We start from the raw sequence: 144179 nt of genomic DNA, 5'->3' as shown, positions 1-144179 counted from the left end.
GGAAGGAAACATTTGATGATCCCTATTGGTATAGATTCTATTTGACTGTTCACAACATCAAAACGAACCAATCTGTCCAGAGTGTTTTTACCAAATCAGCTAAAAGTATTGGTGAGTCAGGTCTCAAATTAGCTTTTGTATGTACATGTTTTTTTCTACAGTAAGTACACATTATCCCCCACCTTTATTCTGTACAAATCTGTGCCTAAAATGTTGCATGAAAAATCATTATCATTTCAATTACACACAATATTTATTTGAATTAAGCAGATATTTATTGGGAATGGTGGGGTACCTATTATACGGATTAACAGTACTAAGTTGTAATGAAATTAGTTTTATTATGATTTTTGGAAATAAAATGGTATATCAGGATTTTGAAATAAATAGTATTTCTTATTTTGATCAAAATTTGCGATGAAACATCACAGACATATAGATTGCTGTAATCGGACTGAAACTTTGGGGTGTAAAAAAAAAAAGATAAAAGATATGAATACATCTTACATACTGTAGGGCACCCAATAGGGCACCCAATTTGGCGCTCTAATGAGGGAATCTCTATGGGTGAAGTTTGAGTTCATGATAACTAAATTAAAAAGTTCCAAATTAATGGCTATCATTTTCTTTTCCCCAAGGCCTTTCATACATGATTTTGCATGGACACCAAAATTGTTTTCATTCTAGAAATCTTTCAAGGGAAGTAATTAAATCAGAAAAAGCTGCAATTAATATCTCATTTCCTATGGATTAAATTAAAACAGAATTCAATTTTTCAGATACATATGTCAATTCAATAGCTATTGTTGTCTTTAAAGTGAAACCAGCTCCGATATCAGACGTTTTTGCTGAGAATATATCAAGCACATGTTTGACAGTCAAATGGACTACCAGAAAATTTAGATTCCAAGTGTTGGTCTTCATTGTATCTGATGAATGGAACATTTCAATTCCACAGAGGGTATGTATAAATTTTCATTTCAAACAATATGAACATTCATGTAATGTCACAATTGCTTTATAATTAAATGAATAATCAAATTTTATTATTATACCTCTACAGATTTTTCACTATACAAAAGTAAATCAATATATTTTGCTGATTTCCTGAAAATCACTGTGAATAAACTGATTCCCTGCAAAAAAAGTTCGTTTTTTTTATGAACCGATACACATCTATTCGGAACACTTAGCATTTTCTTTAAACTTATGACAAACTTAGAAATGTTTCGAATAAACTCATGAATATTCATTAATAAATCGAAATGCATCGCGAGTCAACTGGTCCAATATCAATCAAAAAAGAACTAGTTTACTGGTAGCAAACGACAACAGAAATGGCGAATATAACTTTTTCAAATGTCTTGTTTGTATCAGTATAATAAAACAGTTAAAGTATATCATTGAGGGAGTCCGCAAGTTTCCAGTTCCCCTCGAGCAAGCCTATTTCCCTCGGCGCAAGCGCCTTGGGAAATAGACTTACTCTTGGGGAACTGGAAACTTGTGGACTCCCTCAATGATATATTTAACTGTATAATATCCACAAAAATTAACTTACTATTGCCCCTGTCTGTTTTGACTTTTGCCTTAACATTTTATTTATTTATAAAATGCATGTCTATCTAAAAAGCAAGAGATGTTTGTGAAACACTTACGTAATATTCAATCAATTTTGAACACTGTATCACATTTCTTTTATTTTTTCAGACTGAAGAAAACGATAAATTTTTTTTATGTTACAATAAAAATTACCATGATCCATGGCATTTTTGTCCTATGTGTTTCCAGACCTGCCTGCCCTTCCGCTTTTGGCGTAATTCTTCCGCTTTTTAATACAAAATTACAATATAACGCCACTGTGACTGTTATCAATTTTTTGCTTTTGATATTTTGATTAAAATTCCATTGTGGACGTCTAAATTTAGATTTAAAGTACGACATGCTGAAATGAAATGAGAAATTTTAGTAAAATTAATTAATAGAGGACCAGTTCTATAATGTATATAACATACCTAGTAGTTGCATGTAAACTGGTATGGCGAAGATTGGAAAGAAGATGAGAAGGCACCACTTACCTTAACTATTAAACGTTATATTGCAAAACGTACAGCTGTTTCTATGCTCAATTAGGTTTATTTTAACATTGCTTAGAACAAGATAGAGAAATGTGAGTGTTAAAAAGATAAAAAACAATTTTATACTGTACGATTTGTTTTAATATTCAAACGCAAGCCTTCATTTAAGTGATTTGATACAAACTGACCAAATACAAGTATCCTATATCAAACTCGATTCAGCTGTACACCGAATCGAGTTTGATATAGGATACTTGTATTTTAAAAAACTTTTTTTTTTGCCAATAGATGATTCAAAAAGTTAAGAAAAGTTTATGCCAGCTTTGTTTAATAATGTACAATTTTGGTTGTTCTGAAAGAAAATAAAGTATTATTATATAATAGTAAAACAAAAAATAGGAAAGCATGATTGATTACACCTTTACCTCTGAAATTCCACCAAAATGTACTGAAATTACACCCTTGCAATTAAAAGGGTAGGCAGGTCTGTATTTCTAATCCTGCTATTTCTATTACAAACATTTTCTTTAGAATACACTTATCTTAAATATTTTATGAGCTTTGCATTTTGTAACCTTTTCAATAAATATTGGTTTTTTTTTTTTTTTTCAGAAAGAGGTCAGTCCACGTGACCATGTTGAGCAATACTTGCAGTTATGTGACCTGATTCCCTTTACGGATTACACCTTCAACATAACTCGCCGTAAGCTGACCATGACAAGGCAGGGATACCAGGAGGACGGATACTGGAGCGACCCAGCTTACTTCACCTTCAAAACAATGCCAGATGGTAAGTCTTACTGCTCGCATTTGTTTAAAGGTGATCAATGAACAAATCGACAGCTAATTTTTTAGTTTACTGGATTCTCAGAAGCTCCCTTTTTTGTCTCTGTAAGGGAAGTATCATAACAAAGTGGGTAAACTTTTCTATTGACAGAAGTTTTGTCTTAGAGAAAAATGTTTTTCAGGTCATTTCCAAGCTCAATTCTACATGTAATTTGAATGTAGTTATGAGAGGTTAATATATTTTTCGCAGACCAACGTGTACTTGTACATAAATTATCCCACATTTCTAACTATCATTGATATCCCTTGCATACTCTACTAACTAAACGGTGATTCCTTATATTTCCATTTCATTGTGAAAAAAAAAAATATAAATTTAGATTTTAAAATGTAGTCTAATATAATAAAATTAATATATCTATATTACACGAGGCCTCTCATGTCAATTTCAATAGTCCCCGCCCACTGATGTCAAACACATAGACAGCTGCACGAGATCTACATACATATGAGACCTCCTTAGCTCCAGACCTATTGTTTGATGACATTCCAATAGAATGATCAAGAAATCAATTAACTTTCAAAGAGTTCTTACAGAGAAAAGAAAAAGAACTAGAGCCGAGCTCGTTGCAAAGCAACGAGTAGGTCTTCCGTCCTGTTTGACCGGAAGTAACTTTCATTTAAAAAAAATAATAAAGAGTAATGAAGTACCAAAATGGTTTTATCCTCCAAATCTATGTTAATTATTCCAAAATTAAGTCATTTTTGACAACTTCCGGTTTGACCGGAAGTAACATCGATGGACGGAAAATTAAGATTTAAGCTTCCGGTGATATATAATATCCAAAAACCGGTCAAGAACAGCAAAAATATGCATTTTTTGACTACTTCCGGTTTGACAGGAAGTGACGTCGCCGGACGTATTTTGACGACGCCATTAGATAAAGCTTGATATTTTGAACAACTTTGCTTCTTTGACGTATTACAAATTCTCAATACTTTTTGATATATAAAGGAAAAACTTTCGGCCCCTTTTGGCCCTTTAATATAGGGGCCAGCCCCTTATTGTTGATATCTTTCGAAAGATCGTGACATTCTTCACAACTTTTGTTCTATATGTGTTTACAAATTATTAACGTGTAAAAAGATATTGCCAAAAATGTGTGAAAAATTTCTAAATTCCCGATAGATCTTTTTTTGAGCCATAGCGAGCGCCGACGTGCTGCACTTCCGGAGAATAAGAAAGGTGTGTGTCACATCAGCACATGTTGCTCTATCATCACTGAAAATCTTACGTTTCTATCTAAAAGTACTTTTGAGAAAAATGCTGGACAATGTGACCCTCTGAAAATCACTAAATCGCGGAAATCTCGAAACCGGAAGTGACGTCATAAAAACAAAAAAATTATATATCATGAAAATCGATCGAGTTGTTTCCGAGAAATCGCGTGCACAAAATCGGAAAGAAAAAAAAACAATAATAAAAATAACCAGGTTTGTTTGATGTTCCATCAGTCCTGAAAGTTTCATAAAAATCGATCGAGCCGTTTCCGAGAAATCGCGTGCACAAAATCGGTAAGAAAAAAAAACAATAATAAAAATAACTAGAGCAAAGCTCATTGCAAAGCAACGAGTAGGTCTTCCGTCCTGTTTGACCGGAAGTAGTATTAATTTTTAACAAAAATGAGAAATAACGCCTAAAAATGGTTTGAATCCTTTAATGCTATGTTAATTAATGCAAAAATAAGCAATTTTTTGCTACTTCCGGTTTGACCGAAAAAATTATTTTTTTGCTTCTAGAGACATTTGTTACCAAAAAACTTGTCAAGAACGGCAACAATACGCGTTTTTCGACTACTTCCGGTTTGGACGGAAGTGACGACGCCGGACGTTTTCTGACAACTTCAATAGATTAAGCTTGTCATTTTGAACAACTTTGCTTCTTTGACGTATTACAAATTCTCAATACGTTTTGAGATATAAAGAAAAAACTGTTGGACCCTCTAGGCCCTTAAATTTAGGGGCCAGCCCTTTTTTCGAGATATCATTTGAAAGATCTTTTAATTCTGCACTTCTTTTGTTCTATACGTTTTCACAAAATATTTTCAGGTAAAAAGATATCGAGGAAAAGGTGTGAGAAATTTTGAAATTTGTGATAGGTCTATTTTCGGGCCATAGCGAGCGCCGACGAGCGTCACTTCCGGTAAATTTGATATACCTGATGCACCTCTCCAGACATAGCTCTACCTAGCCTCAAAGTTTGAAGTTTCTATCTAGAGCCGTTTTTCGGGAAAATTGTGGACGAAATGACCCTTAAAAATCAGAAAATCGACGATATCTCTAGACCGGAAGTGACATCATCGAAACGGAAAAAAACGCATAAGGTTCAAGTGATGTTCCATACGTCCTGAAAGTTTCATAAAATTTTGTTGAGCCGTTTTCGAGAAATCGCGTGCACAAAATCGGTAAGAAAAAAAAAAAAAATAATAAAAGTGAAAAAGAAACCGAAGAAAAACAATAAGGTCTTCCGCTGAAGACGGAAGACCTTAATAAAAATAGTGGAAAAGAAACCTAAGAATAACAAGAAGGTCTTCCGCTGAAGACGGAAGACCTTAAATATAGTAAAACCTCCTTATCTGAAATTCCATAAGACCAAGAAAACAAAATTGACATATCTGAGGATTTGAAATGATGAGGGTAAAATACTTAAGGTATGTCACTCATGAAATTTCCTAAATCAAGGATTTTTTGAGAAGTATATTTTGGATAAGTACTCATATAATATGACTCAAAATCGCAGAGAAAATGGGGGGTCAGTGTGCATCTAACTGAGCTACGGCACAATTAAGTTAACCTTTTTGCACTTAAATTTCAACTCTTTGGTTAATTACTTTAACCTTTATTATATTTTACTAGATGTTACGTTGGCAAAAAATGTAATCTTATTTTACGTAAAATAGTTTGAATAATATTTCTCGTTGAACAAATCTTGCTAATTAATGCGCGTAAATTATTATGTGACCTTTTTGCACTAAAAGCAACTTATTCGGGGGTATTAAAAATCTAAATAGACAAAAAAAATATTTTCTTGTATCAAACTTTTTACGACTTCAGTGCTGATCAGTCAAAAGTATCGAGTAGTTTAAAATAACGAAAGAAAAAGTTGGGGTCAGTGATGTTAATTTTGAAATATTGGTCAAAACATGTAATTTTCAGGCAAAAAACAGTGTAAATTTTATCTTGACTTCTTCAACATATCTTCATTTCTAAGCAAAGTTTGTTGAGGGAAGGTGTAAAATTTGTTCTAAAAATATAAATTAAGACCTTTATTAAATATTCGTAGCATATCATAGCGGAAAATATTTCCGGAGTAAAAGTATGTGAGGCTAAAGTTCCAAGATGTTAAATTTAATAAATGTGCAGATTTGCAGAATTTTCTGCAAAATATCCGTCCACCACAAGAAATAGTTCATAAATCTTGCTTCTTTGTGGATTTTTGAGCAGTTTTTTTATTTAATATTGAAAAATATACATTGTTGAATTATGATATGTTATAAATATTGAATTCTAATAAAAAGGTTTGAAGTAAGAGGTTTTGCGCGAACTTTTCTGAAAAGCTGACGAGTGACCTACCTTAAAGCATAAGTTGTTGGGACTTACAAATTACCGTACTTTGACACATCGTCGGTGTTTTAGATATTGGTCTTCAAGACACCAAAGTTCAACTGTATGTTTCCAAAACATTTTCTTTTGCATTTCAGTGCCTGCTTCACCCCCCAATATTACAGAAGGGAGTTTTTACCACATATATGGAAATGAAACTATTTTATATTGGAAGGTATGATACGGAGGATGATTTTAAAATATTTCACTTTTTATTTCTGTGTCTCATATATGTGTGTACATGTATATTCACACTGTATATGGTATATATTTAGTTGATATATTGACTTAAAGTTGATCAGAAGACCTTAATGAGAGCAGGATTGATTTACAGACAGTTTATACACATGTATATTGAATCATTTTTTGATAACAGCCAATAAAGCCCATAGACCGAAATGGAATTGTTATTGGCTACTTCATCAGTTACACGTCATCTGATGGTAAGGATAATTACAGTCTGTCTAGCCAGTATGAGAACGTAACACTGAGTCTACACCCGGAGAAGTGCTACAATGTCAGTATAACTGCCGTAACTCAAGAGGGATATAGAAGTCCTAGTGCATCTGTACTTATCCCACCCAAAACAGGTACTTTTTATGAGAGTAGTAAATAAAATAAAAAACATGTACAATGTAATTATCTGAAACATAAAAATTTTAACCTTGCATAAAACTATTTCTTTAAAAAAAAATAAGTGTATAGCAAATCTAAGGACATGTATTAATTATAAGCAGAATAATTCTCAGGAGTCATATACCGGTACACATTTTTAAAATTTGTTTTTTTGACAGCTATACCTACCCCATCCACTGTTGTGATAGAGGTGGACAGAAATAGATCCAGTGCAAATATAAGATGGAAAGGGAATAAAACCTGTCAGCACTATGTGGTGTTTTGGATGTCAGTAAGTTAATGCAGTATTGTGCTCATTTCTATAAATTAATCAACATTTTAACCATGCAAGTCTTCTGTCAGAAAGATGAGGCAGTCAAAAACTGCATATGTACTTCCTCAAGATCAAAGGATCCTGACCAGTTTAGTACACAGGGAAGAGACATGAGTGATTTTGATAAATGGATGGTTATTATACCCCCGCTTCGAAGGAGAGGGGGTGTACTGTTTCACCCTTGTGTGTCTGTCCGTAACAAAATTTCTTTGCAGTTTTCTCAGCAACTACTCATCGCAGATACTTGAAATTTTAATATAATCTTCTCTGAGGCATGCCATATAATGGGATCAATTTTTGTACAAGTCTGATGTCAATTTCCTGTTTATCTATGCATCTGTCCGTTTCATACACAACAAATTTTTGTGGCAGTTTTCTCAGCAACTACTCATCGCAGATGCTTGAAATTTTAACACAATCTTTTCTGAGGCATGCCATATGGTGGGATCATTTCTGTTCAAATCTGATGTCAACTTCCTGTTTGTCCGTGCGTCTGTCCGTTTCATATATGTTTTATGCATAACAAATTTTTGTCACGGTTTGCTCAGCAACTACTCATTGCAGATGCTTGAAATTTTAACACAGTCTTCTCTGAGGCATGTCATATGGTGGGATTAATTTTTGTTCAAATCTAATATCAACTTCCTGTTTGTCATTGCATCTGTCCGTTTCCCAAATAACAAATTTTCATCGCAGTTTTCTCAGTAACTCCTCATAACAGATTGTTGAAATTTTAGTACATACTTTGTTGGGGCATGCAGTATGGTGGATTTATTTTTATATGAATCTGATGTCAAATTCCTATTTATACATGCATATACCAGTAACTGAACATTAATTATTAACATGATATTGTATATTCACATCAGAGCGGGGGTATTACTAGTGAGCATTGGCTCACAGATTTCTTATTACTTTTAATTAGTCATTTTCTCTAATGTAGTGTATTTTCACATTGCACACTTGCAACAGGGTAACAATTTGGACTGGAAGATTAGCTTTCAAAATTCCACAATTCTTGCTGCACCACTTCACAACTTGGAAAAAGTGGGTGTATCCTGTTCTGCCAATCTAAACCATAGTTCCTTGGAAAACCCACACATTGCAGGGGGAGGTCTGCACTGGTTCAGGTGTAAATATTTTGATGAGAAAGGTAGGTCACCTCTTAAAACTTAATAAATTGATGAATAATTTAAATTAAATGGCATAACAAAGTCATTCATTGAATGCATGACCTTAGTGACGCTTGTTCTACAAAAACCTGTAGTGTGTTACACTGTCATTTTATTAACCTTCCCTGATGACCTTTGACCCTTTCTACCTGTAGAGCCAGCCTTACCTGTGGCAGTGACCGTCAAACCTAATCAGGAGGCCCTAGACTTGTCATGGTTCATACAATGTGATGACCTATCCTCCTATCCTCAGTGGATTAATGTCACCTGGTGTGACCTTGACCTAATGAATAGATGCTCTCAGGGTTAGCATTTTCTGACACTTAAAATGTGCAGAATGTTACATAATATGTATACAGGTAACTGTGTCTGTGGTCCCAATTTTTAGCTCTACAGGTCAGAGACCAGAAGAGCTTATGCGATAGTAATGTGTCCGGCGTCCATTCGTCTGTCTAGCTGTCTGTCTGTAAACAATTTTCAAAATGCTACTCCTCCTACAGTTTTCCTACAGTTTTGGTCTAATTTCAATATAACTTGGCACACAAGTAGACTACACTAAGATACATAATTCTGTACATCAGTTTTTGATTTCGGTGAACGTTGTTGCCGTGGTTACTAAAAATAGAATTTTCTGTGAAATTGTTTCAAAATGCTGCTCCTCCTACAGTTTTGGTCTCATTTCAATATAACTTGGCACACAAGTAGACTACACTAAGATACATAATTCTATACATCAGTTTTTGATTTCGATGAACGGTGTTGCCGTGGTTACTAAAAATAGAAATTTCTGTAAAATTGTTTCAAAATGCTACTCCTCCTACAGTTTTGGTCTGATTTCAATATAACTTGGTGCACAAGTAGACTACACTTAAATACATAACTGTATATCGGTTTTTGATTTCAATGAACGGTGTTGCCGTGGTTACTAAAAATAGAAATTTCTGTAAAATTGTTTCAAAATGCCACTTCTCCTACAGTTTTGGTCTGATTTCAATATAACTTGGCACACAAGTAGACAACACTAAGATACACAATTCTGTTTATCGGTTTTTGATTTCGATGAGCGGTGTTGCCATGGTTACTAAAAATAGAAAGTTCTGTAAAATTGTTTCAAAATGCTACTCCTCCGTAGCACACAAGTGGACTACACTAAGAACGTAAAGAGACTTTATCAAGGATCAGTATTCTATTTATTGCTGTTGTAAAGTTTCAATTCTCAACTGCTTAAGTACTTTTGTCTTCTTTTGCTATAAGTACAAACCAGTAGAGCTTCAGTCTCGACAGAGACTTCTGGTTTCCCTATACATGTATAAATAAGCAAACTATTCTTGATCTCTCAAACTCTCAATCTCTTGAAACCCTTGATCCCTTGAAGTCAAAATGCAATCCCAACCTGCATAATCTATTGATATTTACTTTTGATACCTTGACTGTAACAGAAAATATAAAAGAATCACTCAGATGACCTATAAAGTATTGTTGTCTATTTTGTCCATCATGGGTTAACTGTTTTAACTTCTTCTCTGGAACTGCTAAACCAATTTCAGATAATTGTGGGATATAACATCTATGAGTGAAGGGAAACAAAAAATTGTGAATTCAATGGTCCCAGCCCTCCGTGGATGGGAGGGGTGTGTGTGTGGGGGGGGGGGGTGAGGGTGGGGGGGGAGCTTAAATCATCAAAACTACTGTTATTTTAAAAATACATGTATACCTCAAGCAGTCAAACAGTTGACATGATTAAAATAAGCACTGATCCCTCTACCCGAATTGTGAAATTTATGGACCAAGGGTCAGGGGTTCAAGGAAACTGGTGTTTCAGGATATTCAGGTTACTGTTAAGGACTTCAAGTTTTGCCTCTTTTTTTTTTTTTGAAGGGGGGGGGGGCAGAACCAATATCAAGAATTTTGAGGAGTTTGCTGTAAAACCTTTCCTGATGTGTACCTTGTTCTTGTATCCTCTTTTATTTCTAGTTTGGAGTCATGTTTTGTTGGAGCCTGGTGATAGGAACTGCAGGCTTGAGGGCTTGGATTCCACAAAAACGTACCGTGTCAGATTCAGTTCACTGTCCAAAGATGGCCGGACTAAAGAGGGCAGCAAGATTTATGATGTCAAACCTTACCCAATAAGGGACACAAGTGGTAAAATGCCAAATTGAGCACATTTATATAAAGTACAGCAACACATTGAACAATAAAAATATGCATTCCATTGCTCTTTCTGTACAATTTTTTTCTCATTCCAATCTCTTGCCTTGTTATTCTGGTATATTTATTGCTACTTTAATGGAAAAATATCAACAGAGTGGAAATCAGTTTATGATCTAATGTTTGGTTCTTTTTTATCTTTTAGTATCAGACATTGTAAATAATCCGGAGATAATATGGCCAATTGTCGGTGTACTGTGTGTCTTGATGCTTGTACTTGCAATTTGGTTTGCCAGAAGGTAATTTTTTTAAGTTAAAGTAAATGAACTGAAATCTTGTGAAAAAAAAAAACAAATTTGATAACATTTTTTGCTCACCTGAGCCGAAGGCTCAAGTGAGCCTTTCTGATCAAAATTTGTCCGTTGTCTGTCGTCGGTGGCGGCGGCAGCGTCAACTTTTCACGTTCTCATCTTCTTCTCAAGAACCACTGGGCCAATTTCAACCAAACTTGTCACAAAGTATCCTTAGGGGGGATTCAAATTTGTTCAAATGAAGGACCGAGCCCTTTTCCAAGGGGAGATAATTATACCCCCGCAAACGAAGTTTAGGGGGGTATATTGGAATCACCATGTCCGTCTGTCCGTCTGTCTGTAGACAAGATTTTGTCCGGACCGTTTCTCAAAACTTTGGATGGATTTGTCTGAAAATTTATACACTTATTATTCACCATATGAAGGTGTGCACCTGGGATTTTCATCATGATTGGATGATTTTTCTGCATTTTACAGGCGTTTTTTATTTTTTATTTTGTGATTTTGTTTTAGAAAACTATTACTTACAATGATCAAACTTGGACAATTTATGCATCTTGGGAAGACGATGTGTCACGACCTATTTCAAGGTCACTGTGACCTTTAATTTAAGTGATTTTTTTTTAAAAACAAAAATTTTAAATTTCATAATCCTAAAAAATGTAAAAATATAGTTGTATCCTTATTAAAAAATGCTAAATTAAGTAAAAACTTATTTTTTATCATATACTTTACAGCAAATTCTAAAACAAATGTTAATGATTTGAGAGGAATTCAGTTTGTCCCATGGGCATAATTATCAAGCACTGGTCAAGGAGAATTTTTGATAGCAGAAATGTGCATGTCAAATTAGAGAGAAATTAATGAGTTCATTGTCGGGAGTTAACTGGCAAGAGCATCTCTAGATCTAATCTTAATTAATCTCTTGGGAGTTGGGCATTGGCCTTATAAGTTTGTTTAAAACAAATTGATGTTTTAGTGTATGATTAAAACTGAATTAGTATTGTATAATATAATTAAAATTAATTACTGGTCATTGAAAAAAAAAATTACATTTCAATTTTTATATATTTGCAACAAATTGCAGTCATGTCTCACTTAGAATTTTATAGTCTAAAGAATAATGGATTTTTTTTATTAGACTGTAGCATTTCCATTATTTAAAAAAATATGCAATAAAGCTGCAGATGGATATTTGTTAAGCTCTAACACAGCCAGTTTAGAATTATATGATGTATTACATGTATTTGTTTTAATTAATCCCTACACTGAAAGTCTCTTAGAGATGTATGTACAATATTTTAAACATGATAAGAAATGGAAATTAGATCATTGAAATCTGTGTCAATCTGTTAATCAAGGTTACTTAATTTTCTTGCACCCTAACCAATTTATGATTATCGAACAATATTTGAAGGGCGTATCATGCTGTGGCAAGGCACTTTATTAGACAATAGTGAATACCTCTTATCTGAATTGGCAGTTTTCTAGTTATGAATTAGTGAAAAAATTAATGGCATTTTTCAAAAATCTTCTTCTCAAGAACTACTGGGCCAGGAAAGATGAAACTCATGTGAAAGCATCCTCAGGTAGTATACATTCAAGTTTGTTCAAATCATGACACCCGGGGTTAGGGTGGGGCCACAATGGCCGATCAAAGTTTTACATAGGAGTATATAGGGAAAATCTTTAAAAATCTTCTTCTCAAGAACCACTGGACCAGGAAAGATGAAACTCATGTGAAAGCATCCTCAGGTAGTGTACATTCATGTTTATTCAAATCATGACCCCCGGGGGTAGGATGGGGCCACAATGGCGGATCAAAGTTTTACATAGGAATATATAGGAAAAATCTTTGAAAATCTTCTTCTCAAGAATCACTGGGCCAGGAAAGATGAAACTTATGTGAAATCATGCATCCTCAGGTAGTGTAGATTCAAGTTTGTTCAAATCATGAACCCTGGGGGTTTGGGGGGGAGGGGGGGCAAAATGGCTGATCAAAGTTCTACATTGGACTAGATAGGGAAATCTTTTAAAATCGTTTTCTCAAGTATTTCATAGCCATGATTAATGATATTTATGTGGAATCATCCTCAGGTAGTGTAGATTCTAGTTTGTTCAAATCATAACCCCCTGGGATAGGGTGGGCTACAATGGGAGATCCAAGTTTTACATTAAAATATATAAAAAAAAAGTCTTCTCAAGAATAGCAAAGTCATGATTAGTAAAACTAGTATTTATATGGAAGCATTTTTGGGTAGTGTAGAATTAAATTTGTTCAAATCATAACTCCCAAGGGTACGGTGGGGCCAAATGGTGGATCAAAGTTTTACATAGAAAAATAAAGGGAAAAATCCCAAGAACAGAATAGCTATGTGTAGTCATATTGACATTTAAGCATCCTCATGTATTGAAGATTTAAATTTATTCAAAGCACGGCCCTTTGGGGTAGGGAGGGAAACAATGGGGAATCAAATTCAAATTATTATGAAGTCATACATAGGAAGAAAATGTTTTTAAAAAATCTTTTTATCAAGAACAGCAAAGTCATATGCTGTATTAATATGAAGGCAATCTCAAGTAGTATTAAAATTCAAGCCCCCCTCCCTTCAGTGAACATTTCAGTTCTGATCTGATCTGTGCTTTTTCCTAGCTGATGTGCTCAGGTGAGCGATGTGGCCCCTGGGCCTCTTGTTTTTCTAGGAGGCAAACTTAAATCTCTCCTTTTGCTTTGTAGGTCTACAATGTTTAACCTATTCAAATATGATATGCTTTTCATTTCAGAAAGTATAGGTCAAAACCTGAACCAGCAATTGAAGTGCCAGTTGTTGCCTCTAAGGTAAAATGAACTTTTTTTAGGTCATCTGCATCAATAAGGTGACCAGTTACGATCTTTTTTTTCATCTGTTGAATGTGCTATCTGTTTTGCTGGTAAACTTTTTAAAAAATTTAATCGTCTACTGAGCAACTGAACCAATTCTGTTCAGTTTCGGTATATTGCATATGTGGGTAATAGGGAACAAGTGTGAAATAATATTTGATTTGTCCCCTCCCCCCTTTCCGACTCCCTGGACCCAATGGGTGAGTAAAAAAACCCATCAAAATTCTTATTTACTCCTAAAAAATAAAACGGTCAAACTGTCTGCAATGTTATAATAAGCACTGAGTGCCGTAGACCTACTAAAGTTTTGAAATTTATTGCCCCTGGGTTTATTTGATATTGATATGTACATGTATTTATTTTTTATTCAACATGTTTTAATGAATTTCTTTTCTGATTTTAGACAAGTGAAAAAGGTAGTGGTTACACAAATTACACCGTACAGTACACAGATAAGAGAGATGGAAACAAATACATGGTAAGGAAATCCAATCTAATCTGCTTGTGGTTTTAAGTGTGCATTTTATGTTTGTTTTAAGAATGCATTAATTAAGGTCAGTATGTTATGAAACTTGAAAGATACATACAAAAATTATTTATATATATATATTCATTATATTGCCCAAAATAATCAATGTTCATGATGTTAATTAATTCATATGAATGATTTTAAATGTGACCAAAACTGCATTGTACATGATGACTATATAATGTGCCTTATAAAATTTCATAATTTCATGTAGATATTGAGTGAGCCAATTCTAATGGATGGTTTTGAGGCTGAAAAAGAGAAAATTTTCTCTAATTACTATGATGACCACATAGCAAAAGACGAAGAAAACACGACAGATATCTTAGAGGTCCCTGATATTTTAGAAGACATGGAAAAGTCTGAATTGTACAAGAAACAAAAGTCCACCTCTCAGTCTTCAGATTACTCTAAGTTCATCACTGCTTCTGGACATACAAACAACAGTGATGTATTCATCCAATCCAGATCTCAATCAGATAGTCATTTCAGCCAATCAAAACCCCAATCTGAATTGTCAAGCATTGATTTCAGCCAATCAAAACCACAGGATGAATTTTCAAATCATAGTGGATCATCCAATTATAACAAGTCAAAATTGAATGCAAATGGAACAGGAAGTGATATAACTGAAGAGGAAGGGTTAGATAAGAGTTCGGCATTTTCATCTAACGAGGATGGTTATCGAGAAATCAGACAGGACTCGACAGCTACGGACATGTCTGCGTATTTCGAGACATCTTACAATACCAATTCAAAGGTTGACTCTTACAGCAAAGTCAATGTCAATGAAGACGTTAATGCAGGTATTATTAATTTAATATATTGAAAGAGTTTTTTTTTTGATTTGGTATAATTTGTGAAAGATTGTTGATTTTGCTCTATAATAATTTAACTTCATTAAAACAGTTACATATACTCAAGAATGAGTTTTGTATAATTCTTTACCAATGCTAAAATACATTACATACGTTGCATCATATTAAATGCATTGCTTAAACGACAGCATGCAAAATTTCACAAATAATTAATTTTATATAATTGTACTTTTCAGAGACAGATGATGAATTACTTGTTAACTTACAATCCAGATCGTCAAATACCGAACAAAACACTGACAGCGCAGGATCAAATGGGAGTTCTAATTTATCATCTCCTTGTACAACTGCAAATGTTGTACCAGTAGAGGAACAGCAAGCACCTGTTAGGGGGGATGTTTTATTGTCCTCCTGTGTAGGTGACATATCTTTACAAAATTTACAGGATTCCCCTCCTCAAATGAATGAAACCATCATAAAAAGTCCTCCAGAGGATTCAGATGAGGAAGACTCCTCAAACTCTGGTGCCCCCCTACCAAATTCTGGTGGCTCCTTATCTAACTCTGGTGTCCCCCTACCAAATTCTGGTGGCTCCTTATCTAACTCTGGTGGCCCCCTTCCAAACTCTGGTGGCTCCTTATCAAACTCTGGTGGCTCCCAATCAAACTCTGGTGGCTACCTTTCAAGTTCTACCTCTGGTGAGGATGGATATAAAACTGTTGATCTGAACAGTGGCTGTGCCTCAACTGTGCAATCATCTGACTACACACCAATTTATGGCAGTTAATGTAGGTCTTCATGTAAATGTGTCATTTGATTGTTCTTGGCCAATCAGATCAAATTTGTATTTAAAAATATCTGTAGTCAACAGTCCTGATGGAATTTTTTTTAAATATGGTAAAAATCTTCAGAAAGTCACAGGGACTGTGTGTAACAAAGTTTTAGGTCTATATAAGGAATATAGTGTAAAGTCTTGAAAGTGGTACATAAAAGGAACAAGGTATATGTTTCAATACATTTCTAAAATTCAGATGATGTGAGAAATTAAAATTCATTCTCTCTGAATTCCATGCAGTAAAAAAAAAATTCAAATTATTTTTCCAAAATGACCTTCTGAATGCTTATTGTGACATGAAATTGACAATTATTAAAGTTAAAGAAAGACATCTATTTTCAGTAGAATTTTCTTTCAGAAAACATAAAGCACATGCATTAACCACAAAGATTTTGAGGTATCTGATTTTTCAAAGCATTTTACACAAGGTATCCAAAAATTAAAGTGGGCAACGACTGCAGACACAATTTTCTGTCAGAGGAAAATAACAAGAAAATGAGTCATTTTGAGACTTTTCTGCATAAAACTTAAAAATGGACCAAATTAATGATGTCACTTTTCCAGAATGATCCTCCTTCATGCCACAGAAATGATCATTTTGAGGCATTTCTGTATAAAACTTAAAAAAGCACTAAATTAATGATGTCATATTTCCAGAATGGTCCTCCTTTGTGCCGTATTTTTGAATGATTTCATTTATCACATTCCTCTACTCAACTCATGTTAAAGCCAATATCATGATTTTTTAAGAACATGAATTTTTTAGGGCACAGTAAGGTCCAATCTGTACCTTCTTGTTTCCCTGTGTGCAAATTCTTTATAACCAAGTTTTACTGTATTTAATCAAATATCACCATAATGATAGAATTCTGATAGAAATTTTTCATGCACACGCAATGATTATACGGGTATAATCGTGAAAAGGTGCTTAAGACTTTATATACATGTACATGCCATCAATTTTTTAAATGACTTCATAAATGTACATTTACATTACAGATAGATCTGATGTTTTATAAACTGTTTTGCTGTTGAAGATGTTTTTAACATATGTATTCATTATTTCATGTAAAAGGGCCTATACATGTATGTGCCATCAATTTTTTAAACGACTTCATAAATGTACATTTACATTACAGATAGATCTGATGTTTTATAAACTGTTTTGCTGTTGAAGATGTTTTTAACATATGTATTCATTATTTCATGTAAAAGGGCCTTCTGTATTTTTTTTTTTTTTTGGCTGGTCCTTCTTCTAGTAATGAAAAGGTTTTATTTGGATTTTTTTGTCCACTTTATATCATTTCTGAAAGTTTTGAACAATTAGTTAATAATGATTGATTATTATTTTCACAGCATTTTATTTGATGCAAGTGATTTATTTGCAGCATAAAACTGAAAACTTTTATGTTGTTTTATTGTGTTGTATGGGTATTATATTTTGTCATTATTTTGTGCAGCTGTGTTTATTCCTTACCTGTATATTAAGAAACTGCGTGATATATGAGTTTAATTTGTATTTTCACCTAAAATTTCTGATCATGAAGAATTTTAATTAAGTAGGTTAAATTTTGAATTTTAATTTTTTTTTTCAGCTCACCTGAACCGAAGGCTCAAGTGAGCTTTTCTGATCGATATTTACCCATAGTCTTTCATTGTTCTAAACTTTTCATATTTTCATTTTCTCAAAAACCACTAGGCCAATTTCAACCAAATTTGGCACAGAATATCCTTGAGTAAAGGGGATTTGAATTTATTCAAATGAAGGGACACATCCTCTTCCAAGGGAAGATAACTAAGAAATAGAATATTGTGTGAGTGCATGTACTAGTATTTAAAATTCTTCCTCACAAGAACAAGTGGGCTAGAAAAGATGAAATTTACTTGAAAGCTTCTACCCCCAGGGGTAGGATTGGGCCACAATGGGTACTCTAAGGTTTAAGTAGAAATTTGAAGGAATACACGTGTTCTATTTCCACTATTGAAGAGTTATAGTTCTTAGTGCACTCTTTTGTGAAAAAGTCGGAGAATGTACAAATCTCGCGGGATTTCTGGGACAAACGTAACATAAACATGTAAACAACATGTTGAATGTCGATGAACAAATACTAACAAAATGCATATGAAATATTTTATTGTTGTGGACTTTATTTAAATCAAGAGTACAGATGATAAGGAAATTAATTTACATCTATTGGTGATCGTATGTATCTATTTATCGTAATGGTACATTTAAAGACAGTACACATACCTCGGAAATGTCGTATTTTTTATTAATTAGAAGACAGAGTTAGAGTTTTCGCTCTTTTACACATGTCTTTTAGTTCTTCTATTCATTAGAATGACAAATGCACTAAACATTTAAAATTGGATTGAGACTGGCATGTTTTGTATTATCCACAATGCCATGCTGTCCCAGTCAGATGACCAAACGCGCCTCTAATTCTAAAGAGTTCACTAATGGAAATACAACGTATTATCTCTAGAAATCCAAAGAAGAACAGAAAATCTATGATTGGTGATATATAAGCATCCTCAGGTGGTGAAGATTCAAGATTGTTCAAATCATAACCCTCTGGGATGGGTAATGTTGGTGGATTGAAGTTTTACATAAGAATATAGAGAAAAAAAATTTTCCTCTCAAGAAGAGTAAAGCTACATGTATGTCTTGTCATATTGACATGTATAAAGATTCTCGTGTATTGAAGATTTGGATTTGTTCAAATCATGACCCCTTGGGGCAGGGAGGGGCGACAAGGGAGATGAAACTTTGAAAAATAAATATGCTGGAAAAAAATCTTTAAAAATCTTTTTCTCAATAATTATAGCAAAGTTATGTTATATTGATATACCAGAGACATCTTCAAGTATTATAGAATTCAAGGCTCCCCCTAGTAAACTTTTCAATGCTGAACTTATTTGTGTCCTAACTGATGTGTTCAGGTGAGCAAAGTGGTCCATGGGCCTCTTGTTTTAAAATTTTTTAATCATGAGGAGAAAAGAAATGGCTATTTTCAACACAATACACATGTATCTTCTCTGTTACCTGTTTCACTTTAATTATAATGTAACTTGCACATTGACTAGTCATCATGTTTTTATTATTTTTATTTCATTTTTCAAAATAAACAAAATTAATGGTTACCTAATTTTCAAATTATTGTAAAAATTCCTCCTGATGAAACCAAAGGAAAGTGAAATTTTGTGTTGTTATCCACACCCACAAATAAAGTCAAAAAGAGAAATTGATATCTTTATCTTGCTTATACCTATATAATACTGGTATATATTTGGGTTGAAAAAAGTATGTGTATGTAAAGTTACTAGTATCCTAAGAACATTTTATACATTATTTTTTTTTGGGGGGGGGATTTAAACAAAACCATTATAAGTTTTTTTGGAGGGGGGGTCATAAATGAAATTTTTTTTTACAGTTACTGCCTCGTGAGGATACTAGTAGAAAATGAGTAGGAGGATAATGTAAATATAACAGGACACACAGGCTTCTTTACAATGTAGTCAAAGAGAGATAATCCATAATTTTTTTTTTTTTTTGCATCATTATCGTACTGCAGTAAAAAATTACAAATTCATGAATTTAATCATATTGTAATAATCACTATATTATACACTGTAGATGTAAATCATGCATGTGATAGACTTCTAGTCAAGAAGTATGTGTAACATTAGTTTATAAATGTTTTGTATACAATATTTTACCTAGTCTTGTGTAGTTACGAGTTAATAAATCCATTATAGTTTAGTAATATTTCATTTGCTCATTTATATTTATTATGTAAATAAAAACGGGGGCGAAATTTCCCCCGTATTCATTACATTAACATACATGTACATATAATCTTCCTTTGAGAAAATTCAATTATTCTTATGTATTTAAAGAGTTGTTTGCTATAGTACGGTCACCAGAAAAGAATGCAGGATTGTAATCTTACACAATTTGTTTATAATTCGAATCATTTGATAACGAGCTTACTCCTCGATCCTCAAAAATACCAATTTTAATTATACCTCCCGCAAACAAAGTTTAGGGGGGGGTATATTGGAATCACCATGTCCGTCTGTCCGTCTGTCTGTTCTTACGAGAGGTACACTATACAGTTGAGAGGTACATTGTGCATTTTACGGAAGGTGCGGGGTTATAATTTTGCTTTGTGGGGTTATTAATAGTACAGTGGTGACTTGAGAGGTTTCATTAGGAATTCAAACAAATGGTATATTGTGGGGTTAAAGGTCTATATTTGTGGGGTTAAAGATCTATATTTGTGGGGTTAAAGATCTATATTTGTGGGGTTAAAAATAAATTATTTAATATCAAGTCAACTTTACGGGCAACTAATTATAAGTACTTAAAATTGTTACTGTTTATCTGAAGAACTTAGAACGGATATAGCAATAACATTTTTCAACTACTGCCTATCAGTAACAATGCAAAAAAAATGTTTTTATTTGAGGATAACTGTTGCATCAAAGTAAATTAACCTATCATGTTTTCACATGAAGATGATAGACAAGAATATCCCAGAAAGTGTTAAACAAACAACCCAAATATGCTATATAGATATAACAGACAACACTAACCCCATAAATTATAAGACAAACAACCCCAGTATGTACTCTTATAAAGATAATAGACAACACTAACCCCATTAAGTGTTTGGACAATAACCCCACTATGTATTCTTATGAAGATAATAGACAACACTAACCCCATAAAGTGTTTGGACAGCAACCGCACTATGTACTATCATAAAGATAATAGACAACACTAACCCCATAAAGTGTTCGGACAACAACCCCACTATGTACTCGCATAAAGATAATAGACAACACTAACCCCATAAAGTGTTTGGACAGCAACCCCACTATGTTCTTATATAGATAATAGACAACACTAACCCCATAAAGTGTTTGGACAGCAACCCCACTATGTACACTCATAAAGATAAAAGACAACACTAACCCCATAAAGTGTTTGGACAGCAACCCCACTATGTACTCTCATAAAGATAATAGACAACACTAACCCCATAAAGTGTTTGGACAGCAACTCCACTATGTACTCTCATAAAGATAATAGACAACACTAACCCCATAAAGTGTTTGAACAGCAACCCCACTATGTACTCTCATAAAGATAATAGACAACACTAACCCCATAAAGTGTTTGGACAGCAACCCCACTATGTACTTTCATAAAGATAATAGACAACACTAACCCCATAAAGTGTTTGGACAGCAACCCCACTATGTATTTTTATAAAGATAATAGACAACACTAACCCCATAAAGTGTTTGGACAGCAACCCCACTATGTACTCTCATAAAGATAATAGACAACACAAACCCCATAAGGTGTTTGGACAGCAACCCTAATATGTACTCTCATAAAGATAATAGACAACACTAACCCCATAAAGTGTTTGGACAGCAACCCCACTATGTATTGTTATAAATATAAAAGACAACACTAACCCCATAAAGTGTTTGGACAGCAACCCCACTATGTACTCTCATAAAGATAATAGACAACACTAACCACATAAAGTGTTTGGACAACAACCCCACTAAGTACTCTTATAAAGATAATAGACAACACTAACCCCATAATGTGTAACAACCCCATTATGTTCTTATATAGATAAAAGATAACATTAACCCCACAAAGTGTTAGAAAAGAACCACAATATGTTCTGATAGAAAATATTAGACATCTTAGTAACCTCAGAGTGTTAAACAAACAACCCCGCTGTATTCTCATGTAACAGATACCAGTAACCATATAAATTTAAGTGTTTGAAAACCCCAGTATGTTCTAATATCAAAAAACTCTACCAGGGACTGGTAATAAAAGAACAAGAACCCCCACTATGTTCATTCGCAACTTCTCGAGCCTTTCTGACTAGCTGACAAATGACCTCTAATGTATTAGTTAGACGCCATGGCAACAACCCCCCCTTTTCATGATCTTCGAAATAAATGCATGAAGACCTTTTATCTGTGGAATATGGAGTTTAATTTTATTCAATGCTATGATATTACATAAAACTTACTATAAAAGGGACTTCTTACTTCCTCTATCCTATATTTGAAAAAAACAAGAAAAGCATAACCTTTAACATCAGGTGATGTTAATACATTCGAGGTTGTTTTTCCGAACTCTGACGGAAAGACCCTGAGTGAGATGATGCAATTGCCAGTACGTCATATCCTTTTTTTTACTATTAAAAATACCAAACTATACTCATAATACTTTTTCCTATTTTGATAACATACTTGAAAATTTGTTTTAAATATTTTTCAAACTATTTTTAATTGGATAATCTCTTTATCTTAACTGCTTATTTCTAATGAGAATTTTCCCTTTGAATCTGCTGATGCATGAATTTGAAGTGTACATTATGCATCAAAAGCATACATAATTTCTTTGTAAATTAATAATAATAAATAAAAGAGATGATCCTGATTTTTTTAAAAAAAATTTAATCAAACTTTTCAGTTACTCGACAAGATGAACACAGATAAGAAACATGTCAATAAATGTAGAACACAGAAAAAACCCCTCAAAATTTGAGACAATCTTCATAAATGTAAAAAAAAAAAAAACAAGTATATAGTGAGTTGTCAAATAACTCTAAAACTTGCATGGTGTTGCTACTTATTTTAAACAAAATATATTAATTTAAATGAAGTTTTAAGAAAAAATGTGTAGTCTAATATCTCATCATTTTGCATTTTAAAATTGATATTTAAACAAAACTAACGATGTACATCCTTTTGGAAAATATACTCAAACTTAGAGCTGCACCCCCACTCCCATCCCCTAAAATAAAATGAAAAAAAAAAACAACATGCAATTGATTTACAATTTTCAAAAAATAAAATTCAAACAACATAAATAAATATTTCAGTTTAATAATTATTTCTCACATTTAATATGAGATCGCTAATTAAAAAGGACAAAAACTATGACTGTTACTTAATGTATAGAAATTCACCATGACGAATGCAATGTTCATAAAAGATCCTTTTGTCTTAAAGCTGAACAGTACTCATAAACATAAGTAATCAGAGATTACATAGCTCAATTCAAAAAATGATTACTTCAAGTAAGAAACGGTCTCACATTTAACTAATAATCAAGAAGTTAATTTAAGGTTTGCAGTAACTTGAGAATAGACATCCAAATACTTGAAACTAGTTGCCCATCAAGAAAATCACTCTCTACCATCGGCTCATACATTCACCTCTGTCGTTGGCTCGCGTATACACAGTTTTAAACACGAGAAATAGTGCGTTTGTTTTAATTCATTACAATTCAATTTCTATGTTTATGTCTGAATTTTGAGATAGATATTTACTAAATCAGTCCAGAACTATTAATTCAATTTAAAACAATCCTGCAAAAATCACGCTTTATACGTTATGTCAAAAATCTTGACGTGAGCCCATTGCAGAGGTGTCTGAGAGAGGAACGAACGACAACTCTGCATGGGAGATTGCAAGAAAATGTCATTCAATCCACGACCCCTGAAAATGTTATCTTTTTAAGATCAACTATCAAAAATCGATTCATCTTCTTTTTCTGAAAAGTAAGTCAGGTCCTAAATGTCGCCGTCAGGAGCAGACAATGGCAAGAATGAATCGGGATTGTGCTTGTTCTTCTGAAAAGTCTTTCATTCATACTTCATGTATACCTGTCAAAAAAAATACAGTAAAATATATTTCTAAATGATAATGTTCAATTTAATTTTTTTTTACAGGTTATGTTTTAATTTATTGTAAAAAAATATTGTTGTCTTGATTTTATGGGCACTTATAACATGTACTAACCATCAATCTGGATGTCTTTGATAGTTGCTTTCCTTAAATTTGTGAACTATATTCAGATCACAAATTGTGTGTTCAAGTCATAGGTTTGTTCTTTCAACTTTATGAATGTCCGACGCCTGCTGGTGTTGCTGCAAAAATAGAGCGGCCTAGATCATCAAAGTTCCACTGATGTTCACTTTCAGTATCTGAACTCTACAAAGGAATACAGAAGCAAATGTTTATTTATATCACATACAAAAATTCCGAGTTACTAATTAAAATTCATCGAAATTTATTTAAAGCATAGTTGTAATGTACTGTGAACTACTTTCTTATATTGGTAAAAGGTGAAAAAGTACAGTCAAACTTGTTTTAAGCTTTGGGAAGTCTAGAAACTAGCCACTTAAGACAGGTGGCCTCTTATTCCAGTTTGCCCAAGAAGTAGCCAGTCAGTCAATAAATAAACAGCAATAACCACTACAGTTGATTTAATTAAACATGTCAATTTCACAAAACCTTTGTATGTGTGTATATATATATATTAATCCATGCCTATTTAAAAAATATGAAATTAAAGAATTCCAAATTAAATTTTTAAGGTTTTGTTCATAAGTGTTCAGAGTTCCAGAAACGCACCGGTCCACCGGGGATCCCCGGTGAACTTTGAATGGGACCGGTAAAATCTTAATTTTATTGGTCAAAATGTCCGATATTTTTTTTTTTTTACAGACTGTATAACCTTTACATATAATCTTAACAAAATCATTTAATTCAATTGTCCTGACAATAAACAAATGCAAAACTAAAGGAATGAAAAAAAAAAAAAAAAAAACGTCAGGGCATCGCCAGATCTTGTTTAAATAAAATGTAGACGTTGATTGTCTACTATAAAAAGCTACATATTAAAATAATAATTTCCATAAGTCTGGGAGGAAAAACAGTTTTAAAAACCCTGTCAACAAATATTTTCAATGATAAATATATGCACTCTGTAGTTCTGACAGTAAAAAAAATGTGACAATCTACTTTCGTTTTGAAGGACGAATTTGCAGGGTTGCAAGAGTGCCTGCTATTTCTGCTTGATTACAGACAATTTGTTACCATTTATTATTTTCTCTATAATTTAATCTATTAGCATGATAATATTATACCAACTTCTGGATTTTTTTAAATGTATTTGATAGCATTTAAAATACAAGCGCGTTTTTCCCCTTTTCTAAAAATAGCGGATTGACTTGAATGTAGTAAAACGACAACAAATTCACTTAAAATCATCATTTTCATGATAAATTTGCATATCTTTATATCATTAGTACATATTTTTAACTGTATGGAGGTTGTATAATAAATTTTAACTAGTCAGAAATATCGGACGTTTTACCAGGCTTTTTAAAACGAGTTTGATATTTTACGTAATATTTTTCCTGGCACATAAAATACAAAAATCCAAAAGAAAAAAGCCTGGAAAACAACATATTTTCCAAACAATCAACCAAGAGTTGTCGCGTTGCAGATTTTATTTTTAAAAACATTTTTAAAATCTGTCAGAAAGGACATAATAAATTTATACATGAATTAAGCGTTGGTCATCACACGCCTTCGGCGACGTCAAATCCTGCATACAAAGGCCATATACAAAATATTTCAATAATTTTTTTTTTAATCTGCCATCTTTTTATTTACACATATCATTTATTATATCGTTACAATTTCCAATCCTATAATATGTTAAATTTACATACAAAAAATTAATGTCCGGTAAATTTTACAACTGTCCGGTGAATTTTGAATATTTACAAGACAATTGTCCGACATATTTTTGACTAGTTTCGGGAACTCTGAGTGTTCCTTTGTAACATTCAAATCATTCAAGAAGAAATACATGTGCCTTACTACTATCTATTTTTTAAATAAGAAAAAATATAAAAGCTTTAATTAAAAGACAGTTTAATGGTGAATTAAATAAAGTATAAAAATTTATTTCAGTAAGTGTCAATAAAATTCATTTAAAAACTTCACTATAATATGTTCAGGTAATGATCAGCAGTGTAACCCCCCCCCCCTTTCAATTAATCCTCGATCAAGTACTTTGCTGAAGTTTTTAAAGTCTGGTAATTTTTTAATATTATTTTTTTAAGCTGTCAGAATTTCTATCTAACATACAGACACATACAAAAAATTATTCAATTGACCAAAGATTTGTATTAACGCAGTTTAAAATCATTCTACTACAACACAGGTGTCAAGTGCACCAGAGCGTAACTAATCCCTATCGATCGTCTCCTGATGGTGAAATTCACGAGATAATCATGCTATACAAATCATTTGTTTTGACAAGAGTTGCAATTAGAGCTTCAACACGGAATCAAAATCTAACAGGTGTGAAAATACTGATAGACCTGTATTAGCTAAGTTACATACTCTCACTGTAAATATTCAAAGTAATGATGAATTAATATTGTAAATTACAAAATGAAGCTTTAAGCTTGAATTTCTTTATTAATTGTGATTTAATTCTTTTAAATTTTAAATGGTCGATCTTGAAAAATAAGTACAAATTGATCTTACAGGACAATTATATTTTTTCCATTAACACAAAGAGAGTTATATAAACGTATCTAAAGGTAATTTGTTTAATTTCTTTAATAGGTGAATTTTTTTATCCGGCACATAATTACACAAGCGACTGTGTGAGCAATGTGACATATTGGGTATTTTAACAACTGATTACAATGTCCTACACTCATTTATAAACATTGATTGTCATTTATCAAATTGATATACCACTAAATTTTACAACCTAATTATACAACCCCATGTTGATTCCTTCGAAGCCTACTTGCTGCGAAAATTTATTGCAGTGACATTAATTCCATTTTTCCATTCTGATTTTTTCTCTATATATTAAGGTACGATTTCAAGTACATGTAAACAAATGTGTGAAGAGTAGATAAAAAATCGGTACGTATCTAGAATGAATTGAGAGAGAGAGAGAGAGAGAGAGAGAGAGAGAGCAATTATACTACGAAACAGGATAAAATTAAAGCCAAAAATATTCAATTTGAAAAAAATTTAAACACGGATGATTTAAAAATTAATCGGAAGGGGCGGAAGAGGCGTGAAAAATCCAGAGATTTTGTCTCCCATCGGAAGAATCACATGTATTTATGTTATGAGATATCTGCATGTAATTACCATAGATATAGAAAAAATTCGAATTAAGAAAAAAACACGATCGTATTTTGAAGTAAATAAGCCAAGTAGTACTCCAACACGGATTAAATTATGGAGATTTATTGACAGTTGGAGCATGTTATATGGAAAATTTAAATGGTTTGGATTTTTGTTGCAAAAAACGAGTGAAAATACGTACCAGGTGTGCTTTGCATGTATTGCACGTGTATAAATAATATTATCTTTTTTAACTGGCCAACGGGGCGACCCTCTTGCAGAAAACCACTAGCCCGACCCCAGGGTATCGGTCGATTTTCATTGCAGACCTCTGATTAAAAAAAGAATTATCAGTGCATTCAATCATTATAATTTTTTTCACAAAAGCCCGTTTTCAATCGGTATGTGTTTATGTGGACTACAAGTGTCCTTTCCTTGACTTTAAATAAATTCTACAACTGCATAATCTACGTATGAATCATATCAATTAACTTACAAAGCTTTTTTTCAATGTGGTGCAACAAAATAGTAAGACTTACTGCATTTGCTTTTTGTGTTTCCGAATTTCCTCACTGCTAATACAAAATGTCCACACAGCTACTTCCGTATTCTGCGCATGCGCAGTTAGTTTTAAATATATGCGCATGCTCAGGTATTCGGAACTCCTCGATTCAATTACCGAACTCCTCTAAACAGCAGATTTCTGAATGTCTGAGCGTTTTGGGCTAAGGACATGTCCAAAATTTGGACAAAGTCTTTGTGAGGTTAAATCTAATTTTAGGTTTTTCGACCTCATAGAGTAATTTTGAACGTAATTAGACCTCTTCATTATGGGGTTAACCCCACAGTACCCAAAAAACCCCACACTGCTGGAAAATACGTTAATTTTACCCCTGTCTGTCTGTCTGTCTGTAGACGAGATTTTGTCCGGACCATTACTCAGAAACTATTGGAAGGATTTGTCTGAAAATTTGTACACATATTATTCACCATATGAAGTTGTGCACCTGATATTTTCATCTTGATTCGATTATTATTTTGAATTTTACAGGTGTTTTTTCATTTTTATTTTGTGGTTTTGTCCGGACCGTTTCTCAGAAACTATTGCAAGGATTAATCTGAAAATTTGTACACTTATTATTCACCAGATGAAGGTGTACACCTGGAATTTTCAACTCTTTTTGTTAATTTTTTTGCATTTAACAGGTTTTATTTTTTATTTTAATTGACTTGTTCATTTTGGGCTCTTGTATAAGGTTTGAGATATAGAATCTAGAATATCTGTTCAAAAATACTACAGCTTAAAACTACTCATAAAAACTTAAAAAAAAAGAAACATCATCAAGTTAAAAACAGTTTTTACATGCACAGAAGATAATGTAATTTCATTTGTCTCTTGGGAATAATGACTGGACATGCATCCAGTTAAAGATAAATTAATGAGTTTGGTGTTGGAAGTTGTTAAGGCATATCTCTTATCAAGTGTGTGTATTATCTAATCTCCAGGGAATAAGGCACAAGAATTAAAGATCTCTCTTCTCTTATTCTCTTAATTGTAATTTATTGTCTGTCAAAGCACTTCATTACTGGATGACCAGCTCTTTATTTTCAAAATGCATTTCAAATTGATATATCAAGATTAATTTGATTTTGTATTATGTTTTTTTTTAACAATCAGTTTGCAGAGTGACATAACACATAATTGCAATATATTTTTTTAATGCAGAAATAAAAAAAAATAAAATGAAAAAATAAAAAAAAATGTTACAGTGGAATTACAATGTATTAGTATTGATGTTTCATTTGGTTGCACCTTTGTTTCATTCATTAAGAAACATGATGAGCAATTATATTTCACTGCAAATTTTTGTAAGTAAATTGTGAACACCTCTAGATCCATAAAGTATTTTTGAATTGGCACCTTCTCTGAAAAACCCAGCGGGGGGTATTTGTCCCTATTGGACAGTTCTAGTTTCTTACTAGGAAAAATTAGGCAAGATTGCATTTCAACTCAATTTTATTGAGATGTAAATAGCAGCAAACAAATAAACAAAGATAACAATGTGTAAAAATTTCACGTGGAATGCTTATCTGAATAGCCAGTGCACTTATACGAGCAAGCCCGTAACAACACGACATCGATTTAAAAGCCTTGGTCTGCAACGTGTAAAAACATTGAAAAAAAAATTATCAACACAAATAAAAACTGGTCAATCCGTCACCGTAATTTGTGTACAATCATCATAGTGAGCAAAGTAAAAAATGACTAGAATATCAAAAAGTATGTGCATATACAAACAAGCTGTACATTATGTGACATACGCCATTAGAGTTTAAAAAAATGATTGTTTCATCATATACATGTACATGAAAGATTCCATTATTGCTCAATCAACAATACGAAAACTCGTGTTTGTCAAACCTCCTGACTTCGGACATACAATCTGAACCTCTTAATGATGGTAATAGTCATTGGATTGCTAAAACACATTCCAATAATTAAAAAAAACCCAATAGTTTGAGGTTAAGGAATGATTAATAACAATTTCCTCATTTTCAGAGAAAACCACCAACATGAACTTTGGAAGCTTCGATTCATTAATAATTTAAAGCTATATGTACAAAATGGTACTAGTAATTAAAAAACTCAGCTGGCTATACATAAACAATAAAAACATTAGTCAACTACCTTTGTTAATAAATTTTAAGTACATATATGGTACTCTTCGTTGATAAAATATCATATAAAATCATAAATAAGATTTGCATTCAACAAAAAAATTCTTGTTTTAAAAAGGACATTTCTGAGCCAATAAAGTCAGGTTACAAAGTGATAGGTAAACACAACAATCAAATATATCTGATCAAAAGAATTGCTCATGTTATATTCGTAAAAATTCTGTAAATAGTAATTTAAAAAGCAATTGTTCATTTAGAATTTCTAACAATTGCAATGGTCATTAATAGGGATGTCAAATCGGTCAATTTTTAATACTCGAGTAAATAAATATGAACAAGTAAATTGATGACAAAACACTAAAGCTCTGATGGGAGGTCACGTAAATGCATTTCTGTTGTAACAATGATTATAGAACTTCGTGCCCGACGAAATTTAATACAACATTTATTTAAGTTCAATTTATTTATAAGATAAACACAAGAAATATAATCGTAAGTTGTTCATGGTGTTTTTGTTTAAAAAAAAAAATAATCTACTCCGTAATTGTAATGTAACTCTTTGTTGCATTTGACGTCAAGGTACATTCATATCAATACCAAGTTCTAACAGATCCTAGATTTTATAGTATCACGGGACGGTATTTTGTAGTTTGGTGCAATGATGGACATTATTTTTTAAGCCTTTGCCGTCAACTATTTGTACATGTATTGGCATGTAATGAAACACAACGATATCAACAGTCGCGCGTGTAATATCATCTGTCTCTATATTCCCGAGAAATTACGGCTTCTCAGAAAATTGACAAGATTATCTAATTTACTTAATCATAACAGACCTTAAAAGATGTTCAGTGAAAACAAATAATTAAAGAAAATCAAAAAATAAGGGTAGAAGACAGCCGAAGGTCAGGCGCTTGGTCACGATAATTACTGTATAAACACTGCCACAGGCGATAACGGTCATTTAGAGGAGTAGGAAACCATAATTACTGACAAGTGCAATGAGTATTTTACCTTTTAAAACAGATTGTTTAATGCATTAATAACTATAAACTTAGAAATATTCAAAAATATACATCCGAGTAACCGAGTACCGCTTCTAGTATTCGATACTAGGACGTTCGATCGAGTACCCGGTTAACCGGGTACTCGTTGACATCCCTAGTCATTAATATAAATTTATCTTATACACACCTGCAATTAATCTACAGTAAAACTCGGTTATGACGAACTTAATTAAAAGGAAATACCGTCTATAAAGACGGCTTTAAAGATCTTTCGCTTTGTTCCCTAAAAGATTTAATATTCAGGTTGTGCATGAAATCCTATCTGTTTGTGAAAAATTGATCCTATTGTAATGTGCAAGATCATCAAAAATGATACATAATAACGATATTTCAGCAAATAATAATAAAATACAATAATTTCAAAACATTTATAGTATACCAATCTACATTCTTGCATAGCATTAAAATGGGGGAACAACATTCAATAATGATGGGTGAAAATGATCCGATGTGCATTGATATTCATATACAATTACAAATTCAAGAATCTTTGGAACATTTTAAATTTTACTGAAGTTAGTTTTTATGATGCGCATGCCACATGGCTTCATTTATTTACTAATATATATTTGCCAACTTTTATCATGTGACAAGTGTTCTTCAAAAATGTTTTTGGAGAATTTTCTCCAAATTAAAATACACTTTATTTCAAATAGAATTTTAAGATTAATTTTTGGCAGTAAAAAAATTATTTAGATTTTAGAATTTTACACTTTATAATTTAGACCCCCCCCCCCCCCCCCAAAAAAAAAACTAAATAAAATAAAAAATTTAAAAAAAATTCTTAGATGTTCAATATATCCACCACTCACATGACATTATTTTGCCAACAATGACATAGAAGACCTGTTTTATCAAAGCGGTGTTTCCCCTGTGTAAGTAACGCCGTCGTCACTTTTAGCTTTACTACTGTTGTTTCTGATAAGGTCAAATTCTCCATTACATTTCCGCCTATCACAAATGTCTACTAAAGAGCTTGACTCCGGAATTCTTCTCAGAATTGGAGAATATTGTGGACTTCCGGACTTTGAAGTCAATTTTCGAATAACATGTGTTCCATTCATGTACGCCTCCACAACCAAGGACCCGCTCGATAACTTCCGTTTTTCATCAAGTTCTGTTTCTTTGTCCAAGTCATCAATGGATGATAATACAAGTGATTCCCTGGAATCTGAATTAGGGGGCCCTTTCCCCCCTTTTGAACGTACATGTGTATAGAAAAGTGTAAAATTATTGGATATAACTGGAATGGTAAGGGCGATCATAAGAACACCTGCCACTGCGCATGCGGTTCCCACAATATAACCGACAGTCGTTGTCGGGTGTTTGTCACCGTACCCTACTGTCGTCATAGTGATTATCGCCCACCAAAATCCCATCGGAATGGTTGTTATAGTTTCTGGCTCCCCAGAATTTATTTTATGCCTTTCTGCATAGTAAATCAAGGAAGAAAATATCAACATACCTATTATGAGGAAAATTGCGAGCATCAATAATTCTTGAAGACTTGCTTTCAATGCATACACTAAGATTTTCAACGCCTGATAATGTTTCACCAAATGAAATATTCGGAACATACGTATTATACGTAGAACAAACATGATTTCAATGATCAGTTGTTCATTCATATAGCAAGCTCGCATGTCATCTGAGTTGAGAATTAACTGCATATATAGAGGCACCAGAGCGAGTAGGTCGATGATGTTCATAGCGGAACGGATGAACTTCAGTTTCTGTGGAGCAAAGATAAATCTGACAACGAGTTCTATGGTGAAGTACACTGTACAAATTACGTCTAATATGTAGAGTCCTTCGTTCTCCCTGAGTTCTATGATTTTGGTCTTGTTCCCGGGGCAGTTGACGTTCATTGAACTGTTGTGGGAACGCGTGCTTGGTCTAAGACCCGGCAGAGTTTCCAAACAGAACCCAAGGATAGATACAATAACGAACAAGAGCGAAACAACTCCATAGGCCTGAAAGAAAAAGATTTAGATCTTATGTCATTTTAAAAAAAATGCTAGGTACCCTCTCCCCGCCGACTGGCTCATAGTGACCCTATCCAAAACTTTTTTTAATCTCCAGGAAACAATAATTATTTTTTATGCATTCTGAAAAATAGATTTTGAAAATTCAGCATTGATTTGAAAATTTTTCACGAGAGGGAGGGGGCAATCGAAAAAATTTTTAAAGTTAGCCTTCTAAACCTTATATTTTATAATTTTAAAAAATATTAAAACTCACAAATTTAGACAATCTTTTTATTGATGTACAATGAAGCGCATTGAAGTGGTAAAATTTTCCGTTTGGATGAAACGTTCTGAGTCATGTTATGAACGTCAATTATAACATTATGACACGCCCATTTCTTCAGAAACGAAAAGAAACATTCGTCGTAATTTTTTAGGACACCCCACTCTTCGCGACAAGCAATATGAGTTTCACTGAAATGGGGATTTTTTAAAGTTATAAAAGTGAGTTAGAGAGTCCCCCTTCTGTAAAACACTTAATTACAACGAATTTGTATATAATTATGAATTTATCATGTTTATTGGAGTTACCAAAACACAAGTTTTGGTCGAACACGTGCTTACTCGGTGTTTAAGTAGACCGTCAATTTGATTGGCTGTTATATTTATGGAATACCTGTTCTACAGGTATTTGAATGAACTATTTGACCGATTTCTCCTTTCTAAAGAAATAGGCGTGTCATTGTATGACAATCATCGTTCTAAAGATAGCTCAAAACGTTCCAGTCAAACGGAAAATTTTACCACTTCAATGCGCTTCATTGTAGACATTTGAAAATTGTTCTAGTGTTGTCATTTTTCGGTACACATCACAATCTCACCATTGCTATTTTGGAAGTCCTTGGGTGCTCTAAAATTAACCACATTTGCATCTGTACTTTTTTCCATCCTTCAAACTTGCTGACGTCAACAGAAAATGTCTCTTTCTTCAGACTTCGGTTGAAGGAGTCGAGGATGCGTTTGTTTTCTATGTAAGATCTGTAATGACGCCAACAGCAGGATTTGATGGCGTGCTGATCCACCTGCCAATAGTCCAGCTCGCGTTTTACCACAGCCCCGCATACCTCTAGAGGTACGTGTAATTCACCTGTTGAAGAAAAAAATATTTCAGTTCAAAATAACCAAAAGGACCATTTCATATCTTTTGAAATTGTACATAACTCAGAATAAACTCAGAATAAACTGAAATTGTATGGTTTGTGTATCACGGATAGTAAGAAAATTCTACATTTATTTTGAGTAATGTATTAATAATGCAAATGAAATCTTCAGTATGGTTACAGAGCATTAGTATTATTAGATCTACTATATACTCGTATTGTTCAGACATCCCCTTTTATACAATGGAACACAGAACTATAAACATATGTCTTCAACAGAAAATAAACTGTTGTTTCAAAATACTCCACAAGCAGCAGGTAAGGTTTAACTGTATCCATGGAAACAAAACGGGGGATTTTATTTAAGATATTTATCTCGAATTGTATTTCAAAGTACATGCATATAATGAGGTTTTAGTTTCTAAAGTCTCTGAGTGACTAGTTTTTTTTTAAGGATATCCGATCGTCAGCCAGGAAGAATGACTCCAAAAATTGATATTTGATATGAAGTGCATCAAAATGAAGCTTGAAAATGAATTTTTTCCATGCAACAATTATCATTTCATTCATCTTTATAAGATTCAAGGTCTTTGGAAGTCATAGAGAAGGTCTTATAAAAGTTTACATTTGTACCCTATAAAAGGAGAAAAAAATTAATACAGTTTTAGAGAAATAAGATTTTCTTGAATCAAGCCTTAGATACCAATGCTTATTAGCATGATATGAAATGAGAAGTGATTTGTGGTGCCTTGCAATGATAACAAAAGCCTTTTACACTATTTATTATAGAATATACGACGGATATAGAAGACAAAAGATACCAAATAAGTATATATAAAAAAATATGACAATTTCTCTGAATACCTGGATACCTATCGTTTTTTTAACCTAGAATATATTTGTTGATCAATATGCAATTAGAAAATACATTGCTTATATTCCAATTCGCTTTTCCTGCAAAAATATTGGAGATTGACAATTTTCCCTATATAATATGATATATTTAATCTTTAACTTTGAAGAAATATTGTGGATAAATTTACATAACTTTGTGGATTCAGAGATACTTTTATGAGTTTTTGATTACGTAACTGCTATAATGTTATAAACCTGAGGATCGGACTACCTGAATACAAATTAAAATTTTGGCTTGACACTTAGTGATGAACTGTGATACATTTATTATTTCATGGAACATATGGAGACAACGAACAGCGTTCAAGACGAAAAGTCCATAAAACAATACAAAGTAAGCAGAGCAAACATTGACCTCCAAAACATCAGAGGTGGGACCAGGTGACGGAGAAGCGAGCATCCCCTGTCGACCGGTCACACCCGCCGTGTGCACCTTGTCATGATCGGGAAAAAACGGAAAAAATCCGTCGTCAATTCAGTGTATAAATAATGGACTACAGTGTAACAATTAGTATGAAAAATGTCAGTCAGCATTTCACTCAATGATAAATTGTATTTGCTGACAAGCTTATTGTATCAACCATAGAACTTACGAAATGATGGCTTTAAACGAGACTGTTGAAATTCTTTATTCATCAACTTGTTTGTCAATGATTTACCTCGTTTTAGAAATTGTTCATACGTAGAGCATGTTCTTGCGAATCAACTTAGATATATAAACTCCGTATGCAGGTGATGAAGGTATAAGCAAGGGAAGTTGACAACAGAAAAGGTTAAAGTCATCACGTTCATCATAGAGCTTGGTTGTTAGATTACCATTAACGTCTCTTTCAAGTAAAATATCCAAATATGAATCAGATGTGTCAGACTCTATGGTATCTTTTATCTCAAGTTCACCGGGACATATCGTATCGACATAAGAATGAAAATTACCATTGTAACCATTGTTAATTGACAATACGTCGTCTATATATCTTAATGTCGAGTTGAAGGCCACAGAAAGTGTTTTTGTCTTTTCATGCATCAGATTTGCACAAATTCTGCTTCATATGAATACAAAATAGGTCTGCTAATAACGGAAGACCTGGACTCCAAAAACAACACACATGTAGATATTGTCAATCAGAAACTCAAGCATCTTTTTTATGTCAATTTCAGAGTACTTGTATGTGCAATCAGAATGATTTTTAACAAAATAATTTTTCAAATAATCAATGACAAGGTAAATAAATTTACGAGGTCCACTTTTATTGAAAAAGCAGCTGTCAATGATATCAAAAAGCCTGGACTTTAATTTATTGTGGGGAATGATTGTGTATAAAGATGAAAAGTCTTAAGTTTTTAAGCTGTTGATTTTGGTAAAATCTGATGATTTAAAAATGTCCAAAAGTTCCTCGGAATTTTTAAGTATCCACATCTGATTTACACCACTTCTTGAATATATTGTTGCACAGTACTCTTGAAGTTTCTCCTTCACTACTGTTAATATCTTATGAGGAATAAAGAAAGAGGCTTGGTTCAACATTTACTGGAACCTGCTATGTATCGTTGTTTGTAAGGATTCTTATGAAGTTTTGGAATTTAACATATATATGGTAGTTCAAATTCATTTTGGCTTTTTGGAATATTCAAAATATTCAAAACTGACATATAATTCTTAGTCAAAATTTAAACTTTAATACGGAAAAATCTAATTAAAAAATTATTGAGAAAAAGGCATTAAGATTTTTTATGCTTATAGATTTTGTTTATCATAAGTAATATTTGAAATAAGAACTTTTATAATGCACCAGAACCCACCAAATAATGGAAATAGAGATACATTGTACCACTCCTCGAAACTCATCTCTTTATAGAAATCTGACAATGGTCCTGTCAAGAAATTTAAAACATACACGTATGCATGGCTTCGTCTAGATTTCAATTTTGCCTCTCAAAAACATGATTCTAACTTCAATATATTTCGCTCTGAGTTCGTTTCAAGATCCAGTGCTCTTTTTTACAGCAGATAAAAATATCTGTTAAGGGCTATACTAGTATAGCATGTTGACATAACATTGAATATTTGTGACAGTTTACATTGTTGTAAACTTGCTGCAACACAATCCTTCAATATTTTAAAGCTTTTCCATTCTCCCAGGACGTCACAATCCAGATTTGACGGGATTGTACATCATATATTGACGATCCTCAGTCCCGCGTGGAACTGTAAAAGTGATGTGTTGTGGTCATCTGACAGAAACCAGGCGAGCAACTCCTATTTGCACCATAAATAATAAATGACCGAAAGCAAGCAAACACGACCTAATTAAATTAAGACTCTATCGATACAAGCTCTTGCATAAGTTATAAGTCATTGATAAGATTTAACATTCTCCCAGGAGAGCTTTTTCAAAACATCCATATGACACGAAAGCGATACAAATAAGTACGCTGAGCAATGGACGCAGTTGACATGAAAGCAATAGAGCTTTTTCGGGACACAGCGTTTGAGCACTGTGGAATATCTCTACATTGTGTTGTATGTATCAATTATCCCAGTGCACAAGAATGCACATTGGAACACTTCTATTCATAAATCGATCGATCGAACTTTAGTGTACTTCACAACAATCTGCCAATGACACATTCAATAGTCTGCAATTTTTGTAAAAAAAGAAGTGCTTTTTAAAAGATGGAAAAATGATCCATTCATGAAACTTGTTTGTTTTTCATGCAGAACTCATTTGTTTTTGTTTTTTATTTATTTCAATGGTTAAAAGGAAAAATGAAAGAAAAATATAAACATGCAAATAAAAAGCTTGTTTAAAATGGCTGTGAATCCTCCTCAAGACACGTAATGTATTTTACCTAATTGCAAATTGCAAAGGTTTTACTTTTCAAACTTTCAAGAAAAGAACAAAATGACTGTATATTTCTTGTATATTCCATGCAAATGGTTATGTTTTACAGCTTGACACCTGCTCAGGACATCAATGAGCATCTAGCTTCATAAGTATACTGAATGACATTATCACATACGTTAACAAATGGACCTGGCTACCACAAAGCAGATTTTCCAATTTTAAATATTTCATTCTTTATATTCTTCATAACAGACACAATATCTAGATGTACTCTTGTATTAATCTGTCAATGAAAAGACTTTAAATATTACATGGATACTTTTAAAAGAACTCTGCAAAGTTTCCATTCTTACAGATTTGATCAAATTTTAAAGCAAGTATAATTTGATTTCATTGCCTTTCAATATAATAAATTGGCTTTAATGACCAAAAAACAATGAAATATATGGAGACACTGTAACGAACAGTATTCAAGATCAAAAGTCCATAAAATAATGCAAAATAGGAGCAGAGCAAACAAAGACCTGCCGACCGGTCACACCCGCCTTGTGCTCCTTGTCATGATCGGGAAATAACGGAAGAATTCGTCGTCAGTTTAGAGGATAAATAATGAGCTAACAATCAGTGTGAAAAACGTCAGTCAGCATATTGTATCCACCAAAGAACTTACGAAATGATGGCTTTAAACGAGACTACTGATTTTCTTGTTTGATTAACTTGTTTGTCAATGATATACCTCGTTTTAGAAATTGTTCATACGTAGAGCATGCTCTTGCGTATCGAATCAACTGAGATATATAAACTCCGTATGCAAGTGATGAAGGTATATTGCTGCATAAGTAAGGGAAGCTGACGATAGAAAAGTTTAAGTCATCACGTTCATCATAGAGCTTGGTTGTTGATTACTATTACCGTCTTTTTCAAGTAAAATATCCAAATATGAAACATGTGTCAGACGCTGTGGTCTAGCCAAGCACATATCAATGGGCTAACAAGATGTAGAATAAGAAGCTATATATACAGGATCGGTTCGAGTAGTGATTTTCAGTTATGCAGTATGAATGTATACTCCCAAATGATTTCAGATTAATTTACGGATTATGTTGTCTGTCAGATGAACATACAATCGATATTTTTATTCCTCAAAAATCGAAAGAACATCTTTGTCTTGGCAGTAGTGGTTGATTTGCTTCATTGCGTCTTCGTTTCTCTTATACATAGTGTTATTTCAAGAGACAGTATATATACATGCATAATATTAATTATAATAAAAAGCTTTGAAACAGTAAAATAACACCTTATTGAAAAGGCTTTCCTGTGTTAACTATGATAGAATGTTAGAATTTAATTACAAATCTTGCTGATTTTTGTTTTAAATAAAGGAATTTTTTTTTCTGAAATGTGTGTTTCAGCTTCATGCAAAAATTCCCTAATTTAGATTGAGAATCATGATCTTTTTTTTTCAAATTGATTTTGTGTACTTTGGCAAAAGACGCAACAACTGAATTTCATTTCTTTGTTAATTGCTCCTTTTCTGGTACAAGCATATCGTTGCAAGAACGAATGCTTTGCTTAATAATGATTTGCAAATTTATAAACAAATGAAGATACTACTAACAACCTAATAGTCCCATCTTCGGGAAGAATATTCTTAAAAATCATGTCAGATTTAAGATAATTTTAAAAGTCCCAGCAATCAAACTTTGTTTGAATTGCCATATACCTATACTGGATTCCCAATCTACATAAAAATCCTTTAAACAAATATACACAGCGGGTTTCAGATAAGGTTCTACCAACCATTTTCCTTTACTAGTCACTAAAATATTAATAACAGTGATTGACAAACTGCAGGAATTTCCATCACAATATCTTCAAAAAGGGGTGTAAATTTGATTCGGATACTTAAAATCTCAAGGAACTTTTATAACATTCCTAATAAAGAAATCAATACCATCAAAACTGATTACTTTTGGACACTTTATGCATTTTCCATGATCAATAAAAGTCTAGGTTTTTTTAAAATTCAGAAACAGCTGCTTTTTAATAAAAACGGAACTCGTTGATTTACTCACCTTTAATTATCAATAGTAATTTGCAAAAATGATTTTGTTAAAAACGCTCCGATTCTACACATTAGTACTTCATAGTAGACATAAAAAATGCTTGAATGTCTGATAGAACTTGTAGGTCATTTTTTTAACTGAATTATCTACGAACTTTAGTGTTTATCCGACAATAGCACGAAGCACATGGCGGTTGTAAACGGTAGACAGAGAATAATTACTCCTCCATGGCACTTGATTCCATCTCTGATGTTTTTAGTGGCCCGTGCTTTTTTTTAGCTCTGCTCCAAATTTGTATTGTAACATTGGGGTTAAGAGTTTGATAACTGTTCATGATTTTCATACACTGTAAAAAAAATACTAGTAAATACTCACTAAGAAGACTAGTAAAGTTACTGTCCATAGAATCAGTACATTAAAAGTAGTTTTATTATGTATTGGGTAAATGTACTAGATAAGATAAGTAAATCTAGAGTTTATAAGTAACTTCCACTAAATATCTAAGTATCTTTAGGACCCCTGCTCCACAACTCATTATCTTAGCCAGTGAACTGAAAGATTACTAACCTTGATAATTGCTTTTCGAGGCACACTAGTTAAATTAACTAGGTTTTTCTTTAAGTGTATTTTGTCAAATAAAATGGTAAAATCGTATGAAAAAAATTCTTATTATCCATGTACTCTCAGAAATATTCTGCTATACAGCTGATGATTGCTTTTGTTGGACACTTCATATTCCGTCAGAAGGATATTGCCAGAGAGTAAAGAAACCTGTGATCTACATGACACAGAAGTCACCATGGCCTCGGTATTGATTTGTTCACTTGTTGCTGTGATGTATATTGTATATAAATCATATTTCAACTTCACAAAGGAAAACTTACACAGTACATCATGAAACAAATGAGCACATTTTTTGGCTTGAAATATGACGAGATTAGTTGGGATCGGGCTACTGGATACGGTCTACTTCTTGCTTATATTGGATAAGGTCTTATTCTTGCTTATCTTGTCTGATGTCTCAGTCATGAAAAATTAATGATCTAACATTTTGAAGAGAAAAATACTAGAAAAAAAAAGCTTGCGGGATTATTGGCGTAACGGTCATTTTATGGTAAAATTTATTCTCTAGAAAGGCAATTTATTGAACTGTTTGTACTAGTAGATTATTGAGTTATCAATAATTATTCGTCTTTCAGTGATATTCATAACAAGAAACCCTATAGTGTTATTAACTGGCTCATGACAGGCATCTTGCAATTGCAAACACATAGGACTCGGATTCAGACATTTCAGAAGTTCTGCACTCATCACTTAAATCACGAAAAACGATATGAAAAAGAAATAATTTCATCTATTTCACCCGCAAACTAATGAGTACAAAGCCATCAAAAGTACTCGGTACCATGGGTGTGTTCGTACCCCTTTAGAAAAATCAAAATATCATTCTTGAAACGAACTAAAATTGTAAAAATATTAATATTTTTTACTACATTTGTTGCTCCATTTATAAGTGGATCCGATATCCCAGTGAACTTTAAATGAAAGATACCACACAGAGTCTGACATGGCTCTTTCATTATATGGATATTTTACTAGAGAATGGCGTAAATGGTAAACCAACAACAAATTATGTGCAACAAGAACACGTGATTTCAATTTTTTATCTATTGTTCACTTCCTTTAGCAATATACCCTTATACCTTACATATGCAGTTTAGGTTTCCTAGTTGTTAAAAACACAATCTTCTTGAGCATGCTCTAAACGTACGAACAATTTCTAAAAAGCAGCGAGTTTTTGACAAACGCAATGATGAAACAAGGATATCAATAGTCTCATTTAATATCATTTCGCAATTCAGGTTCTTTTGTCGATACAGTTATCTTGTCCGTAAATACAATATATCATTAAGTCGAATAAAGTTAATTTTTTAAACCTATTATAAGACTATTTCTATACACTGGACTGTTAAAGTTTTTTTTAAATATCTCAATCATGACAGGGAGCATACAAATGATGGGTGTGGCCGACCGACAGGGGATTATTACTCTCACATGGCATTTGAATCCCTTTTCTGATTAATTTAGAGGTCTGTGTTAGCTCTGCTCAAGAGTTGTATAGCTTCAATGATTGTACACTTTTTTCTCTATATTTCATTTGAGTGTCTTATGCAATTGTCTCAGTCTTATTATTTTTTCATTAAGGTATAAGATTTTGATGCAGTATATAGAGGGGTTTTTTGTCTTTGAATAATTAGGGGCTAAATCTACGTGTATACGAGGGTGGAGAACCATCCTGTTATTTGCATTAAGTAACTATCAATGCAATGTTAGGGGTACATTAGTGCATGTAGGAACGTTGTTTTGATATTGCCACTCGATAAATCAAAAAAGTGCATGACGTAATAATGACTTCAAAATTATATACTTGCACATGATTATCAAAGGTTTTGCTTCAAAAATATTCACACCGTAAAAATCAATTTACTTGTCATTATATTTTTAACACAGAGAAGAATTTTGGTGGTGTTATCAAGGATTTTGTGTTACTCAGTTACTCAAGGGATCGATCCTTGACTCATCCAGCCATCATAATATTTCAAAAAATATCCCAAAAAAGATCGGTAAAATGTCGAACAATTATAGTTATATCACATCTGAATGGTCCCAAGTGTGTGGACTTACAACACTTTCAAATATCAAAATCAAAACTCATAGCAACACATTACTTCATAGTGACATTTAATAATTCTGCTTTCTGAACATACCCTATACAGTGTTGTTAGAAGCAATTCATTTTACTCTGCTTTTTGAAAGGATAATTGCAAAATAAATCATAAAAACACGTGACTGAAAACCACTTCTGTTTCAGTGAAGAGTCGCTCTATCCTGAAATATCCATTTTAAAGATGACATCCATTTTAATGTTGTTCTATAGTTACAAACATCAATATTTTTCCTTGGCCTTTTGAAAAGAATTCTCAGATACGGACCTTCAAGATCCAGGAGTGATTGATTATAAAATAGAACACATCAAGAAGAGACGTTATATCAATGAAGGGATCAGACACGTGTTCCTATTTCATATGCCATGTACATGGTCTAGAAAGTCGACCGCATGTAACCTTTAGTGAACCTAAGCCTATATGAACACAGAGATGAGGCCATGGCAGGTTGTTGAATGTTTTTACCCTTGTTTGAGCGGTATTGGCAATATCTATGATCGTTTGTAATCATATAATTTGCAGACCTTTCTAGTTGCCATTTCAGACTATATATTGTTAACTATCGTTATGTTAAACTGTTCAATTTCCTGCAAGGTACCAATCTGGGATCCCAATTTGTAAAATCATTGAATGACTGGTAAAATGCATAGAGGTTATATTTATAAGGATGCTCTAATTTGTAATTGATTCTCTTTATGGTAAGGAGGAGATACAACTTTTTGTCTCTGGTTCGAACAATAAACATTCGTTATGATCGAAGCAATGCATCTTCCCCTTGATATACTTGTTGATTGTAAGAAATTGCTCGAATTATACAGCCCTCATTGTTTATTTAATAGTCTGCAGAGAAGCTGTCTTTTCAAAGAGTAGGAAACCAGCCTTATTTGATGGGCAGAAAAGGCGCTACAGTGTCTGTTATTTGCATTATATTAGTAGAACTTCCCATAACGCATCAGTAATTGTAATTTAGTTTAATTCACAATTCCTGGTAATATCGGCTTCCTGTCATTAAAAAAGTGTCAAGAAGGAGAGAATATTAATCTCAATTAGACAATCTACCCGTAAATTTCCCTACATTGCCTCACTATTGCCACATTGTGCAGTAAATAAAATGAAGCGATAAGAAATGTAAACATTGTATTAAAGTCCATGGGAGACCTTCATTAGTAATCAATGTCTGCGAGGAGATCATATGCGGATGAATCTGGTGTAAAAGAATTCCTCAATGGCATCACCCAGACGAAATATGACAAGCAGTTCTCAGACTGTCAATAAAAATCCCTACGTTTCTCTATTGCCAATACAGATGTGTTCGGAAGGTTTTATATTTTGGTGATCAGCAAATTGTATGGCCTGAGGAGTTCTCAGTAGCCATTGCGAGACAACTGCGAGATTATACCGAGACTGTTAATGGATCGGGTAATCCTAGAAACTAAGATAGGAAGTAGTGGTGTATTAAATGGCAGGTGGAGACATGTTAAACAGAAAACTAAGTTACATTTCGCTTCAGATTTCCACACTACATATAAAATATCAGTTGATATAATGTACCCCAATCTTAATCTCCCTTTAGAATACTTGTTCAAACCTCTCAATCAGAAATTATATTACTATTTTTTTTCGTTAATTTTAAATGTATAGAACTCTCTTTTCTGACAAGCATTCTGCATTTTCTTTTTGTTTGTTTGTTTGTTTGTTTAATACGGAAGCCCATTTAGGACCCATCAAAAATATTTTTGAATTCGTTATAACGATTTTTAGAATTCGTTATGACGAATTTAATTTGTTATTACAGATTTATTGAATTCGTTATAACGAATTTAATTTGTTATAATAGATTCATTGAATTCGTTACAACGAATTTAATTTGTTATTACAGATTTATTGAATTCATTATAATAAATTAAATTCGTTATAACGAATCCTAAAAATCTGTTATAACAAATTAAATTCGTTATAACGAATTCTAAAAATCGTTATAACGAATTCAAAAATATTTTTTGATAGGTCCTGAATGGGCTTCCGTAGTTTAACGTCTCTATAAGAATTTTTCACTAACATTGTGACGCCACCATTTGCCGGTGGAGGGCTGCGACTGGTCATTTATATACTCAGCATTTACAGTCAATGGATAGTGAAGGACCAATAACATACCTTGTTAAATTAACTGTCATTGTTCACATCGAAGAGAAAAACGACTATAAAATATTTTGTTTACTGTCCTATCGCTTTTTAATAAGTTCTAACTTATTACATGTATAACATTTGAATGAGTCAGGAGAGAGACCACGTTTCTTTAATTTCTATAACAATAACATCCGCACTTGGGCAGGGCTGCGTATACCCACATTATTATTGGTGGTACCTCCCTGTTACAATGTAGGTCGCTTGAAGTCAGAAATTTGATATCTGCATGCACGAGGTATTGTATTTGATGGAGCCAGATACTACAGACTAGATTTTTTGTGATTATGAATGGTACAATCCATAGGTTTTTAAACCGCCACGATTTACAGAGAAAAAACTGCCCGAAACAACCTTTCTGTTATTCAAATTTCAATTTGCCAACTTGTGCGATTAATATAAGTAATATTCTTGAAAGACAAAAGGTTCCAGTCATGCAGTCCGTCACATTTAGAGCTGAAGTTCCTTGTATTTCTTACAAATAGACATCAACGATTGTTTCGAAATTCTTTTAATTACAAAACGAAAATTTTACAGTTCCTAGTTATAGAAAATCTTACATATACTCTTCGATCCTACAACTTTAGTCCTGCTGTAATGATCGGGAGAACAATTGATCACTTATTTTTAAGGGCAAAAACTTTAAGGAACACAAATCAATCAACTGGTATCATACATTCATAAATATCATGAATTCTATGGAAGATTACACAAGGCGAGGGACCAAAGACGAAAAATAACCCTGATACTTTGTCAGAATGGATTAAAAGTATCAGATTGATGTTGAACTCTCGCAATAAATAGGCAATCGAGGGACAACATGATCAATTATTGTATATTGTTTTACATCCAATTAGAGAATTTTGCAATCATTGAATAACGTAAGGGGCAAAATGAAAGCCATGGAGCCATGAACATGAACAAAGCAGAAGCTCTCTTTCATGTCCGTAAAATATTTCAATAATAACAATAAAATTTATTTTGAATTACCATACTTATACTAGATTTCCAAACAAAATAAAATTCATATGAACAAAGCTACATATATAACGGGTTTTACTAATCATTCTACCATGTTTCTTTCTTTACTCCTGACTAAAAAAAACATATAACTAGTGAAGGAGACACCTCAGGAGTACTGTGCAATAATATATTCAAATATTGGCGTAAAGCAAATATATACACTTGTATTTTAAAATTTGAAATCGCAAAATTTTATCAAAATCAATACAACAAAATACACTACATTTCAACACTTTGTATTATCAATTCCCAAGAAAAATCAAAGTTCGTCTTTCCCTTCTCAGATTTTATTCTTATTTTTATTCGTATGAAGCAGAATTTGTCAAAAATCATACGTGAAAAGTAGAAAACCCTTGCTGTGACCTTCAAATGGATATTTAGATATATCGACGACGTATTGTCAATTAACATTAGTTGTTTTCATTCTTATGTTGATACAAAATATCCCGGTGAGCTTGAAATAAAACATACCACACAGTTTGACACACCTGTTTTATATTTAGGCATTATACTTGAAAAAGACGTTAAAGGTAATATAACAAACAAGCTTTATGACAAACGAGGTGACTTTAACTTTTCAATCGTCAACTTTCCATCCTTACGCAGCAATATACCTTCATCGCCAGCATACGGGGTTTACATCTCTCAGTTGATTGATACGCAAGAGCATACTGCACGTTTGAACAATTTTTAAAACGTGGTAGGTTAGTTTCTAAAACAATATCAGCAATCTTTTCAAAGTCATCATTTTGTAAGTTCTATGGTAGATTCAAATCAATACAAAGTCAAATGCTGACTGGTGTTTTACAAACTAATTGTTAGGCCACTATACGAGGGGTGATCAAAAAATTCGCGAACTAATTGAATAACTTCCATAAAAGAAACAATATTTGGTTTTTATGTTGATTATATTTTAAATTAATCCTCAACAATTTTAATGCACATCAACCACCGTTCTGCACATGCGTGAATCACGTGATATTGCCGGTCACGTGACCCCTCCGTAGCGTTCTGTCACAAAAGTTGAAAGATTCTTCTGAGTTTTATATTTCTCTCCACGTGAGTTAATTTTTATGATAAGAACAGTTCATTTGTCAGAAATGGTCATATCTCGGCAACAGAATGGGTGCATAAGAATATCCTTTCCAAAAATAAGCATGGCGACCATTAAAACACAAATCTTCTGTCTCGGGAGGGACCTTTATTCAAGGTGGATAGAGAATGGGTGCCTCCTTTTCATCATATCTAATATGTTTAAAATCTAAAGTAAATGTTATCTTAGGTATTTGATACTTATATCATTGTTCAAATATTCAACTATTTTTCAAAGTGTTAATTGGAGGTCTTTGATAGCAAATTGCTTTATTAAAAATACATATTTTTTCAAACTTGCTTAGCCTGGGTAAGATGACAAGTATCATTTTTAACCATCTGCCTTCCTTCACTAAAACGATCTATCAAATCATTAATTGAATTTATAGGAACTCATTTATCTCAATAAACTGTGTACAAATTATTATATGATACTGCAGAGGGATTTCTAAGATATACAATAAATTGTACAGTCGTTTGTTGAACGAGTTCGACTGAGACAACCATTTTTCGTCACGAGTGACCTATATAGTAACGTCATTTTCACATTGTGACGCCACAAACAAGGAGAAAAACTCTATTCAGCATATGCTATTTATAGATCTTGTGTATGGCTATAGGTGTACCGAATTTCATTCTAATTTGAATTGTGGTTTTGTAGAAATAGAGATAGTTCGCGAACTTTTTGATCACCCCTCGTATACACACTGTCGACAGATGTATTCTGAAGAATTGCCAAAATGTAAATATCAGGCACGAATTCGACGTTTAGCCTTGACACTGGAGATATGACATTGAGACGTAGAAACTTTAGGAATCTGCTAGGAAAAATGCTTCATACACTGTTATCTAACGTCTTAATTAATGGCACACTTGATTCCATTGCCTCATGACTTTAACTTTTAACGTATGACCTTGAGTTAAAATCCTGTACACCTTTAGAGTTTACCTGCAACAATACTTTTAAATATAAAATAAATTGTATGCTACATATAATATGATTATTATTATTGTTTTAGGTTCCCAACAATTAGAAAGTGTTAATGCAATAGTCCTGTGTACCTACTAATTAACGCTGTTGACACAAGCTATACGTACGACCAATACTAATAATGACAACTTTTAATCAAAATTATTATTTTGTTAATGCCATATCAATTTCGAATGTGAAACGAAGCTAAGACGTTTTGTGCAAAATAGTAATTTTCTTATATATATATTTGTCCACATGAAGACATAATGTTCATATCAAGCCAATTTTATGAAAGGCCTTTGAACTGTACTGCTATCAAATGACATTCATATTGATAAAACAAGGGTCCCATGGAAGAGCTAGCCCCCACGTTACCATGGTATAATAGTATTAACGTCCCCTATGTGCATATAACTTACCACCCATCAACACGCAATACAAGCCGAATAGATCGTCAAGAATTAAGGCTGAATTGCAAATGTTGCATCCACCACACCTCTCTTACTATATTCCTTAACTGTACTATGAGATATATGGATACAACAAACAGTATTCAAGCTCAAAAGCCCATTAGTACAACAGTAATATTTTTTTCGAAAATTTCCATTTAACGTTCAGTGAATGTACAACAAGAAGTTCACAGTACCTACTAATTATAAACAAACGTAAATAGAGGATTAATTCATATCTGAGAAAGAGAAGAAAAAACTTACACGGTGATAATAACTATTAGGAAAGATTAAGAAAAGGAACAAGAATCATTCATCCATTTGAAATTTGCCAATTTTGACAAAGATAAGAAAATTTCAATTTATACAGTAAAATCACATATTTTTGTCGTGTGTAGTTTTCGAGGTTTGAGGAAAACTATTGCTTTGTGGAAATTTGATTTTGTTGTTGGAGAAGTGTTGAATAGTAATGCATATGAAATTTTATATTTCCAAGTGGTCATAAATCTGTGGGTCTCTCCATACCTTGAAAATAACGAAAATCAAACCCCTACGAAAATAAGTGATTTCACAGAATCCGTTCTTTAGAAATCACAGAATTAGGAAACATTAACTTACCCGTTCTATAGAAATCTATCACAGAGTTAAAGACGGAGGGATGCCTGTCAAAGAAGTATTCCTCACGTTTATGTTCTAACATTAGGTGTCTCTCAGCCAGTCTGGCTAGCCGAGTGTTGGCGATAGTCCGGAGAGTAGAGACGTGGGTCTCATGCCGGACACCTCCCACATTGAGAATAATCCGCTCATTATCCCCTGAAATATGTCCATTTTTCCGGACAGGGGTGGCACCAAGTTCGTCCAAAATATTGGCCTGAGTTGTCTCATCCTGCATAGCCGATGTCTCACATTAATTTAATGACTAAACGGTCGATTGATAATGTAAGTCTGGTCCAAGTGTACTAAAGAAAATAAGACGGGAATAACTTTGATCCGCAGCTACGGACAAGGCTCCGGCAGCAGACGACCATATTGTGACGTGATGCCATTTCTACTCTATTTGGCGAAAAAGAGGCCCATTCTTTTATTAGTGCGATCTGTATCACGTGCCAGACCGTTGTTTTTGGAAATTCTCCCAGTGGAAATGGCGCCTCTTCAACACAGTGGAATCTGGCGTCTGTTATGAGTAGAATATTCCGTGAGTTTCATTATTCTCATCTTTCATACAGAGTACATATATTCTTATTGACTACATATCCTCTCTACAGTTCAATACACAACTCTAGCGAACTATGGAGTTACTATGGTCTAGTTAGGTTTCCATTCTGTAAGAGATGTTATATCCTTCAAAGATCAAATGTTGATGTTTCCCTCATTGAAAACGTGTTTCCATTCTCTTCAAGTAATGAAATATGTATGAACAGTAAAATCCAAGACACATTTATAAAACATTTCTCTACGACTTGCAGCAAAACAACTCATAGAGGTTCAATAATCCTAATTCATTAATAATAGAATAATTATAATATCAATGAAACAGTGAAAGCAGGATTATGCTCATAAATCTGATTTTATAAGCTCTCTAAGAAATAACATCCATCTAATTCAGAAGTTTTAGAAAAACTGAAATGATCGAGAAAAGCAGTGAAAGCATACGTGTATTTACCTTGGAGTTTGTTGATTCTATAGATTTGTCCCATTGCACGAGAAGAAGGTAATTCCTATGGAACAGATACAGTGCCAATGTCGCGCTATTGATTTTCAAGAGAGTAAAACATCATCTGCAGTTGTATTTGATTAGCAGCAGTCTTATGGCGGGTCTGTCGCTCCCGAACCTTTCCTCAAAAGAAGTCAACTTCAAGATAAGGCACGCAATTAGACAAAAAGCACTAAACCGAATTACCTTCTGAGAAATGAAATTCAAATCTGAGAGTTTTGGAAATCAAAGGTTGTAAGATGTTTCAAAAGACTTTTAAAATGGTTAATTTGAAATCAAATTTTGAATTGTGCTGTGTAATGCTTTTATTTGATGACATAGCTTTAAATGAAATTATGACAATTATTATTCCTGGTCCATCATATTACCTTCTGTGATGAGAAGTCCTATTCCCCTTACAACAGTGTCTCCAATGTAAGCATGGAAAAAGGTCTCCAACAAGTAAAAACGAACAAAAGATTTCTCTCGAGAATGTCTCATAAAAGGAGAAAGAAAAACTACAGTCCGCGAGCGCAGCTAACAAAAGAATAACAGATGAGGTTGAAATGGAACAAGATTGCGTCTTTGAAACATTTTGGCCTCCTTCAACACTTCAGTATTCTTATAACCATTACTTCGTGAAAGTTTCAGAAAGGAGAGAGACAAATATTGTTTCAATATCCTTTGGGAAATCGTCTATTACATTTCCGGCAAGATTTTCGCACTTATTGCACTCCTTTTTTATGTATATTATTATTATTATTCATTACAAATGGATAAAGTATAATGCAGCGAAAAGCTGTTACGAAAAAATCAATCTATTTTTTTCTATCTCAAAATAATTATTTCTTTTAAAAAACAGCATTGAATTTCAAAATTAAGTTATCGCATGTAGAAATAAGGCTAAATGGATATTTATGTTTATTTGATAATAGGAAGTACGTTCTGAATAATAATTTCTAGTTAAAAATGTTTTTGCATGTGCTTTATGGAGCATTATTTGAAAAACATTTCCCCAAAAGATCAATATTACCTCGTAAACAAGTGCGCTTGTGTTTTTATTCACATTGCTCATGATTGTCTCATGAACCTTGTAATGAATTTACACACAACATTACAGTTGTTAGAGTCGTAAATTCCTTATAATGCAACTTACATTAATTAGCAAATTCTGAACATTTGTGTCTCAACAGCCCCACCAGAGCTAGGATAATATTCCATGACAACTCGATGTTCGTCGTTTATTGCTCATCGCATCATTAAAAATTTATCGGGATCCTTGCGTTTCCCTTCACATTAGAAACCTCGGCAGCTGTTAGATCCTTGTAACATGTGGATGGGGATGTATTGGGCTGATGATATTAGTCCAATAAACATGGCTAATAAACGAAGCTACGGTCGAGATCCTGGAAAACGGACAGAACTATGTTTTGGATTGTCCGCGTTCTATCTATGTTAGCAGCTTGAATAGGCAACTACTTAAGACATGATAGGGTATAATACTTACAGCATATCGAAATCAGATTAAATCTTGAACTAATGCTTCAACAAACTATTATGAATTTCTTTCCCTCTTAGTATTCAAAGTCAAAAGTAAGGCCAACTAAATGAAGACCAACTACATGTTGCTGCTAAATACATCATTTTGTAACTGTTGATCCATTTAATAAATATAATTTGTTATGAAATAAATTATTTTACTTAGAGTTCTAAAGTGGAGAAGTATAATCAATCCTTCAAAAGTTTTTACATAATTTAGCTTGTGGACAACGGTAATGGTGATTTAATATATTTATATTATATTGATACATCTCACTTTAAAATACATGGTTTGTCTAGGCTTTTGTCATTACATATCATTTCCATACTGTGCAATATGCAAACCATCTATTCTTTCGTTTTCACAAAAGTGGAGGCGAGAAACAAATAAGTTAGACTACATGTACATTTTATGATTCCAGCAGAAAGGGTAATAAATCGTCTGTGATTGTAAGGTTTCTTATTGTATCCATATTGCAGAAGAACTTTGGGTTTCATTCTAGGTCTGGTAAATCCAGCTTACACAAATAGTTTACTTTCTGAGGATGAAACTCTTCAGAATCATTTTTCAATATTAAAAATTTTAACATTCCAGACAATCAATGTGAGTTCGGTCTATTCTTCCTTTACTTAACTCCTAAATTTCATAAAAATCCTTACAAACAAAGATGCATTGCCGGGTCCAACAGATTCTGTACCAAGTCTTTGTCTTTACTCATTACAAAAATAGAAAAATATACTACTAATCTGCTGTGCATAAAAACTTGAAACACGCTATTCTGCAGCATACCGGTATTCTATGTGTGACGTAATTCAGATGGGAATTCTTTCAAAACTCCAAAGAACGTTTAGAAAATTCAAAAAGTCAATACCTTCAATTAAAGTTTAAGTTTTTTCAACACATGATAAAACATTTCTCTCGATCCGCCAGATCTGTTTAAATAGTTTCTACATTCATCATGTTCATATGTAGACTAGAAACATCCCAGTAAATGTGAAATAATAGAAGCACAGTGTCTGTCACATCTGTTTTATATTTGAATGTTTTACTGATCATGAAAGGAACAGCCATCTACAATTATAATGTATGAAACATAACAGTATTCTAGATCAAAAGTCCATAAAACAATACAAAATAGGAGCAGAGCAAACAAGGACCTCTAAAACGTCTGAGGTGGGATCAGGTGCCATGGAGGAGTGAGCATCCCCTGCCGACCGGTCACACCCGCCGTGTTCTCCTTGTCAGATCGAAAATAACGGAAACATCCGTCGTCAATTCAGTGTATAAATAATGGACTAACAATCAGTATGAAAAGCGTCAGTCAGCAATGATAAATTGTATTTACTGACAAGGTCATTGTATTAACCATAGAACATATGAAATGATGACTTTAAACGAGACTGCTGATATTCTTGTTTCATCCACTTATTTGTCAATAATTTATCTCGTTTTAAAATTGTTCGTAGGTACATGTAGAGCATGCCCTGGCGTATCGAATCAACTGAGATATATAAACTCCGTATGCTGGTGATGAAGGACAAAAGCAACTTCAAATTTTTCTATCGTCAACTCTTCCTGTGGATGCAGTATAATTTCACTACCACCTTCATATGCCGCTGACATCATCCAGCATAAGGATGATCTGCATATGATCCCGTTTTAAACCAAGGCACACTACTAACAGCTAAGTTGATGTTACAGGGATTTCAATAATCTCTTAATTATAAATTCAATGCATGGGCGCTTAACAACTTGTAAGCTAATATATCCTATCATTTTGGCTTATACACTACGGTATGTTCAGTCTACCTGAAAAAATATATATGGTTTTCGGCGGATGTGAGCGGTTAACAAAAAAATACATTGTAAGTACCTGATCTCATCCCTGGAAAATTGGTGAACTTGGTTTTACAAAGTGTGTTCTGTATTGTAGATTTTTTTAATAATTACTGACGTTTCATCATCACTTTTTTTTTTACCAAACCTCATGTGCATTCTTTACAATTATGATATTCATTTACTATAAATAGAAACCCGTGTGTAATTTTAATCGCTGTCCCGTGATATGACCCGGTTTTATTTGCCTTCTGCATCAATTCAACTTAGTATACAGAATGATCAAAGATTAAAATATTTCAAGTTCTCTGTAGCTCAACTACCAAATAAACGAAGAATTGGTAAAAAAAAATATATTGTTTTATTTGCACCCAATGCTTTATTATTTAAAACAACTTAAAGGGTTTTCTAATTTCATTGAATTTAGTTTCCTCTAGTGTCTTTTATACACCCCCTCCTGCATTTCACCAAAATCAAGGAATTAAACACAATAATCAAAGCAATTTTTCCATTTCTAAAAAGGGAGACAATCTCAACTTACACTCTGTGTGATAAGGTAAACAAATTAATTTTCTAGAGTGATGACGCTTTAGAGGCTTTTAGACACTTAATTTTGAGGCATTTTGTCAATTTAACATTTGTTTCCCTGACGCTCCAGCCGTCAAAAGCTACACTAAAAGCAAAACAAAGAATTTCGATTACATAACGTGCATATGATGCTCTTAGATCAATACCTCTAATCGATCGCTAAAGTACAGCGAATCACAATCTCTATATGTAAGAGACACCATTCCTAACAACACAACCTGACCTTAAAGTTCGAACACACCGATTAAATCAGCTGTCATGTTAGTTTATTTTTCCGAATGACATATTTTATTCCGGCATTAGTTGCAACGCAGCAAATCCCTCCGTATTGAGATCAGCTTGATTACTGTTGGAAACGACACGTTGGAATATGAAATTCCTGTGCACCAGCTCTCTTATCGATCGAGCAAAGGAAAGGAATCACCGAGTGTTTTTTTTTCAGTTTACAATATTCTGCACAATAATAACGATTTGTAAAGAGTTACAAATTTGGAGATATATATATGTCTAATAATGGTGATAAATAAACAATAAATGTGGTCAAAATGGAAACATGAACTTAACTTTAAAGCCTAATGTTTTTATTTATATATACGCCTTCTTTCTCTCCTAGGGGACACGTGAGATATGTTCTTCGTCGTGTATTGTACCAGTATCTGATAAGTCTCCACCAATTTAGCTATTTTTGATATTTATTATATATAGAAATTCCTGTCTGAGGGTAGTGCTGAGCGAGTTCAAACATTCTACGGCTAAAACTTCTCACGAAGTAAACTTTATTGACTAATTCGGATTTCTTAAATAATACAATTACTAGTATTTTCAAATTTACTATGATATTTGTTCTGTTTTGTTATCAGTTTTTGATATTTCTTTTCTATATCTGGAATTTTTTTTTGGAGAATACTCTTGAACAAAACTTTTTTTTTTGTATTTTTCTCCAAACTTTTCAGTATTGCATTGTCGTTATCGCGTTATCGTTTTCGTTCGTATCATCACGTCATCATTCTCACGTTATCGTCATTACATCGTCGACCCAACATTCGAGGATCACTTGTGCAACTAATGGCCTTCACCCGAGAATATCAGACAATTTAGACGTATTCTATACCTTTAACATTTTTTTTTATTTTTTCTCTCTTGACATGGAATAGAATAAATATATATAATAAATTAATAATATATATATTTCTAATATATAAAAAAGAATCAAAACTCGTATGTTTTGTTAAAGTAGACTTAAATGCTACAAGATATATATTGGAAGAAATGATTGCAGTTATGACGGAAAGAAAATAAAACTAGTCGATATATGTTTCAAAATGATCAAATTTGAATGGCTTTTATTTGAAACTATATAACCTCATTATTGAATGTTTAAAATTATAATATATCTGTATTGATTATATAGTAGCGCTTTTTTAAATCCAAAAGATGTACATATTGTAGTAACCAACATGAAGTAAGCAAGTCTGGCATTTTCATCACAGACAGGCATTTTTTAAAAATGCATTGCAGAATAGAATATCAGATTCTTTTATTGCAAAGTCACGAATGATTCTCAGTGGAAATCCTATGGGTGCAACAATCAGTCTAACTATAAACTTAGAGAAGAAACTCTATGATTATGCAACGAATCAGATCAATAGCAGAGATTCCTGCTTGTCAGAGATATTGCGTAATCGTTCTCTCATTTTGGTAAGTATACATTCATCCTAATAGATATACATCTGTGAAAAAAAAGATCAATATTTTCACCGAGTGAAATTTTCCTTTTTCATTCAGTATTGCAAAAGGATCTCTGAATTGGAAACTGGTTTGCTGCAATATATAACGCATAACGTCTTAATTCTCTTTGCGCTGGGGTAAGATAAAAAAGAATAATTCTGTATTTAAAAAAAAAAAACCAAAAAATTACTCATGAAGATTTATATGGGAAAGTTTTCAAATTCGATTTCCTCAAAACACAAATTAAGTTTCTCAGATACCTGTCATGGTTTAGGGAAGTTTACTCTTTGAATTTTTTTCTCATTAGACTTGAAAAATTAAATAGACTTGTAAAATATTGATTAATACTTCAAAAAATACAAATATGGACAAATCACACTCAGTAAAGGTTTACAGATGAAAACAAATTTCAGATTATATTAGTTTTGTGCTAAAAGTGTAATATGAACTTAAGGAAAAAAATAGCAAACCAGGTAAATTTTATGAAAAGCAAAATGGTAAAAAAAAAAAATCAGCCTTTGTGATTTTTCCGATTTTTTACCATTTTGTTTTTCCCCATAAAATTCATCATTCAGACACTTTATAAAATATCTGCTTAAGAATATTTGACAAGCACAGGTATCTTATTTCTATATCCAGTCTTTTGTAAAGAACAGCACTAAAAATGATTTTCCTAACAGATTGAGTGCGGTATAATGATTTTTTGAAGGACCGATGCTGTTACACTACCGATGAATTCGAAAAATAAGAACATAAAGAATGCAATGCCTATATTTACCTAAACCCATAAATTGTGAAATACATTTTTTTCCATGTTGTAAAAGAAATTAAAAGAACCTATATAAGATTAAACATATGGAGATAACGAACAGTATTTAAGATGAAAAGTATATAAAGCAAAAAAAAATAGGAGCAGTGCAAACAAGGACCTCCAAAAATCAGATGCCATGGAGGAGTGAGTATCCCCTGCTGACCGGTTACAACCACCCAGATAGCATGACTATGTTGGGCCAACATTTGTAAAAGGTTGTTTGGTTGGCGTTGGGGGAACAACGTTGGGCCAAACCAATGTTACCAAGTCAGACCATGAAAGAATTCCTATGTTGGCCATACGTTGGTCCATTCAACTTCCATTCACTTTAGTTCCCAAGGAAGGAAGGATCCTGGTATTGGTTTAACGTTGGACCAATGTTTATAATACACCCTTAAAGAAAAGTGTATTTACAAGTTGGTAGTAGTATGTTGGCCCAACGTTGGCCCGATGTTTGTAATACACCCTTAAAGAATGTGTCTTATCAAGTTGATAGTAATATGTTGGCCCAACGTTGGCCCATTGTTAGTAATACACCCTTAAAGAAAATGTCTTATCAAGTTGTTAGTATTATGTTGGCCCAACGTTGGCCCATTGTTTGTAATACACCCTTTAAGAAAGTGCCTTATCAAGTTCAAGTAGTATGTTGGCCCAACGTTGGCCCGATATTTCTAATACACCCTTAAAGAAAATGTCTTATCAAGTTGATTGTCTTATGTTGGTCTAACGTTGGCCCATTGTTTCTATACACCCTTAAAGAACGTGTCCTATCAAGTTGGTAGATAACATTGGCACAATGTTTGTAATACACACAAGTGTTATTTTGTTTAGGTGTTTAAAAGATGGGATATTCATATAGGGCCAACGTAGGCCCAATATTATTATACTGACAATTAATTGATGGTGTCAATTTTATAATTAGCTTTGAGCTTTACGTTGGGACAACGTTGGCACATTCTGAAATAATAAAGAGGACTTTCTATGTCCATGCTTATCATTGGATGACTGCTCTTGCTTAGATATGATATTTTTAACTTTGCACTTAAATGATCACAGCACCAAAGAGTGTTTTATTCTTTTTTTTTGTATTGAGTTTATGCTTATATTTATTTGTAATAAACCAGATAGCAGAATATCGTTGGCCTAATCTTACATTATGGTTGTATTATCTTGTTGGGTTACCTTTATTCTGGCTGGATTATCGATAGCTGGTTATGTATAATGGTGCGCTAATGTTGGGCTAACTGTTCGCATTATATCATAAAATTATTATCATGAGAGAAAATATTTGTTTGGGGATTCTGAATCTGATTCATGGGTAAAACAAAAATAATTTTTAATTTGACACAGCGAGCGTAAAGATGATACCTGGCATATCTGCATCCACTTTGTAAGTATTTATATATGTTTGCCTCGGCACAGCTGAATTAACGTTTAGTTTTTAAACGATATCATGTACAAATCAATGCAAAGCAGACACGGGGAAGTGCAGAGGCCAGGTGCTGTTGGGTCATGTACCCCAGATGGCATGCTAACATTGGGCCAATGTTGTGTAATACATCAGGCCAATGTTGGCAAATGACATTTTTTTTGCTCATCGGCCCAATGTTGGCCCGATATTTTGGGCCAACGTTGAGTGTAGAGTGTTATTTCTACAGATATTGGTCCAACGTTGCGCCAACATTGGCCCAATGAATGCGACATTGTTTGATCAACGTCAATAGGAACATTGGGTCGATGTTGGCAAATGACGTTGGTCCAGTGTCATTTTGCTCCTTGGCCCAATGTCGGCCCGATATTTTGGGCCAATGTGTACAAACATTTAATTGTTACAAATCTGTATATAAACAAATCTGATCGTATCTACAATCAAAAATAAATCTATAAACCAATCCTACTTGAAAATACAAGCTAGCTAAAATGAATTTACAAGGCTTGTTAAAATTCTTATAACTTATCAAAACAAAATAAATTATCAATGATTAAATGTTTTGTTTTTATACAAGAAAAATAAAATATAAAATAAATATGTTTTGATACAGTTAAAACAATAAATAATTTGCCCCTTATTTAGATTGAAATGTGTGACTAGTAAAATATATTTCCGATACCACTTAATTTACTTATATACACTTAACGTCGTGCATATGAAACATTTTGAAAAATGTTGAAGTTAAAAAAATTTATTCAGTACTTAACATAAATTGGGTTCTTTCAATTAAAATTTGTTCAGTGTTTTTCTATACATGCATTTTATATGGGGCAACATTGAATCAAAATTGTTGTGATGATAATGATGATCAAGCGTAAAATGTTATGCATAAATGCCTTCATCATGCAAGCTAATCACTTAAATACACCATGAAACAAAAAAGACGGTTATTCCTTAATTGACAGCTTAAACATATAGTGATATACTTGTAAATTTAATCGTACGTTTACTCTTTACTGAGAAAAGTAACAAATGTATTAAGTACCAAATACTACAATTTTAGTGCTACTGGAGATTTTAAAAAGACATTCAAACACAATCAAAGAGTAGCTAAGGTATGCCAAGGACAGGGATGGGGGAGGAGAAGACAGAGAAGAAAAGAAGGGGGAGGAGGAGACTTTAGGAGAGGGATCAGATGGAAAGTGTCAGTGCCTAGCTTTTTTCTGTTATGTACTGTGACAAACCTGTATTCTATCCTTTTCTGTGTCTGTTTGTCGGTTACAAACACGATGCAGAATAAACATTTTTTGTGTAAGTAAACAAAATGAAAAAAGAACAGGGGGGCTTTGTTTATTTGTTTGACCTGCTTATTGATACCTGGTTTTTTCTGAACTTGTGCATAAATTTACATCAGAGAGGGAGTATACATTCAATGACATGTAACCCTACATGTATCGCTTGAAGTGAGCATCAACTTTTATTTCTTTATTACAATGTAATGTTTTCTTCATGCACTGAGCAATAAAATACTAGTATGTTATAATTTAAATTTATATTTTGATTTCTTTTTCCTCAGTTTTTAATTAATGCTATGAGATATGTATTGAGAATATGTATTAAACTATTAATCTAGCATATTTAGATAGTATTAAAGGGCTTTTAATTAAACTGTACTAAACTAGTATAACCTTGATATATGTATTTGTTTGTCAATTTTGAGGACAAATGGCCAACCAGTAAAGAGCAAATGAGTTGTCATGATAGAGATCCATTAAGATACAAACCAACGTTGGTCCAAACTGATGTTTGCCTGATATTGAAAGATAAGTGGCCCAACATCAATAATATCCGTTCGTTGGTCCAGCAAGAAGCCAACAAGTTTTGATTAAGGGCCGATGAGCAAATTACCGTTGGGCCAATATTAATTGCTTACAATGGCCCAAATGTACAAAAATGATAACATTAAAAAATACAATGGCCCGACAGTGGCCCAATATTAGCTGTTACATTGGCCCAACAATAAGCCAACAAGTTGGTTTAATTAAGGGCCGATGAAAAGTTGGCCCAACATTATACAATGGCCCAAAAAAATAACGTTTGCCCTATATTGAAATAATACATTGGCCCAACAGTGGCAAGTATTAACTGTTACAGTGGCCCAACAATAAGCCAACAAGTTGGTTTGATTAAGGGCCGAAAAATTACCGATGGCCCAATGTTGAATACAAATGGTGGCAACATAAGGAGCATTGTTGGCCCAACAAAGGTCCAATTACATCCTGCTATCTGGGCACCGTGTGCTCTTTGCCATGATCGGGAAATAACGGAAAAGCTATCGTCAATTCAGTGTATAAATAATGGACCAACACTTATTATGAAAAACATCAGTCAGTATTTGACTCAATTATAAATTGTATTTGCTGACAAGGTCATTGTATCGACCATAGAACTTAACGAAAAGCTTTTAACTTGACTGCTGATAATTTTGTTTCTGGTGAGCTTGTAAAAGATACCACAGAGTAACACATCTGCTTCATACTTGGATATTTTACTTGAAAAAGACACAAATGGTAATCTAACAACCAAGCTATATGATAAACATGACTTTAACTTTTCTATCGTCAACTTCCCTTACTTATGCAGCAATATACCTTCATCACCTGCATACGACTCAATTATAAATTGTATTTTCTTAAACGAGGTAAATTATTGCAAGCAAGTTGATGAAACAAGAATATCAACAGTCATCATTTCGTAAATTCTATGGTCGATACAATGACCTTGTCAGCAAATACAATTTATCATTGAATGAAATGCTGACTGACGTTTTTCATACCAATTGTTAGTCCATTATTTATACACTGAATTGACTACGGATTTTTTCCGTTATTTCCTGATTATGACAATGAGCACACGGCGGGTGTGACCGGTTGCTCAATGGCACCTGATCCCACCTCTGATGTTTCGGAGGTCCGTGTTTGCTCTGCTCTTGTTTTGTATATTTGTTTAATGGACGTTGAGATTGAATACTGTTCGTTATTTCCATATCCTTACTTCAACTTGTTTGTCAATAATTTACGTCGGTTTAGAAATTGTTCATACGTAGAGCATACTCTTGCTTATCGAATCAACTGAGATATGTGAACTTTGTATTCAGGTGATGAAGGTATATTGCTGCATAAGTAAGGGAAGTGGACGATAAAGTTAAAGTCATTACGTTTATCATAGAGGTTGTTTGCTAGATTACCATCAATGTCTTTTTCAAGTAAAATATCCAAATGTGAAACATACCGGTATGTGTCAGACTCTGTAGTATCTTTTATTTCAAGCTCAGCGGGATATATCGTATCGACATAAGAATGGAAATTACCATAATGATTGTTCATTGACAATCGTCGATATATCTAAATGCCGAGTTGAAGGCCACAGCAAGTGTTTTCTTCTTTTCACATATACGAGTTTGGACAAATTCTGCTTCATATGAATACAGAAATAGGTCTGTTAATATCGGGCGCAATTGCTACCCATAGGAATTCCAATTGATTGTTGGAGGACCTGGTTTCCAAAAACACATAGATATTGGCAATCAGAAACTCAAGCATTTTTTAATGTCAACTTCAGAGTACTTGTGTGTACAATCAGCATGTTTAAACAAAATAGTTTTGCAAATGACCAATGACAAGGTAAATAAATTTACGAGTTCCATGTCCATTGAAAAGCACCTGTCAATGATATCAAAAACCCTGGACTTTCATTTATTATTGGAATGGTTGTGCGTAAAAGTCGCAAGTTTTTAAGCTGTCGATTTTGGCTAAACCTTGAAATTTCAATTTGTCCAAAAGTTCCTTGGAATTTTTCAGTATCCACATCTGATTAACACCACTTGAATATATTGTTGCACAGTACTCTTGAAGTTTCTCCTTCACGTCTGCGGAGTAAAGAAAGAGGCTTGGTTGAGCATTTACTGGAACCCGCTATGTATCTTTGTTTGTATGGATTTTTATGAAGTTTCGGAATCCAATGTAGATATGGTAGTTCAAATTAATTTTGGTTCTTTGGGATCTTAAAATAATTCAAGACTGACATATGATTTTTAAGAATTTCTTCTTTAGAAAGGGAACTATAAGTATTCGTTGGATTACCATTTCTAGAATTAAATCCAAGTTCTTCTAATAAAAACCAATTTATATAATTAGCCTTACAAACGGAGACATTGTTCTTACCTGTTTGTCAGCAGGGACCAGTACGTACTTATCATGTAATCTATCTAATTCTTTTTTTTCACTTTTGGATTGTTGAATAAAGAAGGATAGATGGTTTTCATATTGCCCCTCAATTTTCTAATACGAGATTGTAGCATGGATCTGATACATTTAATCCATTCTGACAAAGTGTAAACGTCTTCTTTTTCATATTTGGCCAATGGTCTTGCAAAACCTTCTACAGAATCCATAATATTTACGAAACCCCGACGCCTGAAGGATCGGCGTTACCTATATTTAAGACCTTTTAAAATTATTGATCTAAGGTCATCATTATTAACTATATTTACGCCACCTGTAATAACGTGTCCAGCAGGACTATAGTTCATCATGACTTCACAAAAATTGTACAAGCAATGGAAGAACTTACTGAAAAATCAAGAACAACTAGTGCTAAGGACGGTATTTCTTTTAGAAGATCTAATGACAACTTTAAAAAGAAACATGAACACGATGGAGGATTATGTTTCAGATAGTCGATATCCAGGCCCTGTAAAGTTTTCTTGTAATTAATAAGTTTGGAAGAAGGATATGGAGATAACGAACAGTATACAATCTCAAAGTCCATAAAACAATACAAAATAGTAGCAGAGGAAACACGGACCCCCGAAACATCAGAGGTGGGATCAGGTGTCATGGAGGAGTGAGCATCCCCTGCCGACCGGTCACACCCGCCATGTGCTCCTTGTCATGATCAGGAAAGAACGGGAAAAAATCCGTCGTCAATTCAGTGTATAAATAATGGACTAACAATTGGTATGAAAATCGTGTCAGCATTTGACTCAATGATAAACTATATTTGCTGACAAGGTCATAGTATCGACCATAGAACTTTCGAAATGATAACTTTAAACTAGACTGCTGATATTCTTGTTTCGTCAACTTGCTTGTCAATAATTTACCTCGTTTTAGAAATTGTTTATACGTAGAGCATGCTCTTGCATATCGAATCAACTGAGATATATACATGTATACTCCGTATGCAGGTGATGAAGGTATATTGATGCATATGTAAGGGAAGTTGACGATAGAAAAGTTAAAGTCATCACGTTTATCATATAGCTTGGTTGTTAGATTACCATTAGTGTCTTTTTCAAGTAAAATATCCAAGTATGAAACAGAAGTGTCGGACTCTGTGGTATCTTTTATCTCAAGCTCAACACGATATATCGTATCGACGTAGGAATGGAAATTACTATTATGGAAGCAATAGTCGATGTATATTTATAGGAAATACAGGATGTACCGTGTCAATTCCTTGATTGGCATATTGAAGTTTAAGGGAAAGACGGATTGTTTTAGCTGCATTTTCTTCAGTAAAACGTGGGGGTTTAAAGAACGACAGATTATCTCTACTTAATAAACCAAAAAGGAGCAGAGTATTAATACATGTGTCCCTGATCGTAAAGGATTATACTTTTCTTTAATTAAGAGTGCTTTAAAAATTTAAAAAATGGACTATTTTGCCATTAACTGAGTTAAAATTCATTATCATATCTTATTTTTTTCTAACTTGAACTTTTATCGATAAAATGATAATTAAATATTTTTATATTAATAAGATATTAAATATCAAAGATTACACAACGCCTATATCAGTGTAGCTCTTTATCAGGTCGACCACACAATTTCATTTGATTTGTCAACAAATCAAGATGAGATCTAGCGAAATGTAGAGAGAGTGATAAGGAGAAATGTTCATATCTTTAAGTACATTTAATGCTTGAATTACTATGTTTTTTTTAAAAATAGATTCCAGTAATGCTTGTAACTGACTTCCTGAATATCAAGGGGATGTTTTCCTCATTCGGTTTTCCCATTTTCTAATTGCCTGTAATACTGTATATCTATATTTGTAAACATACAATACTGAAAGCACGTTCAATTCAGGTAAGTTTACAATGTTATTTCTTTCATTTTGGTCAAATTGTTATAAAATGTGTCATCATTTTATGACTTTTCCATTGAAAAAGGCGAAGATAACGAACAAAGATCAATCTTAATCTACTCAAATTTATAAAGCCTTTTGTATAGATCTGTGCACTATAATAGACACAGACCCCTGGTTAATCCAGGGGAGGAATCGGGTGCGCCAAATTAACATATATTCAAATATTTGTACAGTCACATAATTGTACTGGAGTCGTGGGGCCTATGTATTTGTACAGGAAATCAAATGTACCTCTTCAAATGAATTCAGTATTAAAAAAAAACTTTTTTTTAAATATACGACGACGACCAGATGGTTTCATTTTACAGGGTCTTCATAACGACAACAAAATTATCGAAATGCAGACAATTCATAATCAGGGCAATACCAGAGATATTACAAAAATTTTTATAGAATAGGTTTTTGAAGATTTTGAATTAAACTTTAACTGACTTGCTTACTTATTATAAATTGAGGGTAATCGTCTTTAGTCAGTAAAACATTAAGTATATTAAAGAGAAGTGAATGACTCTAGATCTGTGGTATTTTTATTTCAAGTTCACTAGACATATAACTGGAAGAAACCAATGTTAATTGATAATACGCGTCGTCAATATATATGAATGTCGAGTTAAAGCCCATAGCATTTTTTCCTCATTTACCAGTTTCTGAATAAATTTTGCTTCAAAGGAATATAAAAACTGGTCTGCTAATAACATTTGAAGGGAATTAATGCACAACAGAATTTCAACGGTTTGTTAATGTTAATTTGAGAACTGATCTCCGAAGATGACACAACTATTGTCAGAAACTCCAGCATCTTTTTAAAGCAACATCAAAGAACTTTATTGTAGAATCAGACTCATGCTGCACCTTTAGGTTTAGGGAGATCCAATCCAGGTGTATATTGAAATGGTAGAGAAACATGGGATCTCTACAATCTTCATGTCCCTTTGTATCATTAATAATTGACATATTTATAAAAAGATTCCTTCTTAGTTTTGTATTCTTGCTGAAAAATAACGAAGCTGCGGGAAACAGTATAATGGAAAATTCTCATTCTGAGCATATGGAAGGCATAATAGAACTTATAAGTACATGTAGAATCAGAGCAATTCCTTTTTATTTGCTGATGACCGATTACAAGATGTGAAAGTTTGCTCCTTCTTTAAAATCAAGTATTTAAACTTTTGTGGGTACAACGTGCAATAAAACTGAGCATTCGGACCCAATTCTCTTTAAAATAAAACAACTGTTCTGTTGTTTTATTGTATTCATGATTATTTATACATATAAAATTAGATTAATGTTGGTGTATGTGATTTTGTGATTTGAAAAGTTATATAACATAATTTGTCTTTATAAAAGTTTAACAAGAATAAGTTTTCTTAGCAAAAATATAACATTCAAGATATATGTAATGTATGTAATTCTGTTATTTTCTTTTACAATATACATTTTGTCTATTTTGCCTTATATGTTCCAAATAACATATATCGTTTTCTTTCTCAAACCTGTTTTTTATTATTAGATTAAATAATATGATGCTTATCTAGTTTTCACTCATATAATTCCATGTATTGCAAGAAATGATAACAACAAAACAGTACTTTTTTCCCTTTTTAATCAAGCCATAGATATCCCATGATTTTGAACACAAAAGCAAGATTTCTTATTGCCTTGATATAGAGAATTAACTTTCAAAAAATGTTTTTGGGATTATTTCCTGCAATAATTAGACTTCCTGGTCCGCGTCGCTGAATACAGCATTGAAAAGAAACATTATTGTGTTCTTTAAAAGACCAGTGGCCCTTTTTACAAAAATTCTTATAACTAAGACTAAAATTTCGCCTATTCTTCAAACATCTGCATTTTTTTCTGTTACATAATATTAATAGTTTTATGATTACATTATAAAAATTATTTCAAAAATATCTTTTTTGAAATAAAAATTTTAAGAGTGTCATAAGAATTTTTTATGAAAAGGACCACAGGCCATTTTGAACTTGTTTAAATTAGTTGAAATTATTGAAAATACATATCATTCTTTTAACTTCTTAATTCCAGTCAAAATCCCTCATTGCCATTTCTTATTTTTGATCAAAGAAAGGCAGTTCTCATAAATATCGACTTGATAATATAGCAAGAATAGGAAAAAAGTAAGAAATGATCAACATATACGGCACATTTTCCAGAACATGTTTAAAATGCACTATTCCCTTACATTGTTTCGATACATAAAATATGAGTTATAAGAATATAAGAATATTAATTAATTTAGGTTTGTTTATTCTAATATGCTATGTTCAGGATTTTCTAGATCAATATTATTCTTAAGATAAGTAAAAAATAACAGCCAATTAAAAAATCGGAAGAAAAAACTAAAAATTCAAAATGAAAAAGGAAAAAAAAAAAAGAAACAAAAAAAGAAACAAAAAAATTCAAAATAAAAACGGTTATTCTTTTTAATTGTAGGATGGCTCAAACGAATATAAATGGCTTCCCTATTTTTGTCAACTACAGCCTACGCGACAAAGGTTATGTTCGTCGTATCATGGAAATGATGAAGAGCACTTTGGGATTAAGGATGTTTGACCCGGACGTAGATCTGGTACCAGGAGAGCCAATTGTCAGAAATATCATTGAGAATGGACTCGACAAAACAAAGGCCTCGGTACTGTTTGTCAGCAAGAACTTTCTCAGAAGTGGACTTTGTCAGTTTATCTTAGATAATGCACTCTGGATGTACATGATTACAAAAGGAAAATATCGAGTCATTCCAATCGTTCTCGACAAATGTAAAATTCCTCGGTGTATGAGAGTCTTGAATTGTATTTATTGTTGGAAATATCAGCAGAAAATGCGGAAGGGTGACATATCGGTATGCGAATGCCTGATACAGCTGAAAAATAGATTTGTGAAGGCACTAAAAGGTATGTGGGAAGCACACATCCATTAAATCATAATTAAGATTGTTTTTAATAAAACGATCTTTTTGGGAGAACACGTTCTCATTTTTTGTATATTAGATGTTATGTTAAAGAATGTTGAATGTAGTGTATATTGCTTAACTAATATAGTGTAGTGTTTATATGTTTCAATTCATGTATTTAAGGTCCTCGTCTAACATTCCGTAGAATCCAACTGAGAGGTGTTAAACCTTATAATGATAGGAAAAAAATTCTCCGGCGTCTTCGAAATATTATGAAAAGGGATCGTATTCTTGGAGAGAAAAAGGATTCCAGCCCACTTCTTGGTTTTCTGAGACTTGTAAATGTTATCAAACATTGTATACTGACTTGCAAATATGGAGACTGTTCATTTTCCTGCAGCGGAGAAAACTTCAGAAAACTTGAAAAGCATCTTCAAGAGTGTTGGTATTTACCAATCCAGTGTCCAAACAGAAAGTGTCCCTTTACATCCAGAAGAAATGTCATGAAGAAGCATTTAGAGGAATGTGAATTTTCTATCCAAAAATGTCCTGTTGAAAATTGTACAATCAAGATGCAGCGACATAAAATGGCTTCACATATACGTTTGTGTCCAAACAGACTGGTTTCTTGTGAAAACGAATCCTATGGATGTACGGCTGTTCTACATTTCAGAGACCATAAGAAACATCTTTCAGTCTGTCCCTGGGCACCTCAACATTGTGAAAATTGTGGTGGAATGTACTTACAAAAAGACCAACAGAGGCACGACTGTCCATTTGCCATCAAAGAATGTCCACACTGTGAAAAATTATTTGCAAGGAAGGATTTGTTCAAACATCTTCAGCTATGTTTTTCTGAGTGCAAAAGTTGCAACGAATGTTTCACGAAATCAAAGTTAAGGTATCATTTATGTCCCATAATCAAATGCCGATATCAGTATTGTGACTATAAAGATACACGGTTAAGGGTTGAAATTCACATGCTAAATTGTCAGTATAAGCCGGTTGAATGTAATCGTTGTAAGAAATTCTTTCCGTGGAAATCGTTTAAAATGCACCAAACAGAATGTGAGAAAATTATTGAATGCAAGGAATGCGGAATCAAAATTCACAGGTAAAAATAGCCATGAGATTTCTGTGTATACAGGATAATTTACGCCGCCGTTTTATTTTCGTTCCTTTCGTCCTAATCACAGTTAGGGAATTTTAAACATGGCAAATACAAAGAAAACATAAATTTCAGTGTGATTGCGAGAATTTAAAATGGGACAAACGTGTTCACAAGTGTGAAATGGCGAAAATAAGAATTGGCGTAAATAATCCTGTATACAGTTTACGCTTCGATATTTAATATTCTTTAAAATTACTTTTCAGTGGTTTTTTATTTTAATTTTTGGAAAACTATTTACTAGGGATTCGCAGCTGACACATGATCTTATGATGTGTACAGCAAAGAGGAATCAGTATTCGTGCAGATTTTGTGAAAGATTAATTAAGGAAGGAGTAATTAAAAACACGTACCAGTTGGAACAGCATCATAATATGCACGATCCTTGGCAAGACAAGAAAATATTCAATAAAGATTCACCGGTAAGTATATACCGGTATTATTTTGTATTGTCAATTTTTATAAACTATTTTCGTATATTTGTTTAAACAAATAGAAGTTACTTAAAAAATAAACAAAAAAAAATATCCCGATCATGAAAAGGAACACAAGTCGGGTGTGTCCGGTAGGAAAGAGAAGCCTCCTCCTTCAATGCACCTGATCAAACCTCCAATGTTGTAGAGGTCCATATTTGCTCAGCTCGTAATTTGTATTATTTGAATGGGCTTTTGAGCTTTAATACTGTTCGTTAACTCCATACATTCCATTCCAGCTTTTACAAAATGAAGAATTGATTGACAAAGAATCAGCTGAGGTAAGCTCCTTAGAAAAAGAGACATCGAATGACGAAGTGTGTTTGGAATACCTTTGCCATGTTTACCATTGCACTACTGGTGAGATGGAAAAGGGAGCTAGGGTACCTCTACGACGAAGTGACTCACACTGTAAAGAAAGTCTTGAACGCTTTAGAAAGTTCTTAGAAGCCATAGATCATAACCAAATAGATTTAAAGCAGTATTTCAAAGAGAGACGAAACGGTCGCTGTAATCTATCATGGTCTGAATTTCCGAATGCGTAGGTCAAACAACTTAAAAGCATCTATATATACATGAAGAAAGTTGGGAAACACCTTTATATTTCATAAATACTTAAGGTATTCAATGTATAACGACCATTTTTTGTAACTAATAAATGAATGATTTAATCATGGTAGCACTTTTAAGGTATTACCAAATAAAAATGCTCCACCAAAGGAATTTTCAAAATACTGATTATTGTCCAATTAATTGCACCTTGAATTTTACCTTGAAGTCAATGACCAGCGCGCATATTTTTAAAGATATTGTAAAAAGTTATTTGAATTTCAAACAAATCTCTTGGTGAAATATGCATTAACTTTTTCTTTATTAAATTGTGAAATAAAATGAATCATTTACCACAAAAAATTTGGGAAATTAACAATTTTCTTATTTTCTTTAAGGTCAGATAACTCTTAAAATTTTCAGGGTGCATAATGACCAGCGTTTTACATGTAATCATTCGTATGAATTTGGTTTATCTAACTTTTATCGATATATAGCAATGCAATTTTAACTAGTTTAGATTTAATTAAAATTGATGAAAACCCCTTCATTATTATTAAATACCTTAATAACTCTAATGGTTTTTTTGCACATGGTGGCTAAATTCTTCAATTTTTAATTTTTTCTAGAAATTCTTTTCGTTGACTTGAAGTCATTTAGGATACTTTTTAAAAAAAAAGAAGAGATTTATTAAGGAAGGCATAATTGATTAAACATATGGGAATAATTTCATTTTTCTTGGCGACCGATTTATTCAGATTTCTTCTTATATGACTGCTTGTATTCGATCTGGTTTTGCTTATTGCACTCTTTGTAATGGGGTTTGGGAGTTCGTTGAAATCTGTCTGGCTTTATATAAGATTTAAATTTAAAATGATTTCTAAAACAGTAAAATTCAAAATTCCAACTGTTAAGCTGTGTCTTTGTAATTGGCATTTCTGACATATGCTCTGTGAATAAGTGTTTCAAAAATATTTTTTCTTGCTAACTCAATTTATAATAAATGTGTTATATATATGTATTTAAATTGTTTTCTTTAGATTTAAGCGGAACATCAAATAACATTTGCTGAAACGAAGATGTTTAAAGAAATGTGTTTTGTTATATAACGTTATATACCAATATACGGGGTTATTTTTGCCATATTTGCAATTTTGCCACGTTTTAAATTCGCCCAGTAATAGTTCTGTTTAAGAAATTATACTGTTTTAATTTAAATTCGCCCCGTTTTAAATTCGACCAATCAAGAAGAGGGCGAAAGGGGCGAAAATTAAACGGGGGTGAACATTTCCCTGTATACAGTATTTGAAATATCAATTCATTCTTTAAGTGTAAAATTTTAAGAATATGAAATATTCTTTTTGTTCATGTTAAACGATGGAAGTAAAGTGGGCCTAAAATACTAAGTATTTCAATATTTCATATCATACAAATGACGAAGACATTCTTTTTTTTTTATTAAACAATGGATTTTGAATGACCAATCTTTAAAAATAGTGTTTCCTTTGTGCTGCATGATTGCATGGTTGAAGATTGGAACTGATGAGTTAAAAGATATACTAGTATCTTATTATAATTTGATAAAATTGATGAGGAAAAGTGTTTGATGTACCTAAGTTCCTTAGAAGTACTCATGATAAAATATGTTCTTCCTATAAGGAAACATTTGCTACACACAAAGTTCATATCGAAAAATAAAATGCTTAAACATGAAGTGGCTATTTATTATTTTTAGATTATGCAGAATAACAGCTAAATTTCACCAAAAAAAAAAATTACAAATATATTCCGTAGACACAAAATATATTATACCTAGGCATAATCTAATGAAAATGTGACTCCAATAACATCAAGCCCCATGCAGGTCATAAAATATTTTTTCTCACTTTGATGACACTATGTATACAAGTATGCTCTGTATTTTATAATCATCAAAACAATTCTACTTTATGTTTTCATTTATATATATTTCTGACAAGCGAAACATTCCATTTTTAATTAATTAGAGCTACATATAGGTACACTTGAATTTTTATAGCAACACTTCACCATTCTTTGTGTTGTGATGGTAACAGATTGCATCAAGTATGCGAAAAATTCATGCATGTATGATGGCATTGCTAGTTTTAAAAGATGTGTATCCTTTCAATATGCAACCTTTAGAAAGTTGTGAGGATACATTGCATGTTTTAAAAATGCACAGCTTTGTGTCCCCTTCCGTATAAATGTACCAATGTCTTAAAAAATAGATTTTGGTTGAATAACTACGATTTACACCAACAATGTAAACATTTAACTACAATGATAATCAAAACAAAAGTATTAAAAGGAGCTAGTTGAACTTTAATTACGCTTTTTAAAGATACCGACTTAAGCAAGTCCTCTCAGAATATGTATGCCATAATTACGAAAGATCATCCAGGAAGAAAGCTAATACATTTTTAAAAAGTGAATGTAATACAATTGATGAGGAGTGAGTCGAAAACTAGAACTATGATATGCTGTTCTAGCGCCTACTTACACGTAAAATGTAAAGATTAAGATAACGAACAGTGATCAGTCTGAAAAATCTATAATCAATACAAAGATGAAAAGAGGACATACAACACGAAACCCTGGAAGTTCCAGAAATGGGATTGGGTGACAAGGAGGAGAAAACATCCCCTTTTGATCAGTCAAAAGCGCAAGAGTCCAGTGTATTGATTTGGTAATATGTAGTCAAATTCAGAATAAGTATCAAGATAGAACAATTGGTATTGATATATTATTTTTTAAAGATGTTTTTCTTTATATGACTCTGTTGCCAATTATTTAAATGGCGCATAACCATCCACTCATACGAAAGATATAGATTTAAAGTTTAAAGTATTCACGACAAAAAATTGATTGATTTGAAGACTTCTGGGCATTTGCAAAATCCGAGGGATTAGATACCCCCAAATATAGTGAATTTCTTTTATTGCACTTATATTACTGACATTAATGTCATCAGTAAATAGATAAATATGTATACAAATGTATGTATACATTTTTTGAGTATGCTATATATGAAAAGTAAAACAATTAATGTCGTAATAAAAAATATTCATTATACATGTATTTGTTACATGATCTGGAATTTATCTGGAAAAAAAATCATATTTAAATAATGCTAGTGTTTCAAATTACATTTTTTTTTATTTTCCTTGTTTTGCAGTTTTTGGTGCTAACTTCCAGATCTTCTGTTGTTATTAATTTTGTTTTGAGATTATCCTGCAATCAGCCAAAAAAAACTATTGAACGGGAAATCAATTTATTTAACAGGAAATATTCACTAGATTTTCACATGCGTCCTTCCTTTTAATTGGTAGAAGAATGCAAACAAACTACCATAATAATGTACATGTATCATGGCTTAAAACTGCAGGCGAAAGATCTGTTATAATTAACCCTTTTTACCGCCAATAAAGTTTTTCAAAAGTGGTAAATAAATGTTCCCCCCTCTTGTGTGGGGGTAGTGGGCGTCATGAATGCATTCTTGTATAAATACATTTTAGCTTAGATTATGTCAGATAAGCTCTTTTAAAAATAATCTAACAATATTTCTTCTATTTATTTTATTCAACAAAAAGTAATGGTAGTAAGATTAACACGTTTTATGCACCTATATAGCCAGACTGAAACACCTGTAAATCGCATCTACAATATGTAGTGCAATGAATTTTATATAAACTGAGATCGCGTAACGGAATGTAACTTTCAAAAATCATAAGCAAATGGAAATATAGCACGAAAACTTCACACAATATGTCTTTAATGAAACTATATGTACACTTAATTGTTTCAAATTAAATTAACCACAGTTAAATATTAAACACTTACTTTGTAAGAGCTATACAATTTCTATAAGAAACAAATATATCAGGATATAGTGTTCCCAGAAATTAATGAAAATTTTTAAGTCAAAAGACAATTGTAGGTCTCTTATAATTTGTGCATTTTTCAAGAATTACATACCGTGTACTTGGTATACTTCTGGTCAATCACGAATATACAAAATGAGTACATTTGAAAACAGAAAGCCTAATCTTTTACATTTGTGTGTTATCAAAGATTCAGGGACCCAGTGATGCTCGGGAAACACTGACTATTCCACTGTCTACTTTTGTTACACATTGACAAAATATTGAAATAAGACAAGAATTCAGCAAAGGAAAAGAGTTATAAAGATTAGGTAAGTATGCTTTTTACAACAACGTTGCTATAAGCAAAAATCCTATATTTGATCTCTTTGTTTAGTAGGCCTTCCTACTAATAGTTTTTTCCTTCCCTGAATTCCTTTTTTCCGGAAAAAATACTTTATCACCATTAATATGAAAAGGATAGAAACATTCTCCGTGTATCAGAAATATTTTTAGTTTTACAAATCCTTGATAATTATTATGTTTAAAAAGGCTTCCTGTCTTGCAGAGCACAAAATAAGGAGATAACAGGAAGTGCATGTATAATAAGTCAAACAGATGCAAGTTGTGTATCGTAAGATAATATGTATATTACAGAAATGTTACATTGATTGATATGTTATAAGGCATTATAAAACGTTTCTGGAAGCAATTAATATCATTTTAAACAAAAGCATTAAAAAGCATTTCTTGAAACACTGGGTATACATCAAGATGTAGTATCATGTTAAAAAATCATAATATATGTACATGATCTGTCTTTTAAATGAAACAACAAGAAGGAACAACACATGCACTTTTTAAAAAAAATGTAATTAAGGCTCAATGATTAGGCCTGTATTGAATAACCAGAGTCAATGGAATCATAGAAGTCCTCCTTGTCCACTATCAGTTTAGACTTCTCTGAGGGAGACGTGAAGGCCGACATCTTCTTGTATCGCCCATTCAAGGATCCCTTCTGATAAAAATATTTAAAACACAACGTTAAATCGTAGCATTAAAAAGAATCTGTATTAAAAGGGCGTTGCATTACAAGAAATCAAAACATACCTTTAATTTTTCATTGACGTTGAGCCAAATTCCTAGTACAGTGCAAATAGAGGCTTGACATAATAGAATTGTGAGTGCAATTTTCCAATCGGTGAGTCTTTTGTTCACATCAGATCTTTTAAACAGATGATTTGATATTATTTTCAAACTATTTCTTTATATATACCAGTTTATTTCAAATAGAAAAAAGAATTTAAGAAGTTTAAATGCTCAAAAAGATTTTCATAATTTGTATGTGTTTTTTTTTACATGAAAATAATTACATATAGATTTGTATTGCCTTAAGAACGAACACTTACTTCTCAACAGAACCCAGAATTTTACCGACTCCTAGGTTAGTCATGCCAATATTTAACCCCTGCAGAAAGGCGGCAATGCCATTTGCAGTTCCAACAGTTGCAAGCGGGACAACTTTAGCAATAGATGGCCACAGACTCACCTTAAGAAGAATAAACATTGAAGATTAGAGAGATTTATTTTTCTTTAAGAAAAGAAAAGATTTCTCTTTGTCATTATCATGTCTTATATCTTTACTCTAATTACTAAATAAATTTGTTTCATGCAGTCATTATTATGGCAATTAAAACTAAACAGATTAAAAATGCACTTTGTTTTTTTTCGTAAAAATGGAGAGATTTTTTATCAGCACAAACAAATCATAGTGATACATACAACTGTGACGGAATAAAAAGTTCCAAAACAAATGGTAAGTACTAGGGGAGGGAAATCAAAGAATGCAAGGAAAATTATAACAGGAACACAGAGTGCCGCCCCAAGAGTTGATGAGATTGCTCTTCCTCCAAATCTGTCCTACAAACAAAGGGAAACAATCAATGTTGATCGAAAAACAAAAATTAAACATAAAGTTCAACCAATTGTTTAGTTGAACAGTTGTAGATAGCTTTTCTTGCAAATAAAAGTGTATGCAATCAAAATTAGATATCAATGCTAAAATTCAGTTCAGTATAATGTAAATTTAGAAAATACGTGGTTCAGGAAAAAGAAGAAAATGTAGAATTTTCGGATAGCGAAGAGGATCACTCTCTCGCAGTAAGAAAAGAAAAATATGGAGAAAACGAACAGTATTCAAGCTCAAAAGACGATTCTTTGACGGAGAAAAAACACGGACCCATTGTATATTCTGCTAATGATATGTTAATCCTTAGACAAGGAGAACACGGAGGGTGTGTCAGGTCGGCAGCGGATGCTCACTCCTCCATGGCACCTGATCCCACCTCTGATGTTTTGGAGGTCCGTGTCCGCTCCTATTTTGTATTGTTTTATTGACCTTTGATCTTGAATACTGTTCGTTATCTCCATATGTTTCATGCACTGATGTGTCTTACGTTTATGTGTGACTACTGTGAGTTTACAAAGCTTTTCCTTTTTTCTTGCCTATTGTATCTTTATCAAAACCCTACCCATTATTTTACAATTCTATAGTTACGTACAAGAATCTCTTTTAGAGATCTGTATCTCACTGTCATTTGGCTTGACCATTGGTACCAACTGTGGCCCGTTTTTAGCAAAGCTATTTTTGTATCTATGAAGCCACTTTGAAAATATATTATACATAAGAAGTAAAATGTGTGACCATGAACTAGACATCAAAAATGTAGATATATCGACCATATATCGATCATATTATTAATTTATAATAATTCCTATAAGGCGCCGTTTTGATTTTTACTGGCAAAAAGTGATATCACCTATTTGAATAAGTGATATCACTTATTCGAATAGGCGATATCACATATTTGAATTGTTGATATCACCTATTCATTTCCAATAGGTGATATCACCTATTCGAATAGGTGTGATCACTTATTTGAATAGGTGATAACACCTATTCGAATTGATGTCATTACCTATTGGAAATGAATAGGTGATATCACCTATTCGAATAGGTTAAATTTCCTATTCTTGCTGAAAAGGTGATATTACCTATTCGAATAAGTGATATCACCTATTCAATTTGAATTGTTGATATCACCAATTCGAATATTAGATATCACCTATTGGAATTTATTACAATAATGAATAATTAATGCTCCCTATAATATATAGATTACCACTGGAACCAAGAAAATCCGGACTACCCAGTTTTCGTGCGTTTTTCACGATTTTTCTTATAATATACGTAATAGATAAGTGACATAAATTAATTTGTGAGCAAAACAAACTACAAGTTCTATTGCATGTATTGGGGTTGCTTAAAACTAAATTCAAAACTGTTATCTTTTGTCTCCTAGAACGATCATGAGTTATAAAACGAGAGTGAAAGTAAATAAGATTTCGGGACCTATAGCCTTGGTTATTGTCGTTGTTATTTCATAAATAATTTGAATAGGTGATATCACCTATTCGAATAAGTGAAATCACCTATTCAAAATGATATGGTGATATCAGATATTCGAATAGGTGGTATCACCTTTTTAATTTGAAAAAAAAATTTTGGCAGTAAATACCGAAACGGCGCCTTATAAATTCCTTCCATTCGTATGTCGACACAGTATCCCAGTGAGCTCTAAATGAAAGATACAACTGAGAGTGACACATCTGTTTCTTATTTGGATATTTTCAAAATTAGAAAAAAGACGTGAAGAAGGGATTTTTGTCTGGTTCCCTTACTTATGTAGCAATATACTACAGTATCTCTATCTCGGAGAAATGGTGTTTATATCTGTAAGTTGACTCGATATGCAAAAGCATGCAATACTTACAATCAATTTCTAAACGAAGTAAGATATGGCCTTTTAGTAAATACAACCTGTCATTAAATCGAATGCTGATGGACATTTTATATTATTTCTTAAACCATTATTTTACACTGTATTGTATATGGACTTTTTTTCAGTTTTCTTGATCATGACAAAGAGCACACGGCTGGTGTGACAGGTCGTCAGGGGATTCCACTCTTTTTTGACATTTGCTCTCACCTCTGATGTTTTAGAGGTCCAGGTCCATGTTTGCTCTCATGGTTTGTATTTTTTAAATGGACATTTTAGCTTAGATACTGTTCTTTATCTCCCATTTTTCATTACTACTGATTTGTTTTATTTCAGCACCAAGACACGACTAGGATTGACTAAAATTTGAACAACAGGAAGACCTGAGCTAGTAAAGTCAGGTATATGAATTATATGAATCTTTCTCTTTCAACAAACAATTTTTTTTCTACTTTTGGCCAAAATTTATAAATATAACCAGGGATAGATAATCTTTAATTTGTCTTATATATTTCAATGAGTAGGAATCCACATATTGATCAGTATAGTGTTTGCCATATAAAATGGGAGAACTGGCAAGATTTTTTCACAGTGTTAAAAATAGGTGAAAACTTTGCATAAAATTACTTACAAAACGAAAAAAAGTCGCTCATTAATCACCCAAGACAACTTACGATTTCTTTTATACTTAAGTATAGGTATGTTTTATTTTTGTCATTTCTATTAAAAACCAGTCAAAAAAGATATCAAATCCTCGGATCAATTTTTGTATGTGTCATGTATCCTTCATTAATAAACAGCACTCGTTAATTAAAAAAATGTCTCAATCAAGAATTCAAATGAGATGTGAAAATCTTACGAGAATTAAGCCCGTGGTTAGACAGACAATAATGGATACGTCATAAACAGCTCCATTGATATAGGACGACTCCACACGGGAATAACCATACTTGTCCTGAATGAATTTACTGAAAAAAAGGTAAGATGACAATCAACATTCTTATACGTGTGAGAAAACGATAGTATTTATCAATAAATGCAACGAAATCAAGTTTTAAAAATTTACAAATATAGAAAATAAACAAACTACAAATTAGAAAAGAGACAAACTACATTTGATTGAAAGATGTTAAAGCGATACTGATAAAAGTCTTGGAAAGTCTTTGAAATGCTTCTTAGGGCTTACCTCCCATTTGCCACGTAAGGAATAAAACAGCTATAATATGTAGAGATCATTACTGCGACAAGCCAATAAGACAAAGGGAAGTTTCTAATATCGCTGAATTTCTGTTTGGGAAAAAAGACAATATATTATACAGCTCCTCACACAATACTTAATACATTTTGATTTATCTAGATGATAAGATATATTTATAACTCAAAATATTTTGCTAAATATTCAAGCATTAAAGTATGAAGATTCGTGTCTATTTTTCAGTGTTTTCCGTCATCAAATTAGTAGTCAGCTAAGATTCTCTATACAGTTTTTCTTTTAAATCTAACTTCACAGAACTTATTGTAGACGACTTGTCTTCTGCAGTTATTATACTTCAGTATGTTTTGGATGTAAATTGATTCATTAACTCACTACTGGTTGAGATTTGATGTTAAACACGTGAGTTTTGTCCAGTTTTCCACTTCCAATGGCGTCTAAAATACAGTATCCCACTGCTGCCATAAACCCAACACCGCACATAAGAGCACCTGCAAACATTTGACCAAATCCATTACTTACTAAAGTACTTGATATGTAACAGCTCAAATAAATGTAAGAAATTGAAAAACTGAGTTCTGTTTACCTGTCCAAAGCGCCATCGGAACGCCGTAGACCTTTGCAATATTGGATGTGATAAAGAAATTCAACACGTTGCCACATCTTATGACGCTCACAATAGCTCCAAAAGCTAAACCAAGTTTGTCCGGAAACCAATAGGCAATAACTCGATCTTGAACAACTGTTATTTAAGTATAGAGAGCATTTGAAATTCTCAGGTTTGCAATTTTATGGTAAATGTTTATACAGATGTCATTTTAATGACATGATAACAAAAAAAAGTAAAAAGGAATAAAACAAAAATACTACATTTGTAATTTGCTTTTAAATTAATATAAAGCTATGTATTATATGTATTTTTTAGCAGAATGATTTCATTGATATGCTATTGAATACCTACGTTGACATCCACCATTAGCAGCTCCTAGAATTGCTCTACTTGCAAGCATCATTGGAAACATGGCTGATGTCAACTTAAACCCAGGCATAACAGACAGCGCAAATAAAGACGAACCAATGGCGGCCATTGATGTGGAAAGAATCGCTGTCACTTTAAATAATAAAAAGGAAATGACTTTGATTTAATTTTATGTTTTTGAAACTTAATTAAAGAAGAAAAAATCATTTCTTATAATTATTTTATAGTGTCATATGAAGTGTTTTGCATACTCCTGTTTCCTATGCGATCCAGTATTACCCCTATAGGTAAAACGATGATGGCGTTTCTACAACGATAAAATTCATGTGTGCATACTTTATAATAACAGCATCTCTGTGCAAATAAAACTATAACATTTATCTATTCAGTGAATATGTACTCAAGGTAATTCTGTTTCTATTATGAATTTTGTACACATAAGATAAAACCTACGTCCACGAGAAAACAGCATAAAGTTGATTGTAATGATCCGGTCCTATGCCCAGACATTCCTCACAACAAGTCACATTCTTTGGAACATCACTACAGTTTTCCTGCAATTAGATTTAGATCCATGAATGATATCTATCATATGATTTTGCAATAAGTTCTAATAACAGTTGTTGCATTATCAATATATTTTAAAAGAAAATTAGAATTACATCAATCAAGATAATCAATGTCATATAGACTGTCTAAGGAAAATTATTTAATAGGAATGCATGTTACAGTCTCATATTCTCTTTAAGTGCTTGGAAAATAAGTTTACCTTTATAGATTTTGTGAAGAGAGAAATTGCATGCTATCAAAAGTTACTAGTATATGGTTACATGTAATTAAGTGCTTTAAGATCTCACATGATGAGAGCTTTGTAGTTCTGTTTGTAGAGCACTGGGGATGTCCACACAGTAGAAACATCCGAAGGCAATAAGACAATCACACGCCAGTAACAGGTATCGACATCCCCCTGAAATAAAATTAAGTGATAGGTGTTAAATGTAGAAATTGAACATAACGTTATTTGGACATCAGTTTGATTTTATTCTAATTATTGAAGAATTGCATCCACATGTCAATATCAGACTGTTCACGAATTTTGTTTTCTTATTGACATGTTGTCTGCATCTATGGCCTTCAGTATCACGCTTATAGTGGTGGTTAGTTATCATATCTCGTGCACAATGGTCACGTGTTTTTCTATACTAGTTCTAATTAAAAGTACATAAAGTAAGGCATTACGATAAATATCTATACACAGTGTATGTACACATACACAACAGTTTCAATGTCGATACCAATTTGAATCACCAAATTTCAAATTAACGCTCGAGGTCATTTGATTTTTCTTGTAAACGTATTTAATGAAATACATTTTTTAAAAAGTAAAAATATATTTGATTACATTCAGGAAAGATACGACCATAAAAAGTAGGAATACTAAAATGAAACATATGGAGATAACGAACAGTATTCGAGATCAAAAATCCATTAAAAAGAAAAAACAAAATGGGAGCAAAGCAAACGCGGACCTCCAAAACATCAGAGGTGGACTCAGGTGCCATGGAGAAATTAGCACCCCCTGCCGACCGGTCACACCTGCCGTGTGCTCGTTGTCATGATTCAGAAATGACGGGGAAATCCAACGTTAATTCAGTGTATAAATAATAGACTAACAATTGGTATGAAAAATGTCAATCAGCATTTGACTCAATGATAAATTGTATTGCTGACAAGGTCATTATATCGACTACACGACCGTAGAACTTACGAATTGATGACTTTTAACGAGACTGCTGATATTCTTGTATTATCAACTTGATTGTCAATCATTAACCTCGTTTTAGAAATTGTTCATACGTAGAGCATACTTTTGCGTATTGAATCAACTGAAACATACAAGTGTAAACTCTGTATGCAGGTGATTAAGGTATATTGCTGCATAAGAAAGGAAAGTTGATGATTGAAAAGACATTTCATCAAGTTTATCATAGAGCATGGTTGTTAGATTATCATTAACGTCTTTTTCAAGTAAAGTATCCAAATATGAAATAATTGTGTCAAACTCTGATATATCTTTTATCTGAAACTTACCAGGATATATATCGTATCGAAATAACAATGGAAAATAGCATTGTTAATTGACAATACGTTGTCGATATATGTTAATTGACAATACGTTGTCGATATATATTCATAAATGTTGAGTTGAAGGCCACAGCAAGTGTTTTCTTCTTTTCACGCATAAGATTTTTGACAAATTCTGCTTCATATGAATACAAAAATAGGTCTGCTGATAACTGGGCGCAAGTGATATCCAAAATAATGATAAAGTAAATAGTTTACTTATTAAGCATTGATTATTACTGTCTTTTTTTAAAATTTAAATTATCAATTATTATACCCCCCCCCTTGAAAAGCGGGAGGGTATATAGTAATCGGGATGCCCGTCCGTTCGTCTGTATGTCCGTCCGTCCGTTACGCTTTGGGGTACCCATCACTTATCCGCAACTTTTCTTCTAACACTGAATGAAATTTTGATGAAACTTTCATAGAATCTTTAAATATTACATATTGCCATTGCGTACTGTCTATTTTACTTTTAGATCCGAAACATATTTTTGGTTTTCCATATAGCAAAACATGGACACTGTCTTTATATTCATATGGGAGGCGGGTGTGTCATTTAGTAAGCTCATTGCTCACAGTACCTCTAGTTTTATTTCATATATTATATGAATCAATGAACAAGGCCATTATTTCCATCTAGAATTGTCCATGGATTTTTCTGTAAGTTCCTCTGCTCCTGATTTGTATGGTTAAATGGATTTTTGAGTTTGAATGGTCTTTGTTAACCATATATTTCACCAATTTAATTTTAGTGGTTTATAAAACACAAATACATAGTTAGCAATCTGATTTTCGGATTGCCTGTATAGCTGATAGGGAAAAGACCTTTTTAGTAATATAAAACAAAATTTGTCATCTTTTAATAATGCCCTTTAAAATTCTCAATATTAGGAGATGCGTTTGTTAATTTAAGTTTCCGATTTTGACATTTTAAAAACATTTTGCTCTCATGCATGACACTCCAGTTCCCATCAAAGCCCAAAGAAGAAAACTGCCATTCTCTTACACAATGTTCAGACAATCATGATTGAACAATGATAAGTTGCAGTACATTTACTGGAATAATAACTAGGTAAAAAATAAATATTAGTTATTATGGGGAAAGAAAGGGACTCAGTAAACTATATTCTGAGATTAATGTTTCTTTCTTTGATTGATCATTCTTATATTTCTGCGTGAAATGTAATGATAATGAACAGTTATATTACTCAAAAGCCCACTGAAACAATACGATGCGAAAGAAAGAGAAACGCATCCCTACAGAAATATAAGCAATGGAATCAGAGGCTATGAGAAGTAAGCATCTCGACAGGTCACCCCACCCCCACCCAATTGTCCCATCGTTCTGATTGAGAAAACGGAGAAATCTGTAAAAATTCAGTTACATTATTATTATTTTTGGTTAAATATAATTTGTGTGAAATTCGATCTATCCTTATATTTTGAACTTCTGGAGTATAAATTAAGATATATCTGTAATTAGTGAAGTAGACTTTTACTGATGTCTCTAATACGAATGATTATTCCGTGTCGGATGTCGATATGTGTATATTAACTCTTTACAACTTATTGAATTGATTTGCAACATACACCGAATCCTCGCGTCATAGATATATTACGTTACAATTTCCCCGCAAGCACTTTACAGCGGGGTACAAGTTTCTCTAATGTCTTAGCGTAAATAATATTATGACGTAATATTTTAATTAGAAAATAAATTTTCTTATTTTATGAGATTTAAGCAAGTATAAATTAGTTGGGATTTGGCAATAAATTGAAGATTAAATGAACTTTTTATAGTGCGTGAAAATGCATGATTGCGGGGAAACGGTAAATGCGTGATTTTGCGTTAGAAATAGGAAACGGTATATGCGTTAAAATGCGTTACTGCGGGGAAGGGGGTTAAGAGAATGTGAAATTTAGTTTAATATTATTTATGAATTTAACGTTATGAAATTAATAATTTTTAATGTAGATACAGAGGGGTTTTTTTTTAAATTGAACTCCAATTTATTTGAAATTACATACTGAACATTTCTAACGCAAATTAAATATTGTTTAATTTTTTTTTATTTAATCTGAGTTTTGAAATTGAAGGCAAATTATTTTTACGCAATGTTTTGCCCTATTATTTCAATTGGTTTAATATGTGTTTGATTCCTACAATATTTTTTTTTTATTTTAAAGTGATTATTTTAATGATAAATGAAAATGAGATTTATAAAGGATTTTTATGTTGCCTCTTTTGGTTCAAAATATGCATCCTTATTTTTTAATTCTCCAAAATGTGTACGTATTTTTTCTTCAAAAAGGATCACAGACACCAACGAAATGATTATCACAGCAAACAATCGAATTGTTGTAAATTTTTCTCTATCACGTTGAAGAAAAATCACTACTGTTGTTACTGTTGTATATAAATTTATAGAGTTCAATGTGAAATCAAAGTGATGAATAATATAATAATAAGATACCACAGAGTCTGACAGTATTAGGGAGAGATAAAATGTATGGCAGCAATTTGGAAAGTATATTTCTAAATGCCAATATTTATCTCATTGTTACGTGTATATAAATTTATAGAGTTCAATGTGAAATCAAAGTGATGAATAATATAATAATAAGATACCACAGAGTCTGACATTTTTTTTTAATATATATTTTGATATTTTACTTGAAAAGGACGTTAATGATTATATAACAACCAAGCTCTATGATAAACGTGATGACTTTAACTTTTCAATCGTCAACTTCCCTTACTTATGCAGCAATATACCTTCATCCGGAGTTTATATCTCTCAGTTGATTCGAAACGCAAGAGCAAGCTATATGTGTGTTCAATTTCTAAAACGAGGTAAATTATTGAAAAACAAGTAAGCACTATGGTCGATAAAATGACCTTGTCAGAAAATACAATGTTTCATTGAGTCAAATGCTGACTGACATTTTTCAAAGTAATTGTCCATTATTTACACATTGAATTGACAACGGATTTTCCGTTATTTCCAGATCATGACAAGGAGCACAAAGCGGGTGTGACCGGTAGGTGGATGCTCACTTCTCCATGGCACTTGATCCCACTTCTGGAGGTCGGTGTTTGCTCTCCTCCTATTTTGTATTGTGTTATGTATTTTGAGCTTAAATACTGTTCATTAGCTCCATACATTTCATCTAACGATTAGCTTGTGTCCTCAGCATATTGTCATAATCATGTATCACAATAGACAATAGTTTTCTCTCCTTTATTACTTAATTTGTTTAATGTTATCAGAACTTTGAATTGATAGAAAATTAAAAAAATAGTTATTTTAATACAGGGGTTAATACTTACATCTCGTTTGATCCATAGATGCAGATCGAGTAATGTTTTAAAAACACTCTAATTAAGTCATTGTGATGATGAACAGAAAAAGGAGAACCTAGTATGACAAAAAATTTGCCGACATACGTATATATAGATACGATCTAAAGGTGCTATACCAAGTGACTACTGATAACAGATAGATACCCGCATTGTCGCCGCTAGATTAGTCCTATCAGGGGGAGAGTTAGGTTGACTGACCATCTTATAGACTGTTATGTGCTGTTCAACATTATTTCTTAATTTAGTCACCGAGTCAACGTTTTATTGATATCTAATTCCGTGTTATACATTTAAAAGGTATTACTGTTTAGGTGCCATGCTTGTAGGGTCATTGTATCTGTGTCAAACTACCAAGTGTACCAGCCAAATGTTCATTGATCTTTTATAATCGGTTATTACTAAGGAGTATCAGAAGTGTGTACAAAATGTGTAATTTTATTATATGGTATAGTATATGTATAATGCCCATTTCAATAAACGCAATTGATTTTTATGATTTCTATATTTTAGGTTTTCAATTTAAAATTTTATAGATTTTCATGTTTTCTAGGTCTAACCTTGTATCAATTTTATTCATTAAAACTAAAAATGGTGGAAGAAATACCACTTTTTTAGAGAGTTAAACATTTTTTTATATGTAATATCGTGTTGTGTAATTTAGATCTGATGGTTTGATGTAAATTGGGATCTTTAGAGTACACCTTAAAAACCGAGGCCCCGTGGCAGGGCAAGCGTTGGTACGATAAAGAACCCTCATTGCTCATAGTCCCCGAGTGCTTGGTAAAGGTTTTAATTTGAAGCCCCTTACCAATATACGATGACGTCTCTTTATGAGCGAAAATTGTTAAAACAATTTTGGAGTGGTAGATATAAGTACTTGTGAGATATTTTGTAAAGGAAAACATAAAATAACAATACAGTTTTGATAAAAGTGTGCAGAGCAAAGAAAACAAAAGACGTCAACTAAAAAGATAACACATGTATATTTGAATTTCCTTTCGAGACAATCATGAATGAATCCTTGCGTATAATTTTTTTTACTAAAAAAGGTAACGCTTATCCCTCTTGAAGGTAATTAAAAATGATTTTTAAAGTGGCTTTATTTTAAAGATTTATTATTTTAAACTTAACTGTAATTATTTTGTCCCCTTCCGAACTGTAATGTGAATATGAGACAACGGACTTGCGCAGTGCAGCGGATGTGATCTTTCATGTCATGACAACATGTCTTCATGAGACAGATTATGTGCGACAATCTTCAGAATTATACTTCACAAGGAGGAGGCAAAATGCTCACCTTTTCTCATTATCTGAAGCATTCAAGACAGCCGATACATCTTTGTCAAAATATTACGATTGTAACAACGTATTATAATATCTGATTACTGTAAATGTATTATATTTAGCGTGTACGATATTTGGTGGAAATTGATTTTCAATAAGTTGGCGTAAATTTGATTTAGCGCATTTTCTTAATTATGTGTATATGTGCAAGACAATAAGCGTTGTACTTGATTTAACGGTTGCGAGGTTCCGCCAAAGCCGCTAAAAAGAATACACATCCAAATGTAATACGTTTACAGTATGTCAATCATGAGAAATTTGAATAATTTAATTGTACAGATATACCTATTGAATATTTAATTACTTGTATTAATAATTATTCAATGTACATAATTTACAAATTTTTCATTGTAAAAATTTAACTTTTTTTTAATTTGCACTAGAAATAATCAAAAGAACTATATATAGTGACAATGCTCACTTTAAAGTCATTGTGATCGTGTTGATTTTCCATATCCTCCATATTTCCAAGTAAAACCGGAGACACCAGGCCCCAAAAAACCATAAACTGATAACAGACTTAAGTCAAAATTTTACCAAATGTTTAAATGGAAATATACAAACCTACATTTTTTTCCTGAAATCCATATGTATTAGAAATGACAAATCTAAAATCAAAAGTCTGTTCTCATTTTATGTCTCCAGGCTAGTTGCCAACCAACTTACTGACTAGTTTTACATATGAAGCTGAATTTGTCCAAAATCTTACACGTGAAAAGAAAAAATCACACTAGTTTTTGACTTCAACTCGACCTTTAGATATATCGACGACGTATTGTCAATGGATAATCATGGTTATCTCCATGCTCATGTCTATACGATATATCACGGTGAGCTTAAAAAAAACCCAGATACCACAGAGTCTGACATATTTGTTTGATATTTAAATATTTTAACTTGAAAAATGCCCTATTAAAAACGTGATGAGATTAACCTTTCGTCGACTTCCCTTACTTATGCAGCTATATATACCTTCATCACCTCCATACGGGGTTTATATATCTCAGTTGATTCGAAACTCAAGAGCAAACTCTTAGCATGAACAATTTCCAAAGCAAAGTAAATTATTGAGAAAGGAGTTAATGAAACAAGAATATGCAGCAGTCTCGTTTAAAGTAATAATTTCGTAAATTCTGTGGTCGATACAATGACCATGACAGAAATTATAATAAAATCATTGAGTCAAATGCTGACTGACGTTTTTTTTTCATAGTAATTGTTAAGTCATTATTTAAAAACTGCATTGTCGATAGAGTTTTCCTTCATTTCTCGATTATGACAAGGAGCACATCTATTAGTAGTTGGCAGGAGATGCTCACTCCTATACATGGCACCCAATCCCACCTCTGATGTTTTCGAGGTCCGTATTTCTTCTGCTCCAATTTTGTATTGTTTAATGGACTTTTGAGCTTGAATTCTGTAACTTAATCTCCATATATTTCATTCAAAGATGAATTACCTCAAATACTAAACCTTCTCCATCAATTTTGTACTCTACTGGCCAAAAAGCTATTTTAGTTTGCCGTCTGTCACTAACAATTTATTAATACGCTACTAGTTCCTCTACACATTTTGTCCAATTTCAATTATACGTGATAGACAAGTACCCTATTCCAAGAAACTTTTGCTTAATGTGCCGTTTTGATTTTTTTAAGCTATGATACCACAGTTACTAAGAATAGAAATTTCTGTGAAATTCTTTCAAAACGATACCTATTCTATAGTGTACATCCAATTTCGTTATGACTTGTTACATACAGTTATGTACGTGGTCTACACTAAGATACAAAAGTCTCTATCTCTTCGCATGGTTAATAGAATTAAAAATTCTTTGAAATTCGATGAAATTCCCCCCAAAACCTTACTTTTCTTACATTTTTTTTTTTCAGTATCAAGAAAACTTGGTACACCAGAAAACTAAAATTCTTTGTGATTTTTGTTTATTTTGGCAAACAGTACTGCCATGTTTTTAAATAATAAATTTCTTTTGAAACTTTTTTTTTTCATTTTTCGGTTCAATTGCTGTTGGACTAAGTATGATACACACACTTAACTTAGATGCTTAATTTCTTTTATCAGTTCTTGATTTAGACTATAATTGGCAATATTACTCCTGCAGTTTCAGTCGGATTTCAAGACGTTAACAAAGTTGGAGTTTCTAAAAGTACAAATAAAGATAAATGAACAGTTTAAATACAAAATACTTTATTTCCAAACTAAAGGTGTAAAAGAACTAATGTGTAATATCGTATATATACGAAACGAACAAAGCCTCCAATTGACTTTTTATGTGCTGAACAATATTTTTTGTTATTTACGGTAAATATAACTGTCATATGCTAGCTGTGCAAGTAGGAAATTTTAATTGTAAAGTATTTCTTTCAATAACAATGCACTGAAAAAGAAATAATATTTGAGGAAGCATTTAATGAGAAAAAATCCTGAACTGAATCTTAAAACTCTGCTTGATCTGTAGAAAAAATAGGTTTTCCTCGATATGCATCGTTTATGAATTAAGTCCATTCTGAAACTGAAAATTAATAATCAGGGTAATAATTATATTAAAATAATTTTGTGCAATAGAGGACATTTTTGTGATCATATTAATCATATTCTATTATCTGACTTTAACTGATCTAAATCATTTAATATAGTTTTAGTCATTTTTGTTCTCGATGCCATTTTCCGGATGTGACGTCACTGAATCATCTTTATCTTTATCCAAATCCACTACGTTCTCTTTGGAGCTCTGTTGTGCATTGATTGTCACCATTTCTAGGGAAGAAAATTAGAAGTAAAGATTATGATTGTTTCTTTCCCTGAGGTGTTTCTTGAAGAACTAATGAAGCTGTAACATTACAACTATCCCCTAACAAACACAATACGAAGCGGAGGTGTATACGTCATGGCTACAGACAGGATAGGAAATGAATGCTTCTTTTTATACTCATAAACATCTGCCACAAGGAATTTTATAAATCTCTACTGTTTTATAAAAAGCTCTGTACGAGACAAACAGCTTTTTAGAGTCGAAGTACATCTAAGTTATTGCTTCCTGCTGCATTTGTTTTCGTCGAAAAATATGCTGCTGAAGATTATTGATTTGGTAATAATTAAACTATTAAAGTCATTCTTATATATGTATGTGATATAAAAATGTTTATTTATGTGTATAAAACAAAACAAAAATAAACCGCGCTAAGCACTGGTTCAGAAACTGTTAAAAATCAAGCACTTAGTCAGATTCTGAAGCATTTTCCGTTACAAGGCACATTCCAATCATATTGTTATGTGAAAGGGTGACAGTAAATTGAGTTTTACTTTAATAAGGTTAGTGACAATGCAAGAATGGTATTGAAGTATGGTGCCAAATTCCAACCCACGCCCATAAGTTTGTTTTTAAAAATAAATTTTGACTGTATGGAGTAATATAGACGTGTTATATCATAAATATGGCTACATACAATACAACTGTCCTTATATTTACCACAGAGTCTGACGCAGTCATCCGTCTCTTATTTGGATATTTTTAAAAGTAGAAAAAAATGCTAATGGTTATCTAATCATAAAGCATAAATGTGATGACTTTATTTTTTCAATCATTATTTTTCCTTACTTATTTAGCAATATATCCATATATAAACTGCATATGGGTTTCTGTCTCTCAGTATATTCAATATTCAAGAATGTGTTCTACGTACGAACATTTTTTTTTAAAGACGCAAGCTATTGATAGACAAGTTGATGAAATAATAATAATGCGCAGTCTCATTTTAAAGTTATCATTTCAAAAATTCTATGGTCGGTACAATGATCTTGTCAGCAAATACAATCTATCATTGAAGTCAATGCTGACTGACTGACTTTTTCATATCAATCGTTAGGTGATTGGTTTTCTTTTATTCATCGTGGATTTTTTGTTCTTCCCGATGATGACAAGAAGCACACGGCGTAGTAATTTAACTTTTAATTTCATATTGTTATCTTTTATGTTCTAGGGTTCATACATTCACTTTTTTAATATCAAATGAAACTAATCATGTACTTGTAGGTCCACATAGAATTTCCAAATTTTACTACACTGTTTTCCAAGTTAAAAAAAACGCTTTGAAATCTCAAAAAGTTCTGGAGTAAAGGTTTTTAGTAAATCAAAGTATCAACATGATAGAAGTTTTTTCTATAGTTAACTATACTTAAGTTTTGTTAATAAAGGGCTGTCATTACAAATATCTTATATATATACCTTATTTTTCCTTTTTTTTCTAGCGAATTAAAATAATGTACATACCATAATGTTCTGGCCATATTTGTAAGAGGTATCTCAAAACTTCGATATGTTTCTTGAAATTTAGGGCGTGGTCATCTGTTGATTTCGGGGAGGGACAGAGAAGAACTGGACCAAAACAGACGGCTAAATTGTCCACAGTCATCTTGTTCTTGTCGCTGTGATGGGAGATCTTCTTGAGATGATTTAGTACCAGGGCCATGGTTTCCTGTGGAGATTGAATTACATTTGTTAGAATGATATTTGTTAAAACTTTTTGTGTATTCAAGAAAATGATTATACAAGAAATGATATTTGTTTGCAAAATTTTTATCGCACACATAAGTTGTATTTTTTTTTGTAAAGCTCGCTTTTGCATCATGTTGGCAAATATTCAGTATACTAGTATTTACAATTGCCACTCTTCTTGTGTAAATGCATGCAGTTATATATATTTCTTCTTAAAAAGACATGCATTGAATCATAGTTTTTGAGTTATAGTTTTGTGTCTTTTAATTTCTAACTTTTTGTTCAATCATTTCGGACATACAATTTAGTGAGGTCTATATACATGTTTTTCTTCTTTCAAATATATTAATTCTTACATTTACTTTTATTCAGAGTCGTCGTTTAAAGATAACCTATTGTAAAATGATTTTTCAATGCTAAATAATTCAATTCAGCCAATTCGAAATTGTTTTTGTAACTCATAAAGTATCGATTAACGTCTCCCCACTGATAAAGATAACATTAAATCCACTTCTTTACTTGGGAAGAAAACTGCACTATATATGTTTACCCATGAGAAATAACAGAAAGCAGAATATGCAATCTGCTCTCGTAATTTAATCAGGTAAAAATAGCGATGTGTTTCAGTCAATCGATTTCTGCATGATGATTTATATGAAATCGTTCCCAAAGGAATTAAAAAATCTTTATCTAATTTCCGAAACTGTAACTACTACATATTTGCCTCGCAACGTTACAGTGCTTGCATTTATAGATGGGGTAAATTCCATACAATATTGATTCTGTGGACACAGCATAAAATGGTTCTTTTCATATACCAAAACCGATTTACAGAAAATTGCGTAATATATTATGTTCTCATTAAGCTTAATAAAGTGAAAAATTAAGAAAACAAGATGTTTTATGGACGATAATGCCCCCCGTATGACAGCTTATGGTTAGGGTTGAAGTTTCTAAAATGCAAGTCAAGACCAAAAGGTCAAAATTCTTGATTTCCAGTCTTGTCGTAAAGAATAAACCTGTGAAATATGAAAGCCTCAGTACTAACTGTTTAAAAGTTTGGCAAAGGTTAAAGTTTTTTTTAGAGTGGCTCAAACTCTAATATCAAGATGAAAACGTAAAAAATTATACCTATTGAAAGATCTTGTCATCATAAATACACATGTGAAGTTTGAAAGCTCAAGCACCATTTAATCAAAAGTAACGACCAAAGTTAAAGTTTTATAATTCTTAGTAAAAGTGTGACAAACTACAAGGTTAAGATCAAGAGGTCAAATTCGATAATACCCAAAGAAAGGTCTTGTCAAGAGGAACACAACTGTGAAATATGATATAGGCATAGCCCCATCTAGTCAAAAAAAAGTAAGCCATAGCCCCGCCCAGTCAAAAAAAGTAAGCCATAGTCCCACCCAGTCAAAAAAGTAATGGATATGGTAAACGTTTTTGCGGACAGACAGGCAGACCGACAGGGCAAAAAGTATATACCCCCGAATCTTTTATGACGTGGGCATACAAAGTCAAAATAGTATTGGAAATTTCTACTGAACAACATTTTAAATACTAATATTTTGGCATTAAGTAAAACTAAGAAATAAATACATGCAAATGCCTTTACCTTATATCTTAAAATACATGTTTTAAAAATAAGATATTAATTGTACTAAAATGTTTTTCTAGAATCTAAAGTGGGACATCTTGTACCTGGTTGGCTTTTGGAAGGCACTCGAGGATACTAAGCATAAGTTTTGCACTACCGTCCGGGTCACTGGGCAAGCGCACGCTCAGAGCATCCAGAAGCATGTGATAGAGGGCGTTAGTGAAGAGTGGTTCGGGCAGCTCACGAAGGTAATCCTTCAGGACACCTACAAAACAAAACAAAAACACAGTATTAATGTAGACACATTAATTAAAATAGGATTTATCCGGTACATTTCGTTCAATTTTCTTACTCTGTTAAAACAGAAATAGTTAAAATGAACTGTTCATAGCGGGATGCATGGTAAAATATCAGAAAATGACACTCTCTCTAATCATTACGTATCTTCTTTAAAAGTTTACACAGTAAACTTTTTTTCTGTAAATACAAATAAACCACAATCCCATACACCGTCTTTGTTATATAAAAATGGTAAAGCCATATTAAATGTTGTAATCTCATCAATTTCATTGTCATCTTCAATCTAGTAAATAGATCGTATGTAAGTACAACTACATTGTATTTGGCTTTTATAATTTTTGAATTAATTATTTGAAGCAGCTTTTAAGGCTCTGTTTGGAATTATTAGGTAAAAATATATTTATTACTAAACAAAGCGAAGCATCCCCGTTTATACGTCAAGGCAACATTGACCTTGATGATGCAAATTACGTCACTTCCATTTCGTACAGGACATAACACAACATGTACACAGTTGCGTTACATCTGGAACTCCGTTGCGAGGGAATAATAAATTATCTATCATTACAAGCCAAAATTGAAAATGATGCCTTTTACGTCCGTGTACAACAAAGCAAGAGTACATGTATTGGTATACTAGGTCTTTTGATGATATATTCATTACCGAGAAAATTCGGAGGTTTTATGATCCTTCTTACATCAGATGACCTTCTACACTGGTAAACATCCAGGTACTTTGAATGGCGAAGTATTTTTTTAGTTGAAAGCAAATCACTTAGACTTACTAGTAATTGAATTAATCATCGCACCGAAAGCTTAAAGAAAGGGATGGAGCTCAGAGTTTTAAATAGCTGTGGAGGTTAAAGACGTGTAAAATTAGACATCGATCGTCTAGGAAGCCACATTGAGTCTGACACATTGTCAGTCTTGGTATCTGCCCTAGAGAAGATATTGGATGTCGAGGCGATGACCTTTACTTAAACGTCTCTTCCAATCCCCGACTTTCCAGAAAAATACAAATACTTTAACAATCAATTTGCTCTTTTATATGAGGCTTGTATTTTCTTAGTGTTGAACTGTCACGTGTAATATCTCGGCAATTTGTACGTTTAGAATCTTGCATTACCATTTCTGGTTCCTAACGGAGACGGAATTGCTATAAGTCTTGATCTTGATAGATCTTGATCTTGAACTAAATAGAACTTAAATCGTTACAACTTTATTTCAGAAATGCTTTGCAAGGTGATCACTGTATTGAAGCAATAATAAATATTTTTAAGGCTCTGGTGCCAAAAGATTTCATTCGCCATTTTCACTTTTTTTATTTATAAAGTTATGTAAAGACTTTATAGACTGATGCTTAGAATTTGTGTGAAGATAGGCTAGCAATAGATACTTTGGAAAAGACACATCCCACTGTCTTAGGAAATATGAAGATGATCAAAAGTATTCAAGCTTCATAAGTCCATTCAAACAATACAAAATAGGGACAGGGCAAACACGGTCCTTTTAAAACATCAGGGGTGGGATCAGGTGCCATGCAGAGTGAGCATCCCCTGCTGATCAGTCACATCCTCAGTGTGCTCCTTGTCATGATCAAGAAATAAAGGAAATCAGTTTGTAAATAATGGCCTAAAATTATCATAGAACGTCCAATGGCATTTGAACTTATGAAAGATTGGTATTTGCTGTCAAGGTTGCACCGAACAAAGAACTTGCAAAATATATACATGCAGTGACTTTAAGAGAGACTGTTGATATACTCGTTTCATCAACTTGTTTGACAATTAATTACATCGTTTTAGAAATTATGCCCTTGCATTTTGACTCAACTGAGATATAAGCCTCGTATGCAGGTGATAATCCTACATTGCTACATAGACATGGGAAGCTGACGTTTAAAAAGTTGAAGTTCATCGTTATCATAAGCTTTGTTCTTAGGTTACTATTAGATAACGTCTTTTCTAGTAAAATTTCCAAATACAAAACACCAGTCTCTGTGGTATCTTTTATTTCAAGCTCACTGGAATATATCGTATCGCATACGCATTGACATATGACTGAAGTTACTACAAATAAATGGAAGAAGACAAATACAATTCAACAGAAAGAACTTTTTAATAAACCAAAATGACATTTAATAACGAGGATGCCAATAAAACTTTACACGCATATTGCATTTATTTCACAGGTATTGGCTTAATGATAAAAATACTTTGTTTGATCTATTAGTCATTCTAAAACCGCTACAGCTTTTTTCTTTGACTAAACCAGATCAGGCGATGTTTTAATGAACCATGGAATTACTCATGGTCACCAGCTGTTTATATTGTCTGCAATGCTACTGTTGCGCAATGCGACACGATGCTCTGTCACATTTGAACGGTTCCTAAGCATTCAGGTTCTAACCTGTGAGAGTTGAAAACTTGTAATAATCTGTTCTCGACATTGATTTTCTTCTGTCACTAGATGTGACAAATTATCATCTTTAATGGCAACCAAACAATAAAAAATTGGCATGTGTATCTTATATTACAAGTAACCTGGGGAAAAACAGCAAATCAGTCGTAAAAGTTTATTATTATGTGTCTTGATGCTTGTTCTAGCCCTATCACTCTAGAGAACTTTCAGTGTCAGTAACTCAAATATATATTGTTGATTTGTTATAAACTGTGTATAGATCGAAGAAAATAATGCACCAGAGGAATTATAAGGTAGGGTGTAATGAAAATGTCCAGGGTTGAAGTGATGCAATCTTTGCAAACCATTACCAATATTTAGTCTTAAATTACCAACATCTGGCATGCTCTATAAAATACTTATACGAAGATCCTGTGTGATTACTCAGTATATTTTTCAAAACGATTTTTCATTTGTGATAGTACATTCAAACCGTGACATGGGTTTATTTATGTTCTCCAAAATACAGATGCAACGAATCAAAATGTTTTTTTTCTCTCCAATTTTCTAGTTGTTATAGAGCAGGATCAGCAAATGGTACAAATCAGTGATGCAAAAGAAGCTTAATATTGTCTACTTTAAATGATAGTTACACCTATATTGAAAAAGCTGTTGTCTGCCATTTATTAGGCTCTGCAGACCAAGGAACCGGTCGATGTCCTTATTTAGAAAACTTTCTAATAAAGAATAACAGCTAGTCAGGTTACTAACATCGTTGTGAGCAATGGGGTCTGTGTCCATTCTATTTCTACGAACAAAAAAACAAACTTACGACGAGGAGTTAACACATGTCTATGTTTTATTGCTTGAATTTGCAAATCCTTTTCCTATAAATACATATATTTAGAAAATCTTTTGATGAATAGCTAACTCATTTCAGTATGAGAATAATTTGTCTCGGTCCTGTCTGTACTGTGAAGTAAACATATTGAACTAATATGACATTGTGAATCCAGTGTCCACTATCGCGACAAGACACTATTTTGACCTTAAGAAGTCAGCTAGTAATTTATTGCCCGTCAATCAGTAATGATTTTTGTCTAGACTGTCACTAATTACATATATCAGAATACATCATTTAAAAACAACAGAATGTCAATGAATTGTATTGATCTACTTATTTCGAATAACAGAAACACTACACTACTAACCAAACTACGGGTTTCTACATATCTCAATATTGTTTTCAAAAGTCTTTCCTCAATATCTGTAAGTCGTTTTTCTCTATTTAAATTACAAAAAAAAAAACACCTACCACTGTCTTCTAACCAGGGGTCAGGATAAGCAAATAGGACTTGATAACTGGATAAAATCAATATTAATCATATTCAGTATTTGATAAATAAGCTGTAAAGTGTACGTAGGAGTTCCTCCCAGAGTTCCATGGAGTTTAGATGGAAGATTAACCCTTACATCTTTGTGTTAATCACAATGGGAAAGAAGTGTCATCCTTGTATATCCTATTAATTTCCCGACCACAAAAAACAAAACTCACTCACCTGTCACTACATGGATATCCGTAACGTTGTCTTTTGAAAGATCTACACCCTCCGCATCTTTTTCAAACTGCTCCCTCAACTGAGCTTTTCTTCGGGCGGATCCACAAAGTCTGTAGATCCCAACTGTCTCCAGGCCACGGTCCTCTACTTCCTTGATGCATTTCTTAACAAGCAGAGGGACATTATGTCCTGTTGATTCTCTTTTTATAACCGTCTCCAAATCTATTCCAAACAGACCATTCTTTTTCATAGATGGCAATCGTTGCAACGACACTGATGGTTCCTTATAACACATGGTTAGGTATAGAAGTCCTTTGGGTTCCATTTTTAATGCAACTTTCTTTATAATATTACTAGATAAACACCCTTGGATGAATAAGGATCCATGAAAACACAATCTATGTTTAAAATTTGGATCCCAGTTGTATATGAGAAGAGACACTTCTTTTGCTTCTTCTAATTCGATGTCGAAAGCTTCATCCCAATCAAAGTTCACAGCCCCCGTCCTAATCATTGTCCGAGCTATACTAACAGAATCTACGGACACAACACAATAAAGGTCCCGAAGGGTCATCTTGGAGGATTTCAATCCTTGACCAGATAGGATATGTATATGAGCCATGCCATCCAACCCCCTTGATCTGGATAACTCGACCCGTTTTCTCGGATCCGGTCTTGTAAACTCAAACTCACCATAAGGTATCTGCAGCGGTTTCTTCACTAATTGTAAATCTCTAAACCTTGCAGACGAAGACCTTGGGACGTGCCTTTCCTCTGTGTCTGTACTCTTGTTCTTATTGTCACCATGGGCAGGGCTTAGGGCCGATGAGGTAGATAAGTAAGATTTATTTCCCCTGTTCAGTTGGTACACTGACAGAGGAAGGGATTTGTGATTGCGAGGTGAGTTGACCGAGTCAAACTCACTTTGATATGTTCTATGTTGAGATAGGGCCTCTGCACTCAGTTTTCGGATTAACTTGGAGTGAGAGGGCGTCTGTGTAGATGCTGCCTTTCGTATGGATGAAGGCGATTGGGGACGTCTGCTGGTTGTGAAGAGATCGGCTTTTGGTGAATCAGTTGATGTGCGGTTTACCGGATATGTGCCTGGAATCATCAGGAAAAAAAATTCAAGAAAGGAAAACTCTTTTTAAAATTTCAAAAAACTATGACAGAACGCATGCTTATCTTAAGGAATAATCTTTGAGAAAACTTTATTTACTAGATTCTTTTTCATCTGCGAATCTACTATAATTACTGTCTTGTTAAGATACACAAATTAAGCTGAAATTGCGCATAATACAATACTGTGAGACGTGAACAATATTTCCATAGCCACCCCATTGCACCAATGTCAAACAAGTAAAACGTGTTACTACTGGTGCTCTAAATTTTGCATGAAATCTATAATATTGTGATAATGTTTGCCAATATCTCCTAATTAATTACCACTCTGCAGACGAGTTGTGAAGTATACAATCTAATGAAAAAAAAAATGTTGTGAGATAAAACTTAATCAGCCAACCAGATGGCCGAGCTGAGAGGTGGATTTTATATGGTTAGATGATAAATGAGATGAGACTAACGAAGGGGAGGAAAAACAGACGAAATTATCGATTCTCTAGAAAAGTCATCGCCAACTCCGATCTACGTGTGTCACTTCAATGATTCTTTAATCAATTCTGAGACGATGAAAGCGATTAGTTCCACATCGAATAAATCAATTTACTTTCAGGAATTCCTACCACTGATGTAAAACCGAATTCAGTCTGAGGCCCTTATATAGAAAACAATTTGGGCGCGCAGCTATGCTGGTAATATATGACTTTTTGAAGAAAGTAAAAATAAAATATTTAAAACCAAAGTTTCGCGTCAAGTAAGAGTAGAGAATTTTGACAAGGAAACGCAGAATAAAACTGAACACTGCAATTTAATTATACATGATGCAAGATACATGTAGACGAGGTCGATTGAACGATGCATGGATAACTGTTACTTTCATCTCTCTTATTTGAAACTATTACTATCTTTATTTAAATGCTCTGATAGCAAGGGATATCTGGACACCAAATGATAAATAATATCAAAGATAAGAACCAAGTACTCCTTTTCTTCCAAATAAGGCAAATGTCTTCTAGTTTATACATTTATGTGGTATTTGGAAGTAAGAGTTTTGTTCACTATAAATACAAAGACAATGTGGACAAGAACTTGCCAAGATGATTCATACATTGTGTGAAACCAGATATCGAATTAATCAGTCGGGATCGACATCCAGTCGTATCATCATTACATTACCGAAAACCTTTCGAAAGCATTGACAATTTACATCTCCATTTAGATCTTCTCAAACAATATCTTAAACTTACATGTATTTCCCTCATTTTTATGCAGACAGTGATTGGTCGATCTCTTTTTGAATGCCTACAATGATTGGCTTTCGAGAAAAATTTACATGCACATCTACATATTATCATTCCAAAGTTCCAAAATGTCAAAACTGATACAAATTGACTCAGTTATCATACTGATTGATTTGTGAAAAAGAAAACGAAATATAGTGAAATAATAACCTATTTATCTTTCAAGTAAAAGAAAAGTCTTACATATAGTACCTCATTTTCTAAATGCATCTTTCTTGTCAATGTTTTGTAATGAACCACCTTAATAGGTGTTTGGAGTAAATCTAATACTTTGACAAATAAGACGTGTAAATCTTGTTTCCTCTTGAACCTCAATGTTTGATTCGTATTTTAGGAAAAAAAATTGCATATTTTAAAGTCATATCGATTTTGCTGTTTTCGCTCATCAAGTTTGAGTAAGAAATTAACGAGATTGGACGAGAGTGGGGAAATTTATAGTATTGATTTGTCTTATGATGAAAAAAAAACTAAATTATTTTGGACTGGACGACAGGTGTCAGCGTTATTGATTACAAAATAGCACTTTTAATTAGAATTTTAGTACCTTGGACTTCGCGTCTTTATACATTAATAATACATTGTGAACTGTTTATTTGTGTGCATTCAATGCTACACGATCCTCGCATTCTCAATTGTGTCTCAAACAATGCAAAAACAAAAAGATCTGCAGCACGCAAGACAATCATTTCCTCTGTTGAAAAACTATCATTTTTTAAGATAACAAAGAGGTTTGTCTGTCAATTGCATTTTAAAAAGTGTTATTTGCACAAACCACATGCAGTACAATTATGCGTGTTTGGTTTCTAGAGACATTCTTTGTCACTTATGTCCGGGGGTGTGCATTATATACATATATAAAATCCCTGATGTTTCAGTTGAAATGATCAATTATTATTGTCTGAAAACAATGAGCCGCCAGAATTTTTATCGAATTATGGTCCTGTAATCTGATATGCTTGTGGTAAATCTAGGCACAGAGGCCATACATTGAGCGGTGACATTTGAAATATTCAGAGCATAAATCTACGCCAATTTAGGACTCCGTATCAGAAAAGTCGTACATCTAGGTCTGATGAAAGGTCCAGCAATTAGCACGATACCAAAAGTGAAATAATTTTGATTTCTAAACAAAGTTTTTTCTTTTTTTCAGATATATGTTAAATAACTGTTTTCTTCATATTCTCAATTTAAAAAATAAAACATTTGTTTATCGTATTTGCCGCTTGCTATTGGATAACAATACTTATCACGTAAGACTGTGAGGACACGAAACGCGAGTTCAAAAAAAAAAGAATAAAGAGGAAACAAATTAAACGAAAAAAAGATAACGATTTCCGCCTAGGGTTACGTTTGCTCGTAAACGAAGCTAAAAACAGGTTGATGAGTGAAATGAGTTTATCCACCTTCAGAATGACTCGCAATCGATCGTCTTAGGTTCTCGTAATGAAATGGATTGACGGGATTAGGAAGCATTTGTACTCCCCAAGGAAACCAGCTGCTGGGGAACGGAAGTTAGCCATTGGTAAATGGGGACTCTTTAAAATAAACCCCTATATATCTGTTCCCACATAGTAGAATTAGAAAAGTATTTTCTTGTACTTCATGAAAACGTTAAGGAGAGAAACCCGGGAATTCTTTTTATTAATTAGATTTATATGGCGGACCAGTGTAGGGGAAAAAGGTGAATGATTCATAGCCTTTCAATACTAAAGGAGAGCTTGGTTGGATCGATATTTTCTCATTACCTGTTTTGTCTCGCGATGACGAGATCTGACGACTCAGCTTGCTCTGTTCTTCCTGGAGTTCCTGAGACAGGGTGTTAAATTTCTTCAATAACTCCTCCAGCTCGGTACTCCCACTGGACGGGATCTTGGGAATAGAATAAATAGGGTCATCGTCACTAATTGCATTAGCGTAAGTTTCATAATCCGAGGCAAAGCCCCGAGAATCAACCGGTATATATCCCCCACCTCCATGAGTATATAATATCTCTGAGTCTGAATTGTAACACTCTGGCGAGTGACTCCGTTGAAGTCGACCGAATTTGGTTTTTGATTGTATCATTTCTTTCAGTCCACCCTGAAACCTACGAGATGTATCATACCCTCGATGAAAATCAAGGGGCTGACCACCAGCGTAGTAATCAGGATTGCCACAAGGCTGATTTCGTTGATATTGTTGTGTATGGAAGGATTTGGCGGGAGATTTTGGGGTCGTCTGCGGGGTCATTCGTCTCGGAAGCCCTCCATCTGAATACATATATCTCGCATAATCCCGATCACTTTGACTGCCGTAATGATTAGGGGACAATGTAGGACTTGTATAGGTCCCTGTCGGTTCATATGCACTGTCTGATACATAACCCCTGTAACCATAGTAATATCCTCTGTTACCAGAGTCTACGCTCCTTGGAAGAGAACCTTCGCTAGAATTTTCACTGTCCCCGTCGTCTGATAAGAGTTTAGCCTCAGCTCGGTGAGGTGATATGAAGATACTAGCATATTGTGATGAGGTAGGTCGAGAACGTCTAGCACCAAAATGATCATGGCTGGGTGGTGTCCCATAAAAAGGAAACATATCCGGGCACTTTTCAGTCTCCTCTACTGCGTCAGCAGAGGATGAACGGCCTCGTTTTACAACTGCCACCGGGGGGTGTTGCTGTTCTGTCACAGCTAATGAAGGACAAGACGCGTTCTTGTTCCCATTCTTTCTCGTTCTTATCTTCAATGTTAACTTTTTAGGGATAGACATCAAAATGACAACATCGTCAAGAGACATATTCTTTACCTCTTTCTTATTCACTGATAAAATTTCATCACCAATGTGTAACAAACCGTTTGTCTCTGCCACAGTACCTAACTGAATCCTAGAAATGAAAACTCCCTCGCTTCGGTCGATCCCATTGCCTTCTCGAATGTAAAATCCAAGGGTTTGTCCCGGCCGTTTCTTAATTTCAACTGTTTGAACAATATACGAATCATCCATGACGATATTTTTTATTCCCATGTCAGGCGCTCCATTGTTGGAATTGGAACTTTTAGACCTGGAAGCGCTACTTGGCGAATCGTCCTCCACACCAGTAGACTTGTCTGCGTGACTACACGAGTGCTCTCTCGGCGACACAAGTCTGGAGTTCAGTTTTTCCTGTCTGTACCTGGCCTCCGATTTCTTGCTTTTTTCTGCTCTTATTCCAGATGTCCCTTGTGCCATGGAATCCTCGTCTTCCTACAAATAGACATAGCACTGAAAAACAGCCGTCTCCCTAAAGTTAACATTGCAAGCAGCGATAGATTAATAATGTTCAAGCCCGATCAATAAACGGAAGTTCGCGCTTTAGGCATATACCTTAATAATTTTCACTCTACAAAAGAGTTCTCACAAGAAAGACAAACGTAATACCATTGGAAAATATTTCTATGCATATTGATTCGTTACAAGAACATTTTTCCATTTTCAATTATTTATTCGCAGGAATTTTCATAAGAATCGATAACGGCATTAATAAAAGACTAATATAGAACAAAATATGCAGTGCCGTTCAGTCATGCATGTTTACGCGTATTGCGTTTGTCACAACCGATGGCGTCCGTATATATGTTTGGTTTATGGGAGATTGTGACATAGTGGGTTCTATATCGATTAATGATGGAGTCGATCATTATAGAAAGCCGACCAAGGCTGGGTTTACGAGAATTCAATACACTTCGTTTTTACTGAATGAAATAGATCAATTTCAATTCAGGTACCTGCATTAACTATAAAAACGTGGTACTATCCAATAAATCTTTGAAATATATAGCTTATACATGTAGACCCATTGTCTTTGTGTTAAAATGTCTTAGAAAAATCTTTTAACTTGGAGAAAATGAAATTTATTTGTTTTGAAAGAGAACCACATCATACATATAACTTATTTTTATTTCAATTCAAAACCTAACGACTGACCAAAGATTATCATAAATCGAAATGAATCCAGATATTGATAAACATGCACAAAGAAGCTTTCAAACTGTATCTGCGTCATCAGTCTAGCAAAATAACATTGGTCACTAAAGGGAAACAGACTGCTGTAAATAGTTTTCTTAAATTTTTAAACTGACGTCATAGGAGTGAAAACGGATAGATATTTTTATTCAAGCTCTTTGCTTCAAATTAATCCATGGCATGTTATTGGTCAGGGCTTCTCAAAAATAATTTAATTCAAACAATTTAATACATAAGTATTTCAATTAGTATAAAAGAAATGACCCCTTCCTGTTGTTAAAGGATTTGAGAGAAAATGAAATTTTTGAAACCGTTAGTTTTTCTGGAAAAGATTTATTTTGTGCGCATAATTCGGAAAGGTCTCGATTTGTATCTAACAGGGCTCTACTTCCATCTCTATCACGTCCAAAGAGCTACTTTTTATTTGCTAGATACGTGAGGCAATTTTGTAATCTAATTTCGTATCGGGGGATGGCATGTAACGAAATAAAACGTTTACTTCTCGACTTAACGAGTTTAGCGATATAATGACACTCGCGGAAACTTTTTTTGTACGTCGGAAGAAAATACTCTGTAATAGCTAGTCCTCCCTGTAGTATAGCTATTGATGTTCTTAGGAAGGGTTCCCGATGATTTAACTGCAATTTTAACATTTATTCCTGAGAAACGGTGTTTGCTGATGCTAATGCCGAAAATCGAATTAAATTTGGCATTTAATCATTGAGAGGAATGCTGACGTTAATCGTATTCAAAAACTAGGCATATACATTGACTGTGTTTTTACATGCAAGTTTTAGAACCGGTGGTAGAGAAACAAAACAACACTTAAAGAAGAACACATTAAAATTAATTAAAGTATATTGAAAAACGATTACAAATTCAATATGTGAGCATACTACATTATATAACTATGGCATTCTATGGAACGCCATCACTACCTTATAGCATAAAACTATGCATTCATTATGTCAATCTATTATTACGTTATGTGAACATATCTTTACGTTATGTCAATTTTTTATGGGGTGATGTAAAAATATCTTTACATCATGTCAATGCTGCATTACATGAAGTAAACACATTCTTCCAATATGTCGGCACTTTGTAACTTGAAGACCAAACTTCAATATGTGAAGTGAAAATATGTTTACATTGTGTTAAAACTTTATTACGTGAAGTGAATGTTTCTTTATATTTTTTCATTTCTTTAATATGTGAGGTCAAAATTGCATTACGTCAAGTTAATTTCGTTTTACATGTGTTCTAAGATTAGATTTATCATTACATTAAGTCAAAGTCCATTCCCTATTGTGAGTGTATATTTCTATTATTACAAAGCATTATTACGTGATGTTAATGTATCTTTATTTTACGCCGAGGTCATCACAATGTGAGTTGAGTACATCTTACCCCTATGTCAGTGCTTTATTACGTGATGTAAAAAGGGTTTAACATAATGTGAACATATATTATGGAGACAGTCCCGGCGTTCCATATTATATCAACACTTTATTACATTATGTCAAAACTCCATTCTTTTATGTGGATATTTAATAAGAATACGAGGGACGTTCAATAAATAATGTCATTAGCTCGATGACATACAATATAGAAATCATATGACATTAAGCTAGACTTTCTCTCATTATTGAATCTTTAATGAATTGATAACAGTTTATGTGACCACTTTTCATCACATAGTTTCATCGTGAGAAGCTGGGAAACAAGGGCTATTCGAGACACTGCATTATAAATGAATGGTAAAGAATCAGCAAACTAGAGTGAAAATAAAAGCTTCATTAAAGCTGCTGTAAAACGTGTTAAAAATCCCAAAGAATTTTTCACTGAAATATGTGACATTTTCATCAACCAAAGACTGGTTTATAGACAAATAAGCAAGTGGATTTCAATGATAACAAATTATATAATGGGCATCAAAAATGGGTACCGGTCTTGCCAACAAAAATTATAACAACTTATGTACTATTTGCCCAATTTCAACAAATAATATCTGATGATGTATGACTGACTTTAAGACACATAGCAAATTTGATATACATCATATCGGGAGTAGTTTACAATGTTTTTAAGAAACGTTTGACCGTAAAAAAGCTTGGTACTCAAAGATCACCCTATATTTGGAAAAAATGAGTGAAAACGACAGCGTGTAGGAATGTCTTAACAATTATTTTAAAATATCAGTAACTGTAGTTATCCAAGTTTGTTTCATATTCAAACAGATGATGGAACATGAATCTATTGATTAAAACACTCAATAGAAAATTTACCATAAGATGTACTTGATAAAAACAACAATGGTCCGACAAGAGCAAATGTATACAAGAACACAAAGACAGATTTATATGCAATTTTCTTAAATATTATTGGTACTGTTGTTCAATTTCGTATTCGGGGAGACAGTTTAATTTTTGTAGGAGTCTAGAAAGCAATCTTTTTGCAAAAAAATCGAAAGGTTTATTAGAGGAAGGACCTAGAATCAGGAATCTTCTACATAAAATTTCTTCATGATAGCGTCCAAACCCTGCACCCCTGAAGAGTAAAGGGGTTTTCGGGATAAAAAGAAACTTAATATTTTTTCACATTAACAATATTCGCTAGATCTTTTACCTTTTGACTTGTTTCTATTTCCAAACTTGAAAAACCACCTTTCAGAAAGAAAAAAACAAGTCCAGGAAATCCTTGGATCTGCTATTTTCCAGTATACTAAGGGTCATACCCAAAAGTGTGTTCTAAATACAATCAGAAATTAAATAAAAACTTTCACGAACATCTATTTTAATCAAAAGAGATTAATAATCAAAATCATAAAGACTAAATAATTAAAAAGCGTCTTTTGCTTCTTTCCGAGCCCCGATGACATTATTTATTGAATGTCCCTCGTATGTTAACTCTTTCTTATGTGATTTAAAACTATCTTTACATTGTGTTCATTCTTTATTATGTTGATTACAAATGTTCATTACGTGCTGTAAAATACATTTACATTATGTCAAAGTTGATAATCGTGTTTTCACGACTGGGAAGGAAGGAGGGGGGGGGGGTCCTGATTAATTAGGACGAATTACAGACACATTATATGAGGGGGGGGGGTCTGACTTCCTCTTATTTCCGACATAACTTTATCGTAGAAAATGTTCATTGAAATTCAGCAGCCACTTTTTGCTGAAGTATAAGGGTAATGTAGTATATTTGGGATTTTTTTTAGGACTGATCGAAGTTGCCCCCCCCCCCTCTCTTTCACCCGAAATAGGATTTTCGAGATTAATTTTTTTTTTTTTGCTTTTTCTTGTACTTTATTTTTTTTCTGGCTGACAAACCTTCCCCAACTTTCAAAAACGATGCAACGTCACTGGAATTAATCATTTTTCAACCATTCCAGGACCACAATTCTGTTACAAAAATCTACCAGCCCCTCACTTAAATCAATTGACCATGCCTTAGTAAACATGGGCTCATATCAGTGGCGATCTTGGGTTCTTGAAAGGAGTAGCTATTGGGGGACGATATGGAGTCTAAGTTGGGGATCAGGGGGTGAAAGCCCAGAAGCTCTCAGGCTTTAAATTTGTTTATATATTACGTTTCAACTTATTTCAGTTATACTTTATGTAAAACTAATGCAATGTCCTACAAAGTAAAATCAATTGATTAATTTCATGCATATTTTGGTCACTAAAGATGGGAGGGCGGGATCCCCCTCTCCCCACCGACCCACCAGTGCACGTATGAAATACTATGTGTTTACACTTTTTTTTTTTTTTAAAGGAAGGTTAAAGACTGATAAAAAGCTTAGGACAGTGTTTTATAGTCAGATCAGAAGTTTCGGACTTTAATAATTAATTCAAAATAAAAAGAAAAATATTGCTGCATGACACATACTATTTGATTTGCGATAATTATGAGATTAAACGACCATTGAATTTCGACGTTAAAAAAAAATCGTCAATAAAGAATCCAGGGGAACATGATCCTATTTCTAAATTTAACCTGATATTTAATTAAGGATTAATTAAGTCTTGTGTATAATTTAATATTTGATATGTTTAATTTAAATTATTTGCATGTTTAACATATGTGCATGTAATATTGAAAACACAAAACGAACTTTTAGGCATAACCTAAACCTTACGTCACACAATAAAGAGTTGAAATATTCTAAGATATACTGACAAGAGGCTAAGCATTTTAGACACAATGTAAAGGTACAATGGCATAACATAATAATGATTTGTCAAAAAGTAAGGGGAAATTGACATCATGTAATAGATTTCCGTCGTCATGTAGCATATTGATGACACAATATAGTAAAGAATTGGCGACATGTCACAATTTTTTTCACATCATGTAATGAAATTCTGACATCGTGTTATTGCGACTTGATATTGAATTAAAGATAAATTCACATCATGTAATGAACTACTTAGACCAAATAGTGGAGAGTGCACATAATGTAATAATGAGTTGAAATTATATAAAAACATCTTTACACCACGTAAAATTGTTTTGAATCAATGTCATAATAAGCTGATATAATGCAATGGAAGATTGACGCAATGCAATGGTAGTGTGTGTAAATGTCATAAAGAGTTGACATAATGTAATGGAAAGTTGACATAACGCAATAGTAGTGTGTGTAAATGTCATAAAGACTTAAAATAATGGAATGGAAAGTTGACATAACGCAATAGTAATGTGTGTAAATGTCATAAAGACTTAACATAATGGAATGGAAAGTTGACATAACGCAATAGTAGTGTGTGTAAATGTCATAAAGAGTTGACATAATGTAATAGAGAGTTGACATAATGCAATAGTAGTGTGTGTAAATGTCTTAAAGAGTTGACATAATGTAATAGAAGGTTGACATAACGCAATAGTAGTGTGTGTAAATGTCATAAAAACTTAACATTATATAAATGGTGCCTGTTTTGGAGGGTAACATTTGAAATTGACACCCCAAGGAAAACCATTGTCAACCGACGCGTCAGCGGAGGTTGACAATGGTTTTCCGAGGGGTGTCAGTTTCAAATGTTACTCTCCAAAACAGGCACCATTTATTTTATTATACTGAATGTCTTATTGATTAAGGACGTCAGCAAAAAAAACCGTCGATCGTCTTTACGTTCATGTATAGAAAGATTTCACACTCACCGGTTCACTAATCTCTTTATTGTTTGTTTGATACTCGAATTAGAGTCATTTATCATATAAAGCTTCGTTATTTCTGGCTCGCAAGCATGTTTCTTACACTCGCAAGCATGTATCGTCTGTCGTTTGTTGTTTTCAAGTAAGCTATATCGGACGCAAGCTTTTATTGACGTCAAGTTAATTCCGGTTCTTTCCAACGCGCAACTGACGTTTTGAGAATTCTACGGTGAACCGTACGCGCATAATTTCCACGCATGTGGCATTACCGTTGTGTTACCCGTTGTCACGTGTGTTGCTAAGGCTCAGGGTAATCGAACGGATTGTTAACTGCGTCTAAACCAATCAGATTTTAGTATTTAACATGAAAGTATAATAAAATGTAATGGAAAGTTGACATAACGAAATAGTAGTGTGTGTAAGTGTCATAAAGAGTTGACATAATGTAATAGAGAGTTGACATAACGCAATAGTAGTGTGTGTAAATGTCATAAATAGTTGACATAATGTAATCAATAACATAATAATGATTTGTCAAAAAGTAAGGGGAAATTGACATCATGTAATAGATTTCCGTCGTCATGTAGCATATTGATGACACAATATAGTAAAGAATTGGCGACATGTCACAATTTTTTTCACATCATGTAATGAAATTCTGACATCGTGTTATTGCGACTTGATATTGAATTAAAGATAAATTCACATCATGTAATGAACTACTTAGACCAAATAGTGGAGAGTGCACATAATGTAATAATGAGTTGAAATTATATAAAAACATCTTTACACCACGTAAAATTGTTTTGAATCAATGTCATAATAAGCTGATATAATGCAATGGAAGATTGACGCAATGCAATGGTAGTGTGTGTAAATGTCATAAAGAGTTGACATAATGTAATGGAAAGTTGACATAACGCAATAGTAGTGTGTGTAAATGTCATAAAGACTTAACATAATGGAATGGAAAGTTGACATTATATAAATGGTGCCTGTTTTGGAGGGTAACATTTGAAATTGACACCCCAAGGAAAACCATTGTCAACCGACGCGTCAGCGGAGGTTGACAATGGTTTTCCTTGGGGTGTCAATTTCAAATGTTACTTTTTCAAAACAGGCACCATTTATTTTATTATACTGAATGTCTTATTGATTAAGGACGTCAGCAAAAAAAAACCGTCGATCGTCTTTACGTTCATGTATAGAAAGATTTCACACTCACCGGTTCACTAATCTCTTTATTGTTTGTTTGATACTCGAATTAGAGTCATTTATCATATACAGTACAGTCAACGCGGTTTAGGCATTTACCGCGCACCCCCGCGGTGTGAATCTCATCGCGGTTAGTACAGGTGTCTCAGGTAAAAACCGCGTGCCCCCGCGGTTTCAGTAATCCAGGTAAATCACACCGTCGCGGTGCATCTTAGCGATTACATGTGAAAAACAGTCTTGGTCTAAAACGCGAGTTACCTCCCTTAGAAAATATCAACCAAAACAAAATAAAACGAAATTAATGACATTTTAAAATTTATAGAAGCTGAAATATTTGAAGTACAAAATAAAAATTAATTTTTCAAAAAAAATACACCCTCATTTACTAAATAATTATAAAAATCATCAAAGCAATTTTCAAATAGCGTTTACTAATTCTTGAATTACTTTTTAAAAATGTGTTCATTCTATTTAGATCCACAACTTTCGATATAAATTACTGTATGTGATATATCTATACGACAATGCAAGATAAAACACCCCGTGTGTTATTCATGATATTCAATATTAATTTTTATTTTTCGTAGCGTTTTTTTTTTAAATTCTTATAGTGGATTGATTAAAGAAACGCGCGCGATTCATCGCAGTGTCACTTTCACTGGGGCTATAAATGATGAAAGTGTTTTAAAGTTATTAATCTTCAAATATAGGAGTATAATACGCAGAAGATTTTTATGTAATCAGCATTCTCCGAGTCGTCTGTAAAGTGTCATTCTTTTATTCTGGGGCAATGTTCTTGAAATCAGTAGGGTGTGTATGCGTGTGTAATTTGATGGCCTACCAATCCGTAGAAGATAAAATAAAATTACATAATGTCTAGAGCTAGACCTGGCACGCATACTTGGTCCTCACAGCTGTACACTGGACAAGGTGCGATCCCCTGAATCAGCCCTACCCCTGGTGTACACGTGCGTGCCCGAAATTAAAACGGGTCAGTAAATTTCATCAGTCATACATGTTTCACATACTTCACAATGACATTTACATTAATCATATAATTTAAAACATATTTGAATTGATTATTTAAATTTAAGATATGCAGATTACCATGATTAATTTCGTGTATTAAAAAAGTTAATTTTGATGTAACAATCACCCCCCTTCTCCCTTTATTTACTGGGACACTTAATGTGTCTTACATAAAACTCAGCACAATCACAACTTTGAATGTGGGGTTATTTTCCCAATATCAGTAGATGAATTGATTCAGAAAATAGCTAAGGTGATTTAGAAAATAATTTATTCACTACCAAGCTTATTCCTGCAAAATTCTATTGAGGACTATTTACATCGCGTAAACAAAAAATTACTGAAAAGAAATTCATTAACACCACAAACAATATCGGAACAATATTTTATGTTAATTTTGCATTGGTAAGTAACTTTTTGTCCTCGATCAATCTAGTACATGTATACAAACTGTACAAGTAGCTGCACGGACTAATCGTGGTCTCCTTAGTAACTGGTGGATTCGTGTGTATTGTGCGCGTTGAAGCGGAGAGGGATTTCCTGTCTCACTGTGACACTGTACTGGGTATAATTTCACACCTTTCTGAAAGACAAAGGATTTGGATTTTCGCAACATTTTGACAGTTTAAATCATAAACCGGGTGGATTATCTTGATTATAACACCCCCCCCCCCCGATTCCCCTACTGCCGTCTGCATGAACTTCTTTCTTTTTTTAAACATAAGGTTGTATGTTTCAATAAAATTACATTGTGATTCACAAAAAAAGACTGATCTAAATGACTTTCCCTGTATCTGCTTGGTCTTCTACAAATACAAAAAATAGGAATGTTAACGCTGTCCTATATGCATGCACTGTGTACATGTCCCTCAAAAATTACGACAAGCTACATGTACATGTATTTCACTGCGTCTAGTTAATCCCATACGTTGACAGGGTTGGCTATAGAGGTAGAAATAATATTAATTCTTTTACATATGTATGCATGTATAGCAAAAGGACGATATATCAATTTATTATGCACAACGGTATGCACAACAAAGCACCCGTTTCATCTGTATACTATTATTATGCGGAATTTTTTTTTTTTTAAGTTTTCTCTTATTTTATTTGCACATTAAGAGTTCATTGAGTAACACTTTAAACTGCATACAAATATTTCTACTACTCAGTGTTTTCAGTTAACACGCTTTTCTCATGAACATTGTTCGTACTTACAAGTATGCTTTCAAGCGGAAATGCGCTGCAGTTTAAAGTGAATTTTGCCGATTTAAAAAAAAACAAAAATAATAATACGAGAGAGAGAGAGAGAGAGAGAGAGAGAGAGAGAGAGAGAGAAATTTATTGCACATTGCCTATAAACATGTTTCAGAATATCTAGATCTTCCATTCATCGAATATTTATCGAAACATGTATGCGTTTCATTGTAAAAGTGATACACGGTATATAGTCATTGATTTAGAGAAATAAAGTTTATGCCTATGCTGAGAATATGATTTATTATTTTTTTTTTAAACATGTTTTAAAAACTTACAATTATCAAACATCAGAATAACTTGGGAAAACAATCATGCGCTATTTTTTTTTTTTTTTGGAAATTCTTCGGGTAGTACAGTATCACTGTATGATATTTTTAATTGCACCAATTTTTTTTTTACTCAAAACCTGCAATTTTATAGAACGAATATGTAGTTATAGATATTATACGGCCGTACAGGTAAGATCAATCCGATGTGCCAGTCAACGGTAAGTCACACCGCCACGGTCTATTCCTGGCTACAGGTAGGACCGCGATGAAATAACCGCGGGGGTGTATCGCGGAAAGGATCAAAACACCGCGGGGGGAGCGCGGTTTAATGCCTAATCCGCGTTGACCGTACTGTAAAGCTTCGTTATTTCTGGCTCGCAAGCATGTTTCTTACACTCGCAAGCATGTATCGTCTGTCGTTTGTTGTTTTCAAGTAAGCTATATCGGACGCAAGCTTTTATTGACGTCAAGTTAATTCCGGTTCTTTCAAACGCGCAACTGACGTTTTGAGAATTCTACGGTGAACCGTACGCGCATAATTTCCACGCATGTGGCATTACCGTTGTGTTACCCGTTGTCACGTGTGTTGCTAAGGCTCAGGGTAATCGAACGGATTGTTAACTGCGTCTAAACCAATCAGATTTTAGTATTTAACATGAAAGTATAATAAAATGTAATGGAAAGTTGACATAACGAAATAGTAGTGTGTGTAAGTGTCATAAAGAGTTGACATAATGTAATAGAGAGTTGACATAACGCAATAGTAGTGTGTGTAAATGTCATAAATAGTTGACATAATGTAATGGAAAGTTGACACAATGCAATTGTAGTGTTCTGCTATAAGGCAGTGACGGCGTTCCATAGCATTCTCTTAATCAATGCAGTATTTTAAAAAAAATCACCCTAAGTGGCGTTTTTATACACTGATCACGCAAATATGATAAACGCATTGTAATATTTACTTTAGATTTTTAAAAGACTACAAACACTGTAAGGATTCGGAGTTTCATTCTTGTACTTGTACTTTAATTTGTAGTTTAGACAAACTACATGTCTATACCACAGGCACTTGACGTTACTTCGCATTATTTTTTCTGTATTAAAAAAAATTAACCTCATACCTAATAAATTAATACACTGTTTCTCATATTAAAAATAAGTAACCTCAGGTGCCTGTAGTCTATACATCTTTAATTATTTCAATAAGCAGTGGATATAGGTGGTTAAAGATTTATCATTTGCTCTTGACACATAAGTAGAATACTTTCATTTCAGTTTTTTATTCTCTCAAAACCAGATTACTGGTACATATAATGGTGATATAAAGGTAACAACAATTGCTGCAAACCTTAGTAACGTAACCCATATACTTTTAAAATTCATTTAATGTAATCTAACAACCATGCAAGCTCTATGATAAACGTGATAACTTTAACTTTTCTATCGTCAACTTCCCTTACTAATGCAGCAATATACCTTCATCATCCCATATGGAGTTTATACATCTCTCAGTTGATTCGATACGCAAGAGCATGGTCTACGTACAAACAATTTCTACAACGAGGTAAATTACTGACAAAACAAGTTGATTAAACAAGAATATCAGCAGTCTCGTCAAAAGTCATCATTTCTTACGTTCCACGGTCGATACAATGACCTTGTCAGCAAATACAAGTTATCACTGAGTCAAATGCTGACGATTTTCATACTTATTGTTGGTCCATTGTTTATACACTGCATTGACGACGGATTTTTCCGTTCGATCATGACAAGAATCACACGGTGGGTGTGATCGGTCGGCAGGGGATGCTCACTCCTCCATGGTACCTGATCCCACCTCTTATGTTTTAGAGGTCCGTGTTTGCTCTTCTTCTATTTTGTATTGTTTTATGGACTATTGATCTTGAATACTGTTCGTTATCTCCATATGTTTCATGTATTAAAAATGGATTTAAAGCAAGGACATTTTATAAAAGGAAGAAAAAAAACATGATGAGAAGTTATCGATGAAAATAAAAAAATATATATAATAGTGTATTTTAAAGCCTTGAAAACAGTTAAAGATTGGGTTTTGAGTCTATACACAAATATTCAATAACAACTGACAATCAAATGAATTAATGTGGAAACAAGCGCAAAATTCTCAAGAATTCATTTCTAAAGTTAATTTCTTACTGTAACTTACAGTGTAAGTATTTGTGTGAAACAAGTGCAAAGTGAAAGACGATTTCACTGAAAGAAAAATAAAAGTTTTCAGACAGCAACGTAATGTAAAGTGCCAACTTCCACTAAAATCAATATATAAACACAGTAAGGTTAAAGAGAGACAACTAAACCTGTTTCTAACAAACATAAATATTCAGAACTTGCTAACAAGTACCAGAAGACAAAGTTAGGAGGCATCAAGCAGATCATATAGTTAAATTATGCTTTTTGTTTACATAATAAAGAATTTATCCATAATTGACAATGTTCGAGTCCCAACCTTCCAATATAGCATACTTCCATGTATATTCAATTAGTATGCATTTCCTCCGTTCATGTAATTAACCATTCTTAACTCCAGCATTTGAGAAAGAAATACATTATCAATATACATAAAGTATTTTAAGGAACCTTAAAATTCTTGTGTTGGGTTGTTCCAGTCTTTTAAAATAAAGGACACAGAAAATAAGGTGAAACTATAATTTTATTTTAAAAATATTTATAATTTTTTATTTTTTTAATACATGTATTTTCTAAAAGTTGTATTAAATAGGATACATGTATGAAAGTTAAATCTAAAGTACAGATCAATGCCGCGTGAAGTTCTTAATTAGCATTCTAGAACTATAGTTTCACCTCATTTTCTGTGTCCTTTGTTTTAAAGGACTGAGGAGCAATATTAAAACCATCTATTCTTCTGTATCAAATAATCCAGTAGTGAAAAAAGAATTAGATTACATGATCAGTACGTACTGGTCCCTGCTGACAAAGCAGGTAACAACATTGTCTATGTTTGTAAGGCTCATTATATAAATTGTATTTTAGAATAATTTGGCTTTAATTCTACAAGTAGTAATCCAACTTATACTCATCGTTCCCTTTCTAAGGAAGAAATTCTTCAAAATCATATGTCAGTTTTAAATTATTTTCAATATTCAAAAGAACCAAAATGAATTTGAACTACATGTACCATATATATACTGGATTCCGAAACTTCAAAAGAATCCTTACAAACAAAGATACATGTACATAGCTGATTCCAGTAAATGCTTAACCAAGCCCCTTTCTTTACTCCTCACTAAAATATTAACAGAAGTGAAGGAGAAACTTCAAGAGTACCGTCCAACAATATATTCAAGAAGTGGTATAAATCAGATGTGGATACTTAAGAATTCCAATTAAGGAACTTTTGGACAATTTGAAATCACAAGATTTTACCAAAATCAACAGCTTGAAAACTTACGACATATCAACTTTAAACACAACTATTCCCTACGATAAATTAAAGTCCAGACTTTTCGATATCATTGACAGTTGCTTTTTCAATAAAAATGGAACTCGAAAAATTACTTACCTTGTCATTGGTCATTTGCAAAATTATTTAGTAAAAAAGCATTCTGATTGTACACATAAGTATTCTAAAGACGACATAAAAAAGATGCTTGAGTTTCTGATTGACAATATCTATATTGTTTTTGGAGACCAGGTCTTCCAACAATCTATTGGAATTTCCATGGGTACTTATTGCGTCCCTTTATTAGCAGACATATTTTTGTATTCATATAAAGCAGAACTTGTGCAAAATCTTATGTGTGAAAAGAAGAAAACACTTGCTGTGGCCTTCAACTCGACATTTACATGTAGATACTAGTATATCAACGACGTACTGTCAATTAACAATCAAATGGTGATTTCCATTCTTATGTCGATACGATATATCCTGGTGAGCTTGAGATAAAAGATACCACAGAGTCTGACATATCTGTTTCATATTTAGATATTTCACTAGAAAAAGACGTTAATGGTAATCTAATAACCAAGCTCTATGATAAATGTGATGACTTTAATTTTTTTATCGTCAACTTCCTTTACTTATGCAGCAATATACCTTCATCACCTGCATACATGTACGGAGTTTATATATCTCAGTTGATTAGATAAGCAGGAGCTTGCTCTACATATGAACAATTTCTGCAACGAGGTAAATTATTGACAAACAAGTTGATGAAACAAGAATTTCATCAGTATTGTTTAAGGTCATCATTTCGTAAGTTCCACGGTCGATACAATGACATTGTCAGCAAATACAATTTATCATTGAGTCAAATGCTGACTGACGTTTTTGCAGCCCGGAGGACCGGGCTGCTCTATACATATAAGTTTAAGTGTTGGTGTATGGTGATTGGGGTGGGAGAAGTTATTTAGAATCAATGTTTTTCTAAACATTGAAAAGATCGTTAATCAGAATGTTCTTTCCCATTCTAAATTACAAGATACATAATATACTTACTTACATAAAGTGAATATGTAAAAATGAATATGTTTTACATATTTAATATATAAAGTTTCTTATCATTTACTATCAAAAAACCGACAGATCCCTTTTTTTAGAACATCGAATTTTACTTCTCGCATAAAAACGCACTCTGCATAGTTCATGTTTTATATCCTAAAATTGGAAAATAATACATTTTTGAATATAGGTGATGCATGTGTCTAACTTCAATCTATATTTTATACTGCCAACATTTACATGAGGAATTCATCAAGTTTAAAATGGTACCGTTTTGTTTGATTTTTATCCGACTATAAGTTTTCAAAATATTTGCGACTATCATCGCCATCAATTAGACGCATGCCTTTTCACACATATCAAAGCGGTTTGATGATTAAGACTCATTTCCATTGTTTACTTTATATATTTCCCGGGCGACAATTGATGGTTACATCAATGTTTACTTGTTCATACTTGTTGTTAGTCCATTATTTATAAACTCCATTGACGACGGATTAAATTCCGTTATTTCCCGATCATGACAAGGAGCACACGGCGTGTGTGACCGGTCGGCAGGGGATGCTCACTTCTCCATGGCATCTGATCCCACCTCTGATGTTTTGGAGGTCCGTGTTTGCTCTGCTCCTATTTTGTATTGTTTTATGGACTTTTGATCTGGAATACTGTTCTTAATCTCCATATGTTTCATCAGTGTTACCATACTTTATTTTCATGAGTATAGTATGATTCAACAATATTTTTGAAGTTACAAAATGTTATTAAAATCGCCTTATGCATGTTACATGATAAAATATTGCTAAAAGTTCTTTTCCAGTAGTGTGACACAGAAGTTAATATGGCCATAGAATGAAAGTACTGCTTTTGTTGTTCATTTGGTTACAGTGACATCTAAAAAATACTGAATTCGTGGAGAGTTAATGAATTAAATCCAAATAAACTTTAGCACACCAGTATTTCCCCTTTATAAATAGAACCAAGGCAGACAAAATACTACACACTGCTAGTAAAGTCAAGATTCTATGCTTACTGCCTATTAAAGTTTCCACACACGAAGCCGATGAGGGGTTTAAGTCGTTTTTATATAGAAAGGGGTGATAGTGACGTGAATAATTGATCAACATTCACTAAACGTCTGCTGCAGAATAACGGATGGTCCGCCATCATTTCCCGGGGTTTCTGGGATCGATACTCGGCGTCACAAGACGACAATGACCGCGGCTCCTGCGTGTGTCCATTGATTGAGAAAGTGATTTAATCTCTGACAGTTTGACTTCTTAGCTAGTGAAGAAGACAGTTTTCCTTTATCCTGCTTTTAGAGCAGACATTTTTCTTTATAAAAGAAATTATTGTGAAATTGTGTACGTTATTTGTCTTTAAAAAAACAATGCATACCGGTATATTGACCGTATTATTGTAAAATCATCCTGACACGGAGTTCGCAGACCTATCAATTTTACCAGATTTTTCATTAGATATAAAAAATACGAAATATCTATAATAATTACACGTGTTAAATCATTATAGGTAATTAAGTATTTTTTTACTAAAAGCTTCGGTAAAATTGATAAGTAAAAATAAAACATGCAAACTCCTGATCTCGGTGCTACCTGACTAAAGTATATTTAATTTTCAAAAAATCTTACAGGTGACACCATTACTGTCTAACTTTTTCCTTTGCCATTTACATGTATATATTGCAATTAATTGTTTGAACTGGAAATACCATTTAAAATTCTTCCCTACAAGGTCACTACAAGGTCATGATGTACATTCAACACACCTGTAACTTTTAACACCAAAGAACAAAGATGTGTTTGTATTGTCTCTTTTTATGCTATCATAGACTTCAATGAAAATGTCAAAAAACATCACACTTACATTATGCATGTATGCGTAATGCTAGCTATCGCTCGTAACATGGTTCTTGTCCATCCTTAGGCAACTATTCCCTATTAATGTGTAATTCTTAATCGGTCATTACTTCATATCTAAAATCTTTATATTTAATTGTAAATCGATTATTAAAAAAGGAACTGTGAATCTGGTGGACTTATCGACATATCCAGGAAAAATTAATTGCATGTGTTAGACCATGAAGATGTTCAAAGAGACTTCGTATAGTTTGGTTAAATTTTGCAATTCAAGCACTTTCTAGAATATATATATTAAGCAGTCACAATAAGCATTCATAACAATTTACCTATTCTTAGCTTTAGATTACATAAATCCTCCAAGATACATGTATGTAGCTTGGTATCAATTATTCATTTGAAACCGTCTGCTTTCAAGTCTTTGTAATTTTTTCAAGTAAAACGTGTCCTGAAGGTAATTTCGAACCAAGAAAAAGATAAGGGGGAAAACATGGAAGATGACATCGTCTGAGTGTGTGGTCTAAAGACAAAAAAGTAACTAATGGCAGGGATTTCAAGCATTCTTCAAATCAGCAACGTGATATGATGTTCATTATCTCCCTTGTGGGTTTCTATATTTGTCTTAAAATGACTGATAAAAAGCAAATTGAGTGTTGTTTATTTGAAAAAGTTATGTCATAGTTTATTGAAATGGCAGCTGCTGCTTTATATTAGAGAGCAAGCTTTAGCCTGATGAACAAATAGAGGCACTCACTGTAATGAAGGAGCGAATATCCTGAATTCCTAAACTCAGAATGTCGTCTTGAAAAGCTAAATTATTTAAATGAGTGCGCCATTGCTTTTAATTAAATCATCCAGTGTATGCAAATAAGGGTATTGTTGTGAGATGGGATGTAAAGTTATGAATCCTGAACTTTTAATTTCATTATTACATTCCCTTTTAACAAACACATACTCTCTCTCTCTCTCTCTCTCTCTCTCTCTCTCTCTCTCTCTCTCTCTCTGTTAAAAATTATTTACAATGCTGCCCAAAAGTTTGCCTTAAAAAGAATGAGCAATAAAATGAGCGTGCTGACAGTATACTTAATTAATAAACATGGGATTTCTTCCAGATATCAGGAGTAGTTTTCTTTTTCATTTTTTATTATTCACAAAATTCATGAAACATTATGGGTATGATTTTACTAGTATTCAAAATATTTAAGAATTTTTAAAACATTGAAAAAATTATTTACATGTGTATCCGTTTCAAAATTAGATTATTCGTTACAAAAATAGAATATATTACGCGTATAATACATCTTTGTAGTTCTAAAGATGGCCATAAATACACAATAATTAGAGATTATTAGATGATTCCAGAAATACTAAGAAAAACAGTGAATCAAAACGATACACCTCTTCATCAAAATGCCAAGATTTTATACAAGAGGGCTATTACTGGACCAGAAAACACTTATCTATATTAATACAACAGGACTATTCTCATTCCTGTTGTCATATAAGCCCTGAATAAAATGATTACCATAGCGTGCCTCTGTTAATTTGATCCTTGCATATAATAACACAAAACTGTAATCGTTCCCCTAGAGTCATAGCTCGTTATCTTTATATCGATGTTTTATTTTCAACTTCCTTTGAGTATCTGTTTTAGGAGGTGTTGGTAATATAACAAGAAGACCATGAGCCAGTGCTCACTAGTAATACCCGTGGCAAGCTCTGATGTAAATTCGGTTCTGACCGAGGCACGGATAAACAGGAACTTGACATTGAATTCGTACGTACAAAAAAGGAGTCCCACCACAAACCATAAGGGTTCAAAAAATTTCAAGGATCCGCGATGAGTAGTTGCTAAGAAAACAACGAATGAAAGAACGAGGGCGGTTTTGATTGGCATTCGGTAGGAATCTGGGCGTAATTGAAAAGTGAAAATTTGATCGACATGTCACATAAAATGTTATAATTTTTTTTATTTATCGGGTTCCTGTGCAACAGGAAAGGAAAATATTTTTTCCGAAATTGAGCTTTGATTTGCTAAAAAATAACTTGAAAATTGGCCAGATCAGACATTTGGTATAAAATGGTACATTTTTAAACACGTTTTTCTAATTTTTTTTTCTATCTCTGGGTCTTCTCTCCATGATTTTGAAACGTTGTGTGTATTTTAATTCAAAGAAACGAATACACGTTTTTAAAAAATGGAGAGAAGACCCAGAGACCACGAAAAAATGTACTTTTTCCCAAAAATGTTTCGTTCAAATGATTCCTGCAGATCACAAGCCAAATGCGCCCATCTTCTTTGGATACGGACAGGTGCACGGATAAACAGGAAGTTGTCATCGGATTCGTGCAAAAATGAATGCCACCATACACGTCAAACAGTTAAAATTTCAAGCATGCTAGGAATACTTAGTATGGAAATTTGTTACGAAGATACAAAAACACAAAGTTAAAACAGTATATCTCCTTTCCTTCGGAGCAGGTATAAAATAATAATTATTGTAGAGTATATTGTAAAGTTTTTCTTATCAAAAGGCCATTGAAAAAGACAAAAACAGCATAAATTTTCTATGCATCATATATTTGTTTTTGAAAAATGAAAGCCTTTATAGTTCGCTTAAGCCTTTTTGCATTTTTCTTGAACGCACTCAAAGTGTTAAGCACAATGCAGTATAATATTTTCATACTTTCTTAAAAAAACAACAACAAAGAAACACTATATAACATAAGACCCTTGCAAGAAAATTAAAATCCTATTCTTCCTTGTGAATAATTAAGCAATGGTACCAAAACGTAAAAATCAACACCATAGCAGAAACTGTTTTTAAAACCTTGTACTGATATCATGGTTTTTATCACAGCGTCAAAACCTATTGATAATTGGAATCCATGTAACAGGTTAGAACGTAGAATTTTGAACTAAGACATTAAAATCCTAATTATCAAAATCATAATGTTTAGTTTCAAATACTGACCAATTTAAGCAGGAAACTGCATATTCATATGTATACATGTATACAAATACAAATGTGTGTCCAAACTTATCTAAAAATACACCTTTAAAACATTTGAGATATAGCAAGTTAATAATGATTTATCATACTGACATGTAAAATGCATAATTCGAGTAACATTTTTAATCTCTATATGGTTGTTACACTATTGGAGGAAGAGACCTTTTAAATCATGTCGGACCAGGCTTTAATCTGACAAATGCAACCGATTATTGTCTTTTTATGCCCTCGTAACCGAAAATCCGGGGATGTATTATACTTTTTGCCATGTCCCTCCGTCTGTCTGTTTGTCCGAAAAAAAAACCTTCTCAATTACTTTTGATTGGCTGGAGGTTTTGCTTTTATACTTCACAAGTATATTCCTCGTGACAATTCTTGACTTTGGGAATGAAGATATTTGACTTAAATATGACAGCGGAGTCTGATCCACTTTCACATTTTTTCCCAACCCTTGGCCATTACTTTTGAACAGTTGGTGCTTGGACTTTCATACTTTACATGTGTATCCATTGTGACAAGACCTTAGTGCTGAGAACCTTCCATTGGTATAAATATTTTTGATCTTCTGTCCTTAAATTGACCCTGACTGTACCTTTTTAGCAGTTAGTACTAGGGCTTTCATATTTCACATGTTTATTTCTTGTAACAAGACTTTCTTTTGGATACTAACAATTTTCACCAATGTCGTGTTTATATTAACTTATCTATGCTTGATTTATTCTTATCCTGAAAAATGCAATAAATGAAAACTGACTTAAAGGACCAGGGTTTTGACTAGTATCCAGAACACAGCAAAGTAAATGGAACAGTTCCCTTATTGTCCTACAATTAAATTGAGCACTCCCAATTCCAGTAATACATATTGTTTATAAAGCACCAAAATGTTCACAAGATACAAGGGTTTGGTTCTCGTACATATCTTTTTTTCCGAATAATAACTTTACACAATCAGCTTAAAAGGTTGTCATCCGTCATCACTAGTAATTGCCGTGACATGCAATTCATTTGCTAGAGCAGCATTCCATCTTCTGTGATGGATACCTTAGGGAGGACGTCAAAATTTGCTGCATTAATCTACCATAACCTTTAGAGCCGTTTTAATGTCTGCTTTGTCTGGTACCAAGGTGGCATGTGCTGACGTTGTTGATTTTTAAGTTTCTTTGGATTCGAGATTTGAGGTCGGAGTAACAAATAACAGATTCCAATCTGACCGGGACAAATAGAGCACGCTTAGCTTTTTTTCGTTTTTTATGCGCCCGAATCGAAAGATCCGAGGCGTATATTGTTTTTGTCCTGTCTGTCTGTTTGTCTGCAAACTTTAACCTTCGTCTTAACTTTTGGACCATGAATGGTTGAGACTTCATATTCAGTATGCTTACTCCACTAACTAAGCTCTTTCATATGACACCAAGGTCAATGACCTTGTGACCTTGACTGTGTCCTATATGCTAAAAATAGCTTTTTTGAATCTTCAGCATAACTTTTAAACCATGAGAGATAGAGACTTCATATCTGGTATGCATACTTCACGAATCAAGTTCTTTCGAATGACATCAAGATCTGTAACCTTGACTATGGCCCATATGCTAAAAATGTTTTTTTTTTTTAACTTTCTTGCCGCCGGGCGCATAGTGTTTCACAAACACATCTTGATTTGAATATGAATTATGAAGTACAATAGGTTAAATACATATACATGTAGGGCTCGGGATGTTTTCCCTTCCTCGGCACCTCATTCCGTCTCTGGAATCTCCAAGGACCAGTGTTTAGTGCCCTTTTCACAGATTTGCATTGTTCATATATTTTAAAGATCTCTAAGTGTTCGTTATCTTTACTTTTGTTATGTGTCAAGTTTAATTTCATATTTAAAGAGAAAGCAATCTCGTTCTACTGATATACCGGTACATGTACGTATCTCATTCCTATGCTTAAATATACAGTTATATCTTTGAAATACAGATTTTACAAATTCATAAATTTATACAAGACATTGTTCATCTAAGAAAAATTCTAGTAAGCATTTACTTTAATTATCTTTAAAACACGTAGGCTGAGGATGTGGTCCAGCTGCTGGACATTAGAGCGGGCAGAATCTCGGAGAAATAATTCTACGGAATTACCAATATGATGAGTGTCATGTCGAAATCCCATGCGAGTGACAAAGAGAGTTTAGCGAGCAGATCTGTTGCTTGGTACTTTGAGTGGGTATTTGTGAAGTAGCAGGATCAATTCTGTCCAGGAAATGGTAATGGACTCTGCGAGATCTCTCTCCCTTTGAGCTAACGGAGACCCCAAGGTTGACATATCCATTATTTACATTATCTCTCTAGATCAACCACAATGTTTCTAATTTGTTTTACTGTTTCAATTTACTTGTTAAAACATTCACTAGTATAAATATCTCTTTGTGTCGACAAGCTTAGATCAAATGTAGTTCCTTACAAAAGGGATAATAAAAAGTTTTGTGTAAACTTTTTTACACAAAAAAGTCTTGAAAGTGTATGGTAAAAGTGGTGAAAGTCTTGTTTGATAAATCGAGTAAAGTTGATGACTTTTTGCATGCAAATTTTTTTTATCATTTTGGATAGCGATTTATTATAAGTTAAATCTACCTTCTGTATTCACAAAATCAAACAAAGTTTACAATTTACTTGTGCTCTATCAGTAAGACAAAAAAACAGATGACCCTACTGCCCTATGACTTTATACGCATAAATCAGTCACTTCAGCAATATATCGATTCACTGAGAACGGTTATTTCATACTGTTGATGTGCTGGGCTAAATATTGTCCTAATTGGAGCTATATCCTTTTAAGTCACTTTAAAAATGCATTGATTTCCATGTAAGTCGAAAGAATTCGCCGAGATCGCTTTCATACTGAACGATACAGTTCAGAAAAGTGAGAAAACAAAAGCTATCCCTGCGGATCACGGGATACGTGCTAGCACTACGTCCGTGGGGAGATAGCCTACACTCCAGGTTTCCGCCGTCGTATAATAATCAATGTTATAAAATTGTTCGGATTTTCTCTCTACACTTTGGAGTAATAAAAGACTGAGAGGAAATACTGTATATAAAATAAGACAATTTTAACCTATTTTTCTAAATCAAGAATCATTTGCAAAGCGCTACAGACGTTGCATATACCATGAAGTATGTATTAGTATATGCTTCACTTAGGAAAACCAAAAAGTTGAACGGCTTATCTTGATATAAGATGCCTAACACCTTGAAAATCGATCACGTGATGTGTCTACTCACCCGGGAAGTTCCACAACACAGCATGGCAGCTTTCCTGATAATCCCCGAAATCCACAAAAGACGCATGGGGACGAGGCGTCATTCCGTCTCCCGTATAACCTACCACCCCCCTTGTGATGTTCCCTCTTATTGTCTTGGTGGTCAACTGATAGATTTTCTTGGCCTAATACCATGCCGTATCGCAGTCAGCAGATTTTACGGTGACTGCTCTTCCAAATCAATCGTTCTTTTTTTCGTAGAAAGCACAAGTAATGATTATTGCACTTATTAAATAACGGCTGGTGATGAACCTTTCGTGAATAACCGCCGTATACAGATGGAATTACAACTGTGTCACGATTGTAGATCAAGCTACTACAATCGCGTTAGCACCATGTCTTGGTAACTACGGGCGCTGTAACTCCATGAAAAGTATGCTACAGTGTTCAGTGAGTGTTGATACTGTCCAAGTGCTGGAACCAATTTGTCACCAATGCTGGTCTTGCAATCTTGCCTGGATCAATTATAATTCTCTCGCCATTAAACCAAGACTACGTATACACAATTTAGTAATACTTATTACAGGTATCGATTTTCAGTTTCTATGGCAACTATGCAAGTTTGATCACAGGTTAATAGAGTCATAAGCCCGCTACCTAAATGTCACTCATCAACAGAGACTTTGGAACACACGGGAGCTCCTCTAATAACCGGAAGTCGGGTGCATGTTTGGTTTCGCAGACGAGAAAATTTGATCGAAGATTTGGCGGGAGAAAATAAGCAAGATACTGATGCTGTAAAGGAGGGGGCTGATCAAACAAACGCTGGCAGTTATTACACACTAAAAATAACGGGGCCTGTTTTCTTTTGACTTTAATCAAATTTAATTATCAGTGATGGGTTTAATTTGAAATTGATTTTGGAGAGAAATATCATCTGCCAATAAAATCAGCTTGCAAATGTTTTGTGTTACGTAACCGTCTGTCTTACTTCATTTAAATAACAATAAACTGCAATCAAGATATATATATATATATATATATATATATATATATATATATATATATATATATATATATATATATATATATATATATATATTGCTTGTACATCTAAGAAGAGCGGCCGGAAGCATGCAAGAGCTTTTTTCAGGAATGGAAGTTAAATTAAGGGCTGACCCGCTTTTTCCCCGATTTTATTTTTGCAACCTGTTTTTCCGCGACTATACTCTATATTTGCAGCTGGGAGTTTTCAGTATATGTTTTGGATATTGTTCATACAAAAAAAATATGACAACAAATGTATTAATAAACGTATAGAAAGGTTAATCTTTTAAAGAATAGAGATTTGTGTTACTGATGCAGCATACAATGTAGATAAAATATGCAAAGCAATACATGTAATTTCAACCGTGGCAGCTTGGCAGGGGGTAACAGTTTTCGCCGGGTTAATGTGTAAGGTACGGGAAAGAGTTGCTGAAAATATATTCGCGGAAAAGTAGTATAATTGGCCATAGAAAAGCGGTATCGAATTGTGGCAGAAATGAAAATGAAACTGAAAAATAAATTAAGTTTATTAAGTGAGGAGTTTGATGCGCAAGAACCACTACTGATAAAAGCATGCAAGTACAATTGACTTTTTTTGTTATTTTATCAATAGAACTCACATAATGGCTTAAATTTGGTTGTCATTGGTTCAAAAGACAGTGTATAATTAAAACTGATAAACATGTACATTATACATGTATTGATAATATTGGTTATAAACAAGTGCAACATTGCATGCAATATTTGATTATACACACATTAATTTTATATATATACATGTATATTTATAAACACCTTTAGTCATAAAAGAAATACATTGTAATTAAAATATAATGCATAAAACAAATGTTGACATATGAATGTATGACATAAACAAGAATTAAATCAGCATATGAAAATTTACGCGTCAGTCCTTTTCATTTATTTGAGAATTATTTCTTGTGAGATGTTTGCGTGTAACGCTTTTTTTTTGGTACACATATTCAGTGTTAATTGTCCCTCATGCGTAATTTCTAGCTTTTGTTTGCTACTCTTGTAACAAAGTTAATACTGTTAAAATACCACAAATACTAAATTTATATTAAATAAAAGCAGCATGCAGTGACAAACATTTTTCAAAACACAGATAAAATAGTATAACAGATACATGTATATACAACTAATACAAAAGTATATGAAACAGAACGTAATAGATATTGTAACAGCAATAGTCAGGATAAAAGCACCTCCTTTTAGATACCCTGACAGTAAAGAAAAAAAAACCATATTGGAATTTGTAATATTTGAAACAATTTCGAAAGACTGGCTCATAACAAAATATTTATCATCACATATTATTCTGAGATATGCATATGATTATAGATAGACATGTAAAGTAGTAGAAAGTTGATTTTACATCACAACTACTTACAATTCAGAAAAAAGTTTCATTATTGTAAATCAAATATTTGCAGGATATGCGAATATTTAATGTTAAAAAAAAACTTGCTTTGGATTTTTGTTTCTACAATAACATATCAATATGTCTTGCAGGAATTTGGTGCTGATTTTTTTTAAATGTCAATGGCTACTCCAGGGCTTGGTGATGAGAGCGCTCTGTTGTTCCCTTCCGTTTTACCAACAGTGGATTAGATTTATCTCCCTTTTTGGTGGCATGGAATTTCCATGCTCCACTATAGCATTCCACCTTTATAAAGAAAAGAATTGATGTTTAAACATTTCTTTTTTTTTTAGTCAATTTGCCAGGTTTAACACTCGAACTTTGTTTCCTGCAGGTAACAGACAATTTTCAGGTTAGTTCAAACATATAAACTTGCTGTCAACTTCAAAACTGTGAACAAATCGATCAGCAATGCAAGTATATATGCCCGTGCCCCTTAATTAATTATAAACATTAATGTCTAGATAGTCAAGTCTACCAGATAATAACTCACATGAATAATTGATAAATGTGATTTACACTAATATCTGCATGCATGTAAATATTCTTTTAATTATTTTCTGTCTGGAGTTATATAGGTCTTACTGATTTAAAGCCTGACTGGCCTGTCTTTCAGCACAGTTTAGAACTTGTATACATGTATATATATACATTATATAAAGAAAGAGACTAATCTTCACTTACGGGAATTAAGTTGTCTTTTTTGTTGTCCTTTTCTGATTTCTCCAGCTCCTCGGCTGACAGCAGAGCTAGGCGGATGTAACACACAATCTTCCTGGCTACCTCACTCATTGGTTTGTTCAGCACAACCTGTATTGAAAATCAAATATATTAAACCTTTCCAATGTATATATCTATTTAAAAATAAATAACATAATTTTGCTTGCTACTTGTTGGAAGAAAATAATTCTTAAAGTGAAATTTTTTCACCATATTAGTTAAATGATTAATGCTAAGTCTCATGCATTCAAGGAACCCATTTGAAAATGAATTCGAAGTTTGAAAAAAAATTCTAAATGTCCTTCAAGCTAATGAGGTGTATTTGCTGGCTGTATACAACATCAGACATTACTTAGATTTAACTTGTTGTCTGCAAACCCACTGCTTTTGAAAATTCTTAATTATAAGAGGGGTAGCACAAAATATCAATACTTACAGCATTGACTGTGGCCCATTCTTTGATGTATTTGATAATATCAGACTCGTCTACCATCAGATCATCTGACTTTAGGATCTCTATTAATGCATCTTCTCCCAGCTCTTGGAATCCTTTTGATTTGAAAACATTCTAAAATAGACATATTAAAATCTTGTCAAGGCAAAATCAAACTCCGTAACAAGGATGTTTTAAGAAGTGGGTGCAACATTAATAATTATTAGCATTTTATATTCCATTTTATTGATAAACAATATTATTTGAAAGAAGTATATCAAATCCATTTGTAGTTATTGTATTTGAAAAGTGTATCTTTCTGCTTAGATTTCCAATTATTTGCACATATTCATATTTAATTTAAATTCTGTGATTCAGTTGCCTACAGTACCTCGGTGTGCTCCTCGATGTATCGTAGGGTGTGTTCCTTCAGCTCTTGTTGACTGTAGGTCACTGCTGCCTGCATACAGTCACAGGCATTCTGAACACTCAGATTATCAATAAGGAAGTCCCCACATAACTGAAGGAAAAGAATTAACCTAGTAAATCTAGAATGATAAGCAGTTTTTGTGATGAGATTATGAAGTGAACATTAAACTAATTTATGTACATGTATGTAATCAAATATGCAGTGTACTGATATGACTTCTCTTTTACAAACATATTCTGTTGTTTAATTAAGGTTGTTTAATGAGAAACTCCAACTTTATTTACCTTTCTGAGTTCATCCAGACCATATTCAAGGGCTGAAGCTAAGGTGTCAATAGCCTATAATTAATTGCAGCATAAAATCAATATTTTGCAGACTTGAAAGATATGCTTGTTCATAATAGACTGGTGTATAAACATCTACAGAGATTTTTCTGATATGCATGATAATGTGCTGGCATTTAATTGCTTAGTACATGCATGCAATGTTACTTTTAAAAAATAACAATCTGAACTAAGAATCAAATACATGCATGTTTGTATATTTTATGCTATTAATGCTTTAAAGAAGAAATTTTATTCAATAACATAACAGAATATTTGTCATTAAATGTGTACTTACAATCTTTGGTGTCAGAGTAACACAATTTGTATAAATAAATTCCATCATGGCAGTGAAAATTTCAGGTGAGATGTCAGTCAGTACAAATGGTACATTGGCATTCTGAGCCCCCTCCCCGCGCTGGGCTTGATCACTGAACATTGCCTTGAACACAGCACATCGTGTGGACAGAATACATCTGTGAGCATATATTGGTTTTCTGTTAGGTCCTATCAAGAATTTGATGTCACTGAAAAAGTAACAAAGATAATTTAAAAATCTGAATTTTTATTCTAAATATTAAAAAAAACTTTTCTAAACTTTCAACTGAATCATTTTTAAAGAGTGAAATAAATAAGAAACAAGTTTGTTTGTATGGAGAAATCATGTATATAATCCTCCATATTTTACACATATACCTAATTGTCCGAAATATCTGACATTTTCAAGGTTTTTTCATGGATTTGATACTTTACATGCCAGAAAAGAGTAAAATATCAAAATCGTAAAAAGCCAGGAAAATGTCAGATATTTCTGACTATGAACCTAGAAATGATTAATATATATTTTTAAAAATGTTTTCTGTATCATACTTTAATCATCAAATTTAGATAAACATAAAATAATTCACAATATTATATTAAAACTGAGTTCAGTGATTTAGTGCAGGACAGTTTATACATTACATGCATGGTGCAAAAGGTATGGGGTCGATGGATGAATATATATTGTATACTATATTTACATGTATTAATAGGTAGAATGTTCTTTTGTTACAATGATACTTGTAAACATACTACGGTCCCGGTTTAATGGGGGCATGTCCCGATACACAGTTAGGTTATTCTATAACTAATAATCAATACACTGAGTGCTCTTAAAATGTCTACAAAGAGCTTAATAAATAAGACATAAGTAATTATGCAGAACGCATTATTTGACAACTCAATTAAAGATATGATTGTTACATTCAAAACCACTTTTTAAGGTTACATCTTTATAAGTAAACCAATTGGGAAAACAATTGAGCTTTTGTTTTCATAGTTTCACTTTTCATATTTCTAGTTTTACGCTTACCTGTGGTCTTTGCAATTCACCATCTTTTTCATTTGTGCTGCAAAGTCTAGAATATGTCCCTTCATTAATTTTTCGTTGGCCATTTTGTACCGAGGTAGCGAAAACTGACAAGTGAAAGTAGGAAAACCGTTATCAGATAGAGAAAGTTTACAGTGTTGTCAAGCACCTGCACCGGAAGTAGTATTCGAATTTTTTTTTACCTCCGAACATACGAGAGCTATTTAAGCAGTAGACAAGACAAGTAAACGTGAATGATGTAAAGAATGATGATTCCTTGACCCAGAGACTTAGATTTGAGGTTTCATTCTGATTTTATGTATTTTAAAAATTATTTCTGTGCTTTGCTTATTTATTCATCTGAATCTGTAATGTTACAGTGCTCTTATTTTCATTTTTTTTCCAAATAACACTGCAGAAAACATATGCAGAGGTCATTTATTATTCTTATGTAAGATAAATAATGTAAACTTAATATGGTTCTGTGCTCAAGTATTTAGTTAAGTTAATCTATTGTAGTTTGTTTGTAGATACCAGAGGATTAGCTAAGGGTTGCAGGATGAATTATGCCAGGTACCTCACCAAGATCAGTGCTGCCAGAACGCACTCCGCCATCAGAATTCTCTGTAAGTATATACAGACAATTTCCCTCCAAAGCCACTTCATGACATGACAAAATGTGCTGTATTTGTTAGTGGTGTATATTGATACCCCTGGCCAGTATTTTTTGGTTAGTGTTGTGTTCTTATCTCTCTCAGTCTGAGACTTAATTTTTTCTGTTGCATGCTCCTGTACTCTTGCTGTTACCATTGGTACATATAAAGTTGAAATAGACCTTTTTGCTAAATCAATGCAAAAAAAAAAGAAAGTCTCATATCTGTGAACCAAATGTAATTCCTCACAAACTGTTAGTTTAATTTTCTATCAAAATTCAGGATTAATTTAGCAGAGTGTCTACCTGTCATTGACAGACTCTTGGCCAGATAACTCAGTTGGAATAGGACCTGACTGGAGATTCAGGGGGCCAAGCAGTGGCGGATTTAAGGGGGGGCGCATAACCCCAGTTGTCAAAGTTAACATAAATCACAGTTTCGTCTACAAAATGTTAATATGTATACTCGGTAGACCTCATTTTTACCCTACAAAATCTCTAGAATCCAGGAGCTTCCGGGGGCTTCGCCCCCTGGGCCCCCACCAGGGCTTTGCCCTGGACCCACTGGGGGCCTCAAGGCGGCCCCCAGACCCCTTGCCTACTTTTAGCGCCCCCCCTAACTTCAAATCCTGGATCCGCCCCTGCCAAGTTCTAATCTATTGTGGTCTGTCATATATTTCTCTAGCTGCAGAACTGTAGCATTATTTGAATTGTCTGTTGGATTGTAGAAAATTAAAATCAAGCGAGTTTATCACCTGTAGAGATGACTATAAAGGGTTGGGAGATGGATAAAATATACAGATTGGTTAAAGAATGTGTTTAGAATTAGGGAGTGAAAGGTACTTGCTGGAAAGTGGAGAAATTCTCCCCAAAAGTGCACAAAAAATATTGCGCCGTAAATTGCACTTTTTTGCAGTACAGGATCTGTAGCGTTATGGTCAAAGACTAATATATAAAACCATATGCTGTAGTTCTGCAGCTTATATTTCTCCTCTCTTATTACACAAGACTAAGTGATTAATGCTGTTGATAGAGTTTCTATATTTTATTGTTTACTCATCCATTTCATGCCCAGGACACTGAGGACAGTCAAGCTGCAAAACTCTAGCTATCTGCTTGAGAAAATTCAGTCAGATAAAGCAGAGATCTACAGATCCATGCATTTTAAAAAAACTTCGATTTAACAATCCCCCCTTTTTGTCACTTGCTTCAGGTATTGTTTCTTGTATTTTATGCTTTCTCTCGCTTTAAGAATACTTGTAGTATCTTTAATAGCCTATAGGCCACCTGTTAAGTGGCTACTTTCCAAAGTTCAGTAAGGTGGACTCTTAATTAAGCAGGTTTGATTGTAAACTAATAGTTGGGCATGCATATCTTTGAAAGAATTCATGACATTGTATAATTTAACATAAGAAGTATATTTGTCATTCATTGCTTACAAAACAAGTCTGCAAAAGAATGCCTTTCAACTAAGATCATATTAAGACTTCTGGAGGTCATACCCTTGTATGGAAATAATAACCAGTGTTCACCTTAAAGTTAGGGGAGATACAGTATGCTGCTGAATTTTATTAGCTGACAAGTACTGTGACTATGCATATATTAGTATGTTCTATTTTCAGAACCTGGTATATTTGAGAAGCTATTGAACCGTAATTTGTAATCTTAATATTTTAGAAATCCTTCATTGTGGAAATTTAGTTCAATATTTCAAGTTTTTAAAAAGAATATCATGGATTATAAAAGGTTTCTAACAAATCATAGTCTTAAGAGAGAGGATAATTTTTTACGAATTGTATCAATGGTGGCTTCTAAAGGTAAGATCAAATAGCGATTTATATCAATTTAGATAAGTATAAATGTTTTAATGAACCGCTTTAATATCATTCTAAAATGTTCAAATATTGTTTTTCATTGTACTTATCTGGAAAGATGTATAAATCAACACCAATACAAATAAATTTGCAAAAGTGAATGCATCTATATACATTTATGAAATCCTGTTAATAGTTTAATTAGCTAATTTCATCATTGTCATAAGTGACCTGTTAACTATAAAGATATACAGTGAAAAATTGCTTTCATGTGTTTCTTTAGTAGGTTAAATTACATGTAGGTAGTAGATGAATAAGATATATCTGGGAAACAATGATGTGCCCATATGGCAGCTTATAGCAAGGATTGCAGTTTCTCAAATGCAAGTCCAACTTCAAGGTCAAAATCATTGGTATCCCAAGAAAGGTCTTGTCACAAGAAATACACCTATGAAATATGAAAGGTCTAGTACTAACTGTTCAAAGCTATTGCCAAGGTTAAGTTTTTTTAAAGTGGGTCAGACTCTAAGATCAAGGTCAAAAAGTCACAAATATTTATACCCCATTGAAAGATCTTGTCACAATGAATATACATGTGGAGTATGAAAACCCTGGCACCTACTGTTTAAGTTATGGCCAAGGTTAAATTTAGGATTTTTTTAGTAAGAGTGGGTCAAACTCCAAGGTCAAGATGTCAAATTTGGTGGTGCCATAATAAAGGTCTAATGTCATAAGGAATACCCCTGTGAAATATAAAAGCCATAGCCTCACCCACTCAAAACTTACAAGCAAGCTTTCAGGTGAAAGGTTTCTGCAGACATACAAGACAAATATATTGACTGTCAGGACAAACACTATATACCCTTGAATCTTTGGTTAGGGGGGCATAAAAAGCATAATGACTGGAGACTATCAGATTCACACCCTGAATTTTTGGTTTTTGAAACCTAATACACATGTACAGAATCTATCAAAATAAAGCATTAGCAATTTCTATGAGTATCACTCTTGAGGTACATGTAGAGTTCACATAGTAGATCATCTTTAACAGTGGGGTTACTTTGAGAAGCATCAAAATTAAGGAAAAATATTTTAACGACATAATATGATATAATAAAAATTTTCAGAGAATGTTTGTTCTTTTTTCCATTTAGAAAGACAAATAACTAACTAACTACTTGGTTACAGAAAAAAAGATTAGTGAAAAAAAAATCTAAGTTTGGAATAAAAATGTCAGAATATTTTTTGCACCTTTATTGTATGGTAATAGTGAAATTTGAGGGAGGACAGATACTATTTTGCATGCATACAAGTGAATCTGAAACAGCTAAGGAAAAATCCTTCAAGAGTCTGCATGACAGTGATTTACCAGGGAATATTTATTATTTTCTATTGTCACAGCTGCTATAGTACAGGAAAACCCCTCTCTGATCACCATGGCAGGAGGTATGCCAAATCCACAGACATTTCCTCTTCTTGATGCTAGTCTTACACTCAGGTGAGAGTTAGACTTACACTCAGTTGAGATGATGCTAGTCTTACTAGTTACACTCAGGTGAGATAATGCTAGACTTACACTCAGGTGAGATGATGCTAGTCTTACACTTAGATGAGATGATCTAGTCTTACATCAGCTGAGATAATGCTAGTCTTACACTCAGGTGAGATAATGCTAGACTTACACTCATGTGAGATGATGCTAGACTTACACTCTGGTAAGATGACGCTAGTCTTACATCAGCTGAGATAATGCTAGACTTACACTCAGGTGAGATGATGCCAGACTTGCACTCAGGTGAGATGATGTTAGACTTACACTCAGGTAAGAGGATGCTAGTCTTACACTAAGGTGTGAATATGCTAGACTTACACTCAGTTGAGATGATGCTAGTCATACACTCGGGTGAGATGATGCTAGTTGTACACTCAGGTGTGATGATGCTAGTTTTACACTCAGGTGAGAAGATGCTAGTCTTACACTCAGGTGAGATGATGCTAGTCTTACACTCAGGTGTGATGATGCTAGTCGTACACTCAGGTGAGATGATGCTAGTCGTACACTCAGGTAGACTTACACTCAGTTGAGATGATGCTAGTCTTACACTCAGGTGAGATAATGCTAGTCTTACACTCAGGTGAGAAGATGCTAGTCTTACACTCAGGTGAGATGATGCTAGTCTTACACTCAGGTGAGATGATGCTAGTCGTACACTCAGGTAGACTTACACTCAGTTGAGATGATGCTAGTCTTACACTCAGGTGAGATAATGCTAGTCTTACACTCAGGTGTGATGATGCTAGTCTTACACTCAGGTGTGATGATGCAAGTCTTACACTCAGGTGAGATGATGCTAGTCTTACACTCAGGTGAGATAATGCTAGTCGTACACTCAGGTAGACTTACACTCAGGTGAGATGATGCTAGTCTTACACTCAGGTGAGATAATGCTAGTCTTACACTCAGGTGTGATGATGCTAGTCTTACACTCAGGTGTGATGATGCAAGTCTTACACTCAGGTGAGATGATGCTAGTCTTACACTCAGGTGAGATAATGCTAGTCTTACACTCAGGTGTGATGATGCTAGTCTTGCACTCAGGTGAGATGATGCTAGACTTACACTCAGGTTAGATGATGCTAGTCTTACACTCAGGTGAGATGATGCTAGTCGTACACTTAGGTGAGTTGATGCTAGTCGTACTCTCAGGTGAGATAATGCTAGACTAACACTCAGGTGAGAGGATTCTAGTCTTACACTCAGGTGAGAGGATGCTAGTCTTACACTCAGGTGAGATGATGCTAGTTTTACACTCAGGTGAAAAGATTTCCTTTATTTGAAGTTAGTCATACTCGGGTGAAAAGATGCTATTTTTGCATTCAGGTGAAAAGATTTCCTTTACTTGTTTGTTATAAAACTCAGATTAGATGATATATATAGATGATAAATACACGTCTTTCTTATTTTTTTAGGTTTCTTATTTATACTTATCCAAGGGTGACTTTCATAATTTTTTTTTAAAAAGGGATGGAACAAAAATTGACTTAGATGCCAAAGCAATGAAAAGTGCCTTACAGTATTTACCAACAAAAGGGTAATAAATTATTGAAATCTTGGTTCAAGTTGATAAAAATGTGTGAACATCAGTACATGTATTAACGAAATATATATAATCAAACTGCAGTTGTGAAAAAATTCACATCTATGTAACACTTCATTCTAACAAAAACGAATGGTTTCTCCATTTTATGGTATATTGTCAAATTGATTTTTTTTTCTATGTGAATCGGTGTTGTAGGTTTCCACCCTTGGTTAATTTTCTTCATGATCTACAGTATAAAGTTCACAATCCTCCGACCTATGAGGCAGTTAATCACCCTGGTCAGATGGACGTTCTCGTCACCACAGGGAGCCAGGATGGCCTGTGTAAGGTAGGTCTCACATAATTAAACAGCAGGTAAAAATTCAATGGCGTGCTAGGTGTTCACTGTAGAGACAATTAAGTAGCATAACATAATGTTTGAATGCTGAAAAAATGTCTTGTCATGGTGAAGTTTTCTCTTTTGAATTGATGGTGATAAAAATTATGATTTAAGTGAAATGAATCAAACAATCTGCAAGATCCCTTTCCCTTTGACCTATACAATGCAGTTGAAGACATATTGGTGCTGTAAAAACGTAATCGAAGAATTCATTCAACACTTGCTTTATATTCTTTCACAAAGGTTCTGTATTATAATATCTTATCAACTAGGATACAGTTATTCTATTTATGGAGTTTAAAAACAATAAACTTTACATCACCTAATCAAATTTGTCTTTACTTCTTACAGGCTTTTGAGGCTATGGTAACAGAAAATGACAAAGTTTTGGTGGAACACCCAGCCTATTCTGGAACTTTAGCAATTGTGGGTTCCATTTTATAGTTCTGATCCTTCAAAGTTTTTCTATCTGTTAACTGTATAGTTAAATTGAATTAAATTGTTTTTAATTTCATTTTGAAAAAATTGAGTGTGTTTTGCTGAAACAGCTATTTTTTTATTTTTTTTATTTGCATGATCAAAACTAAAAATGCTTTTGAAATATATTTATGAAATCGTAAACATGTGTATAATTCAAATGATCCTTTATTTTTCCCTCTGACCATAAATGCATACATTTAAAAGATCTTGTTGAAGATAATAGTATTTTCTATATTTTTATGTTTTCAGGTGAAACCACTCACATCAAATTTAATCCCAGTGGAGTCGGACATTAATGGCCTGAATCCCTCATCTCTACGTCAAGCTTTGTCCAGGTGGTCCCCTACTGAGGCCAGACAACCTGGGTCTGATGCCCCCAAACTCCTGTATCTGGTCCCCAATGGAGGGAACCCCACAGGGGCAGGGCTTACACTGGAGAGGAAGAAGGAAATTTACAAGATTGCTCAGGAGTATGATCTGATCATCCTAGAAGATGATCCCTATTTCTATCTGCAGTTTACAAAGGTAAAAGGGAATTATTTACCACTGAGAGTGCCTGTGTCTTGTTTATACACTGCATTATATTTTTGATCAGTTGAGAAAGAAAAAAATCTTTATTAAAATGTTTAATTCTTGGATTCATATCTAACTGATACCTTAATCATGCTTATGTACAATATTATCCATATGTTAAGAAAAGCCATTTCACTTATGCAAAATAAAGTAAATATTTTTCCCTTTAACAGCCAAATATTTTTTTCTTGGAAGAAACTTATTGTTTCATTCTCAGAGAAATATATGGGGATAGTTTTATTAGAAATGCATACAAATGTTCATTCCTAAAGCTATTTAATTAAATGAGTTTCATGTTAAATTTAAGCCATTTGTTCCCAGTTTCCTGTCAATGGATACGGATGGTAGAGTAGTGAGATTTGATTCCTTCTCCAAGATCATCTCCTCAGGGTAAAGAAATTGTCTTGAATGCAATGTGTTCATGTAGTTGTATCTTTCAAACATAGGAAAGAGATTAACATAAAAATAAGTTAATCCTGTTTGAATCGATCTTATTATGCTGAAAAACACATGTACCAACTCCCAATATTTTTTTTCATTGATAGAATGAGGCTGGGTTTTGTCACTGGACCGCGACCTCTGTTAGAGAGACTGGAGCTTCATCAACAGTGCTCAGTGATGCATGCTAATGGGATTTCCCAGGTAGGGCTATTTATAGATTTTTACAGAAATTTTAGGCATTGATATAGGTTTAGATATGTATATGTAGACATAGGTATGTCCAATGTCACCTAAGTTTTTTGCTGACTGTCACTGGATTATTTTAGGCAAATTATCACGTGGTTAAAGGCATACTCTCAGAAACCCAAAATACTAGAAATTTATCTGAGAAACTTAAAATACATTTAAATTTATTCAACATTGCAGAGGACATGCATACATGTATGAGAGGGTTGCTTCATACTCAGTCTAGTATATTCAGCATATTAGTGTACATGAAACTTTTGTTGCAGAAGTCTATAAAAGAGTTTGATACAGACTCAGTGAGACTTTGAAGTCAATGTAAATAGTTTGAATCTGTAATAATTTTATGTTTAAGGTGGTTTTAAAAAAAACTGATTTTGGTTGTGTGTTGTAGATAATCCTTCATAAAATCCTGGAAAACTGGGGTCTAGAAGGATTCTTTAAGCAAACTGAAAATACAGTAGAATTTTATCAAAACAAGAGGGATCAGTGTCTAAAAGCCATGGAAAAACATCTGACAGGTATGTAATCCACTGGAATGTTGCATCCTAAAAAATATTATTGCAAGATTTATATCTCCTTGTTTCTCTGTGACTGTTTTCTTTTTTTAATGTTTCAGGTCTGGCAGAATGGTCCGTTCCATCAGGGGGTATGTTTGTTTGGATCAAGCTGAATGTGGAGGACTCGTATAAACTTGTGACTGTCAAAGCTCGGGAGAAGGAAGTCTTGTTTGTTCCTGGGAGTGTCTTCATGTTAGATAGCACTAAACCTTGTCCATACATCAGGGCCTCGTATTCTAACTGTACTGAGGAAGATATGAACACAGTAAGACTCTTTCTTACCCAGCATCCCAAGTGTCTGATGAAAAGTTTTGATTTTTTTCTTCAAAATTTTTTGGGCTGATCGATTCCTAATTGCAGTTATGAATATTTATTTCTTATTTTAGGCATTTCAACGACTGGCTGAAATATTACATGAAGAGAACTAAAATAAAAGTCAAAGCTTGTATGTTTTAACCCTCTTCCTGTGAAAAATGAGATTTTTATTTTTCATCACTTTTCAATAACCAATATTTGTGAAAAATTTAATTGATACATATATGCTTTCAAAATTTACCAGAAGGAAAAAAAAATTTCTTTTTTATTTTTACAGAAAAATGTACATATTTCGCATGTTTGTGTGTTCAAATTTGTGCATACATGTTGATTTTTTTTTTTTTGGATTGGATACTTGTAAATTTCTGTTCACATTACATTGTTGAAACTTGAACTTACACAATTTTAAAGTTTATCTTTTGACAGAATTACATTGTTAATTTTTTTTTATCTTTTCTGAATATATTGTACAAATACACAGGATCTTCAGAAAAATAACACTATTAAATATGAAGTTTATCTGTAAGACTTTTGAGATTATGCATATATACATGTACAACTGTGTCATGGTATTTATTTCACCACAAATTTACATTTGTTTACACATTTGTTTAGATTAATTTACAACTGTGAAGGATTATTTTAAGTGGATTTTTCATTTTATTAGATTCAATACTTGTTCTCCCATATTTTCAAAGGGACGCAAAAAAATTATGATTTAATTGTGTCAGTACTCTAGAAAATAAATTATTTTATAAATCTTTTACTTATTTTTCACCAGAATATGAGGACATCTATTAAGCAGAATTGAAAGCCATTTTATGATCATTTTTTAATTCTTGAATTCAGCATTAATACGTGCTATGCATGTAGGTCACCTGAAACTCCAGTTGACCTACAGTGTAGTTCTACCTGTTTTTGTCCACCCATTGTGGTGCACGTATATGTACTGTACTTGTTTTACATGTATATATTGTACAAGTCGTTTATGTGAAAATGTATTTCCTCTCTCTTTCCTTTTGTTCTTTATTTTTTTCTAAACTTCTTTCAAAGGATATGTAAAATTCATTATTTTAAATCGATACGATCATCCTGAAATGATCTCTTGAAAAGTACAGATTGCCTGTATGAGTTATCTTTCTTATAACATCATGATCAAAAAAAAAAAAAGAAAACTAACAAGATATATACAATGTATATTTCAAAATTGTCTTTCAAGAATTCACTGCATGGAGAGAATATGTTTCATAAACATTGTCTCTTTATTTTAAAGAAAAATTCCTTACATAGAGCTCAAATATACTGACACGCAAAAGAAACGACAAGGGCTTAATCAAGAATTTTGTATCTTTAAATTATGGATATCATCAATGCAGTTAACTTTTTTCAACCATAACCGTGTGAAAAAAAAAAAAATTGTTCATGCTTTTGATACATGTATTAAGTGCTTAAACTTTTTATCCATATATACAATGCATATATGAAGAAAAAAATTTGCATTTGATTATATTCGATCTGCTTGTATCAATTATTTTTATTTTTTCTTTGCTATGATGCTTAGAATTCAGAAACAATAGGAAGATTGATCAGCCATCATTCTGGGTATTCCAATGAATTGCAAATACTCTTAGTTTACTAGGCAAGTAAAATTGTTGAATTTTATTTGATTCAAGTCAATTTGGTCCTGGGAAGGAAATGCACTTAAAAATTCATTACAGAGAGCTTAAATATTTTGGGGAAAATACGTAAATTCTTTGGGAAATATTTTGGTAATTTTGTGGTAATAATTTTATAATACAATGATTTTTCGCTTGTACAAATTTGTTTAAAATGTTAATTATGTACAAATATCAGTCCTTGTAAAATTTAACAATACTTCCAAGAAATTTATTTTTACATTAAGAGTAATGTAGATTTCATTTAGCAATTTGTTTTTAAATTTTGAAATTGTAAGTCCGTCGGATTGGACGTTAAATGGTTCTCCATGTTAAGGATTACAACCCCTTTGGCATACAAAAGATCTTTTTCTGGCTTTGAAAAAGAGTAGACTCGCTGGGGGCCGACAGCTGGGAAACCAAAAAAAAATTTCAATCTTGAACGCAAAACCACGACCAAAATTTTTAATCCTATCCATTCTGGAGATAAGTATATTATAGCGGACTCCGGACCGTAGCTCGTGACGATGATTTTAACAGCAATAAAATAGGTAAAATATTTCTTACTCGGCGTTAAACAGTTTTCTGGGAAAGGTTTCATTTAGAGGTTCGTTGCCCTCCTTTTTATCAAATTCTTTCATTTAGATGTTATATGACTTAAAAGTTCTAACCATACAGTAACATTGAACCACTCCAACTTTTTTAAAGGTATCTTGCAATTGTCAGTTACTTTTTCTTTCCCCTCCCCTACTTCCCTAGTAAACAGTGCACATACTCTTTGAATAAAGTTGATAAAACAAGAAATCACTATGTTGATACTGTTTTACATGGAACTAATTTTGTGGCAATTGGCACGCTAGTTTGCTGAATTTCAATTTACTTATATTTACTTCTTTTTAAGGTGATGATTATAATAAACCTGATTTTGTTATATATGTGTTTATACAACTAGAGGTACTGTGAGCAATGAGCTCACTAAATGATACCCCCCGCCTCCCATATGATTATAATGGCAAAGTCCATGTTTTGCCGTGGCCGGGAAACCCAAAATATGTGTCGGATCAAAAAACAGAATAGGAGGTGCACAATGGCAATATGTAATAAAGATTCGGTGAAAGTTTCATTAAATTTCAATTAGTGGTATAAGAGGAGTTGCGGAAAAGAGATGGGTACCCCAAAGCATAACAGACAGACGGACGGGTGTTGCTAAAACGCGGAACGGAACGGAAAACGGAATATATTATTTTGGATTAAATCACTTAAAATACACAAAATTTATCATAAACGTTATGTCTTGTACATATTCAATCCCCCACTATTAAATACATGTTGATTTTGACATGCTCAGTCTCTTTTTTACGAAAATCGCAAACATAGCAGTCACCTAAAATCGAATTTGAAAAGGGGGGATAAACAAATTTGAAAAGTATTTGACAAGCAAAAACACAAAAAGAAACAATTCTTTGATTCGGGATGGGGGATAAGTTCCAACTCCAACATTTTTCAGTACTATTTTTTTTTAACACTAACTTACTACGTTAATTACATTCACAAAAAGTGTGAGGATGTCAACTTGAACGAACATTTCCATAGTAAAAAGGTTTTGACTGGGTGGGGATCAAATATTTGATATCTAGATGAACCATGAAAAGAGAAATAAAATGTAAAAAAAAAAATATTAAGATTGTTAGGGCAAACCTTTACGGCAAGCTCGAATAAACATCTCTTATACACACTGGATGTTAAAATTTTATTCAAAATAGAGTCGCTTTCTATATATTTAAATTCTGGATAGACAAATTTGGAAAACTTTCATGTGGTAGATATAATGCAGAATCTTTGCATTCAATGAAGTTAAATTTTGTTTGTTTGCGTACATATGTGTGTATGTTAGGGAGGGGGGGGGGGGGTGTATATGAATGACCTCATAAAAAATGAGTTTGTTTTCCCGCTCATCGGAAAGGTCTGAGAAGTTGTAATAGGTGTGCCCCCCTTTTTGTGTCCAAAATATACATAACGTTTAATAAATTAATTTTTAATGTGACTGTGGGCCCCTAAACAGACCCGAAACTGCCACTCCCCCTTTCATGATTCGCGAATTTCGACACTGCGTGCATAATCTGAATATCATAACTAGTTATTTTTGTCTTTACATACATTTTCATTGGAAACAAATTGGGATGGGGGGGGCGGTCAGTAAAAATTTTCCAACATACAACAAATTTGACAAGCCAAAGAAGGGGGATATGTCCTTTGCCCAAACACGAAAATCCTATTTCGTGTGTTTGTGTGTGTGGGGGGGGTCGAATTTCTTTCAGTACCATTTTTTCCACGGAGGGTGTGTATGACTCATAAATATATAATAGTTTACAATAATTTTTTATCAGAAATGATTTTTACAGCAAGAATATTGCTCTTTTATCTGATTTATATCGAATCTTTGTTATTTGTTTGACAAAAAATTTCCGTTTTCCGTTCCGTTCCGCTTCCCGTTCCGTTTTCCGTTTCGCGTTTTAGCAACACCCCAGACGGACATACCGATTACAGGATACCCTCCCACTTTTCAAGCGGGGGGTATAATTATCAGTACAAGGTCTCCGCGTAAACAGCTTCAAAACTCTGCCCGCCGACTCAACCACGAAACGGTATGTGCTGATCCCGCACGACAATTTTGATTGGCTAAAAATCTGTATCTAAAATTACATCGAAAAAATGTCGGTGTGTTTTTATGAGAAATGAGACGTAATCAAATTTTATTTATTCATTGCCATATTTGAAATCTGAAACTGAATTTTTAAACTCACTGATTTATTTAGTTTTGCGCTTTGCCGGAGATTAGCACATACCGTTTCGTGGTTGAGTTCCACTCGGCGGGCAGAGTTTTGACGCTGTTTACGAAGATAAAAGAAAACAAAGACATACATGCCGTATAGAACAGAACAGAACATTTTATTTCTGTGTAGGTAAATTACCATACAAGACAATGGTAATAAAAAGTTTGCCAGTGCGTTTCATCTGAAATTGTAAATGAGCGCGTTTCTGAGGAGGAGGTACATGTACTGAGTGTAATTCGGAGTTAGATACTTTGTGTTATTATTATACTATGGGTTAAAAAATTATTTCCGAAACATGCAGGGACGTAGCAACAAGGGGGGGGGGGGGGGCAGGGGGTTTCTCTCCCCCCCCCCCCCCCCGAAATATGATTTTCGTCTTTGGGCAATTTCATTTTTTTTTTTTTTTGCTTGTCAACTTTTTCAGGTAAGTAAAAAAAAAATTTCTGTGGCTTGCCCTCCCCCACTTTCAAAATCGATGCTACGTGCCTGACATGTGCCTGTGCTCCAGTGCCATAACATTCAGATAAAGTCACTTTTGATCTCAGTTTCACAATTGCAAATTTTAATTGCTTTATTGAAAGTTGGGCCACAGGGGCTTGTGTAGAGAAAATAAATCAGTTAAAAAACTTAGTACCTCGGAGAAAAAACATGTTTTTTCTCCGAGGTACTAATTTTTTTTAACTGATTTATTTTCTCTACACAAGCCCCTGTGGTTGGGCTTAAATCGAAAGTGAGCTCATCTAACTTTTAAAATTCTGAATCCTGGATTATGAAACATATTTAGCCTTAAGTCAATTTTTCAATCGCCTGTAAAACTTTCATAAATAATCTTATTCTGGTCTGCTTGACGTCTGCAGGATTTTAGTACAACAACAACAACAACAACAAATTAAACATAAGCTGAAGATGTTTCATGTTCTTGGGACTAGGACTGTTATTACGGTTTTGGTTAACCATATGGAAAAATATGTTCCTGCATCTTTTATATTAATCTCTTAATCAAACGATCACGATATCAGATGATGCTGAATCATCCTTTGAAGTTGT

The 144179-nt window shown here is 33.2% G+C and overlaps 7 protein-coding genes and 1 long non-coding RNA gene across 15 annotated transcripts in view; 3 read left to right on the top strand and 5 right to left on the bottom strand.

Annotated features, from left to right (window-relative positions):
- Window positions 1–17713, top strand: part of LOC134254188 (uncharacterized) — a 24348-nt gene extending 6635 nt beyond the window's left edge. For 2 of the 4 annotated variants that reach the window (XM_062736734.1, XM_062736732.1), the window contains 14 exons: window positions 1–120; window positions 819–961; window positions 2688–2865; window positions 6623–6699; window positions 6901–7114; window positions 7319–7431; window positions 8446–8626; window positions 8801–8950; window positions 10620–10787; window positions 10999–11092; window positions 13889–13943; window positions 14389–14463; window positions 14729–15320; window positions 15569–17712. The exon at window positions 1–120 is cut by the window's left edge and continues 50 nt beyond it. In XM_062736734.1, coding sequence (XP_062592718.1) covers window positions 1–120; window positions 819–961; window positions 2688–2865; window positions 6623–6699; window positions 6901–7114; window positions 7319–7431; window positions 8446–8626; window positions 8801–8950; window positions 10620–10787; window positions 10999–11092; window positions 13889–13943; window positions 14389–14463; window positions 14729–15320; window positions 15569–16119 — 2711 coding nt within the window. In that variant the 3' untranslated portion in view covers window positions 16120–17712. Of the gene's footprint in view, window positions 121–818; window positions 962–2687; window positions 2866–6622; window positions 6700–6900; window positions 7115–7318; window positions 7432–8445; window positions 8627–8800; window positions 8951–10619; window positions 10788–10998; window positions 11093–13888; window positions 13944–14388; window positions 14464–14728; window positions 15321–15568 lie in introns of all 4 variants that reach the window. The other 2 variants (XM_062736733.1, XM_062736735.1) reach the window with 2 other exon arrangements.
- Window positions 17714–23811: 6098 nt separating this feature from the next.
- On the bottom strand, window positions 23812–28056 carry LOC134254166 (uncharacterized). 2 transcript variants are annotated; one of them, XR_009989268.1, is made up of 4 exons: window positions 27708–28056; window positions 27371–27499; window positions 24019–24210; window positions 23812–23882 (listed from the first exon to the last, which is right to left on the bottom strand). It is a non-coding gene; the product is annotated as an uncharacterized LOC134254166 (long non-coding RNA). The 2 variants fall into 2 exon arrangements; XR_009989267.1 differs by lacking the exon at window positions 27371–27499.
- Window positions 28057–31631: 3575 nt separating this feature from the next.
- Window positions 31632–50058, bottom strand: LOC134254185 (potassium voltage-gated channel subfamily C member 2-like). Of its 2 annotated transcripts, none has more exons than XM_062736727.1 (4): window positions 49979–50058; window positions 48934–49637; window positions 33763–34028; window positions 31632–32887 (listed from the first exon to the last, which is right to left on the bottom strand). In XM_062736727.1, the coding sequence occupies exons 2-4, from the start codon at window positions 49205–49207 to the stop codon at window positions 31769–31771; spliced, it is 1659 nt and encodes a 552-aa protein (XP_062592711.1). In that variant the 5' UTR covers window positions 49208–49637; window positions 49979–50058; the 3' UTR covers window positions 31632–31768. The 2 variants fall into 2 exon arrangements, with proteins under 2 accessions (XP_062592711.1, XP_062592712.1); XM_062736728.1 differs by having other exon boundaries at window positions 48934–49708; window positions 49979–50040.
- Window positions 50059–63970: 13912 nt separating this feature from the next.
- On the top strand, window positions 63971–69593 carry LOC134254163 (zinc finger protein 345-like). Its single transcript, XM_062736706.1, has 5 exons — window positions 63971–64095; window positions 66611–67068; window positions 67251–68181; window positions 68480–68657; window positions 68948–69593. The coding sequence occupies exons 2-5, from the start codon at window positions 66612–66614 to the stop codon at window positions 69251–69253; spliced, it is 1872 nt and encodes a 623-aa protein (XP_062592690.1). The 5' UTR covers window positions 63971–64095; window position 66611; the 3' UTR covers window positions 69254–69593.
- A 4401-nt stretch (window positions 69594–73994) lies between these two features.
- Window positions 73995–84725, bottom strand: LOC134254187 (major facilitator superfamily domain-containing protein 1-like). The gene is made up of 13 exons (XM_062736730.1): window positions 84628–84725; window positions 80027–80136; window positions 79623–79723; window positions 79421–79476; window positions 79152–79301; window positions 78777–78932; window positions 78566–78681; window positions 78164–78264; window positions 77837–77945; window positions 74921–75058; window positions 74548–74687; window positions 74249–74363; window positions 73995–74156 (listed from the first exon to the last, which is right to left on the bottom strand). Exons 1-13 carry the CDS (start codon window positions 84641–84643, stop codon window positions 74028–74030), a joined length of 1437 nt encoding a protein of 478 aa, XP_062592714.1. The 5' UTR covers window positions 84644–84725; the 3' UTR covers window positions 73995–74027.
- Window positions 84726–88232: 3507 nt separating this feature from the next.
- On the bottom strand, window positions 88233–124771 carry LOC134254167 (rho GTPase-activating protein 100F-like). The gene is made up of 6 exons (XM_062736708.1): window positions 124363–124771; window positions 100539–102018; window positions 96374–97477; window positions 92219–92379; window positions 90293–90497; window positions 88233–88779 (listed from the first exon to the last, which is right to left on the bottom strand). Exons 1-6 carry the CDS (start codon window positions 124426–124428, stop codon window positions 88661–88663), a joined length of 3135 nt encoding a protein of 1044 aa, XP_062592692.1. The 5' UTR covers window positions 124429–124771; the 3' UTR covers window positions 88233–88660.
- Window positions 124772–125907: 1136 nt separating this feature from the next.
- LOC134254205 (BTB/POZ domain-containing protein 19-like) lies at window positions 125908–130289 on the bottom strand. The gene is made up of 7 exons (XM_062736754.1): window positions 130089–130289; window positions 129033–129261; window positions 128696–128749; window positions 128373–128501; window positions 127985–128116; window positions 127513–127638; window positions 125908–127074 (listed from the first exon to the last, which is right to left on the bottom strand). Exons 1-7 carry the CDS (start codon window positions 130169–130171, stop codon window positions 126955–126957), a joined length of 873 nt encoding a protein of 290 aa, XP_062592738.1. The 5' UTR covers window positions 130172–130289; the 3' UTR covers window positions 125908–126954.
- An 11-nt stretch (window positions 130290–130300) lies between these two features.
- LOC134254204 (kynurenine/alpha-aminoadipate aminotransferase, mitochondrial-like) lies at window positions 130301–138803 on the top strand. 3 transcript variants are annotated; one of them, XM_062736752.1, is made up of 12 exons: window positions 130301–130386; window positions 130605–130711; window positions 133953–134049; window positions 135575–135643; window positions 135848–135980; window positions 136383–136457; window positions 136761–137036; window positions 137392–137474; window positions 137630–137726; window positions 138163–138289; window positions 138388–138593; window positions 138715–138803. In XM_062736752.1, the coding sequence occupies exons 2-12, from the start codon at window positions 130645–130647 to the stop codon at window positions 138754–138756; spliced, it is 1272 nt and encodes a 423-aa protein (XP_062592736.1). In that variant the 5' UTR covers window positions 130301–130386; window positions 130605–130644; the 3' UTR covers window positions 138757–138803. The 3 variants fall into 3 exon arrangements, with proteins under 3 accessions (XP_062592736.1, XP_062592737.1, XP_062592735.1); XM_062736753.1 differs by having other exon boundaries at window positions 130306–130386; window positions 130616–130711; XM_062736751.1 differs by lacking the exons at window positions 130301–130386; window positions 130605–130711 and adding an exon at window positions 132424–132554.
- The last annotated feature ends 5376 nt before the right edge of the window (window positions 138804–144179 follow it).

The sequence above is a fragment of the Saccostrea cucullata genome, unplaced genomic scaffold (genome assembly GCF_032062105.1).
Source record: "Saccostrea cucullata isolate Sc308-1 unplaced genomic scaffold, CSIRO_AGI_Scuc_v1 ctg239, whole genome shotgun sequence".
Classification (NCBI taxonomy): domain Eukaryota; kingdom Metazoa; phylum Mollusca; class Bivalvia; order Ostreida; family Ostreidae; genus Saccostrea; species Saccostrea cuccullata.
Note: the sequence above shows the minus strand (reverse complement) of the source record. Positions and strands in the feature narration are given on the sequence as shown.

What these genes read in the sequence shown, in the direction of transcription:
- LOC134254185 (XM_062736727.1), bottom strand. Translation starts at nt 49,207, where the DNA reads ATGCAGGATGAGACAACTCAGGCCAATATTTTGGACGAACTTGGTGCC. An exon ending in GATAGATTTCTATAGAACGG is followed by an intron (nt 34,029 to 48,933) that starts GTAAGTTAATGT and finishes TTTCTTCAACAG; the next exon opens with GTGAATTACACGTACCTCTA. An exon ending in GGACTTCCAAAATAGCAATG is followed by an intron (nt 32,888 to 33,762) that starts GTGAGATTGTGA and finishes TTTTTCTTTCAG; the next exon opens with GCCTATGGAGTTGTTTCGCT.
- LOC134254163 (XM_062736706.1), top strand. Translation starts at nt 66,612, where the DNA reads ATGGCTCAAACGAATATAAATGGCTTCCCTATTTTTGTCAACTACAGC. An exon ending in ATTTGTGAAGGCACTAAAAG is followed by an intron (nt 67,069 to 67,250) that starts GTATGTGGGAAG and finishes CATGTATTTAAG; the next exon opens with GTCCTCGTCTAACATTCCGT. An exon ending in TATTCAATAAAGATTCACCG is followed by an intron (nt 68,658 to 68,947) that starts GTAAGTATATAC and finishes ATTCCATTCCAG; the next exon opens with CTTTTACAAAATGAAGAATT.
- LOC134254187 (XM_062736730.1), bottom strand. An exon ending in TCCGATGGCGCTTTGGACAG is followed by an intron (nt 78,682 to 78,776) that starts GTAAACAGAACT and finishes AAATGTTTGCAG; the next exon opens with GTGCTCTTATGTGCGGTGTT. An exon ending in CTTTTTATTCCGTCACAGTT is followed by an intron (nt 74,688 to 74,920) that starts GTATGTATCACT and finishes ATTCTTCTTAAG; the next exon opens with GTGAGTCTGTGGCCATCTAT.
- LOC134254167 (XM_062736708.1), bottom strand. Translation starts at nt 124,428, where the DNA reads ATGCGTCTTTTGTGGATTTCGGGGATTATCAGGAAAGCTGCCATGCTG. An exon ending in GTCATCGCGAGACAAAACAG is followed by an intron (nt 97,478 to 100,538) that starts GTAATGAGAAAA and finishes TGATGATTCCAG; the next exon opens with GCACATATCCGGTAAACCGC. An exon ending in GGATATCCATGTAGTGACAG is followed by an intron (nt 92,380 to 96,373) that starts GTGAGTGAGTTT and finishes TTTGTTTTGTAG; the next exon opens with GTGTCCTGAAGGATTACCTT.
- LOC134254205 (XM_062736754.1), bottom strand. Translation starts at nt 130,171, where the DNA reads ATGGCCAACGAAAAATTAATGAAGGGACATATTCTAGACTTTGCAGCA. An exon ending in TTACTCTGACACCAAAGATT is followed by an intron (nt 128,750 to 129,032) that starts GTAAGTACACAT and finishes AATTAATTATAG; the next exon opens with GCTATTGACACCTTAGCTTC. An exon ending in AATGGGCCACAGTCAATGCT is followed by an intron (nt 127,639 to 127,984) that starts GTAAGTATTGAT and finishes TTTTCAATACAG; the next exon opens with GTTGTGCTGAACAAACCAAT.
- LOC134254204 (XM_062736751.1), top strand. Translation starts at nt 132,470, where the DNA reads ATGGATTATAAAAGGTTTCTAACAAATCATAGTCTTAAGAGAGAGGAT. An exon ending in GCCAGGATGGCCTGTGTAAG is followed by an intron (nt 135,981 to 136,382) that starts GTAGGTCTCACA and finishes TACTTCTTACAG; the next exon opens with GCTTTTGAGGCTATGGTAAC. An exon ending in CATGGAAAAACATCTGACAG is followed by an intron (nt 138,290 to 138,387) that starts GTATGTAATCCA and finishes TTAATGTTTCAG; the next exon opens with GTCTGGCAGAATGGTCCGTT.